This window comes from Maylandia zebra, linkage group LG1 (assembly GCF_041146795.1).
Source record: "Maylandia zebra isolate NMK-2024a linkage group LG1, Mzebra_GT3a, whole genome shotgun sequence".
Classification (NCBI taxonomy): domain Eukaryota; kingdom Metazoa; phylum Chordata; class Actinopteri; order Cichliformes; family Cichlidae; genus Maylandia; species Maylandia zebra.
The window spans coordinates 28,237,762-28,381,940 of NC_135167.1; the positions used below are offsets into that span (position 1 = coordinate 28,237,762).

Below are 144,179 nucleotides of genomic sequence, written 5' to 3' on the forward strand. Positions count from 1 at the left end.
TTTTGCTTTGTGGCCTGTATGCATGAGCTTACGTAAGGGATTGGCAGATCCCTTCATCGCTAGGTTTTGCTCTCAGATTACGTTTCATGGACTGGAAACGAAAAGAAAAAAAAACCAGAAAAATGTTTTTAAAAAATGACATCTGTAAACTCTTGATGTTGCTCTGCATACAAACAGAGTTCAAACAAACAGAGTCAGTTAACACTTTTAAGCTATTTCTGCTTCCACACCTGCTGCACACACTTATTCCACTCCCCTCCACCCCCACTCTACCCCACCCTCCCCACTTCAAAATGTACACAGTAAGGAGGCATCAGTAGGTTAATTAGCAGGAAGAATATGGTTAGGGGTTTGGAGACGATGGAGACAAACAGGAGGCACTCACTCTCCTTGGCCCCTGTCCTCACTGGCAGATGCTGCCACTGCCAATGCCACGACCCCACTCAGCACACTTCTGCAGAGACAGAAAGAAAAAAAAAATTGGAGCAACACAGAGACAGTTGGAAGAAGCAGCTTTGGCCACATAAGAAAAAGGACGGATTTTATCAGCCCCCAACAAGGAATCTGTCTTGCTGTTGTTTATGCATATAAAGCTCCTCAGTGTTGGAGCACTGGTCTACAGAGCCATACCCATATGGCCAATGTGTTCAGTGTAGTAATGCAGAGAGAGGAAAGGAGGCTCCCCAGAGTACCTCTCGTTCCAACCGAGGAATCTCAAGGTCATTTGGTGGAGAACAGTGCAACATGATGGAAGACAACAGAATATTAGCATCACTGTATGGTGACATGTGACGGGTATTTTTTCACAGCGCTAGTTATGAGCTACCATGAGCCATTGTGTAAACAAGCTTAAGCCACAAGATACAGTAAGATCGAATGTCGTCCTTAAGCTGTGCAGTGTAGCTCAACCAGTGCCGCGTCCTATTGTCCTTTTAGGGAAGAAATGAGAGGTGGGCGGCAAACTGGAGGAGGTACAGGTGTTTGATAGAGTGGCTTCATTACCTCGACTGAAGGGCAATCTGCCTCGAGAAGAGAAGAGGAGAGGAGAGGAGAGGAGAGGAGAGGAGAGGAGAGGAGAGGAAAAGAGAGAAGAGGAGAGGAGAGGAGAGAAGAGAAGAGGAGAGAAGAGCTTAATCCACTGTAAAAAAAAAAAAAAGTAAAAGATATAGTGATAATGCAGAATACATAACGGTATACTTTGTTGATGAATGCAAAATTCACAGTGTTCAACTGTTGTTTTTGCACAATAATTACACTAAAATAAAAAAGTAATATAATGTAAACCTGTTGTCAAAATAAATTTTTTTAATAAGCTTGATTACTGTCTCCCATTGAAAAACCAAAGAAGAGCTGAATAATGCAATATATGTTTTTTATTTTTTTTATTTTAAAAGTTCATATTTACATTCAATTACTGGCAGCTGTTGTAGCCAGAATGTCCCCGAAAAAATTAAAGTCAAACAAATGAGGTAATGAAGATAATACAGCTGATTGGCATAAAAATTTACATACGTTTACTTTTTGTTATAATTTGCTAGAAACACGAATAAAATCCAATAGAAACAATGATTAAATTAAACAGTTAATATTAAATAATACAATTAATGACTAAAGGCACTAACATAATTAATATTAAACTTAATAAAACCAAAAACAAGTACATAATAAACAGTCAAATAAAATTTAAAACACTTGATACTTGCAGTGGTTGACAAAGTTTCTTTTTAACCAGACTTGATTGGGCTTTAAACATGGGAAACAGTCTCTGATGGTGTTGGAGGAACTGGAACAGGTTTTGGGTCCAGTGTGTTTGAGGACTTGCATGTTGTTCTTCACACGCTCGGTGCAGATTAGCATTCTTTTCTATTAGCCTGAAAGCAAATACAAAGCACAATAAAGCAAACTGGCCATTTCAAAAACAAATAGATATGTATACATTTGATCAAGCAAATATACCATCTCACATATAAAATGATAAAGGACAAAGGATTCTTAATTTATTCAGAAGAAACTAAATGCAGTCCCAATCAAAAGTTTAAGACCACTTGAAAAATGGCCAAAAAAGCCTATTTTGCAAGGTTTCAAGCAGAGCTTCAACATGTAACAAGAAGAAATGTGAGTGAGACAAAACATTTTTTAAGCATGCAATGTATTGAAAACAACACTTAAACTGAAACAGGCTGTTTTGAAAGACAATGTGCTTTATTACTGTAAATTAATGTGTTTTCAACATATTAACACTGTAAAAAAATAATTTATTTGTCTGTTTACAGTCATTTAACATACATATTACAATCATTTACTCTTTTTGATTTAATAGTCATTTGCCATTGCCATTTCAGATTTATTTACTGTAATTTTTTACATACATTTTTCACAGTGTGGGGAAGGAATGGTCAGCTATTCAATAGAGGGTGCTAGGGCTTCAACCTCTGGCTCTGAGGAAATCTCTGGTTGTCCATTTATAAACATCGATTCTCAAGGTATAAGGCAGAAACTTTGCCGAGTCAGTGCATGTCTGCATATATCTACCACCATAGTGCCCCCAATCAGTTTTAGAAGTCCCATCTTGTTGCAGGAGTTCATCCTTCTAGCAATTACAAAGAATGCACTTCTGCATCTGCAGTGCATGATTCTGTATGCCAGTGGAAGCATTCAGTGCCCAAAATGAACACTGTTCCATAATCTTCCCAGTATGTTACACGTTTTAATTGGTAACCATACTTTTGCACACAAACCCCCCCAAAAAAACAAAACATTCAAAAATATTTTAAATGTAATCCTGGATTTTTGCTGAATCGTTGAACACTAACAATTTCTCCGCGGACAGAGATGGATTAAAAAAGTAGGCGTGCAATTAAAATTACTCTGGCATAACAGATTCAATTTTCATCCTGACATTGAACCGGTCTCATTTTCTTGAGCTTCCATTCCAGCAAACAATAAATGATGTTGTTCCAGACGTTAACCTGTATGACTTCAAACTTTCTGATTACATTATCATGAGCACACACGCCCATACTCACCCACACGCACATGCACGCAAAGTATAAAAAGTAAGGCTATACCACCACAGATAAAGCTTTGTCGATGGAGTAATGGGCTTTCCTGATGGCAAGGGACCATAATATTCTCTAAAGAAGTTAGCGCTGCAGACTGGAAAATGAAGAATATAGCGTGGGGGATGGGAAATTCCAAGACATACTCTGAAACACCCAGAGACTGGATTCAGTTCAGCGTTTATGATAAACTGATCCTTTCCCCCGTCTTGCTTTTAGCCTCCTTTGCTTTTTTCCATCCTCACCTGGAAAAAGATGTCTCCTTCGACTTACCCAGTGCAGAATAATGATTTGCCTATCAGTGCTCAACTCATTAAACTGGGGAAGCAGTAGGCTGTTGGATAAAGGGAGGGAGTCAAGCAGGAAGGGAGAAATCTAATAGGAATAATCAATGCTACTATATATGATGACTTTATCCACTCTGCCTGCGTGCATTGATTTAGCCTAGCTGTGCATAATTCCAGCACTGAATACACTAAATACAACAGTGAATCAATAAGGCTATAAACCATGTGTTGAAGAAAGCGCTATCATCAGTTGAAGTGTGCACTTGAGCAGAGTCCACCTTGAAGGATACAACCACAGGCAGCCAGGAGAAAGCAATATATGAAGGCACTCTCATCTCGGCCGGGTCTCACGCTCTGCTGAACATCATCAGTGTTGAATTACACCTTAAACTCAATAAACACACACACACCACACTCTCCGAGTTCACCTTCCACCTGCCCACTGTCTGCCCACAATATTTGTAATTATCAACCGTATGAAACTCATATATGACTTGCATCATTAAATTAGAAACCCAGCCACCCTCCAAAACAACATATTTGGGCTGGAAATAAAAGAAGTCATAATGCTCCCTTCTTTGCAGCTAATGTCACAACAAATCAAAGCAATATGAGCAGAGAATGAAATCCAAATCTTTTTGGAAGGGCTTTTTTTTCCTGCACACGCTGCATGAGGCAGGATGTCCCTAACAAGGCATGGCATTTAGAAAGACTAATAGTAACCTAGTGTGTTTCCCTCATGAATCTTGGGGCTGATGCAGTACAATTCCATTAGCCACCTTCCTCCAGCTGAGAGCTCTCTGTCTGTCATTCATCACCAGTTGCAGCACAACACAGTAAGAACAGCAATGAAAATTAACTTTCCCCGCCACGCTCCTCCATTTGTCTGTCGCTCTCTCTCTCTTACCCTCCCTCCCCACTCCCAAACTTTCTCCATTATAATTAACCTCTAATTCCTGCAGTTTCTATTCTGTGTGCGAATAACAAATGGGAAATAGGGTGTTCCCATGACATCTGGCCACAAGCTGCTCCCTTTTGATACTACAAATACATCGGGAATGGCTAAATATCAGTACTTGCTGCAAAGACTTCAGGTCAGTCCACCTGAATAGAGGCAAATTTCTTTCAAAAAGAAAGAAAACTTTCATTTCAAATTGATATTTTATGGGAGAGTGACTCATCTTGATTTTTTTGTGATGTGCATATAGCCTATGCGTACCCTGCTTGTTTCTCCATGCCACTGAGTATGCAACGGGGTGGAACAGCAGCTTCTGTAAAACGCAGCAAATAGTCGCTCCACAGGAAGAGTCTTTTGTCTCTTCGAGGACTCAGGTTGTAGCAAGGGAGTGTGAACCTTAAGGTGTGAAACAGCTGTGTACTGCCTTTTGTTCCTGGAGAAGGTATTTAACTGAGAGCCATGTTAGGCTCAGTGAGACTCTGCTGACCATCTTCCCTGCGGTCATATAGGCTCTCCACCAAGCTTGGTTGTCTGTTCTTTGTGTGTTTTGATTAAAGAATGTTAGCTACCGCTCACCGCTCGTCTGCAGGCTTTATTTAAATGGAAAACTTCCACAACACATAAAACATAAGGTATAGCAACAAGAGTTTACATTTAGAATCTGGCTGCAGTTTTAGGCAAAAACTTTGGCTAAGATGTGATTGTCAGCTTATTATTGTAATTCATATTTTGATATAAGAATAATGAAGATCTTTGCAAAATGTCACAAACGTTTCCTCATTATGTTAATAAAATGTAATCAAGTCCCAATTACATTCAACACCTCGCTTTTACTATCTAGTTAGAATTGCTGAAGACATAGCTGCTGTCACTGCTTAAAAATGTGTTTCTTTCTTGTTCTTTATCCTGTTTCCAGGAACCTCTCACCTTTGTTCAGTTATCTCTTTCCTCTTCTTTCCTCTTAACTTTCTCGAGTCTTCATTCGCAGTTTGAGTGACAGATTTAGTTCGCAGTTCAGGCGGTGAGAGGCTGGTTCTATTTCATGGGCTTCAGTCTATTCCAGTTGGGTCATGACTCTGACAGTTGTAGTGTGATCTTAGAGCCTGTTCCATCTCAGAAATATTGTTTTAGACTATCATACAGTAACAGTCCGCTTGGATGCCTAAAACCATATATGCCAGTGTCACTTCAGGCTGAGGAGATGTCACAGCGTTTATATAGTGTACAGTATACAGCACTGTGTGAGAAAAGACAACCATCAAATCCAGTTTGTTTAATTTTTTATACAAAAACAGCACCCATATTTGCACAGAAACAGTCACAGGCATATTTGCATTCACTTATTTAGACAACACAGTAGTGAAATTAGGCTTTTATTATTTTAGGACAGGTTTTATTGCCAGCTTTTTTTTTCATTTTATTATTTCTATCGCATGAAATCACCTGTGTCTCTCAGCGCTCTTGTCAAGTGTGCAAATGGTGTCATGTGTGAGCTTAGCAACGTTAGTGCATATTTTTTATGTGTACACAAATCTCTCACAGACTCCCTTGTAGACTGCTGGATGGCCATAAACACATGGACACATTAATTAACCTTTTGAATGTGTGTGTGTGTTTATGTGTATGTGCGTGTGTGGTTGGGTGGATGATGGCGGTGGGGTAGGGGGTGGGGGGTATCATCCCACGGTGGCCATGCATCCATGTGTGCACGGTAGGGAGGACAGCCACTGTCACTGAAGAGCAAGAGGCAGAGCGGTCCCTGGCAGCTCGAGAGTGGAACTGATCCAAACAGTCCTTTAGCCCATTGTTATGCAGGATAATCCAAAATCTGGCAACCAGCAGCAGCACCAGGTGGTCCTGTCAGCACACAGAAGAAGAAGAAGGACTGGAAACAGGAATGGAGCATGCTGGACCAGCCCCGAAGGACTGAAGATGTCTGAGCGACGCCAGCTGACGCAAGAGGACATAGACTGATGTGTGGTAGTTAACTGTGAAATGAGACAGAACAGTTTTCTTTGTACTCGTGAAAAGCTATTGGCTGTATGTATGTATGAATATGTGCATACAACAAGGTTTTAATGTGAGCATGGACACAAAGAGAAGGGCAGCAGTGGTTGCATCACTTTCTAAACAAAAAAGTTTATGTTTTTAACTTTGTTTTTTGTGATACTCAGCAGAGCGGTACCCCTGTAAATAAAAAATGTTGCGTAAAATTACTCTGACAAGGACTGACTGAATCTGACTCTAAGTGGGTGTGAAGGACGGAGCGATCTCCAGCAAGATCTGAGACTGTACCACATTTCTGCAACCTCAGGGAATGTCCGCTGCTACAGCTAGTAAACACACAAAAAAACCCCAAAAAACAAAACAAGACATGACCTACATGCAGCAATTCTAAATCCAACAATTCAAGCTGCTGATGTGAGCTGACACTGGCTGAATGAGCAGCCAAAAAACAAGAGAACATAAGAAAACTGAGCTTTTTAAGTGCATGAGTTTTCATCCATGTAACGTCACATGTTTCAAGCTCGCTCTCATCAAAAAAGTGAAGCAGGAGAAAAGTTGAGTTTTGCACTTCAGGTAGTCAAAGCTTGTTCTTGCAGTTTAGTTGTCTGTAATCACACTTAGTCCAGCCTTGGAGTGTCTCTGATGGCTTTGAGATACATGTTTGTTCTCTGCAAGGCCCGGTATAAATGATCCAGCCAAGTGGAGCTCTCATCGCTCACAGGGCTGAGCTCATACACCATTACTCAGCCTTGATCAGCTGGATCTCCACCTCCCTCCCTATGAGAGGGGCAGGAGGAGAAATGAGCAGAGATAAACATCCAAACAGCCAAATTCAGAGTGGAGAGGTACTGAAGGAGGCACACAGAAGGGAGGAATGGGGGAGACGGGAGAAAACAGAAAGATAAATATACAAGAAGGATGAGAGAGATGAAAGAGGAGTGAAATGCAAATCACTTACCTGGAGAACAGTGGTGTTTTTCTTCTGTTTGCCTCCTGAGAAAATAACTAATTGATCTGTCCACTGTGCGATTACCTCTCATCACAGGCTGATTGACTGTCTGTCACACACACTCACTCTCTCTGAATGCTCAAATGCACAGGGCATCCATCTCCATCAACCGCACAAGCTGTGCGCGTGTCTACGCGCGTGCGCCCAAATGCACAGGCCATGACAGGGACCTATCACACCTCAGCATCAGCCCCACTCTGCTCCTCCCGCACATGCAGGGAGAAGAGACGGATAGGGGGTGGGGGGGTGGGAGGGGGGGGTTTGACAAATGACGACAGCATTGTTTAGATGGGAGCTGTCGAGATTGTGACCGAGTGAGTCTCAACGGCACGGTGGCACATAGAGCAGGCTGCAGGACGTCATGGATGGGAATGGGGTAGGTGTGGAACCAGAGCTCTGAGCAGCTATATGGCCGGCACGTTTTCCAACAGGATTACCAGTCAAGAAAATACAAAAGTTATAGAGTGAACGGCTGCCATCGAAAGCTTCTTGATTGAAGCTGCCTCGATCTTGTTGAAGGTCTTCTGTTCTGATTTTTATTATCCGACCTTGCAGCGACATGAAGCCGTACAAGTTTTTTCAACTATGAAAGAAACGAATTAAGTGGAATTGTTTTGGTTCATGAGCGCAGCATTAGGCAGGCTGTAACACTCGGGTCGAAAATGGGTTGACCGCAAAGCCATAGTGAGGTGAAGCTCGCTCTTTCAGGGTCAACTGAGCTGTGGCTGTGTGCTGTAATAGTGGTCAGCCTATCCCGAGTGCAGACCCAAACAAAAGAGATGAAGGAGAAAAAAAATAATTCATCCTTTAACAGATGAATGTGACCCACAGGGCAGAGACACAGGCAGCATATTTCATATCCCGGGCTCTCTGTGGACACAGAAATTGAAATCACACATCCTGAAGATTTATTTGTACTTTTCACCAGTACAATTAAAATGTTTATTATCCATCTCTTTCTGTACTCTTATATACATTCATATATAATCAAAGCGCTACAATCTGCTTTATAAAGAAAGTAGTCTGCAACACATTTAAGTCAAATGTACTGACAAGACAATCCTTATATTGCAATTAAATGCTTAGGTCGGTTTTACGCCTGATAACACTGAATCTCAGGATCTTAGCAATGATGCATTACATGCTTTACATTCCAGATTTTGGTAAAGGGCCTGTCAGAGGTTCCTTCTCCAAGATGACCCCAAATGACCTCTGACTGCAGGGTCAGAAGTCATTTTGGGATACGGAGAGCAGAAGGAGAGGAGCTTCAGGCAGCGTTGCCAGACGTTTTGTGCGGGTTTTTGTTTTGTTTGTTTTTGCATTATTCCCCACTGCCTACAAGACTGTTATCGCCCTGCCTTATCCCGAGTGAAGGAGCCACAGTGGACAGAAGGGGATGTAAAACATCCACGCGTGCGTAGATTCAGGCCTACTCCTCTGACGACAAGCAGTAGATATAAATCGAACCCAATCTGAGCAGTCGATTCTCGCTCACCATAATCTTGTTTTTAATCTATAAAGTTCCAGCCTCTGATTTATTGCTTTACTTTTTTTTTGGCAGAATTAAGCAAACCAGTGCTAGAAATCTTTCACTGATGAGTTTGAGTTTAACATGAATAGTTGTATTGAATTAACACTGAACTACATTACTACTCATTTCATGCAGTATTGTCTCATCCAACTACAGTCAAGTTCATTTCGAGTTGATTGCTGTGACCTAATAGAGAGGAACATTTACAAGACTTTACACATCAAAAAAGAATAAAAACCAAACCAGTGAAAAGGGCTTAATTTAAGACCCCCAGCATATGGCGTGCACATCTGGCATCTGCTTCCTTTTACAACTTCGCCAAAAACTTTTCCAAGGATTGCGAGGAGACTGGAACATTCGAGGGATGTGCTCAAGTTCCACCAGTTTCTGTGAAACAGGAAGGAAGGAGAAAACAGATAATGAATGTGAATGTGCAGAAACACAAAGCCCTTCAATGGCAATTACCACGCACTGCCTGGCACAGCTGACAGTTTGAGAGAAGCGCTCTTAACGTGTTTTATTCTTGCAAACAAAAGACAAAGACAGACTAAAGCAGATGCACAAGAGCTGAACTGCCAAAGGAGCCAACAGGCTGTAGCCTATTCAACTTTTGGACCATTTACATCACCCCCGACACCTCCTCGTAACCCTCAGCATTTTCCTGGCCTTGACATCTACCTGAAGGTCAGTTTGTCATTCATGAAACATCTCCCCCTGCCGTTATATTTCCTGCCCTGTGCCATTTCATCCCTCAAATATTTCATCACATCAGCTGACAAACTGTGAAGTGCCTCGCTGCTGTCTTTGTCTGCTATCCAACCTCATAAGCCTCACAACTTCCAGCATTTTTGTCACTGTGGCATGCTGCTTCAGAATCATAGGAAACAATGAGGGAATCAGAGGGGAGCCATGGTGTGGGCTGTCTCTCTGCCGCTACTGCTAATGAGCTGTAATCTGGAGCAGTAGGAGGCAGTGCCTGCTCACAAAAATGGCTGTTTCTTGGTACATTTGTTCACTAACAAAGGAGGAGGCAGAAGATCTTAGGTCCTCATTTCCCAAGAACAAAGGGAGCAGAGGGAGACAGTGTGGGAGCTGACCTTCTGGTGGGTGATGAGCCTCCTGTTTGTATGTAAGACTAGAGTGTGAGCAATCTAGGCAGGCAGGTGGAGAGTTCAAAAGCAGCTGCTCTTTGGCAAATGTGCCAGTCCAGGGTACTAACACTGTGCCTTCTTGCCTTTTCAAATCCCACTCCTGCATCTCCCACCAGCCACCCCACTTCAGTGGATCCATCCTTTCTCATTACGAAGAAAAATCCCTCACCTTTTCTTTCAGACAGCTCGCTAGACCACACAACCCTGCCTCCTCAACGCCGCATTGTGTGTGTCCTTGTGTTTCATCACCCACTAGGTTTGTCTCTGATGTTTGCCATCCAGCTCAGATCTGCTCGCTGTGGGAAACAATAGAAATGGTAAACAAGGCTGATAAGTTAAAAAAAAAAAAACTGCCAACGTGAAATGATCCCTGCTATTCATTTCCAGCCTTGAAAATTCAGCACTTCCTGTGTGTGCAGGGTAGGAAACAGAGGTAATATGTTTCAATGACAGCACTGACTGCTCGGGATAGAAAAGGTTTATGTCCACAGGAGCAGCATAAGCAGAGAGAGAAATTTATTTCAATTCATACTTGCCTTGCAAAAAAAAGGAAGTGTCATTGGGTTACCAGAGAAAAACAAAATGCTTCGAAGGAGAAAGATCAAAGAGGAGAGAGCAGGAAAAAAGAGGAAGGCTGAGCAGTCTTTTCCACCTCAGGGTATCTTGCTAAAAGCTATCTGTTCCCCTGGTGATGGAGTGCAGCGCAAGTTCTGAGGTTTGGAGAACAGAAGCTTGCAAAAACTCACATGCACATATACGTGCACACACACACACAAACACCCTTTGCTTCCATCAGTCCTCTCTCCATCAAATTTGTCCGTCCCCCTTCAATCATGTCTCCTACAGTAGCTTTGCGTGGCCCCTTCACCCAGCCTGTCGACACTTCATTAGCAGGCATCTGTTAGCAAGTAATCTCATCTTTCTACAGTTGAAATATCCAGCAGCTCTCTTAGCATTCTGCAACCCAAAAGCAGGAAACAAGCCAGGCTCCAGCAGCAACCACGGCCAGCCTCAGCCCCAAACAGAATCAGTCCTGCTTTATTACATGTCAGCATCTCTTCTTTTCATTTTTTTCTTTTTTTTGTCTGGGGAAGAGATTATGCCCCAGGCCAACAAGGGATGCAGCAGCAGTGGGATTGGAGGGAGGGCGATGAGGGAGTCTATGGTGAGAGGAAGAAGAGGGAAAGCTCTGAATTTCTCATCACTCAAACCACAGGTGTTTCTTTAATACCTTGCTTTGTTGCAGGTGATGAGGAAATGAGGGGGGAGGGTTGTTCTCCCCCCACTCTTTTCGCTTCTTCTTCCCTCCAGGACTCTCGCACATTTCTCTCCGTTTAAGACAAAGCCAATTTGATCTCCACTTTGGAACATATGGTGCGGCGCCCTCCTTCCAACATGCCTGTCGCCCTGCACACAAAGGCCACTTCCTCAATATATTCTGCTCCAGCTATTACGAGATTCATCAAAAATTAAAGCAGCAGTCGAGAAAGGCTGCAGGGGAACGCAGAACTCCTAAAGCAGGAATCACAATGCAGATACATGACTGAGGTTGAAAATCTGGTCTGTTTTATCATATTCATAGAGAAACACACTTCCACATATGGTGGGAGATAGCTCGGTTGCCCTGTTTGTAGCTGACAGGCTGTTATGTGTGACTCACTATGTTCATATTCAACACACCAGGCTGTTGCCACCCGCCCTCCTTTTCTTTCTCATCTCACTTGGTGATAAATACGAGTAATAAAGGAGATACATTAGCAGAAGATTGTCTTTTTTTTCTTTCATTTTACAGGGAGACAGAGATAGATATTGATCATGTGGTGAGACATTGTCTTGCTAGGCCAATCTGTCTTGCACTGCAACTGGTAACGCATCAGCAATAATGTGCAGTGCTACAGGGCGAGAATCACTCTTCTGTATATGAAGATATTTATTCTTCACATTTACCATAATGTTAGATATTAGACCTTTTCGTGACCCTTTTACGGAAACCAGGCCAAAGCTACTTATATGTTCTAAGCATATCGTTAGATTACTTTTAGTAGTTAAAGATAAAAAAAACAATGCCTTGTAATTTAGATATCTGCATATGAATTTCAAAAACGTACGTATTTTCTCATATAGCGCCAAATAACAACAGTCATCTCAAAGCACTTTATACTGTAAGATAAAGACACTACAATAATAAAGAGCAAACCCCAACAATCAGATGACCTGATCAGGCTCAGGGAGGAGAGGCCAACTGCCGGGACCGGTTTTGGAAGATGGGAAATATAAAAGACAAAAGACACGCTGTGAAAGAGAGCCAGAGATTAATAATAACTAATTATTAAACACAGAGTGGTGTGTTAGCACATAGAGAGTGAAAAAACGTGAGTGAAGAAGAAATGCTCAGTGCATTACGGGAGACTTCAGGGTCACCTGATCCAACCCTAACTATATGCTTTATGGAAAGGAAAGTTTTAAGCCTGATCTCAAAAGTAGAGATGGTGTCTGTCTCCTGAATCCAAACTGGGAGCTGGTTTCACAGAAGAGAGGCTGGAAGCTGAAGGCTCTGCCTCCCATTCTACTTTTAAATATTGTATATTGTAATTTAAATATTATCGTGTTCGATAGGGTGAGAGCAGTGTGCTCGATTAGGGTGATATGGTACTATGATAAGATGGGGCCTTGTATGTCAGCAGAAGAACTATTGAATTCAATTCTGGATTTAACAGGAAGCCAATGAAGAGAAGCCACTATGGGAGAAATATGCTCTCTCTTTCTAGCCCCTGTCAGTACACTCGTTGCACCATTTTGTAAAGTGTGCGTGTTAGTCCCCATAGGGAAATAGTTCCTCTGCATTTAACCCATTCACCCAGTGAAGCAGTGGGCAGCCACCAATGCAGCGCCCGGGGAGCAGTGTGTAGGGACGGTACCTTGCTCAGGGGTACCTCAGAGTAGCCATTCAGTGGAGTTGAACCCCCGACCTTCCGATCATGGGGCCACCACTCTACCTACTGAGCTATCCCTGCCCTTTTGGACTACTACAGGCTTTTCAGGGAGGTTTTAGGACAACCTGAAAATAATGAATTACATTTGTCAAGCCTAGAAGTAATAAATGCATTAACTAGTTTTTCAGCATCACTCTGAGATGTGTTACTAAATTTAGAGATATTGGGCCTGCAAGAAAGCAGTCCAACATTTTTGTTTAATATACTAAACATAATATTTAAGCTCTTGTATTTCTATCGATCACGCAATTGATTCAATCGATTAGATTGTGCATTGATGTAGCTAAAACTCTGCCAGTATGAACACAAACTTGTTTGAATGGTTGGAAAAAGAGAGGGGAGATTTTGAGGGAACATGCAAGGATTTTTACTGCTTTAGCAGCAGGAAGCACCTGCGCCACAACTAACTTACCGGATGTGTCTGTCAAATCTGCTTCCCAGGTGGCAGCCTTGCATGTGTGCGTGAAAGAGCTGTGTTAAAATCTTGTTGACTGTGTCTGCACACCTGTCTGCATTTGCAGGACAGGTAGATTTGTGTGCACTCGTGACTGAACGCATTGTTTGTGTGTTTGTCAAGTGATGTTCATATTTTAAGAGATAGACAGCGCTCATACACAGGTCAAGCCTAAAGGAAACCAGACGGATGTGTGCACTGGGCTGTGACCACTAACAGTTGTGCGAGCCTTTACTGTGTCCATCCCTTCATCTCCCCTCATCTTTCTTTCCTTAGCATCATCCCCTGTTTTCAGAACAAGCGAGGATACAGATTGTCTCACTCGATCAGCCTTGACTGCTCGACAGCATTTTCTTACTGTTGTTGGTTCAACAAGTTTGGCTCAGTGAAATTTAAATCTCAGCAATACAGACGACCAAAATATAGCAACAGTCGCAACCATACCATATGCTAATGGTAAACACTCAAATCAGTAAATGTGTAACATTAAATGTCATGTTCATTTTCCTAATCAGAGCATAGACAGTATTGAAGATGGATGGCGCTAATGTGACGTCACCTGACGCTGGTTTGTAGTCCTGGTTTTAAGTTTTGAGATGAGCAGTTGCCATCACTGTTGCCATCTTTATGATACTGACATGACAATGACAATACAGTTTGTTGCGCTAATTTTACATGGGATTCTGCCATTTTCAAGTGCTTTTAGACATTAAATTAGGAACATTTTAACGTGATCAAACAATGAAATTACCTATAAACAAGGTCAATGAATGTGGCAATATGAATCATAATACATAAATGTACAGAAATATATAGTTAACAGTTGGTTTAAATAATAATGGATTACATGCCCTGGGACAGACTGACAGAGGGGAGGCTGCCATATCGCACCATCAGCCCATCACCAGTAGGTGAAGAGTCTTGACCACGGACACAACGACCAAGAGTGTAAGAGCCGGGGATCGAACCGGCAACCTTCGGATCACAAGGCGAACTGCCAACTCTTGAGCCACGATCGCCCTAAACAGCAACGATAATAATACTTATGTTATGTAACACAAGCTTATAGGGATCATGTTATATACTTTTCCATAGCATTACATTTGAATTCAACAGTTCAATCTTTCAAATAACGGACAGATATTTGTGAGATCATGATACATTTGCGAATGTATTTTAACAATCTAAATATGCATATGTACGGACAGATACATTTAATAATCATGAAAATTATGTTTTATTACATTACAGTGATTTAACGTTAATTTACTTTTGAAATGTGAAATCACAGTCTATTTACATAACTTAAATGATATTCTAGAAGAACAGAACAAAACTGTAACATGCACAGTAAAATACTTTTATATTAGGATTTTTTCCTACAGTACAGCCATACCCGCGACCTTGTGGTTGCTAGTTCACATTCATTGGCCGATGCTTAGCGTCATGTTATTATGTGTCCCAACATCCAATGGCATGTCACATTGTTTTCATGGCCACACCCTCTTCCCAGGTGCAGAGGCCTATTTCTGTTCAGGAATGTTGTGAATACTTTGAGATTTATATTAATTACAATTCTTACCGCCACATTTATTTTTTGAAATATATAATTAGCACGGCGTGGCCGTGCAATGTTTTATATGTTTTTTTTAGTTTTTATTCCTATTAATTATATTTTCACTTGTTACCTCTGAATTATTGAATCAGACCTAGATGACATGAAATTATCAGCAAAATTATAATTCAAATACTCCTTTATGTATTGATTATTCTCATTAATTTTCAATCATTTTATATATTTTTCCATAGTATTACATTTGAATTTAACAGATCATTCACATAACAGACGAATTTTTGCGAAATTATGATACATTTCTGAATGTATTTTTACAATCTAAATATGCATATGTACAAAAAAAAATTTAAAAAACAAGTAAATTGTATTTTACTATATTTACAGTGATGTTATGTTATTTTACCTTTGACATGTAAAATCACAGTCTACTTATGTAAATTTAATGATATTCTTGAAAGACATTACAAAACTGTAAAATATACAGTAAGATACTTTGACATTGCTATTTTTTGGAACAGTACAGAACAGGTGATTGCATTGCCTTAAAAATCTTCTTGCCCCCCTGAGAAATATGATGGATTTCTCTATGTACAAAATATATCAGATTTTTGTCTCTTTAACTGCTGTGCTATCACCCGAAGCACATTGTTTGAACTTTGCAAACTCTTTCTTATTCACTGCTTAGGGAGGTGGAAGGAACCACACTTTTTGGACAGGATCCATTTTGGCTGTCAGGCAAAGGAGGAAATGTTCTCCACTTTAAATCATTTTGAAGAGTGAGACAGGCAGTAGCCATTCTACAATTCAAAACAGTATTTTCTGGCATGAGATTTGGTGTGTTTGCATGCATTGTATTTCATTGCCAAGCATTTTATTTGTATTAAGTTACTGGTATAAAGGGCACTGACAATATCAGTTGCACTGGATTTTTCTCGTTTAAGGCTAATAACAAATTAATACATATTCCACTTTCAGCACATTGTTGGTTCTTCAGTTCAGCTACACCAACATGCTGAACACACAGCCGCCTGGTAAATATTCCCACACAAGTCAGCTTATATTTCTGCGACAAGATCTCTGTCGTCCTGCATATATTAGGAGAAATAAATCCACAAAAACCATTCTGCCTCTGCATGCACATAAGGGGAGCTGATTTAAATGGTTTCTTAAATGATATATAAAGCAGTAAATCTCTATGCATGGAGTGCTGCAGAAGGCACGAGCACTGCCAGGTGAAAAAAGATAATGGTCGAAAAGAGAAAAGGGGTTATTTATGATGACAATGACGCTTTTGTTTTTCTCCCAGTTGCAAAGACTGACGACGTGCTTGAAGTACACGCGGCGGGTAATGAGAAGCTGTCTGGAGAGAAGAGTTTCCATTCGCCAGTTAATTGTGGAACTGTGACGCACATTTGTATGAGATAGCCATACTTTGACCAGCACCACTGGAGGCAGCCCTCTATGTCCAGTTATTATCTGGTTAACAGTAAGTACAAAAAAGAAATATGTGAAAAGCAAACATAAGCTCAAATTAAAGGTATCATAGACATCTGGTTATTTCCACTTAGCATTAAAGCTTTTACTATAAAGACTTCCTGCGCCTTGAATACAGTCGGTCTGTTGCTAACTTGCATTTCTGTGCACAAAAGTTACCTTTAAATAAACACCCGATGCACGCATCTACCGGTACTTCAGTGGCTCTATGTAAAGCAGCTGCAAAGAAAGGCTGATAGGTGGCAGAGATCATATTCATGCTTCACATTGTAGAAGCCATATCAATATTCCATGTCCATCTAAGTGTCGGGCCATGAGAGTTGATTGATGTGTTTTCGCGGCAGTGGTTAGAAAGTGAGCCCGGGAGACACGGGGGCAGCAGTGAGTGAGCGCTCCTGCCTGAAGAACACAAAACTCCATTTTCCCCACAACACAAAGTCAAGACAGATCACTCAGTTGGTTTCAGGATTAACTACTGTTTATGTATATGCGCGTGTCACTGGTAATAAATGTACACAGAACATGCAGACGGGGAATATGCTAACGGTTGAGTGATTCTGCAGACATTTCAGAAGGTGAGTAATTATTCAGCTTTGCTGCAGATACTACTGGTCCCTAACAGCACTTCAGATGAACTGTTAATATTTATTATCCTGAGGAGTGCAGCATACCGGATTAATTATTCACAAAAACTATTACATGCGTGTGATCCATGCTAGGCTTCTATGCAAGGCTCCAGCTTAATAATCACAGGCATTTGTTATTAATGTCTGCAACATGTCAGTGTACAATAATAACACATGGAGGAACAAGTCAGTCATCTCGAGTGTTGAAGGGAGGCAATTTCAAAAGTATACAGTTATTTATGTTTTCCACAATATTAGGGTGGAATGATGGAATGGATTACCCGGGTATCAATCACTGTTTTCATTTTTTTTCTTCCTATGACAGTATCCACATGGGAAGGTTTCAGGCTGATATAAGCTTGTTTTCAGCGTATTTGGATGGATATTTGTCAGGTTGTGCCTGAGGCCATCCTGGCTTGGTTAACTAAAGGAAACATGTCAGATGAAACTGCTTTGATTAAAAAGAAAAGAAAAGAAAGAAAGTTCAGAAGAACCCAAAAGGGACAACAGAACTAATGCAGTAGCTATGTGAGTAAGCAGCTGATCGTACACCACATGGCTAAAATACAGCGGCCTGGGTTTGAGTGTGACCTTTGACCCTTTGCTGTGTGTCTTCCCGTTCTCTCTCTCCCCATTTTCCTGTCTAATACTTAAAATCAAAAGCTAAACCAAGGTAACACATGCCAAAATGGGACCAGGATAGAGAAGCGTAATGAGCAAGAAGTGCAGTAATCATATTTGCATAAGCCAACATTTACTTTAATAACAGCTGGAAAGAGTAAATTTCACTTTGCATACATACATATACCTAATAGATTTAATAGAATTAGTGAAATAACTGCAGATTTAAGCATACCACCATATAAAAGGTATATTTTACTTAGTTCTTTATAATTCTGAAGAGCTCAGCTATATCTGTCTTCATACCACTGAAGTTTGTTGTGTCTGTGTTGGCGCGCAAAGCGGCCACTATCTGTCACTGTCTGAGCCTGGCTCTGTCGTTCTGTCAGAGACTTCCTGTGCCTCATAACCAGTCTATTCTGGCACCTCTGTCTGAGTCTGAGCATGAGCCTCAGTATATATCAGTTTCCGTGATTTAGCCAGCCCCTCTCTCTGAGACTGAGACAGTTTTTGCTTCTAACTTTCTACATCTGAACCTGAGCCTGAGGCCAGTCACTACTTATATCTGTTTCTCAGTCTATTCAAGACCCTGTCCATCAAGCCGTCAGGAGTTCTTGCTTTATCATTTGAGTGCTCTAGGTATAGTGTGTGCGTGTGTGTGTGTGTGTGTGTGCGCGCGTGTGCGTGTGTGTGTGTGTGTGTGTGTGTGTGTGTGTGTGTGTGTGTGTGTGTAACATTTGAATAGAAGGTGGGGGGGACTCCTGTGCTCATGTACCTTAGATGTTGAAATTGGGGATATCTGCTGTTACTTATATAATACTGGGTTGTTTTGGTGATTAAATACCTACAATATGAGTGAAAGTAACAGAAAACAACAGCTGAATAAAAGAGGCACACAGTGATCCCAAAAGAGACTCATGACTGATTTCTTTGCTGTTTAGACCAGCATTCATTCTTCCTTGTTGAATCTTTGCCACTCTTCCAAGCATGAGTGTTTTCCAATAAAACCACACCTGGTGTATCGAGGCACCATTGCCAATGGACACCTCGTGCTTTGTCTATTTTCAGTGTCTTCCATCTTTCTCTTTCTACTTCAAATGTTCATCTTTTGGGATTTTCCAGTGTTGTCTCCTCAGTCCCAGTGAATATATGGCTTTCAGAGTCTTTGCCAGACAGATTATGTTGCCAAGCTGCCACTGCATACGGTCTGTTGCCTGCTACCTGCTTGTATCTGTCTCTTGTCTGATCACCTGTAGCTTCTTTGGATTTGTTAACCCGATTTGACTTCCTAAATATGAGAGCCAACATTTTTTTTTAAATTAGGATAGATTTAATCAGCATGTTAGACCTCTGGAGCTGAAAAATGAAGCCAACACCAAGATGCCAAAAAACTGCCGTTCCCCTCTGGTGGCCACTTGTGGCTGGCTCCAAAAAAGCGAGTCAGTCCAAGCAGATCGAGGTAAATGGAACAAAAAAATATGACGACTGATGAAAAGACAACTTGCGAAGAACTTGAAAGTAAAAGGCAACCTTTGGGCTTCTGCTATTAGATCTAATTGGCAACACTTGTCTCAGCTCTTCTTCTTACTTAGTGTAGATGTCTGGAAAGTCTCTTCATTTAAATTCGAATGTTTACTTTCAAAGGCTAATAGAGTGGCCACTGGATGATTTTTCCACAGAGTTTTCTGTCTTTACTACACTATGCACTAAGTTGCATCAATGTTCACACATTACTGTTAAAATGCAGGCTGTACTGTATGTAAGTAATAATGCATGTGATGAATCTCACCTATTAAAAAAAGTTGCATCAACATAAAAAAAATCAGGCTGTACCGTAGAAAACCTGGGGCCCTAATTGTCAAAAGTGCAAGCAAAAGTGGGGGCAAGTGTACCTGGACCTGGGATATAGAGTATGTTTGGGAAGTGTGAATGTGTGTACAGCGTCTATTTCTGTCTGTCTCCACGTTGGGTGAATTGCTTATGTGTATATGGGGGTGGGAATGCATGTTTGTGTCTGTGTGCACCTGTTCGTCTGTGCCTACATGTCAGGTCGGGTCTCTGGGAACACCTCAGGGTCCCCGAGGTATGGAGGCCTATCTCCCCTCACCACACTCCCTGCCGGTGGCTGATGCCCTCCGATGTTGGTGCGTTGGTGGTTCTTGGTGTCTGGGGCTGGGCGCTCATGTATGTACCAGCTCACTCCTGGTGGCCGCTTGGCGGGGCCTGGCGCCTGTGGCCCGGCTGGGCCCATTCCTCAGGCCTCTGGGCCTGGGGCTCGGTCCTCTTTGGCACAGCTGGCTGCCGGCAGAGCCCGCGAGCACATCACTGCAACCCCCTCTGGCCTCTGCTCCGTGGCTGCTGGGTGACCCCTCGTCTGGGGCTCTCCTCAGCTCGTTCCAGGAGCGTGGCACGGTTGCCCCTTTGGTGGTCCTTCTTGGATCCTCGTACTCTGGGCCCTCTGAATGTCTGGGGCCTGGATCTCCTCCATACCCGCTTCATGCCCTGGGGGACGGGGCCATGGCTCCCCACACTCCCTAGCAGATCGTTACATGGAGAAACCTTTTGAACACAAGCGTGCTGATCCACAAAGGTGTGCACACAGGTGTACACACAGGTGTTCACAGACACAAACTACACCTTTCTTGGCTGCTACCTCAAAGCACATATATTTAGTATTTATTATTGCTGCACAATAACATAAAATATTTTGTAGTACTGTTAGCTAGTTTATTGTGATGGTGTTGTATTTATTATGTTGTTCTTTTTTGTTTGTTTTCTCTTCTGGTTTTTCTTCTTCTTTCGACAGGTGATCCAGGTGTTTTTTTCTTTTTTGTTTGCTTGTTTGTTTGCTTTTCTTTTTTTTCTCTTCTCTCCTTTCTCACTGTCGCTTCTCCCCTCTATTTTGTCTTTCTCTCCCTCTCTTTCTTTCATTCTTTCCTTCTCCCTGTCCTATCCCCCAGTCATATCTGTCCCATCTGCAACAACTGAAAATAAAATAAAATAAATACATAATAATAAAAAAAGATAGCAACTTGTAAAATGCAAAAAAAGAAAGTGCAAGCTCTTACTTGAATTTTTTTGTTTAATAGTCTTTTTTTTCTTTAAATTGTGTAGTTTTACTACAATAAATGTGTACTCTGTACTGAAATATGTGTACACTAAAATACTGAAAAATGTGCAAAGTTCATGGTTGATATTGCTATCTTTGCAGCTATAATAGTTCTTCTACAACTGATATTAATCAAGCTGTTACTCTATTGGGGATTTAGTCTCACCAGCCATGCACTACTAAGAAATCCAGAGTACAGCTTCCTTCAGATCAATTGATCTTGGTAGGTAGAAACTATTTGTGGAAGCACTGCTTCCCATAGACGTTGGTTTTAGCTACAGAATTCTAATTAACATAGCTCAATATTGAGTGTTACCTTAGCCATGATAAATAACACTGGCTTTATCTCACATGCTCCTTTTCCCTTAATTGAATCAACAGAGAAATTGACATTTTTTTTCTTTTTCTTGCTAAACAGGATGTTTGATTTTTGCCTGGCCAGATGGGGAGCAAAGCCTTGGGGACTGGGGCGCTCTGATGACCTTGGGATGTTTTACAATCACATCACGACCTTGCCTCAGAAAACACAGAAGGGCAAACCAAGGAATCATGCCGTTTTAAACGTTTTACAGTGGTTTATAACACATTTACTCAATGACTCCTTAATACTGACTTTAATATGAGAAATGTTTAAATGGTACCCGAATACTTTCATACAAGGTGTGTGTCGGTCCTGCTCACTAATTTCACCCATGTCACCATAACTGATGGGTAGAGGCAAAAAGTCTTGTTTTTTTCTTTCTGGTTAATAACTGTTGAAGCTTAAAAAAAATCCCATTTCAATTTCATTTTTCAGGTTCATATTTTGTGAGAGGAAACATTAAAGTCAGACACTAATTTCTTATCACAGTGCAGGTAAAAGCCCAATGAAAATACCTGACGCCTCTGGTAATTCAAAAATCATTCATCACTCATTTTTGCAATAGTGCTGTGTTTTCTTCATGTCCGGGTGAGACAAGGACAGAGTCAGGGACTAATTTGCAGTGTTTGTTTGGGGGGGAAGGTTTTTATATTAATGCGCTATTTCAGAGTGAAAATAAGTGAACTCTAATGGTCCAAAATGTGATCCAGGAAGTACAACAGGCCTGCAAAAACTGCCAGTATCTCCAAAAAGATAAATAATGGACCTCTGTGCATGGAAGAGATGTGTCAGGGAAATGCTGCAAATGTGGTTCTTAACAAAAATATAAACTGATATGTTATAGCTGTATTTTTGTTTGTATGGTTTGTTTAGTTTTTAACCAGTATTAATTAAAAACCAATCTCAGCACAGCATGGTTGTTGCTTGGTTTTAGAACTTCGCCCACATTGGACTGCAGCACTGAGTTTTTAGCGGCCTGCTGTTGCTGTTGACATGATTGGGTTTCTTCACATCCTTTCTGAAACCACACTGAGGTTCAAATTTGTGCAAAAGACGACCTGTTTGCATACTCCAAAATACAGGAGATTTCAATTCCACATTTCTTTTAGGTCCAACATACAATTAGTGGAGTGTCTGGCGGCGTAAAGACAGAAGACAAGCAACTGTGCAACAACGGACATGAGGATCCATTGATGCTGAAGCACAGAGTACCTCATAAGCAGCTAGTGCTAAAATTACGGCGCTTTATATAAATGTCTCGTGCCATAGCAAACTTATTTTCTCAGACTTGTGCCTTGAGATCCCAAAACTCTATTTCCCACAACTATGTGCAGGAAATGGTTGTTCAAATAAAAAGTGACATGAATGGAGTGAAAGTCTAAAATACTGTGCAGTTACACTTCAACAATAGTGGCTGAAAAAAGATTCAAGTAGGAAATCTAATTAAATAGAGATGCAATCAACTAGCTCTCTATTACTGAGGTGTTAGCAATTATTTTTTTCAATTTTATCCATTTTATTTGTGAGCTTATTTCACACATTATCTGCAGGAAACAATAGGAGGTAGCGGAATAGAAGTGGACCATTCCTCTCTGCAAGGGGAGGTAAATAGACAAAGATTGAAGCCAACACGAAGCAGAAGCACACTTATGCCAGAGAGACATGGAGGACATTCCTTTCTCAAGGAAGGTCATGAAGGGAAAGGATGCAGTCAGTCATATTTTTACAGCTATCAAGTGGCTGTGCTATTGTAATAATAAGTCAATATATGACAATAATAATAAATGTTATTGACAGTCTGCATGTTTGTGTCATGGCTGGGGTTGCAGTCGTGTGGTGTTGTGAGAAAAGGACCCAAAATGCAGGTACTGGCTGGTGTGCGAGTGAGCGTTTATTTACACTGACCGCAAAGTTACAAAAACATGAAATAAGGACTAGGGAGCTACTAAAACCTAGGCTGTGAAAAACTAATAAACAAACCTAAAAACATAAGGACACGGGGATGATACGTGAAGATGACATGAGAATGCAGGGCAGAGCGACGCGGAGTAATACCAAATAACACAGACGGAGAGACAACGAACACAGGCAGGCACACACTATATACACACAAGGTAACGAGGCAATGACACACCAGAGGGGAACACAGCTGAAGCTAATTAGACACGACGAGACACAGACCTTCAAAGTAAAACAGGAAATTCACAAACTGTTCTACAACACAAACTCAGGGACACGAACAGAGCACAGGGGGAAGAACACAGGTAGGAATAATAAAACACTAACCACAAGAACCAAACCCTAAGAACTAATACAAAATCAGAGGAAACTAGAATATAATGGCAATAAACTCGACTGGGTCAGCCATCCAGGACCATGACAGTTTGGGAGCAAGTAGAAGAGAGCCTGGAAAGGTGGAGGTATGCACTAAGAAAAAAAAGAGGGATGAAGGTCAGCAGAAGCAAGACATACGTGTGTGAATAAAAGGAAGACAGGTGGAAATATGAAGATGCAAGGGGCAGAGGTAGTGAAAATGAATACGTTTAAATACCTGAGACAGTCCAAAGAAATGGACAAGAAACAAGAGAGGTAAGGAGGAGAGTGGGTGGAGATGAGTGTCTCGGATGATTTGTGACAGAAGGATAGCAGCAAGACTGAAAGGGAAGGTTTACACGATGGAGACCTGCTATGATGTATGGATTGGAGATGGTGGCTCTGAAAATAAGACAGGAGGCAGAGCTGAACATGATTTTCACTGGGAATGAGCGGGATGGACGGGATTAGAAATAAGTACATCAGAGGGACGGCTCGGTGAGCGGTTTAAAGACAAAGTTGGAGAGGCAAGGGTGAGATGTGCATATATACGTATGCAGAGGTGGGATAGTGGATATATTGGTTGAAGGAGCTGCCAGGCAGCAGGAAAAGAGGATGACCACAGAGATTTATGGATCTAGTGAAGGAGGACATGCAGAGGGTTGATGTGACGAAAAAGGATGTTAGAGATAGAGCAAGTCACTGTGGTGACCCCTAAGTGGTGCAGCCAAAAGAAGAAGAAGACGTTATATTAACTCTGGGATTTAAAAAAATACAATGAAGTCTTTTGAATAATAGGTGTTAATCAGCATATATTTAAAAAATTCAGCCCTAATGAGACAATTTTAACATTGTTCTTCTTTATTTAAATGATGAGGTCTCAAATAGTTTATCTGTGTAAGTACTAAAGTTTAGGACAATTTAAAACATTTAAACAGCCATGCTGAGACACTCTCAATCTAAAAATCGTTAATATTAACACCAAAATGCATTTCAACAGAGTACTGTAAAGTCTGTCTCTCTATGGAAGTGCTCACCATTAAGCCATTTTCAGATATGGGATATTTAACATAGCTTAATTTATCATCAATCATTCTGTCATTCAGACATAATTAATTTTTACATACTGTCCCTAATGGCTTTGAACATGATAGAAAGAGGAGCGGAGTGCACACAATATTTGCCGTATGCATTAGAGCATCCTCACTCTGCCCAGGTTATTCCCTAATTGGTGTTTGGAGATGCTGCTGCGGAGGTGAAAGTGGTGAGAGAAGAGAAAGACATCGGGCTCAGAAATTCTCTAAATAAGTGATTTTGAGTCATCTTGATAGGCTTCCACTCTGCACAGCCTAGTCTTTCCTTTCCTAGTTCCTTGCCTCTCTACAAACTCTGCCCCATTTTGCTCCAGGATATAGGCACCCTATTGTTGAGTTGATTAGCAATTAAACTGTTAATTAGGATAATGTATAGGTTAGAACCAACAATTTATGCCAGAGACTGCCGTTTGTGAGGGGTCTTATTGAGGGTCTGGTAAATCCCCTTCTTTAATTTTATCACCTATGGATGATAAACAGAGGACACGAAGCTGCCATTATAAGCTTATGACAGACGGCCACAGCTTACGAGTCTGAAAAATAAAGCTAACCTGATCTTAATAAGTGTCTTAAAACTGCATCTTTTTAAATGGCCAATAGGGGGTGACTGCCAGTTACACAAAGACTTGAGATCATTTAGAAGTTATGAGAAAAAGGCACAACATTTTTGAAGAGGGACCAAAAAAATCTGTTGAAACTGAGGTTCAAATTCTGCTATTAAGTAACAAATACAGCAGACAGAGGAAAGGTAGTTTCCCTGAAATCCCTTTACCCAGTAATGATACGTGTTCAACTCAGCTCTTATTGATCCTAGTAACCATGTCCTTGAACTGGTAATGGCTTAATGGAATTGCATCTACAATATTGTTAGACTTTCAAAGGGAACACACACATACTGTCCATAACAGACTGGGGCTGTATTGATTCTACTTTATTAGATGACAGGGATTACGATGATTTTAATAATGACTGACATAGTACAAAGTTGAAGGAGCTTAACAACATAACTGAAGAGAAATTATTTTTCTTATTTTGTTCATTTTTTTACCTTTATTTAGGCAGGAAAAAATACGACTCTTGAGGGAAAAAATAAAAAAAATAAGTCTGAAAAAGTGTCACACACACACACACACACACACACACACACACACACACACACACACACACACACACACATCCAAATCTACATACTAGTTGAATATGGGCAATAAATATTAAAATAAAATACAGAAAGAACCAATATTTTTAAACTTCAGTGTCAATAAAGAAGAAATACCTTAATAAAAGTAATTGGCTATAACCAGAATCATCCATAATAGTGTTCAGGCATGAAGTAACTGTATCCAAATCATTTAAAATCACTTGAAGTTAATTCAGTGAGGTTGTCCTTAAGCTTGAGATGATTCTGTAGATGATTGCACAAGAGAGGAGCTGCAAATTTGAATGCTCTTTTTCTAATTTCAGAGCGAACTTTGAAGAGAAAGAATGAATCTCGGGACCACAAAACTCCCAAACTCTTCTGATGAATAAAAATCAGCAAGTGTAGTGGCAGTAAACCAAGAATAGACTTATAAATAAGAATATAGCATATTTCAGCATCTTCTACGGAACCATAGTATGAGACTCCCAGCTGTAAAAACATTAGGAAACTGCCCAAACAAAGCTCACAAATGTCATGAAAAAGCCCATCAACAGTCTATTGTTGTACATTTCAGTCTTCAGCGTCACCACTGACATTCAGACCAGCAGTGCCAGGATAAGGATCTTACTCTACGAGGAGGGTCAACGTGGTTCAATGTGAAAAGCGGCTTCAGGGTTCGCCAACTTGTCGAGCCATAGCAGGTACATTTAATGACAAGTTTGGTTCATATTACGGGCGCCAACATGAACCCAAAAACGACACCCTCACCTGCCATGTGTTGCTAACACTCTCTTCTGCCACGGATAAGTGTTGCAGACTGCAGTGCCAGTCAAAGGTAAACAGATGTAGTTTATAAAACTATGTGATTTGGAAGCAGTCAAAAAAGTGGGAAATACACCATGAAATTGAAACATGTTTTGAAAGTCATTTTCATAACTGCATGTATAACTGTAATCAGCATCTGCGACAACTAAAATGTGAGAGCCTCCTGCAGGTGCACACGTAAAACAGCTAAGAATGGATACGCAGAAATCCAAATATCCAAATTCAAACTCATAATAGAAAAATATCATAAATTGAAAAAGGCAAAACAAAACACTCTTATTTAACTTTGCTCACATAATCTCTCTTGCACCCTCCCTGACACACACAAATGTTGTGCATACGCACACACACACAGATGGCCCTGTGAAAGCCTTTATTGATTGGACTGCAGGACAGAGGGAGGACACAGCAGTGGAAAAATACATGCCAAAATAATTTCCTAGACAGCTGGCCCTAACCAGCCGATCAACTGTCTTAACCTATTAGAATAAGGTGTGGCTGAGAGATACATTTGGCACAGTGATGTTTATTTGATTTTCAGTATGACATTGTTCAAATGTACAAATTCCTGTGATACAATGCAGGGAAACACAGTCCCTCACACGACTGCTGCACTTAGCTCAGGGTAGGTGTTTGGCAGCGTCCAGGCTTGCAGTATGTAATCTATCACAGGCAGACCATCTACATTAGTGCCTGGCAAGAATGAGGGTTAGTGGAGAGGGGTGCAAAAGCGCTGGCACAGAACAAAGATGTGGCCTAGTTTGCCCTTACAGATGTGTGCAGTGGAAAGATCAAAGCTCCGCAGTGCATCGCGTGCTCACAGAATAAAGAATCAAAATTGTTACCTCATGAAGAAGAAGAAAATATATAACGCTGCATTTACCAGAGCAAAAGCACGATGGGGTCTGTGTTTAAAATGAGTTGCCACGCCCATACTGTTTGTTGGTAAATTACTCTTCCCTAATTCCTCTCAAGTGGCACAGCAAGATCTAATAGTCATCCACAATAATAACATCAATAGCCATTAAACAAGACCAGTGATTCAGTCTGGAACCCATTTGGGAAATTTCTAAACGAGTCATCAGACTTTTCTCCATCTCACAGGACAGGCCTGGCTCGGTCGTTCTCCCATCTGTCAACAGATTTCCTCCATGCATATACAAACTGCATAGCAAAGTCATTACACCCCTCAGAAAAGCCAAATGTAAGCGTATGAACGCTAAGGAAAAACCACCCTCCGAATGTTATATTTAGCCTGCATGGTCTGGTAACTTCCTTTATGTTCTCCAGACTCAATCATGAACACTTCAGAGTCCCACAATAGTTGGCAGAATTGAAACGTGACAATTATACTTCGATTTGCTCAAATGGGTGGAAATGACTCAGTAAAGGCCAAAACTTACCAAATGAGTTTTCGAGGTTTCCGTTTACCCTAAAAATAAAAAAAATAAAAATTCAAGGTTAGCGGCAAAAGTTTTGATAATTGTTTGTGGCTCTTAACAGCATTATAACTTTAATTAGGATAGAGAAACAAAAACAAAAAAAACCCACATTAAATTACTTTATTTGCATTATCTTTCACTCTACATGTGTCACCTGCTAAAATAACACTTCTCCATAGACTTTCATTTCTTTACTTATTATTCTGAACCCTCCTCCCTTCTCCTCCTCAACAACGGATGTTCTCTAAAAAAATTTCCACATGCTCTGACGTTCTGACAGCAAGGACGCTTTTTAATTAAGCCAGGCTTCAAACATAATCTAAACAAACAAGGGAAACTACAAACAAACAACAAGTCCAATTACAGCAGTGTTAAAATGCAGGGCAAAGAAGCATTAGACTACCACAAATAGTGGGAGGAAATGGGAGGAGGAGAAGGAGGAGGAGGAGGAGGAGGAGGAGGAGGAGGCGGAAGAAGCTTCTTTGATCCATGCTTGGAGATTCAACTTCAACGCCGCTGCTTAGTTCAACAGGGATTCGTATTAGTGGTCCTGTTGGTAATCAAAAGGCCTCGTTCACTGCTGCAGTCCAAGAAATCCTTTACACATTACAGTAACAAATATCACAGCGGGATTGCATCAGAGCCCCGAGGATGAAACATATTTGAAGGGGGACCAAAAAAATCAATCCAGAAAGAGGTTCAAATTCTGCTATTAAGTGACAAATACAACAGACAGAGGAAAGGTAGTTTCCCTGAATCACCTTCTTTATGGGGTAACGCCATGTGTTCAACTCTTATTGATTCTACGAACCCTGCCCTTGAACCGGTAATGGCTTAATGGAACTACATCTATAATATTGTTTGACCGTGAAAGGGAACACACGCATATTGTCCATAACAGACCTGGGGTGTATTGATTCTACTTATTAGATGACAGGGTTGCGAGCTGTCAGAAGGGATTCCGGTGATTTCTGCTGTTTCCGGTGTGTAACATTTGGGACACGGAACACACACACACACACACACAATCCGAATTAAAGTCTTCCCTAGGAGGGAGCAGATGTGATGTTTTCTTATAAATGAAACAATATCCGTCAGGTTGCTGTACTGTTATTGGATTGTCTTAATGCCAGAGGCCATGTCAAACTGTGCCATTACTCCACGACGGTAAAAATAAGTAACTATGAAAAAGTGCCTCGAGCCATGTCTACCCAACTATTGACCCAAATGAGAATTTCCGGCGTGTCACCGACATTCAGGCTTTAAAGTACTGTGAGTCCATCTGCACTCATCTGTGTGTTTGTGTGCTTTAGCCACGCTAACAGTGAGCTGATTGGTTGGCAAGGTTAATACAGATTCATAATCTAAGCTACACAGCTGCAAACCCCTTACTTATAGGATGGTTTAACGCTGGTATGTATGTGTGTGTCAGTCTGCGTTTAATCTTCATGTGTGCTTATAGACATGATTTTTTTGTGCGGGCTCGTCTCCCACATTTGAGCAGCACTGCATGTTCCCTGTAATCTGGTTTACAGGAAACACACCACAGCCAAACACATGGTCGATTCCCCCTCCCGGTCCTATCATTAGCCTGGGGCCTAATCCTTAGTTATAATTCAGATGATGGGCCCTGTCAGTGGGGGCCCGCTAATAAGTCACATAAATCACAGTGTGAAACTGAGGCTGGGTCGAGGGCCAGCGGAGTCAGCCATTTTCCTCTTCTGCAGGCAGAGAGATCTTCATGTTGCTTGATTACCAATAAGGGCCAATGAAAAGGGCAGTTACACCCTCCCCTCCCTGCACACACATGCAGAAAGAGTGGTAATCTAAAGCTGTTCATGCTTTGAATACTGAGCACGGTGAGATACCAGAAGAGTGCAGCCGAACAGTGGGGGAGATTATTTGTTATCGTGTGTTGAATGCTGCACAGCCGTTTACTTTTCTCATGTCAACATACTAAGGACGAGGAAGAAAAACTATTTGAAAAGGATATAATAATATTTTTTCTTATCATCTGCTTTTATTTTTCAGTGCCTAATTGGTTTAGCCAATCCATTTTGGAATCATGACATTGAATCACCTTGACACATGCTCAGGCCGTTGTATTTGTTTGTCATCATGTAGAAAAGGGCCATGTGTTAGGAAAGCCGTGGTCTGATATGGGATTATCACAGCTCTGTGGCAGGCGAGGAATGCCTGTGGATTAAATCTCACACCAGATTAATCCAGGACAATCTGCTATGACTTGATTTTGTACAACAGGATTATTTTGACATATGCTTTTCCTATTAAAGATCTTAAACTTCATTTTGGAGATTAACACAGCAGATTTGTGACTAACCTATATGAAATCATAGTATAAGCATCGTCTTGTCTATAAAGATCAGGTAATTAAATTACTACAAAGTGTTATACCTCTGTAATAAATAATATATTAAGTTCCTTCATTGTAGATATGGTCTGACCCAAGGGTGTGAGTTAGCCATTGTCACGATGAGGCAGACGGTGTAGAGAGGAGAGGATGTGGACCCAAATGCAGACACAGAGATTTAACAAAAAGTCTTCATTTTGGGCTGCAAAAAACACCAAAAACAAATGGTTACGGGAGACTGCAAAAAAGTAACAAAAACCTAAACTGGGAAACACTGGGAACAAGTATAAAGAGAACAAGAACCTGAGACGAGGGCCTGAACATGAAACTCAGAGATCAGGGCCATGGACTCTGGAACACAGAAAACGCAGAGGATGAAATGCAAATGAACCAGCAACAAACAGAGGAAGCCACAGGGCTTAAATACAGAGAGGCATAATGAGGGAATGAGACAACGGAGGAGAGCACAGCTGGAATTAATCACACATAACCAGACAAAGGGGAAGGGGAAAACTCAATATACTGAACATGGTACAAGGACTATCAAAATAAAAGAGCAAGCATGTCAGTGCAAACAAGACACGCGAGTTTACCACGGAGACTGGAGGAATGAAAACAGAGACAAGACTAGACACTGAGACATGGAGACAAGAGTAACTAAACGTGGAACCACAGAAACCAAGAGACTAGAAATTCTAAATAATAATGACAGCAAAGACTATTAATCAGGGGTGTCCAAGTCCAGTCCTCGAGAGCTATTGTACTGCAACCTTTAGACACATCCTTGTTCCAGCAAACCTGAATCAAATGCCGGCTTGTTATCAGACCTTGCAAAAGTTGATGGCATGCTGAAGAGGTAATCCAACCATTTGATTCAGCTGTGTTGGAGTAAGGATGCATCTAAAAGCTGCAGGACAGTAGCTCTCGAGGACTGGACTTGGACACCCCTGCTATTAATAATACAAAACACTGGGTCACCGATCCAGGACCATGACAGCCATTAAGTTTCTAATACGGTTTAAGTAAGAGTTCAAGGAGGATGGTGAAGAGAAGAAAAACATAGGGAAAACATGTTGGGTTAGCATTTACATGACTTTCAGTGAATCGATCTATGAAAACGTAACACATCCTTTGTAACCCATTGCAAATTTCAGCAATCACTCAAACACGTTTACAAAATTTTTGACAGTTAACAGCAATAATAACCTGAAATCCAGATTCTAGTGGTAAGAGCAATGTACATAGGCAGAAGTGCACCAAACCCAAGGCAAAAAGTTTGTAATGGAGCCTTACATTGGCATACATTGCCAAGTATAAAGTATGCAGAGCCCAAACACATTACTTGAAAAGTTTGTATCAATGTCAGTTTATTGTAAGTGGAGAAATTAGGACAGGCAGGGTGCCTTAGCATCTGCTTTGTATTACCTCTTCTTTCAGCCACTCCTTTTAGGGGTCCCCACAGCGAATCACCTGCCTCCATCTCATCCATTCCCTAGCATCACTGTCTGTTATCAACCCTCTGCATGTGTTTTGTAATACCACTATTTGTTCTTATTTGTTCAATCAAATCCCCTTTACATACAAAAAAGCAAACTTTTATGTTTAAAATGGCTTATTTCAACTTGAATTAATAGTAACATATAGTTGATATTTAGTGATGCTTTTTATAATTTATTAGAAATGTATGAGAAATATTTTAAAATATAACGTATATTTCTCGATACTGCACAAATTATACATGCACTCAAGCTTTTATTGCATACACAAATGTGTGGGAGTTTGTGTGCTTAAAATTTGAGCTTGCACTAATGCACAGCAATGTGGGACTTTATTTTTAAACTCATCTATTGTACAGGACTCTGACCATTAAGCACCTAAGACTCAACTGAACTGTCCTCCCATCATTTGACAAAGGCTTACATAATGCTTCATGCTATAGCAGGCAATAAACATATCCTCTATCTATATCTATAGCCTCCATTGTTATAACTTCCCCACTCATTCATCATCATCTTCCATATAAATATGCCTGAACTGATAGCAAAGAGGTGCTGTACCAAAACCTTCATTGTGATTGCTCTGGTCACTAGCGAAAGATGCAGTATAACTTTTAGTTCGAAAAGTCTCCATTTCCATTTTGCACCATACTGTTTCAAGTTTCAATACAGGTCGGAGAATATGTGACGACTGTTTCTAGACAAGTCAGCATCTTCCATGCAGTTCTGGGAATCTTCCAGCAACCAATCATAAGGAGCGTTTTGGTACAGCGCCCTCTTTAGAACTCTTTAAAACTTTAGAACACCGACTGTTTAAAGAATGAGGTTGCGACTAGTCTCTAAGGCTGTGTGAATGGGGCCTTGTTCATTTGGCAGACAAGTTAAGCCAGATTTTGCATTTGCATTGATCCTGTATTTACTGCTATCTTATGACTGTAGTTGGGTGTTGTCTCTCAAAACTATGGCTTGGCTACCTACCATTGAATCTGCAGTGCCAAGTAGCCAAGCACAGTTTCAGTTAATGATAAACATTTTAATGATCACGTCTTTATACTGTGTATTTTAAACACTTGATATGCAAAGTAATAATTATAATACACCTAACATTTTGTAGGCACAGGAAGCTGAAGTAGAACAAAATTACAAAATGATATGTTTCCATTTGTGTGTTTGCTGTGTTAAAGTTCTAAACTGCCCATTAAGACAGTTTGGTAAGGACAGAGAGAGGTCATCGAGTCTACTTGCCTTTTAAACTGGACAGCAGCAAATACTGGCAATCATCCGTGAAAACAAACAGAAAAATAATTAAAAGTTACAATTAAATGTGAACACACCAAAAAAAAAAAAAAAAAGAATTCAATTCACAGATGAGGCAATTACCCAGAAGAAGACCAAGCTGAATGCAAGACAGTAAATATAAGAACATGCTGGAGAACACTGGACGCTAAGTCACTCTGGGAGTCTGTTAATATGGGGCGATGAGAGAAAGAGCACCCTGTAATGAGTTAGTTATCCAACACCTGCAGCCGGCTCCAGAGATGTCAGTTAGTAATTAGTCCAAGTTTAGGCTTACTTCTCCTGAGTTTCGCTCATGAGTTTGTGGATTAAACCATGCAATAAGAGCTTCATGATGGCAAAGAACTAGATAAGCACCAAATTAGCACAACATTAATGCAGGTCATTATTATAGCTGCTGAAATTTTACAAGTCTGCTCTGCTTAGCTCTCCGCTTCATAAGAAGGTATTTACTGTATAATGCTAACTGACATATAGAGGTCTCCGGAGCAGTAGTTACACAGACAGAGTAGGATTAACTCACTGCCTCAACTCTCTCTCACGCAAGTATCCTCTGCTCTTTCATTAAATGAATAAACCATCCCTTCACTCATTGGCAAGGAGAGAGAAAAAAATGGAAGCTTTTTTTTTTCTTTGGTAGTCTGACATGAAAATAAAGTGGCAGAAACTTGTTACAGGAGCAACATATGAAGCTTCAAACTTTAATTTTCATAACGGTTGGATTACGTTAATCCTAAACACGGAGCAAGGATCTGACAAATGCTTTATGTGACTCAACAGGAATTAGAGTATTAAACATTTTAAATGGTTACCATGGCTCACAGTGAGACATGAGAGATGAAGAAACCTGCACTATTGGGCTAAATGTATGCTCTTCTTTTTTTATTACCATGTTTCACTGCAACGATATATTACATGGAAAACAACACATAACTAAATACCAAACTATATTTTGCTGTTCATAGAACAGATGGAAGAAGCACTTTTACACAATGAATGAATCCCCTCCATTTTCATTTTAGCTGTTACAGCTGGTACTGAATATTCAATTGAATTGTGGTTTGCAGTACTATGTTATCGTTTCTTTGGCTATTGAGCAATGACTACTTCCACTTTATAATTTTTAATACCATCTCTCAGGAGTGTGGTATTATAGAGCAGTATCTCTCACACCTACTGGGGGGACTATACTGCAAAAAATAGTTCATCCTTCTTTGTTTCGCATGTATGTCCACCTTCAGTTAATAACTCATCCACCTCTTTAAATATTTCACTAGGGAAATAATCTCAGACACTGGGAGAAAAGGAATTATCTAATATTATCACAGCTTTGGCAGCACACAATAAGGTGCTAATTAAAACACTACAGCAAGACAAAAGCGTGTGCGCATGAAAATATGGCTAGAAACGTGTACACGGGCCCAAGTGCAACTGCAGATCATTTGCCAGTTGGTCATTAAATACTTTTGCAAAACAAAGGGAAAAAACGAGATTGGTTTGTGAATAAAACTCTGCTGTGATCATTTTATGGTGTAACTCTCATATGCCTTCATGGCTCTACATGAATATTTATTTAGCTATTTTATAGCTTACACTTACAGATTTGCTCTTTTACTTCTTCTCAAAACTTCAAATTTTCAAAATGTTATAAATTGTATATGCATTATCCATATAGAGTAGACTTAATCTGGGAGTTACACTGTAGAGTGTATTTCTTCCCTATAATTCCTATAGTCTCTCTCTTTTACTTTTTAATAGTTTTCGACTAAAGCATGTTGCTTTTGTTTCTTACATTTGCAAAACCTAGACAGCTGCCTACATCACTATATAGGCCCATATAGACATCTGTATTACAGTTTTGATTCACAAGTACAACCAAATGCAGACTCATGGTGGACAGAATAAAACACCCAAGTCCAAAATCAAATCCAAAAGCAACCTCCAAAACAAAGACCCAAGCAGGCAAAACAAGGAGCACATGAGAGGAGATACACAGATGCTAAAACAGAGAGTAAAGGGAGGGATGGGACTATTTATGTACAAAAGGCTAATCAGGGGAGAGGAAAAAGGAGGGGAAAGAGACACAGCTGAACATAATCAGGACAATACCAGGGGGAAGTAGAACTCAAAAAAAGGCACAAGAGACAACTAATTTTCAAAGTAATACAGGAAAACATGACAAAGAGCCCAACTACTGCAGAGATGAGGAAACCCATAATGAACAAAATATAAAGAAACACTAGGGAGGCTAGGGCAATAAGGAAATTAAATCAGGAATTTAAAAATGCAATAAGCACAAATAATCTGAACTTTAATCACAGGAAAAGAAAACCTAAACAGAAATTCAAACCATAAGACAACTAAACCGAAACAAAGATCAAATCCAGGTACACATATAGATATCTTTATTTTGCAGCAACTACATTCTGCAGATTAGGAAGGAATGTTAATGAATGGTCACAGGACTGAATGTTAGATTACACTTTCCTTTGATATGTTAATTGATGGTTAGCCATGCAGCAATCTGTAATTTTAGCCTTGCTTTCAGTTGAGATGTAACATTATCGAGGTTGCCAGAGAGAGAAAAATGTTGATGAGGTGATGTTCATCTACTGGATTTGGAGCTGACAGGCTGTGAGGGGGCTGACTTCTTTCTCTGTGTGAGATGAGCATCTCTGAAATTGAACCTCACCAGCCCACAGTCATGCTAACAATTCATCCTCATTTAGCTAATGAACATCCTCCTACACTTCCCATCTCTTTTGTCTCCCCCCGCCACCCGCCACCCTCTCTCCATCTCTTTTCTTCTCTGCACTCCATCTCCCTTTCTGACAAACTCACTGCCTCCTCTTCCTCGCTGTCTTTGCCTGGTTCTCGACTCTCAGACTTTCTCGCTCGCAACAACTCCCTCCCTTTCACTCAATTTCCAATCCCCTCCTCCACCAGTTCTTCTCGTAATGCTAATTACAGTAACATGAAATCATTAGAATAGCTATCACAATCTCTGCCATGGTAATTCCATAATCATTACCGTCTATGCTTGCAGCCCTTGCAGCTACGCAGGAGTCACTGCAAGAGCTGGACTACCTGACTCCATCTACATTATTACTAAAGTATTATTGCCTAGGATCTATAGCACCAGTAAACAGTGGAACTTCTGTCTCTGTGTATGCCCACATTACCCTTAGGATGGTGTCTCAGCTGCTAGCCATCAGTTTCAGAGCTATTGCTGGAACGTGTTCACATGCACACAACACTGAAAGGTAATCTTTCTTTACACAGGATTTTTTTATTTGTAGAGATGTACCAGTAGAGTAAATAATAAGTAAATAAAACCTGCAGTTGAGATGACGATACCTGTTATCCTTAGGCAAAATTGGAAATCTGATGATTTTAACAATAGCTTCTGCATAAATTATAGAATATTTGAGCAAGATCTTCAGCTGGAAAATTACCTGTGCAGTTTAGATGACCATCACATGTGGGTACTGGGGACTTCCAGGACTTAAGGGCAGATTTCTTGGTGTTGAATATGTGGGTCATTTATCTAAAGATATCACAGTGAAGCCAAATGTGCCATTCATTTCTTTTCTTTGTTTTCTTTCTGTGTGTGTGAATGACCTCCTGTCTTTTTTGTGTATGTCTTCTCTTTTACCGCAGGAGAAGAAAGTGAAGGAAAGCTGATGGTTTTTTCAAATTAAATCCTACAAGACTAACCTTGTGATATCACGGGTCTAATCATTGCAAGCAGCAGACTTAATCAAAGCTGAATATACCAGACTTGAAGACTTAACTTTTCTGAAGGTTTTGGGAGTGTTTTTCCATAAGTACAGTTGTGATTTCATTTCAGGACTAATAGGTATAAAGAATCTATCTCTATAAAGTCCCCCTACTCATTCATTGCCATTGTCACAGCTTCAAAGAGTGTGTGCGCGTGTGCTGATTGGCACAGATTAGTCTTGGCACTCTTGAATGCATTTATTTTTGGCCTCTTGTAGGAGACCCTTTTGCTTACTCACGAGCACAAATAGAGGCAGCAAAAAGATAACACAGGAAATTCAGTCCTGTGCAGTTTTAGTTGGATTTCATGATATGTAATTGGCTAATTAATACATGCAAAGACTTGATTGCTTGATTAGCGGTGACTAGCTGATTGCTCAGATGAGAATCTAGGAACAATGAATGAATACACTTAGCGAATAATATCACTTCTGTCTGACAAAGAACAACTTAATGTGCTTCTGGATATGCTGCGGCAGAGATGACCCCTCTCTCTGCATGTGTCCAGGCTGGCCATGATTCCGCATACATTACCCTTGAATCAAGGCAGCCAGAATGGCAGAATTTAAAAGAGGCTCCCTCTTACTGACATCTACTTGTATTCTCTACCAACTGTGGCTCTATGAAATTTCTTACAATCCAATTTACGTTTCATGAGGTGTCAGAGCCAAACACAGCGCAGGAATAATACTGTCAGCAGGAACACAAAGGTCACCTGTTGTGTGGACATAATGCGCAAATTCTGTCAGCTATGCAAACACACAGGAGCACATGGGAGAGAATGAACACAAACGCGGGAGGATTCTGGCTTCGTGACTGGCAGGTGTCTGTGGCATTGACAGATATGATGGAACTGGCTATTATACAATAAAGCAGCAAGTCTCAGCTAACGCTACCTGACACATTGCTACCTCACCACTATTTTGACCGTATGCTGACCGCTCGTGGCTAAAGTTACTGCAAGCCTTTCACATTATGATTCTGATCCAAGGTCTGACATTGTGCTTCTCCTTCAGCCTCTCAGGTAATAATTGGTCTTGAGCTATAATCTGCGTGTAAACCTAGGCTCAGTCTCTGACAAGGGATTAAGATGACAATGTTGCCAAAAGCCATGAATGCACACTATCTGTCCCGCACTTTTTCCTTCCCAAATCTGACCACGTCAGAGCTCTCCTTTTCAGGTAGAAGAGGATTAAAGGATGAGAGAAAAATAATGAAATGTGTTTTTTGACCTCCACAGGACATAGATAGGCAGCAGCAGACGTCACATACTTGATTCTGATGTGGTTTATATTAAGCTAACTTTTACAAGACACTGATCCCTCTATTATTACCTTGACGCTCTGAGCTTCTATAGGAGCACTGATAGGCTCAAAGGCCATTCTGCTAAGCAGGACATTTCCATTAGCTTGATGAAAGATGACATTTCAGTAATCTGAGTGGAGATTTTTCCAATAACTACAACAAAAAAGGATAGTGTAGAGAAAAAAATATAACAACATTTTTTAAAAACTAAACATTATAGAGCATAAAGAATGAAGACATATTCTCAGTGTCATGCAAAACTGACAATGTAACTTTAAGTGAAATACAAAAATGAATTCATATCTTAAAAATATATGAGTCACAAGTAAGAAGTGAAGTTATTATAGTTCCTTATGTTTTCTCTTAAGTCTGTTATTGGTAATCAGTAATTAAGTTCTTATGCTTCTGTAATGCTTAATCCATCAGTATGCACAAGCGTTTTCACAAAATGATATTTTAAATGGTAAAATATATCGTTGTTAACCCTGAATTTTCTAATTTTGTTGTTGCTGCCTGTGAAGTTGTGTGTCAACTTGAGGAGGTCAAGATAGCCCTGTTGCAAATGAGTATCTCATCCAGCAGTAATTTCTAGTGTTAATTAGTGTTAATTAGTATCTGAGTATTGATCTGAGTACTGATAATATTTTTAGTCTAATAATATTGTTTCCCATTCAGACTCATATAGTTTGGCTACAGTGACAGATCATAGGACGGTCCTTCCATTACGACAGCTTCTCTTTCGTATTGCCACAGCTACAACTTCAGGCATTCACAGGCCTTATAATAAACGGCTCCTCCTCCACACTAAAGTCAGCACCTAGACTGCTGTGGGATGGGTTCCTTGCAATTTGTCAGTCCTTGCCCTCTCACAGCCCCTTGCCCAGCATTTTGTTCAACACATTTTTCTTTCTTTTCTAAAAATATTCAGTGGATTAAGGGTCATTTGTGAAGTTATACTTTAATAAAAATAGCTGCGGTGGCGGTGGGTGAACATCAGCTACGTTGTACTATTTTGAGAGATTTTGGTAGAAATACTGGTACAGGAAGTTTTGAACTTCCAAAGGCTGCTCAGTGGAATTTAGTGGGGAGAGGTTAAAAAAATGTGTCAGTTCACTGCACTAGCAAACCTAAAGAGGATGTCTGCACACCATGACATGACACAGCAGTCAAGGGGGATTGAGAGACAGCGTGGCCGGGATAGCGATAAGAGCAATGAAGAACGGTCCAGGTTTGACCTCTTACTTTGATCTAGCACACTGGATTCTCTGTGTGTGTGGTATGTGTTTAAAAAAAATGGAGACAAAATAAAATAAAACCAAATGCTTCCTTCTCTCCTTAGACCATCAAAAGAACTTGTGTTGAGGTATGCTCTGTCACTGATGCTGTGCCAATGTTTCTCTCAAAGACATACAGCCAAGGGCAGCGTGGAAGAGGGAAGGCAGGCGCAAAGAAACAAGAAGGGAGTGGTTTTAGCACAGGGATCATAATAATAAGGTTTTCAAGTCCTCCCTCAGCATGTGGGAGAAAGATGAAAACAGAGAAGCCCAAAAACCCTTTTCGCCCCGCAAAGAACAAACAAATGTTAAAGGCTGTATACATTTTCTCCTCTGACTTTATATAATGTGAAAAAATACTTTTAACCACCATTTATTTGTATTCAGTTAATTATGAACAGGATTCCCATTTTAACCCTCAGACACACACAGGTATCTATATCAAGACGGAGAGAGCAGCCATTACTGGATGAGAGCACCGAGGGGGGAGCGCTCCTTCCCACCCTCGGCTCTTCTTGCCTGAAATTCCAGAGGGAGGAGAGTCATTGATGCCTACTTGACCTGTCTGGTTTACATATTCATAAGGGGATGGAGAAGATGGATATGGCCCGGTGTCCCATTTGCTCTAACTTAATTCTCCCTCTCTCACTTTCTTCCACTCTCTCCCTCTCCGTCTGTCTCACCCCACCTCCGTCTACTAACCCCCACCCCCAGGGTGCACGCAGAGGCTTACACAGCAGGAGGTGAGGGTGACAGACAGCAGGGCTCGTCGAGTCAGACTGTTGCCAGTCACTGCATGTCAGCACAGTGCACTATCAGGCGCCAACAAAATGAAGGTCACATGAGCAATGATGCCTCTTTGTCACTCAAGTATGGTCATTCGGTTAGACTACGTTATATAGTAACGGCTTTCTGGGAGTTTTCCGTAATATTTTGGGGATTGTCTATCCCTGTGATTGTCTGAAACTGCTAGCGTTTCAGACAATTTTATCTTCCTTCGACATTATAAAGACATTTGTTTCAATTTTAAGATCTACACTTTTGCGGCACAAGACAAAACTTTGGGGATTAATGATGTTCAAAACTGTGTGAGGAACAAAAAAAAAGGAAATTGTAAATTATTTAGTCCCCCCCCTATATATAAGATTTATATATAACCACTTTTTGGCATTGAAACTGGGCTATACATGATTAAACACACTTTTCATTGAGGCCTGGAAGAATGGTTACCCACAGAGATATCAGGTCTTGCTTATTACTTCCAGATCCTCGTAAATCACACGCACCCTTTGCTAAAAAAAATGTAAAAAATGTAAAAAAAATCATAATTTCCATCTCATTACTTTTCTTGTTTTCCTACAAATGGAGAAAGGTTCCAGAAATAAACTTGAGAAACTGAAGGGACGTGAGAGACAGCGAACAAGCGCGCATAAGCCAAGAGGTAGAGCATAAGGAAAGATTGTGTGTCGTGGCTTGGCATTGTAACAGTTGCAGATTGGTGGAGGAGGAGGAGGCCTATAACTCAGCATGATAATAGCCGAGGCCAGAGACCGTGGCTCACCTTGCTGCAGCTCTACCACAGTCCACCTTTGCAGCGTAAACACCTCTCATATGCTCTCTGGACCTCATGTGCTTCTCACACCTATCATCCCAATTATAGTTCTCACTTTCCATCAGTGGGCAGACGAGAGAAAAGATGCCGTTGATGTGCCCTCTCTCTCTGACAAGCTTAATAGAGGTTCGGTCAGTGCCAGCTTCTTCTTGGCAACCACTAAGATTCAACGATATATTTTAAACAGTAGTTGTGGTCACTATATAAAAGGAAAATAAATAAAAAATCTTGGTAAACCTGTAATCGGATGTGATTCTGCAGAACAGTCTTGAGAAACTTTATGTTTTGCTTATACAACAGAAGCATTTTTCAACTAGCTCGTTTATATGACAATTACATCGACTAGTATCTTCTACTACATTGCAGAATAAGGTTTTACATATACAGTACATCTGATCCACAAATAAAATTTTATAGTCTGAGTATTGATTTCAATACATACTGAAGTTGGGCTATGATATTTAGTTCTGCAGACGGAAGAGCTTGCTGTATGGATCACAAAACACAAAACAGCATTACTGCTTTTCATCCCCTAACCTTTACCAAATGCCTGTTGTTGTACCTGTGTTGCTTCAGGTCCGCTTACATGGATGAAATGCCAATTTAAACTATTCCCCCTCCTTAATCTCCTTTTCATTCGCAAACCTAAACAAACTTTAATCATGGCATTTTACCTGGTAAACCTGAGGCACTGAAAAGGTGCAAAATTAAAGCCATTCTGCTGATGCAGATCATGCGGTCAATAAATACTTCTCTCCTTTATGCCAAAAGAGCACAGATATTAAACATATTTTTGCTGTTTCACTTGTAATGCGTGTTATCTATACGAATATATGAGCGGCATATCCCTTTTCATTAAATAAATAAATTTCCTCAGTTGCTTTTTTGGTTTGGTTTTGGGTTTTTTCGTTTCCCCATCATTTGAAAATGCAGAGTTTTTTTTGTTTTTCTTTCTTTTTACATAAGAGACTGAGTGTATGTTCATAATGGCGTATACTGCTATAAAGATATCTTCAGAGAGAGCAACAAATGCGCACAAGCACCCAACCTTCTATAACTGAAATTTTAGCATACCTCAGCTGATAATAATGACCCTCCAGAGAGCTACATTAGACCATTATAGTCCTAATGGGTTTTTGTCACTCAACACTGCCTGGTGATGTGTATGCAAACAGCCCTTGTGTATTTTAGTGAGCCTAAGGTTCCTGTGGGAGCTCCCTGTACGTGCCTTCTCAATGCCATAGTCAGGATGGATGGCAGCTCAATTGAATAAAGAGGCTCACTGCTGCACAATACAGCCAACGTGGTGAATTCACAATGAGGACTGGATTTACACCCTGCGTCTGTGTGTGTCTGAATTAGCATTTCGTACCTCGCCTTTTCTCTGCATGTGCATGTGCATGTGTGTTTATGGTAGGTTTCATCACCAGCTAGGACCTCACCATAAAGCCGCAAGTCTCCCAGTGGAAAAATATTGGTCTTGTTATTGAGCGGTGTCCGTGCTTTAAGTGGACCACAGCCCAAATAAAGATTTTGTGGATGAAAGAAGGGAGAGGAGTCATCAGTGGAGATTTATCTGATTCACCCTGCTTGCTTTGGGTGTGGCAGGGGAAAGCTACCTGTATACAAGAAGTGTGCGACACTGGAAATACAAAACCAAAAAAGGAAAAGGAGTGAAAGTCTGCATTAAGGCACTTCTTTATAGACATTTTAAAAATCAGAAGAGAACATGGGGATTCTGGACACGCAAGGCACGCTAAGCTGGGATCCAGGCAGACTATAAAATTCACCCATGCTTCCTTAACATTCATGATATTGTGCCAGGCGGCAGTCATAGCCGAAGTCTTTGTTTGGAAGTTTTTGTCATTTGGGAGCGAAAATTTGATCCAAGATTGTTATGAAAGCGCTTCCCTAGCAGTGGTGATGGGAAACAACAGGACAGCACTAATTCCACACCTGCCGTCAATACTGCTCCAGATTTACTACAACAATAATCTTGCGAAAGGCTAATTGCATGCTTCAAAAGTGTCCGGTCCTCTGAAGCCTCCTGTCTGTCTCAAAGGGCAGGATGTTCCACAAACCACAGACACAAAAAAATTAGATGCAAAATTATCAATAATGACAGTGTTTGGGTATCTGTGAATGTATCTTCACATACTAAGCTGGCAGCTCTCAGCATTATTCTCACTTACAAACAAGTGACCAAGAGAATGAGGGGATCGATTTGTCTCAGTCTGTTTCTAGTGTGAATGGATCCCAAATTCCTTATCTCGTCAAAACACTGAAACTCCCTGTCTGCTGTGAGCTGAGATGCTTCCATTATTTGCCTATGAATCAGTATTTAGGGAGGGGGAAAAGCCAGCAGAATATGGTATTATCTGAGTAGAAAGACTGAGTGGTATTAACCAGCTGGAAAGACTGTTGTGTTTGTGTTTCTACGCACTCATGTGGGCTCGCACGCATGTGGTGGAAATTGCAGGCTGAATGAACAAAAGGTTTGGGTGCAAGTTGATTAAGTGTATCCAAGAAATCACCAACACACACACACACACACACTTCCACAGTGTACACTACAAAGCTAAGATAGCATTCTGAGTCAAGCCTCCAGTCGTCCTCTTCATCTCCTCTTCTCACCACTCTCCTTCTTCCCCCCCCCACTTTGTCTCTTTCTCTCCATCTGTGTCAGTGGAGGTTGTTACATCTCAATCAGGCTCACAAAGACGCACAGGAGCACCTCCTCTTTGTCTGCCGTCACCCTCATTCAGAAGTAAGTCACTTTTCTCTTTTCCTTTCTTCTTTCTCCCCCTCTCTCCACTGAGTGCGCATTTGCTTGTCCGATAAAACAGAGGAGGTGAGACGGGGATGTCATACAGTTCGTCACTCTCTCTCTCTCTCTCTCTCGCTCTCTGTTCTCTTTACTCCTCACTCCCTGTTTGCTGTCTCTTATGACTAGCTCGTGCTCCGACTGGTGAACAACCCATCTATATTCTATGGAGATTACAGGGGCTTTGTGAAAGTGAAGGCAAGGAGATAGTCATGTGAAATGTAAACAGGGAGACATTGATTTGCTTTCTGAACTCGGTGTGTTTTTTATTTTTTATAATTTGTCTATGTGTCTGTGTTGCTGTGTGCATGTCATGAGTCTATTTGTCTGTCTGCCTGTTGATGACTTGTGATTACTTGCCCTTACTCTCAGAATGTGCTACATTAATTCTGCTCTTTCCTAGGCGCAGTGCATTAAGATGCCCAGCAAGTTACAAATGAGATTTGGTTACATTAAAAATGAATGTCCAGGAAAAAGAAGTAGCATTTACATGCCGGACAAGCGTAGCATCATCTATCAATTCTTTCATACAGTGTTTTGCATGGTTCTTTCCTTTAAAAAAAAAAAAGGCTTTGTCTCAGCGGCTTAGTGTCCTGCTGGCTACAAGGGCGACCTAATCAGGCAGCAATTGGCAATGCCGCAGGAGTACAGTTTCTGCATCTCACTGATTATTTCATTGACTTATGGTTGTGATGGCTGGCAGCCTATCAATGCAAAGTAATTACAATAGGCCACTGTGAAGTTGAATAATTGATGTGCTTTTTTGGAGCTGATGTATGCTGAAAAACCTATCTGCCTCAAGTCCCGTCAGTAGTTTATCATGGGGTGAAAGAGGGGAGAGTGCAGAGGACTGCCAATGCTTAGTGTTGTAATAAGGATGCTGGTCTGGGCCTGTCAGCACCAGGAGCACTGGGAGTTAGCTCCCAAGTTGGTTGCAGCTCAGCTATCAGCTTTAGCCTTGCCCTCGATCAATACCTGGAAGAGGAATAGCTCCGAGCTAAAGACACTCCCAAACTTTCAGACTGTCGATCAGCCTCCTGTTAAGAGTGTCAGCCATGCATGATGGCTCCTCGCCGCTCTCTAGTGATTAGTGACAATGTGAAGAGTACTTTGTGATTGTGTGAGCAAACTGTAACCAACTGAGATAAAGACAGAAAGCCATACAGATCAAAAACAGCACTGTGTTGCAAAAACACATGGTGCCATCAGTGTATGTGTGTTACTTTCGGTACAGGTGAGCGACACGACACAGGCAGCTCAAGTATTAGATTCATGAGTTTTGAAAGCTTTTCAGCTACACTGTACAAGACTGAACAAGTCTTTTTTTTACACTATGAGTCAAGACTTTACAACTCTGGAGAGTTATCAGGGTGTTATTTCTTGTTCTTCTGTCGCAGGTTATGGCAGGATAAATAGAATATATCAAATATGCCTACGTAGCGCATGGCAGCACATTGTGTTGGAGCCTCTGAAGCTGAGCAATATTTAACTTCTTTTGCCAGATGGCCCTGCATTTTCTGTAGGTATTCATATTTCTGACATCACTGTGCCAACGCAGTGCTTTTATTTAATAAATAGGAAGATTCATGCAGTGACAATGTCTGACTTGATATAGCCCAACCTGTAGTTGTCTGATTCCTTTTAGAGGTAGACACCAACACTGACTTTATTTCAGTCCTTTTTGTTTAGTCATAGATTTGTCCTCAGTGACTCCAGTCTATCATTTTCTGTGGTCTTTCAGTACTCACAACAGTAAGTGAAAACATCACCATTTACCTGCCCCTCCCTTCCTTCCCTCCCCATCTCCAGCTGCCTCCCTCTTCCCGCTCCTCCACAACCACCCACACATGCAGGGCCTTGGAGTGGGGGTATGTCACCAGGGTGCAGAGGAGGCTACCCCCCCCCCCCCCCCCTGTCCCCTTCTGGCTGCCTCTGCCTCAATTTTATCCCACAACTTAGACATTCACATTATTCACACTCTCATTACACATACATATAGGATCTTGGGGGTGGGCACAATCACGGAGTCCAAATTACCATCAGGGTGTATACCTCACCCCTGACGTCGTTGCCCACCTCTCAATTTTAAATACACTTAGTCATTGAGGGCTAGCAGGAGGGACTATGCGCTTACCTGCTGCTCCTTGGCAGGTAGCTCCATGCCCTCCTGGGTTTTAATTGCACCTTAGAACACATATGCATCAACACTACAATGAACGGGTGGAGGGAGGTTTGGAGTCTTCTCCCACCCCCATTCTCTGCGGCCTGCTGGAGCGGGAGGGCTAGTAGGAGGAGTTGGCCGTCCGACTGCGGTCTGGGGTGTGGGGCCTCCCTGCTGCTGCGGAGTCGGGGTGGTCTGCCTCTCCCCACCGCAGGGAAAAGGGTAACACCACCTGGGTCTGGGTGCAATTCCCCCCTCCAGGGGCAAGGGTACCTAGACCCGGTTTGTAGAGTACGCTTGGGGAGTGTGATTGTGTGTACAGCGTCTCTTTATGTCTGTCTCCACGTTGGTTGAGTGTGGAGTGAGTGCATATGAGAGCATGAGGGTGGGAATGGATGTTTGTGTCTGTGTGTGCCTGTATTTCTGTGTCTATATGTCAGGTTGGGTATCAGACGCCACCTCTCTGGGGACACCTCAGGCCCTCCAAGGTTTGGAGGCCTATCTCCACCCACCACCACTTCCCCTGCCGGTGGCGGACTCCCTCAGGTGTCGGTGTGTTGGTGGTTCTTTGTGTCTGGGGGTGGGCGTCCGGGTACACACCGGCTCACTCCTTGGCGGCCGCTTGTCGGGGCCTGGGGCCTGGGGCTCGCTCGGGCCCCCTCAGCTGGGGGCCGGCGGAGCTCACGGGCGCGTCACTGCAACTCCCCCTGACTTCTGCTCCACGGCTGCTGGGCGAGCCCTCATCTGGGACTCTCCTCAGCTCTTACTGGAACAGTGGCGCGGCTGCCCCTCTGTTGGTCTTCCATGGTCTCTTGTGTTCTGGGGGCCTCTGGATGTCTGGAGTTTTGATCTCCTCCATACCCGCTTCACACCCTGGAGGACGGGGCTGTGGCCCCCCCACACTCCCTAGCAGATCATTACATGGAGAAACCTTTGGAATGCAAGCATGCTGATCCACACAGGTATGCACACATGGGTATTCACAGACGCGGACTAAAGCTTTCTTGGCTTTAAGACATGCATGCGCTCAAAGCACACTGTGCGCTGTCTATCTTGCGTGCTGCACAATATCGTTTATTATTTAGTAAATATTGATATCTATGACTAGCTAGTTTATTGTGATGGTGCTTTGTTTTCTCTATTATTATGTTGCTCTTTGTTGTTTGCTGTCTCCTCTGTTTGTTTTTTTTGTTTGTTTTTTTTTTTTTCTCCATACAGGTGACCCAGGAGTTCTTTTTTTTTTTTTCTCTCTCTCTTCCCCCCCCTTCTCACCGTCTCTTCTCCCCTTTGGTTTTCTTTCTTTCTCTCCCCCTCTTTCTCTCATTCATTCCCCCTGTCCTATTTATTTAAAAAAAAAAAAAAAAAAAAAAAAAAAATGACAAAGGATGAACTGAAGCTCTGCCATCACGTAATGTCGCATACTGCTGTTTCTGATGTCATTTAATAAGAAAAAAAAAAAAAAAAAAAAAAGAAAACATCACCATTTAGAGTGCCTAGCGTTCTGCTCTGATTCTGACTATTGTCAATTCATTTTCTATGGTTATTTGGACAAACCCAGCCAACACTTGACATAAAATTTGTATCTCAACAGACTTTTATCCATTACCAAGTTCTCAGGTTGTTGTGTTCTGTAGCTTTTGTGGTCTATGAACACGCTGCCAATGACAAACTAATGTACTGTGAATCAAAGCTGCACTAAAAACATGTTCAGTCCCTACTGAGGGAGAATCCATTTCTAGTCACATCAGTATTGTTAGCTCACTTGTCAATAGGTATTTTTTCCAAGTACATCTAAAGTTTTTATTTAGGCTTTTCAGAGTGTTTGCTAGTCAAGTAGCTAAATAGCAGCATAGTCTAGGGGGGATTGATTGGGATCCTGTCATAATAAACCTCTTCCTCTATGTCTGGTTCTAATGATGGCTTTACATAATGTACCTTAGGGCATTCAATAAGAAAACAAGATGAAGATAATATTTATCCTGAAATAGGGCAGTTATAATAAGCATTGATTAGAAAGGCATACTTCTTGTTTTATTCCATTTTTCTATACTATTCGTGGACGTTCATGTTATTTTGTGCCAGACATAGGTCCCTGACAGTGGTTTTGCGACCGTCTACCATGATTTATTTTCTTTTCATGAGGCAAATAATCTCTCTTTTTGCTTAGTTGCCAAGGCTTGGCTCAGACTCTTGGTCAGTCTGCCGCTCTCCATGTCTCTCTTTCCTTCCCATACTCTATCTCGCTGCAGTGCCCACAAGCCCCAGAGCCAAACTCCACCCTGACTCACTCACACAGCATCCATTATGTATGGGCCAGAAATTGAAGAATAACAGGCTTGGGGCAAAGAAGTAAAACATAAATAAAATACAACAAATTTAGGGAGAGAATAAAGGAAATGGCAGTGGTTATATCTATATTTGTGTTTTGAATATGCATACCTTTTCAGCATTAGAAGACTGATATTAGCTAAAATATTGCTAAGATTATTCCACATTTTATGACTGCAAGCAGAATGTAACATGCAGTTAGGTGCATAAATAATTGGACAGACTTTTTTCCAATTTTGGTTCTCTACATTACCACAATAAATTTTAAATGAAACAACTCAGATGCAGCTGAAGTGCCGACTTTCAGGTTTAATTCAGTGGGCTGAACAAAAAGATTGCATTAAAATGTGAGAAACTAAAGCATTTTTAACACATTCCCTTCATTTCACGGGCTCAAAAGTAATTGCACTAATTAAATAACTAAAAATAAAATGTTCATTTCTAATACTTAGTTGAAAACCCTTTCTAACAATGACAGCCTAAAGTCTTGAACTCATGGACATCACTAGATGCTAGATTCCCTCCTTTTTAATGCTCTGCCAGGCCTTTACTGCAGCGGTTTTCAGTTACTGTTTGTTTGTGGGCCTTTCCGTCTGAAGTTTAGTCTTCAACAGGTGAAATGCATGCTCAGTTGGGCCAATATCAGGTGACTGACTTGGCTATTCAAGAATATTCCACTTCTTTGCTTTAATAAACTCCTGGGTTCCTTTGACTGTATGTTTTGGCTCATTATCTATCTGTATTATGAAACTCAGCCCAATAAATTTGACTGCATTTAGCTGGATTTGAGCAGACAGTGTGTCTCTGAACATCTCAGAATTCATTCGGGTGCTTCTGTCCTGTGTCACACCATCAGTAAACACTAGTGTCCCAGTGCCACTAGCAGCCATGCACGCCCAAGCCATCACACTGCCTCCACTATGTTTTACAGACGATGTGGCATGCTTTGGATCGTGAGCTGTTCCACGCCTTCTCCATACTTTCTTTTTACAATCATTCTGGCAAAGTTTAGCAAACTCCAATCTAGTCTTTCTATTCTTGAGGCTTATTAGTAGCTTGCACCTTGCAATGAATCCTCTGTATTTACATTTATGCAGTCTCTTCTTTATGGTAAACTTGTATATGCCTATCTCCTGAAGAGTGTTGTTTACTTGGTTGGCTGTTGTGAAGGGGTTTCTCATCACTCTGGAAATGATTCTGTGATCATCCACCACTGTTGTCTTCCGTGGACGTCCAGGTCTTTTTGCATTGCTGAGTTCACCAGTGCTTTCTTTCTTTCTCAGGATGCACCAAAGTGTAGATTTCTCAGATTTTTTTTTCTGTTTTGACAGCTTAAGGATGACTTGTTTCACATGTACGGAAAGTACTTTTGATCACATGTTGGCAGTTCACAACAAAATCCTCCAAATGCAAGCAAAGAACCAAAACTTGTGTCAGTGTCCAAATATACAGTACATGGACCTAACTGTAGATACAGTGGATTTCAAATATTCAAAATAAAAGATGGCTCACTATCTCTAAGAGGAATAGCTCCAAGCAAAAGACACTCCCAAACTTTTACATTGTTGATCAGCATCCTGTCAGCAGTGTAACCCATGCATGATGGATCCGTGCTGCTTTCTATTATATGATTAGTGACAAGGTTAAGTGTTCTGTTAATAATAACAGGCCTGGAGCAAAGAAGCAAAAACCTAAATAAAATACAACAAATTAAGTTACTGATATATCTGTTATTGTTATAGTTACATTTATCTCTTTGCTATATGGGGTGGATTTGCATTGAGATTGTGCAGACGTGTGGTCACTAACCCCGTAACATCAACTTATCAGTCATTTGAATAGAGCCCAAGTGAATACGGCCCCAATCACACAGGCCTAGAGACCGGTCAGTGACCCCTTGGCAACCAGATGTCACTAGGGAAAAATGTGTATTCCCCAGCTAGTTGGCAAAAACCTGCTTGTGATTGCTTGGCCACTAGCATATTGTTGCACTTGTTTGCATCAGAACAACAAGTAGGAAAAGTGCAACACAAACCGCAAACAGGGACCATTTGCCTTCAAAGTAAAAGCCACCTACAGGAACACTGCCATCTAGACATATTTCCCTAGCATCCACTGACTGAATTACATTCAATATGTCAGCCAAATCCTGAGCATTGTACGCATAATATCACATGACTGTACACACAATACTGGTTAATCTCTTGAGCCAAGTGCAAAAATGATGGCTGCAGTAATAAAATGCTGTAATTAATATAAAATAAAAATTCATAGCAGTTCATATTTACAAGCAAACTTCATCTCCACATCACTGCAACTTTATCTGCTGGTGACATCAAGCACTCAAGGTTGGTGATACTTTTCGTGGAATCCTCACCAAAACCACCACACACCTAATAATACTGCTAATAATAAGGGAAATCAGAAATATGATTAATGCCTAAATAACTGAAAGTAGGAATAGCATTTAGGTTAATATATCACGTATGCTGGGAATTTGTAGCAGCATGTTGTTGTTTGGTCCATATTACTGACTGTAATAATCATTCTTCTTACTGTGAGCACATTATTGAAATGTTTTGAGTTTTTATGTTTTGTTTTGTTTTGTGGTTCATCTTGGCCCTGACCTGCTTTCCTGCTACAAGAATCTCAGCCACGCCACTTCTCATTTGGCTCTCATTTTATGCAGACATCCCACAACCACATGACCCTTTTAACCACAACAAGAGACGAGGCTTAAATTGGCTATAAGACGTGGAATCAAAAGTGTCCTCATTTGGTTGGAAAATGAAAAGGCTGTGCATATTCATGCACATCGTAAATTTGAATTAATTTACAATGCAAATTATAAACAAGCACGACTTTATTTGGACGAATGCTCATTGAATGAGAGAAATCTATAACTATCCTCTATGGCAAGCTGAAATGCTTTTTCTCTAAAACACATTAACTGAGCTCTCTGACTGAAGTAAGGAGTTCTTTGTCAAAAAAAAGAAGAAAAATCCTGTACAAAGAAATGGATTTTGTGTCTCTTCCTCTTCTCATCCCCACAAAGATTAGGTTATAAGGTTTCTTCTCTTCCATCTCCTATCAGACAAAGATACCGACTACAAGGTTTTCTTCTCATCAAGAAAAAAATCCCCAATACATTTGCTTATGTACTCCAGCAATTTAGGCATGTCTTTTTCTGGGAAATAGAAATGCCATTTCCTTTTCGCATGGCAACTGTTGGAAGGCACGCAGGTAGTCAAGCATGTGAGATAATGACTGCAATCGTGCAAAAACACACACACATTTACCTGCTATCGTTTGCCATTATTGGAAAAAAACTGAATGGTATATTAAGTCATTTACCTCTGCTTCATATCAGTAAAAGCATTCAGGTGTGGTTTATGATTCCACCTACGCTATTTGTTCCCTAACAGCACAAACTGACCTTAAAGGACAACAGCTAACCGGTCATGTGTTGGTGTTCTGATGTCTCTTTCACTAAATTTGCAAACTCAGATGTCATGTAGGGCCACTGCTAATCAGTTTGAAAAAAAAAAACAACCAAAAGAAAACAACTCGTAATACATTCTCTTTTGCATGTTGGAGAACAATACAAAAGGATGAACACGTCAAATAAATGAGAAGCAAAAGGATTAAATTACTGCTACTAAATAAGTCACTTAGTGTTTCGCACTACCTGCCTTCCTCTGCTGCCACATGCTCTGTCAGCAGATTAGCCACTTAAAATGCATTGGGCTTTCTTTCCGAAAGACCGACTGTTTGTAACAAATAAACCACATTAGCTATTTATTGCAGGTTCTACAGTATGGATGAGGAAGAGGACAGTTAGATTGTTACACAGCCTTTTTCTCTAAATTTGTTTGTATACGTGAACTCTGAACATTTACTGACAAGAGAGCGTCTGTGTCACTGCCGTCTCACTGCTGGTAATATCCAAGCTCATGCGCTTGCGATCATACATTACACCAATGGCAATGTCAGTTTAATGTATGATCTGACCTGATTTAGATGTTTGTGTTCTCACATGCAGCAAAAGCTGGAGAAGTTAAGAGCTATAGTGAAATGTGTGAAAGTGTCGTCTTAAGAGAGTCTTATTGCATCTTTGTTCCATCTACCGCAGATGAGCACAGTCTGGATGCATTATGAGAATTCATACAAAGATTTTTTTTTAACTAACTTGAATAGAAATTGGCAAAAGAAGGTTAAAAAAATTCAATACTTGAGAGCACTGGGGACTAAGACTTGTATAATTAATGTCCTTGCATATGGTGTCTTGCCAGCAATAGATCTCCTTTAATAGGCACACATTGTGAAATATATAATGGAAGGTGGTTTAGCACAGTCTCCCAGTCTGCCACTCTCACAGTCAAAAGATTGGTAGAATAAAATTACATTAGCATATTTAAACTATCCGTGCTTAGGAAATAAAGGTGTCATAAAACATTTATAACCACACCAAGTATATATATATGTAACACCTTACAATTCTAGAGCAGAGAGGGTTCACTTCCAAAGGGCATTCTGATTACTCTCATCCCTTTTTTAAGACAAACAGCATGCAGGCAAGAGCCAAATAGAAAATGCTTTGTATATACTGTGATATAATGCATAACAGTCTCAATATTCCCTTGTATTATTGTTCTTCAACACTCTTAAATAAAAGGATAAAAAAAATCTACGTTTATGTGTCTCGCTGCTATAAAAAATATTTTAGCATGGATAAAATTATGCAGGTTGCACCATTGCTGAAAGTTTTCAAAACATAAACTTGTCCTCATAAAAAGTAAGTTTATTTCTTTTTTGATCTGGCTAGCAGGGGCTGGCATTTAGAGTAAAACACACAACAAAGCTGGGGTATTTTTTACTGCCTGGATACATTTTGATTGACATATGAGTGTGCAGTCTACATCCCTCCCTGATGATGACTGGTTAAAAAAAAAAAAAAACAAGACAGCTGAAACAGAAGTCCACTGACCAATGGGTGACTATGTTCAGTAGTAATTTTAATCTATCTAGGCGTATCTAGTCTGGGGTAGCTGTGCTGGCTGATAAGCTGACCAACTGGAAACAGGAGGCACCGGAGGCCCTGAGGTAGGTGGAGAAGGTGAAGACAGCATCAGAAAAGTCAAAGTGATGCTGCCAAGGGCTGAGGCCTCAGGAGCAGCACTACATCTTATCTCCTGCTGCCTCTCAGTAGACCTGCAGCCCTGATTCGGATGCAGGTCGTTTAGAGCAAGGAGGGCGGCTCTCAATCAAAGCAACTGGACTCTCTGAATCCTCGGAGATGCTGCTTTATATGAGGAGAAATGTCAGCAATGGTACCATTGCTCAAAAGTTTACAACCTGACAAAATTCTAGTATTTTTTTTACTGTTTCAGAGAGTTTTCTGTATCTGTCTGCCAAGACAAACAGGTAAAATAGGCAAAGTGGGACTAGAGAGACTAATTTATTTGAATTTCACATTCTTTGTGGCACAAATTAGAATTTGTTAGCTCTGTGTGACATGCATGATAAACTTCTTAGACGTACCTGGCTGCTGACACTAAGGGAGACAGATGACATGTAGTTACAATAAGAAACTTTGCTAAAACTTATGTGGTGGAACAACAAAGTGCCGCAGGTTTCCTAAGATTCAAAGACTAAAATAGCAAATAAACCCTGAACAGGTAAACAAATGAACCAAACTAGGGAAGCCGATCACTCGATCATTTTACATTACCGGAGGGAAGACACAGACAAAAGAAACGCGGGAGAATATGGCATAGGTGTGTTCGATCACACAGTTAAAAGAGTGGGCAAAGGAAAAAGAAAGGAAAGAAAAACACAGAAGGAGATGTGGAAACTACAACAGAACAGGAAGTGACTAAAAGTAAGGCAGAAAAACAACAAAGACAGAAAGTGCACAAACAAGAAGACACTCAGAAACACGAGAGGAAACAAAATAAAACTAAGGTGACATTGTGGTGGACTTCCAAACAGCTTCAGCGGCAGTGTGCGTTCTGAAAGGAGTGTGAGCAGTGGAACGACGTGCCCAGCACTATTGTGAAATGGTAGTTGGTAGGTGTTCCTGACTATTGTCTGCATTTTGTTGCTGTGAGCTGAAACCAGGGGGGCAGTGTCTAAACTAAGCGGAACAATCAACAACTGGGCCTATTCTACTTGTGTTTGCGCTGTTGTTGGTTGTCGAGCTTAGCTAGTTGCAACTTTAATATACAAAGAACTTTACAGAAAATTAACCCAAACATTTCTAACTTTAACTTCATTGCAGGTATTGTCTGTGCTTCTCATAGGTACTTTTGATTATCTTTGATGGGTACATTTGCATTGTTTCCTGTCATTTCACACTCCTCTTCCTTTTAAAGCCAAATTTTGAACCAGCAGTCAGATTCAACCCATGCTCTTATTGTCTCTTTGAAAAACTGCAAAGAATGTGTGTCCCTGTAGCCTTTGGGTCACAATCTCCCCGTCCTTGTTGCCCAGTCTCACAGAAACCGCCATCAACACATGACCATAAATCCTTCATTAAAGGAGCTCAGCTTCTTCCCAAAGCACTTTTTTCAGCATCACCCTGGACCCTTACCACCACCGGTGAATGGTATGCTGAGCGTATTCCCCAATCTGCATGTGCACACAAGAAGCTTTAAAACTGTTAAAGACAGTGCATTTGTGCTGCTTATTCGATATTGCTGTGAACACCACTGCTTTAAGCCACCTGGGCAAACAGGTTATTGCCATATCAATCATTTACACCGGCATCCAACAGTCGAGACCACAGACAATATTGACCAACAGACTGACAGAGATTAATGCTGCTGCACATAAACAGACCTATTCACCGCCTCTTCTACCTATCCCCTTCACCAGACACCATCTATTCTCTTCTCTCAGTTATCTGTTTTCTCCTGTACTCTTTAAGTCATCTATTTTCTATTGTGTTATTTGTCATTCTCCACTTTCTGTTCTTTTATTTTGTTATCTTTTTGCTTTGCTTTTCTTTCCTCCAGCAAGAATAAGAACAAATCCCAGTCTGCTAGCTGTGACTTAAGTTTGACTCTTTAAGCTGTAGAAAATTGGATTATATTAGGCATTAACCAATATATGAATAGAAAAAAAAATAATGACTGTAATGTCTAGTAATTTACTTGAAACCAGCTCATTTGGCTGAAAATACCTCCGAATTAAAAAGTGCATAGCTGATTGACATAATAATCCAAAGATATTATGAATACACAGAGGTATACTGTCCATTAGAAACAAATGTACAGAACCAAACATTGAGAGAGAACTGTGCGGTGCTATGGATAAAATAAGTATGAGTGCTGCAACAATTTATGACACTAGCATGATGATTCAGACAAGATAAAGCATAAATCATCTCATGAACAAGTTAGGCCTTTGCAAAAACTTTAATAAATCAGTCATTTACGCGAATGTGTTCCTGTGTGTATGTGCTTTTCAAACTACCTTGTGTTGTCATTGGGGGGGCATGCACAAATCTCTGCATAAACTAGGTCTACATGCAGCCACAAATCCATGATTAATCCCCGATTAATTTCAGCAACAATTTCAGATCATAAATGCACAAAAATGTTGAAACCTTGGTTGTCTTAGAGAATATAAACACATGCTTTAACATCATGTCTTTTATCCTGTCCTCCTTCTTTCACCCCAACCGGTCGCGGCAGACGGCCGCCCCTCTCTGAGCCTGGTTCTGCCGGAGGTTTCTTCCTGTTAAAAGGGAGTTTTTCCTTCCTGCTGTCGCCAAAGTGCTTGCTCATAGGGAATCATGTGATTGTTGGGTTTTTCTCTGTGTATATTATTGTAGGGTCCACCTTACAATATAAAGCTACAATATACTTGAGGCGACTGTTGTTGTGATTTGGCGCTATACAAATAAAATTGAATTGAATTGAATTATTCTAATATGCATAATGATCAGAAATTTTTTGCACAGTTGTCCAAAACAACATTCAAAAATGCTTGAATTCCATCAATTTCTGGCCATTGTCCCACAGATGCTGATTCTTACATCCATAAAGTCTCATCTTGTTCTATACCTGTCTTGTTCAGAACCTTTGTTCCCCAATTTTTTTCATATATACTATGCTGTCAAGTTTTAAATGAGTGTATCTAATATTCTGTATCTATATTATTTCTGTCTATGCCTCGATTCTTTTTTCTTTCTGTCCTTTAACCAAGGAAACACATTTTCATTTCCTGGTTTCCTCTTTGGAAACTATAGTTTTGGTTTTTCCATTTGGAAATTCTCCTCCATTATTGCTTTAGTGCTGTAGTCTCTGCTATACCAGGAGGTTCATATGTTTCCCTGCATAGGGAAATTGGGGCATGTGAACATGTAAACTGCAGATAGGGTCTGTTGATCTCTGTTATACTAATGGACACACTGGACGAACAAAATTTGCCCTGCACACATTTTATGAATCAATATTCTTGGACTTATTTTATATACATGATAAGAAAATGTCTATTAATGTACTCATGTAAGGCTCCGTGAGAGGGTAAGGCACCTATTTCAAATACCGTAGGTTATACTGGACGTGACTGAGAAAGTTAGACATCTCCCCGCAAATGACTGATGAACACATATTCACTTTAGATTTTTTTTAGCCAGAAAACCATGATGCCTGTTTTGCGAGCACATTAACCCCACACAACCTCATGAGACCTTTTTCTGAGTTCAACGTTTACTTTAAAATGCCATCTCCAAAGATGGAAAACAGCTTATCAGCTTGTAAGTCATGTGTGAGGCATTTGAACTATTCTAACCTGCAAGAAAGTTTAGGAAAGAGCAAGTCATGACATCCAAAGCAATTCTGTTTGTGCAGTAATGCGCACAGCTTCCTGGCTCAGTTATATTAGATGTTCCAAAGATGACTTGTAAAGCCTCCCCCACACACACACACACATCCTTATTTGCTTTTTTTTCATATACAAATAAATCCATATAATACATTGTATATCTGCATAGCATCCACATAATTACACTTAATTTGCCTCCACATTTTAAATTTAATTAAAGCTGGCTCCGGTTTTAATTTGTGTAGCTTAGCTGTATTGCACGCCAGGCTAATATATCCTAAGATTTTTGGATGATTCACATGATGAGATGTTTTTCCATCTTTCGCAAACCTGAGGTAGAATCACATGCAGTCATCTAAACAGGATATTTTTGCCGCACGTGAAAATCACAACTTATTTTTATGCTTCAAGTCTATTCTCCTCAGTTTTACACACGTACCTATGCTGACTGTAGATAGGACTCCAAGCATTGTCAAAATGCAGGGGTCATACACTCAGTGCTGCACTTGAAAGCATCTTACGTGCACACAAACTAAAGGTGATTTTATTTTTTCTTCCAGTACAGAGAGAAAGAAGGAGATGTTTTAATGATAACTTCATCCCCCTGTGGCTGAAGAGCCAGATGAGTAAATCAAGTGAAACCAAGTGTTAAATGCATGAGAGTAGAGCTGATATATTATTGATGATCCGTAGCATTGCATGACCAACCACACACACACACACACACACACACACAAACACAGATATGCATGCACATGCACTTACAAACCATAAATGCAAGCTCAAGCACAAATACACAGACACTGCACATATAAAGCATCCATTATTCAGCTTACTGTATATGCATCAGCATGGAAAATTTAAGTTCTGGGCATGAACTGTACACTGGCAACAAAAACAATTTGCACATTTAAGGCACCTTTGAAAATGTCTGAATCCAGTTACAGTACATTTGATAGTAAATGATATTTATCTTAAAGAAAGATCACAAATGTCAAACAAACAAAGATATTTGGAAGTTATGAGTCATCCATTTCATTGACTTCAATAACTGTTATATTGATTTTCCTTAGGTTTACATCTAAGATTGTTCAGTCAATTTTAGAGCCAGTCATTTTAATCCAATCCGACTTTATTTATAGAGGACATAAAAAAACAACATAAAGTGCTTTTCAAAATACAAAAACATACAAAGAAGGAAAAACAAATAACATTTAAAAAAAAATCAATAAACTACTCTACTGTAAGAAAAATTAGGCATACACCAACCAACCTACTCCCATTTCCAACACAATACTGATATCTTGGGTCAGGGTAGCTTTCAATACTATTGTTAAATAAGTAGTCTGCATTTCTTTAAAAAACAAAGGAAAGAAAGAAAGAAGAAAACTGAGCTGTATTTCCCACTTTGAAAAAGTGATGCATCCCTTTATTTGGAATGCAAATGAAATTTAAAAAGTATTGTCACAATTCATCTGATTAATTTGCACTAGTTTAATTTCAGCTCAAAGTGAGAGTCATTACTCATTAGGTTACTTCATACTGCCGTCATTTACAGTTGCTGTCTCTTTCTCCTTTTCCGGCATTTCTTCACACACACAGCTGAAGTAAAACAATTTCAAACGAGCTGATGACAACGCGTGTTAACCTAAGTGTAATAAAAGCTTCCCAACTAGTGGCAACTCAACTCCTCTACAACTTTCAGTTCCCTCAGAGGAGTCTGGTTAGTGTTATCTCCTGGCTGTCTCCACACGAACCATCAGGTCCATGTAGAAAGTCTCATCCAATGCTTTTGTCATTCACGGGGATATGTTCAAACTTCCTTTAGTGACAACCTAATTAATCAAAGTCCACAAACAGAGCTAAGAGGAGTCGTGGTGGCATAAGAAGCTCTACCAGGAGAATATCGTGATTTCCTCTATTTGGAAGCTGCTGGATTTCACTTCCAGCACATCCAGCAAATCGACTTGTTTTAGGGCAATATCGTGGTTTGAATTAAACTACACAATTTTAAGACTGCACAATGATAAATAATACTTGAGAGTACCCACTCCAGCTCAAAGACGACGCTCATGGGAGTAAGGATTACTCTTCCTGAGTAAGAATCCAAATTTGATGATATGAGAGAAAGACAAGGACTGAACAGCATTGTTGAGGAGTACTCTCCTGCTGGTGACCAGGTTAGGAAGCTTTTGGAGAGGCTCAAGAAAAGACAAAGAAAGTGGTGTCAAAGACCCTACAGTAATACAGAGAAAACTCCAACAATCACACAGCCTCTTATGAGCCACCCCATGCGACAATGGGAAAAAGGTACATTTTAAAAGGGGAAAACCTGCGGCAGAACCAGGCTCAGGGAGGAGCAGCAATCTGTCGGAACCAGTGTTAGGCGAGGAGAGAGAGGCATGTTAGCTATTCTGAGTCACCTTCACAATACATGCCTCAAATAGGAGTAGACAGTGATGCTTTCTGTTTTTTCTGTTCCCAAAATGCCATCCTCATCTTCTTCTGAACAGAGGCTGTATAAATAAAATAAAACTGAATTGAATTAAAGTGATTAAATTGCTGCAGAAAGCTCACTCTGCTCTGGATGTAACTGGTTGCATTACATTCTTTAATTTGTCCAGCACAGACAGAAGCCAAAAGGGACGCAAGCAGACGTGCCCACCATCTCCTAAATCACTGCCTGCAGTTTGTCCTAGTGGGCAGTGGTCTATCTGATATAGTTGTGACTTGTACAGGAGATTTCAAGTGAACTGTTTTGTCTCTAAACCTATGAAGCTCTCACACAATCAGTATAAGTCTATCAATAATCTACAGTGGAATATGTGGTGGGTCACAGGATTTCCATGTTTTTGTTTACATTGCAGCAATGGATGACTTTCATTGACTTGAATGCTGATTTTTAGTCAAGATGCCTTTGAATTTTGTGTGATAGCACTGAAAATATCCAGTAATTTCTCATTAAACCTCCTTTCACCTCCACTGAGTGACTTCTTCTTAATTGGAATGTGAAATTAACATATTGTCATGAAATAGCTGAAGGGATTCAAAAAAAAAAGAGAAGAGAAACAGTGATACGAATGACGCATACTGCCATCAATCAATGGGCAGCGTAATGACAGAACAGAAGCATGCTCAGGGATATTTTTAACCTCTATTTATATTGCTTTTAGTGCCTTGTTATTTCAGAGCTAAACTCTGCTACAACCTAGCATCATTACACAGATTCTCAGCTGGGAGCACAACAACAATCTTTGACTCAACATTAATTCACAAGAATTAAAGTTGTGTTTACGTGTCAGACTAAAGGGCAAATTCATCACAATAAAAGGAATGAAAGGCACAGTAGCATTTGCCCTCTCTATACACTTGGGTATCTCTCAGTGCCAACACTCGGTGCTAGCTGGACAACCCTCTCTATAACCAACCCTTTCTCTCATGTTGTGATGTTGTGGTGTAATAAGACAGGACCTGTAACTATTTGGAAGCAACATTATCATTCACCAGCAGCATTTTCCCCTCAGTCATTCAAATGTCGTAAACTAACATACCATTTTTTTGCTTTCTGGACTTGAAGATAATCCTCCTACAGTGTCGTATATCAGATAGCTAATTATGTTAAATTATTTTGAGGTCATATTTTTTATGAAGCTTTGGAAATTTACTTGTATTTTGTTGCTTTTCCTTTTGAATACCACAAAAGAAACCAGGGAAAAAAATGTTGAGAGGTGCATCCGTTGGTATAAATATCTTCAAGGCTGCTAATGTTACCAAAACAGATTCATATTCTTCTACTTGCAATCGTCCCCACTCCCCCATCCCACAATACCCTGTGCTATACACACTCGACACACACTGTCTCTCCTTCAAACACACATACACACACAAACAGGTAGAAAGGTGAGGAAAAAGAAAAAGGAAGCTGCGAAGAAGAAAAGGGTTCAGTGATAACAAATTAGTGGAGTTTGCTCTGTGGCAGAACACTGGTTCCCTCTGATTATCTCTAATTAACCTCTGTGGAATTGAAGCACCAAGCACAGAGGGATTAGCACACAGAGGCACGTATGATCTTTGGGGGGTACTGAATGCATGTGTGTGAACCTAAGCATGGGGAGGAAAAAAAGAGAACGATATACAGAAAGAGGCAGAGAGGGAGAAGGAGAGAAAGACAGACAGAGAGAGTCTGTGGGCTCAGACAAAAGTTACCTTTCTTTAAGTGACACACTCCGAAGTCCAGACTTTACCTGATTCAGGTAAATCTCTGAGATTTCTTCCCTTTCTCACCCACACTGCACACCCACACACATCTGCCCCATCAATGACATGAGTTATGTTTTTCCTGGGAGCCATCGCTCTATACGAGTTCTTCAAAAATATCTGATATAACTGAAATACACTTTTTTGTTTTGTTACTTTGTTAACTTTGTTACTTATTAGTACACTGCATTCAGCACTTTTGTTTATTGCCTTCATATATGATGTGGACATCTGCAAAGGAGGGTTAGTGGATAAACTGGACGACGGATGTAAAAGATGGAGCTGGCAAGGAGCAGGAAAAGAAAAATGGTAAATGGTAAATGGCCTGTATTTATATAGCGCTTTACTAGTCCCTAAGGACCCCAAAGCGCTTTACATATCCAGTCATCCACCCATTCACACACACATTCACACACACACTGAAAAGAAGAAGAACTCAGAGGAGATTTATTGATGTAGTGAAGGAGGACATGAGGAGGGTTGGTGTGACAGAGGAGGGTGCTAGGGATAGGATGACATGAAGGCAAATGATCTGCTGTGGTGACCCCTGGAGAGAGCGGCCGAAAAATGAAAAAAAAAAAAGCTGCATTTCCCGAAGACTGTCCCCAGCCTAGTCATGACTTCAGTCCTAATTCTAACCTCAAGCTTAACCTAAAATGAACACTTAGATGACAGCATGCCTGACACTTGTCCACACTGTGTACCTCAGTTCAACATGTTGTCTCCAATTTGCAAGTGAGAGCCAAAAGTTCACAATGTGTGAACATTCACTTTGTGTCCCAACAATTTCATGTAGACACACTGATGTATATAAACATAACACAAAAAGTGAGGAAATATGTGTTTGGTCAATTATTTCTTGGTGATAATGACGTTATTACCAAGAAATAATCGACCAATGAATCTCATGCCATTGGAAATCCTGTTTAGTTCCCCTTAAATGGTCCACATTTGCTGCTTCAAGAATGGGATGTCATCCCACAGCAGTATCATCCCACAGCATGAGGAGGAGGTGCTAGGTTGTTCTATGGTTCTTCCACGTGCTACTCGGGCCACTGTTTGTTAAATGTATTAAATTACCAATATGTCTTGCTTCTTCAGACTCCAATCATTCAATCCATTAAATGACACCAAGCAACCCACATACTCAACTCTGCTGCTCAACCCACAAATGTGTTTTACTTACAAATGTGGCATAAATGGTGCCACAAACAGGCTTTCCAACGTTTAAGATTTATTGCCAAGAAACAGTATCACAACAAAGAAATAATTAACCAAATACAAAATTCCTTACTTTTTGTGCTAAGTTTATATATGAAGTGTGAAACGGAGCAAGAAAGAGAGGAAGAGAAATAGCCTTTAGCTAAAGAGAAAAGACTTGCCACTTCACTAAAGCATTAACATTCTCATAACTAAAAAATGTCTCTAATTAATAAATGCTTCAGGTGCCAAGGCAATTAGTGCCAAGGCAATTCACATGTAAAATTAAAGCGAGGTTGAGTGAGTCAAAACTAAGTTAATGTCTAAGGGCCACACACATTTAATGCGTTAAATATTATCAGCTTTTCGGTGTGGCATAAATTCTGATTTCCAAGGAAGATTAGAATTTAAATAATGTGTTCAATAGCATGGCATGAAAAAAAGAACGATACTTCATCTCCGGATGGTGCTTTTAGAGCTCTGAATGGCCTGCCCTGATTTCACTCAGGAACAATCTATTATCTCACAAAGATACAGTCCTGGTCTCGCTAATGGTGCCAATTGATGCACAAAACTCTGCTGGGTTCAGTTTTGTGATGTCATGTCAGTGTCACACAGCACAGCGAGCTTAACGTTATTTGACTATGTGACAAATCCATTGAAAGACTGTATTTCAGCATAAAAAGATTTGTACATTTGTACAAGCTAGGTTAGAGGTTTGAGGGTATTTACAGCTACATTTTACAATTATGTTATTTTTTCTCATTTGACCTCACAGATTTTTCTCATAAATTCAACAAAGCAGTAGAATTAACCTGCAAAAGGCTTTAACTCCCCAGAAAACCTCATTTCATTTGTCAAAATTGATATTTAATTCCACTGAATAAGTCAGTGCCACAAAAAATGGCAACTTCTTTTAATTTAAGTAAACCTAGAAAGTGAAAATGTTTCGTTATTGTGTCAGAATAGCAGCGGACTCTTGTCAGTTAGTAAAATTAACAAAATATGGTGTGAATCATGGTGGTGCATCAATTCTTTGAATACATTTTTTATATTATGTTGTCTTTCTCTTGCACACCACACATATTTCTCCTTGGACTGACCGTTTTCTCCATAAAACATTTATCCCAGCAGGTTTTTCCAGGTTCACAAATTGCTGTAACTCTTCCAGTTCTATAAATATGTTGCATTACTCATACTTATGACTTACACCGGTGGGCTCAGCAGATTTCGACAAGTAGAAAATCTATTATGTAAGTGATGACTTACACAATGAAATGGTGCTAAGATGTTTTGGAAGTTACAGATAAACTGATATAACCTATTCTAACCACAAAAGAAAAATAACAAATGTATTTTATTAGAGGTTGACAATTATGCTGCTATTTACCCAAAAGTCCTAAAACATTTAAAATGCTCCCAAAGAAAGTAACAATGCACATGTTGTGAACTGGTGTGCACAAGTCAGAAACACTTTTGAAGTAAGGACAAATTATGAAAACCTGTGTGTCTGTGATGTCACGATCAGGCACGTTTTCTTCGGTCCTTCACTGTATTTCAGAAACAGAACATTTAGTCTGCTTGGAATATTTTTTGATTCTCTTTGTTGACTTGTTGTCTGACTTCCTGTTCTATTCATGTGGTCCTTGCAGCATGATGTGAAAAAAAATACTCGTCACAGTTTTTACTGCCGTGGATGCGAGAGATGCTTTGGTACCCACTATGACGTGTCTGCTGCTGTCTGCAGTGTAAACAACTCTAGCGGTGTGATGCAGTAGCAATTGTTGTATTAACGTTTGACAATTTAGCCCAAGTAACTTACAGATGCATTGTTTATCATCTTCTTCTGACTGTTTCAGCTGCAATCCTATCTCTTTAAGAACATTTATATATGGCTAATGTGTTGTCTCAATTATTGTATGGCATTTTAATATTATCAGGAAGCAGCACAAAAAATGTTGGCCTTTGCCAGTGAAATACAGGTTAGCAACATGAGAGGGATCAAAGCTAAGGCAACAAAAGCACTTTGATTAGTGGTTTTTGGTCACTGTCACAGTTAAGAATCAAGTTGGGTCTCATGCTTTGACTAGGGATGGGAATTCCAGTAGTTCAGTTCCTTGGAATTGTTAGTCTGCTTGCCCGACGATTCCACTCATCAGTTCCACTGATGTCAGGACACACTTGCATGTCCTGGTCTATATTTTGGTTCAGAACATATCCAACATGGTGTAGAGGCAGAAGTTCTCTAAAACATGGTTGTATTTCACAAGAAAAGATGAAGCACATGCAGAGCTTTCATCTTAACAAGGGGGGGAAATAAGCCGATCGATAAGAGAATCAATAAGGAATCAAATGATATTGATACAGATAAATTATAGTGATACTGGAATTGGAATCGCAATCCCTAAATTCTTGTATATTCCCATCTCAAGCTTTGACTTCTTGAAAAATCATGACTTTTTCCTCACGTTGACCATGGGCCGTTGCTCCCTAAACAAGCAAGCACAAACTACATATATACAGACCATCTTTAGTAACCAAACCTACTCATTTACAGAAAAGTCAAAACAAAAGCTTTTATGACAAAACTGCAGAAGAGAAAGATGTGCCTCCCCTACTGCTCAGTTAAAGTTCAAAACAGGTGCTTAGGTGTATGACAGACTGGTGCTGCAAAACTAGCTCACCAACTGATCACTGTGTCGCACTATTACGATGCATGCATCCTCACATGTGTAGTAATTGGCAGTCAACATGATAAGTAGGGTGGAACAAAAAAAATGGACCGAAAAAAAGATGATCATGGTGAGCTGTGCAATTAGAAAAAAAAGATCAGATTGGTAAATACAGTTGAGGCATAGAAGGGGGCTTTTAATTGGCTATTATAGCAATGATGCAGTGGGAGGTAGTTAGTCCAAATGAGCGTTTTCTTTTTCTTGTCAGTAACCCAAGAGTGTTTTCAAACATCAGCTCATGAAATCCTAAAGTAGGTGTTTTATGACAACTTTCTGTAATTGTACCATATCTAAGACTCTAAGATATAAAAGTATTCGGAAGAGTTATTGATTATTTGAAGTCACACATTTATACACTTCATTATCAGATGAAATGAGTGAACTGCAATTACAAGACAGGTTGGTGTGAGAGAAGGAGGTCCGGGCTGCAAAAAATTGAGCAAGACAGACATTCTACTTCTATCCCCTCGACAACACTAATTATACTGACCCCCAGCATGCACTCGCACACACACACACACACACACACACACACACACACACACACACACATACACACACATAAATACAAGTCTGTGTTTGCCAGATTCCCAGTGCAGAGCATGGTGTGTTTGAACAAGGCAGCCTGTTAAAGTGTCTGATTAGACCCCTGTTTGAACAGAAAAAGACAACGACCTATCAGCACACAGCAGGGACCAGCCAATCATTGCAGTGGCTCATCTGCTGTGGGCCACTGCATCTACCTGGCTCGCACAAAGACGAACAGAAAGAGACTCTGGCTGACACAATGAGAAAGACATCTAGACAGACACACCCACATACCCAGCAGGATGCTGAACGTAATACATTTAGTTGTTCTCACATGGGTACACAAAGAAGCCCCTAAATTACACTGATTCGATTGACAATGACCTTCTCTCTATGTAGCAGGTGCGGGTCATGATAGCAAACAGCCGGCAGGCAAGAAAGTCTCACAATCTTATTCTTTGATAGGAATAAGATACTCCTGTTCATCCCTGATGAATTGTTTTCTTTTTTTCCCTAATCCCACTGAAACAATATAGGGTAGAAAATCAAACTTGTAAAATAAACCAGAATTTGCTTTCAGTATTTGTCCTTACAGAGCTAAAATAATCATTATCATTTAAAACGGTTGTCAAAAAACTAAGAGCTTGGCCTCTGTCCCAGACCCATATGTTTGTCATCGTGGAGGTAGCAGCAAGAACAGATGAGGCAGTGGCTGTGCCAGTAAAGATGTGACTTACAAATTAATCAACATTCAACTTATATTGAGGACACTGACACAGTTTCTCATTGTCAGGTTGTCTATTTCTACCTACACTAGATCTGGATTACATAAGTACTCAAAATAAGACAATGACATTCATCCGTGTTTGACTATGCCCACTTTCCCCCCTCTGTTTGTCTAAAAATCCATAAAAAGACCGTAAAGAGACAAATCCTGCTTTAGCTGCAGTGACAGCATGAAGAACGCTGTTGTTCTTTTCCTCAGGTTGATTTCTGAACAAGCAATTGTGGCATTATGTTTCCTAAAAAAGAAAAAATGCTCATACACATTTGGTAGTTTTTCAGAGATTGATCTTAGGGGACAGGGTTGGACATGCAGTGACATGATGCATTGCAAAAGACTTGTTTCCTGAGGCTGCTTGATGTATACGGTTTCTAAATAGTTCCCTGTTGTATGCATAAGCACTTGCAGTAAGAGCCTAGATGTGGGGGTTGGAAAGAGTTCTCCCTGTCTGCCTCTGCTATCTCCGACTGTCGCCTAAACCAGCAGCAAAGTCTCTGAGGCTACTTAAACTCTCAGACAGTCTGTCTGTGTCAGCAGGCACTGCTCCCCGCTCAGCAATGACCCTTCACATTAAGTCTTTCCTAGAACGACCCTTTCTTAACCTCTCACCATGCACTCATACCTTCGTTTCCCCCTCAAAATTGCACAAATCCATGCTCAAGTCACCGGCCTGTCCTCACTGCTCTTTCTCTATCCGTCACAAAGTCGCCCCACCTTTCTCCGTCCTCCCCAACCCCATTGTAACAACCTTCACTGTTCACATAATTGGGTGTCATTTGGCTACGATGTATTCCTTTCTTAGACCCTTTTTCTGTCTATAAAAAAACCTCACTCAGTTATTCAGTTTGTATAACTGTGAGTATAATTGTGTCACCATTTAAATGATAAGGTCAGAGCACACCCAATTTTTTTCTCAGTCATTTTTCTTTGTCTTTAAGGTAGGCAAAAGATCATCATTAGCTCTTTGGGGTTGCAGGGGTGGATGACTGAGCTAAGGACTGACTGATCTCTTTGTTTTGCCCATCTAACAAACCGGCTTTGGATGCAGGAGGAGGGATGATGTGTTGAGGACAAGTGCTGCCTAATAACAGAATGATTGACTATCATGGGAAAAATAATAACCACGCTTTATCCCAGTCCCACATTTACAGGTCGTTTCAAACTTTATCTTATGGGACTAATAGACAACGGGCAATGGAGGGGTACTAATTTGATTGAATAATGAGCATAATTATGTTTTAATAAGGAAACTGCGCACGTACAGTTGGTGAATGATTGCAGTGCCTTCTCTTTGGTTATGCACATATATTAGCCATTGCCTTTAGAACCAGACATTTTGACAAGCACCTCTTGAAGAATTTGTCCTAACAAAAGCCCACTTATCATGAGTGCATGCCTAAGTTTGACCTCGAGTGGAGCAGAGTGCTGCTGGGAGAGCGAGACATACAAAGTAACAAGCAAGAATTCTCTTCACAAGACTTTGAGGTGGACTGCATTTTCACTGTTTCTCACACACAAAACTTTCTTAAATGTTCGTCTTCTAAGCGCAGCTACTTCCTCTGAGTGCTGTTCCCCTAAATAACAGAACATATATCTATGCTTTGGTGGTATTTACCATGGCCTCTCACCCACTGACAGCTGGGATAGGCTCCAGCCCTCCCATGACCCTGAAATGGTGTCTAAGAAAATTGATGGATGGATAGCTGATTTTTCTAGCCCTAGCATTGTCACTTCAGTGAGGTTTTTGATTTATATGTGGAAATTTTCATCAAGAAGAAGCTACAAAACTGCTTCCAGGCAATGATATCTCTGCCAAAGAAAAGACATCAGCTGACAGTATGTTAAGCTGGATAAGCTGTGTGACTGGGCTGTTCTTGGTTTTGTAATCAAAGATCAGACCTTTAAGATGACCATCTGCCGCTACAACCTACACCAACAAACCACCAATAGGAATCCAGCAAGAAATATTGGATAAATCAAGATGACAGGAACAAACTCACTTAAAAACCAAAATGTTTGCGGGTCCAACAAAGATGAAAATCTAATTTAGTTGTGGCAGCAGAAGCTTTGTTTTAGTGGGTTCCCGCGACAGTAATGTCGGCTGTGTGACTCATCACGTCTATTTCAGATATTAACAATCTCCCGTTGACTAACCTGTGCACTGAAAAATGAAGCAAAAAGTGAACCTAGTGCATTGCCATGTGTTGCTTACAGACCCAGAGAGTCAGCATGTGACAACTTGAGAGTGAGATTGAAAATCTCACATACTGTGGGTTTGTTTAAGAAATAACACTTGGTAATCTGAAAGGCTTAACCTGTCTTAATATACTTAGTAAGAAGTATATATTTCATCCATTTAGTTGTGGTTTCACCTTACAATTACGTGAGTGCATGACACAGCTCTGCAGAAAATACCTACTCCTTGTACTGATGACCTAGAGAGGCTGCGATCATTTGGGATTGCTTGGTTTGTAAACTTTGAGCATCAGACCTCAGAGTTTTGCCACTTTGGGGTAGCTGGTAACCTCTGTCGCCTTTGAATGAACGCAGAAAAATGAACGGACAGATTCTTTTATTACCTCTTTGTATACGGTCTGTATATAACCTGCTGCAGTGTCTTGATCATGATGTGGCCTTCCTCTCTCTTCCTCTCATATCCTCTCTCTGTCATCCGCCGCAAAAATACCTGGTAAATGTCGGCATTTTTATGAGTTTTTCCATTTGGCTTTATATGACTTTGTGGATCCATATTTCAGTGAAAATGTGGTCTTCTCATCTCTCCAATTGCTACCACAGCTCATTTTTCTTTTTTCCAGACTAACAATCTGGACTACCTTATAAAGTATTACATTTTTCTATCATGTACGTATATATACACGCTGGTAGATGCTCATATTAACAATGACCAGCGTTTCAAATAATGAGGTCAGCATAGGTACAGGGTGATCCCTAACAGAAGTTCATGCTTCAGGCTGCTCTAAAGGCTCAGTTTTCCATGTTTTTGTCCAGCCTTAATAATGTCATAGAGATGGGATATCCCTAATATAGTCATCTCAGGTGCACAGCTCTGTAGCAGCGCTACACACCTGCTGTTCAGATCTTTTGTTTCCCAGCTGCAAGCAAGAAGGAGGGAAAAGAAAAAGGGAGATAAAATGACCAAGACCCAGTATAAAATAAGTGAGGATTATTTTAAAATGTGAAGCATGCAAAATGAGCACAATATGTCTCCTATCATGTAAATGGTCTGTAAATGTGAATCATCCAAAAATGTTTTAATACTAGAAATAAACCATGTTTTAGTTTTAGTTTGATCTCATTTAAGAACAACACTTTTTGACAGACAAAGACTAACTTCTAAAGTCTGGATTGCACTCTGGAAGGTTTTATACCTGTAATTTTGGTTCAGTTTAGATCCAAATACTTGTTTCCCTTACAGACAGAGCTTTCGGTATCTGTGTAGGCAAAAGAAAACTTTGCATACGACCAAAATTCCTCCAGAAAAACTGTAATTTGACACATTAGACAAATCGTACTGTTGATTTGGGTCATATATGAATAGTGTCACTGGGATTACAATACAACAAACAATGAAAGGCTGCTCATCCATCTGAACTCATGAAGAAAACAAAGGGATATGTGCACTGTGAGTGTGATCTTTATGCTTGCCCCTCAATCACCACCAGCCACAAGCGAACAGAGGATGATATTGTGTGCAAGCCGCAGCTGCACCAAGGAAGGCTGCTTGCATTCTGTATTTCTCCTTCATCAGTAAGAACCAGAAGTCGATACTATTTCCCACAGACACTGAACGCACTCCGCTTTCTCTGAATCTCTTTTACCCACAGCACATACCCCACCCATGCTTCTCCCTACACTAAATCTCCTATATTCTCGTCCTCCATCCTCCCGTCTTCCAATACCCTGCACATGCCCTTTTTCTTTCCCTCCCTGTGGTCATCTAAAATGCCTATGCTGAGCATTTGGAAGCATCTCTATATTTACTCCATCTCCACCCTGCTTCCACCCCGGCAGTCAGTGCTATGCGTCTTTCATCCTAGGGGCTGAATGACCTATATTCTCAGTCTGGCCCCGTGCAGCCATAGTTCACCACCGCTCTACTCTGTCCTGCTGATCTCGCATTGGCCCCGAGCAGCAGCTGTGGGTGTGGCAGCCAGGCTCAATTGGAATGGGTTTTGCAAGCACAGACTCCCATTCAGAGCAATCTATCTTGGCTGTCTTGGACACACTGAATTTCAAAAGTAAAATGACAAAACTAAATCACACTGCACTGAGAACAAGACAGAGATGGAGGAACAGGCCCATACCAGTGGCATAATAAGCATTTCAACATACAAGTGTTTGGGAAGAGTTGCTCTATTAAACACAGCTGAATATAGGTCAAAGCACACTCTTATAGCGCATAACCCAGTTTACTAGTTTTTTTCCACAGCACCATTATTGCATGCTCAAATGTGAGTCAACTAATTATCACTTGTTATAAAATTTCCATTGATTATTAATACACATGCAAACTAGATCAAACATAAGCACAAAGATGCTTCTGTAATGAAGTTAATTTGCTCGTAAAGAATGCATTCATCACTTGCTGCTTATTGTCCTTGACATATGAATGTTTTTTGTTTTATTTCTTTTTTTTAAAGCAGTGAATATACAATCATATTCACACTTATCCAGGTCAGTATATAGTGGGATGAATATTCATAACTGCTGCCTTCAAAAGACCTAATCGCTGTTATAGCACTATTAAAATCACTGTGATAACTATTTCTTTTGAAAAGCACCTGAAAACTTAAAAATATAACACAAAACAAAATGGTACCCACACCCACATCTCTCACAAAGGAAGTTGTATAAAGCTAGTGACTTTAGGACAAGTACAACAAACGTAATATTTGTGTTACTAAATCAAACTCTGCTTGTTTTTTTAATGACAAGACCAAAGCCTTGCAATAGACTCTGCCAAATGTGGTTGAAAGTACTGATGCACACACAAGCACACACACACACTGTTTATCCATATGCTAACCGTGTTTAACCATTTGCTGTTGATCCACAAAAGCTGATTAGAAGGTTTCTCTTTCTAACAGATGTCACCACACTGGTTGGCTTAAATTCATGTCACCAGTGAGTCACTGCTCATGTCCATCCATCCATCCAGCTTTTCAATGAAGTTCTTTTGGAAAGTGGGCACTGAATAGCACACCAACTGCAGTCTCCATTTGTTGAGAGTATGAAAAGCTATTGATCTTCTCAAGTTGGAAAGAAAAATATATTTTGTTAAGAATCAATGCCCACACTCACTTCCCCATACAAAGTACAGTAAGTGCCAATGAGGAAAAAAAATCATCAGATGATCCTTTCCCCTGGGTATGATTTGTGTTGCTAATATAGCTGCCCTCTGCAGCAGAGCTGCTGAGTCACAGTTGTTCCCATACCCTGGGAAAGTGACCTCTCTTTGGGCCGGAGACAGGTGCCTGCCCTTTCCCCTAATGTCAAGACCCCCAACCTGAATGTCAAATACTCACAAGACATACACACACATGAATATAAACACACAAGTCAGCTTCCGGGTTATTAGGTCACTCTGAAATGCACAGGCCAAGCTGTCATATCAGCCATTATTAACAGCCCAGGCGTCTGGGAGATTTATTTAGCGTGGTGTGGGCGAGGTAAGTCTCTACTGCAAGCTGGTAGACTTGGGTAATATGGGGTCTAATAATATGCCTCTGACTACAGCAGGGCTCTGCTCAGTTTAGGCTGAGAGCTAACAATGAGATACTAGTCAAACTTTCCCAATCAGGATGTCACATTTCATTAATGGCCAGACAGGGTTAGCATGCCAAGTTCATGCACAAGACAGCGGAAAGGTATTAGCCTAGGTGGCTTAAGTTTTCTGCATGGACAGATGCTTCTAAGTAGGGAGAAACCAGCCAAGAATAGATGGGAAAATGATCTAATTCACATGAATATTTTCCAGTTTGGTTTTTCACTCATCTAGACATTTTGCTCCTCCTCCTGTAGGTTGGAAGCAAGGTTGCTTTTGCACTTCATAATGACACGTGGCATTCTAAATATTGACAGTTAACCTTATAAAAAGAAAAGTTTCAATTCTCCAAAACCAAAGATCAGTTTATGGCTCAGTTTAGTTCTTTAGAGGAGATGAGTGACGAAAACCAGCAAAATGTTATTTTTAGCGATATGCCTTATCAAATAATTATGACTGGTGCATGAACTTGAACAATCTTTAAACATTATAGCTTTCACCATACAGGAAGACAAAAGAAGAGCCATTTTAAGCCATTCCCATATATCCACTGCAGCCCTGAAATTTTATGAGAGCAGAAATGTCCAGAAAATAAAGGACTACTACAGGGAGTGCAGAATTATTAGGCAAGTTGTATTTTTGAGGAATAATGTTATTATTGAACAACAACCATGTTCTCAATGAACCCAAAAAACTCGTTAAAATCAAAGCTGAATGTTTTTGGAAGTAGTTTTTAATTTGTTTTTAGTTTTAGCTATTTTAGGGGGATATCTGTGTGTGCAGGTAACTATTACTGTGCATAATTATTAGGCAACTTAACAAAAAACAAATAGATACCCATTTCAATTATTTATTTTTAGCAGTGAAAGCAATATAACATCTCCACATTCACAAATATACATTTCTGACATTCAAAAACAAAACAAAAACAAATCAGCGACCAATATAGCCACCTTTCTTTGCAAGGACACTCAAAAGCCTGCCATCCATGGATTCTGTCAGTGTTTTGATCTGTTCACCATCAACATTGCGTGCAGCAGCAACCACAGCCTTCCAGACACTGTTCAGAGAGGTGTACTGTTTTCCCTCCTTGTATATCTCACATTTGATGATGGACCACAGGTTCTCAATGGGGTTCAGATCAGGTGAACAAGGTGGCCATGTCATTAGTTTTTCTTCTTTTATACCCTTTCTTGCCAGCCACGCTGTGGAGTACTTGGACGCGTGTGATGGAGCATTGTCCTGCATGAAAATCATGTTTTTCTTGAAGGATGCAGACTTCTTCCTGTACCACTGCTTGAAGAAGGTGTCTTCCAGAAACTGGCAGTAGGACTGGGAGTTGAGCTTGACTCCATCCTCAACCCGAAAAGGCCCCACAAGCTCATCTTTAATGATACTAGCCCAAACCAGTACTCCACCTCCACCTTGCTGGCGTCTGAGTTGGACTGGAGCTCTCTGGCCTTTACCAATCCAGCCACGGGCCCATCCATCTGGCCCATCAAGACTCACTCTCATTTCATCAGTCCATAAAACCTTAGAAAAATCAGTCTTGAGATATTTCTTGGCCCAGTCTTGACGTTTCAGCTTGTGTGTCTTGTTCAGTGGTGGTCGTCTTTCAGCCTTTCTTACCTTGGCCATGTCTCTGAGTATTGCACACCTTGTGCTTTTGGGCACTCCAGTGATGTTGCAGCTCTGAAATATGGCCAAACTGGTTGCAAGTGGCATCTTGGCAGCTGCACGCTTGACTTTTCTCAGTTCATGGGCAGTTATTTTGCGCCTTGGTTTTTCCACACGCTTCTTGCGACCCTGTTGACTATTTTGAATGAAACGCTTGATTGTTCGATGATCACGCTTCAGAAGCTTTGCAATTTTGAGACTGCTGCATCCCTCTGCAAGATATCTCACTATTTTTGACTTTTCTGAGCCTGTCAAGTCCTTCTTTTGACCCATTTTGCCAAAGGAAAGGAAGTTGCCTAATAATTATGCACACCTGATATAGGGTGTTGATGTCATTAGACCACACCCCTTCTCATTACAGAGTTGCACATCACCTAATATGCTTAATTGGTAGTAGGCTTTCGAGCCTATACAGCTTGGAGTAAGACAACATGCATGAAGAGGATGATGTGGACAAAATACTCATTTGCCTAATAATTCTGCACTCCCTGTAGAGTCTGTGTATTTTCTGATTGCACCACTTTGCACGGATTTTATAAAAGCACGTACAGTGAATTCAGAGCTAGAGAAAGGCTGTTCTGTGTCTTGATCCCTGCTCTCTTTACTCAGGCACTACCCTCGCCCAAGCCAAAGGGAATATTTCCAGCAGCAAAACTGACACGGATACTTTACTACTGTCTTTAAATGTGACAGAGGACAAGTTTGGAACAGAGTCCAGTTCCTTAAAATCAAAAAATTATTTTATTTTAATTCCCTGTAAGTGACACTGAGACAGTGTCAGCAACCTTTGATCACTCCAGTACTAATTCTGATCTTATCCTTCAGTTTCTTCTTTACCTCATTAAACATCATTTGGCTTCACTTCAGAGCAGTTTTGCTATAACTAAAGCTATTCTGCTACCAGCACTGAAATCATATTGTACAAGTGAATGTGTTATTGCAGGTGATGTGTCTGAGTGTATAATGAGTGACTCACCAGGGACAACTTTGTCTTTGATGTAGCTGCCAGCCAGCTAGTTGGATGACTGATCAGCTGTTTCTGAATTGGGAACAAGAGGCTATCAGAGATTTTAGCTCCACGGCTACAGGCAGATGGTGTTGTGTATGCGCACACAGAGTGAAATACACACAGGATGTACAGTTCAAGAGACTGTAAAGCACATGCACAAGCATTCACACAAGCAAACACAACGAGACACACCGCTATCTCATCCCACACTTAAAAAGATCCAGGAACACAACATCTCTCTCAAGAGGCAGCAGCTCCAACATGACTAATTAAACACACACACAAAGACAGAGCCCTCTTGGACATTGTAAATTGCCGTGGCAATAATTGCATTAGTGCAGTAAGTAAATTAAATGGCTGTATGCTTGCAGGCTCTGCAGCAGGATGGAGCGGTGGCCTCTGCTCTGCTGTTGGCACCCTTTATGGACCCTGTTGCACTGTCAGCTGTTCCATGTCATACACCATTACCTGCAACCACCCACCATTTCACACACATGCACTTGCATGCGCACAAAGACCTTCATGGTTTCTTTCTAGTTAGCTGTAAATTTTCTAAACTGTGTCAAGATGTAGTTCAATAGCACATGCATTATTTACAGCTCTTTGCCAGCTCGCCCTTGTTATTTCTTCTGTAGCTACATGCAGCATAAAAGACAACACCTGAGAATACTAAGTGGGCAGCGATGCATACACAGTACAGATGGATAACAAACTTGCCTTCTTGTCATCATATGCATAAACACGCACATTCAGACATGCCCTGCAGTGTAGGTAGTACTGGGGATTTATGCTTGCGCAGAAAATCTACACCACAGCTACGTCGTAACTGTAAACCCCTCTGAAACCCTACCCTGTAACCTACAGAATAACCTGACATGTACCTCCAGAGAAATGTAACCACACATCTGGTCAACACAGCCTTCAACTATTGTGACTGGCCTGATCAGTACTGTTCATTCTTCCTGTGCATTTCCAGCTAATCTTTCTCTTCATTTTTGGAAATGATCAATGAGAGATAAACAATCATTATCTCAGTATAAGGAATAATAATCACGGCAACAAGGTAATTAACGCATAATGGTGTTGAGCACCCATGTAGGTTACGCATAGGCTCTGGAAGACTCCCTGTAGAAGTCTAAATTAGTCCTCTGTTGTAAGTGCTCTGAGTTTTATCTATGTCAGTATCAGGAGTCACATCACGTCAGGGGTGCTTGTGGTCACAAGCTAAGGGGCTTAACTAGCTTGCTGCCTGACCTGTTAAACAGCTGATAAGCCCTCTCAGCACATCACCTGGTGAGCTTTGAGGATGTTACAGGCAAGATTAATAAGTAAGAAAACTTTCTGTTATGGAAAACCTTTCAGAAGCCTTAAAAAGAAAACGCAGTATCATGACTTCCTACAGTTGTTCTATAAAGTCTTAAATAATGAATTAACATTAAGTTGGCGACTCTGGTGCTCATATTACATCAACAGCAGAGTTCAAATTAAGTGTGCTGTCTAATTTTGTTGTTTCTAATCAGGGGTGAATGTTATGTTAGTTAATGAATAATAAGGTCTGTTAAAAAGGTTAATAATATTACTACTGAACGGCAAAGGGGCACTTGCACAGTATTAAGAAAATAATGACATCCCATGGCCTACTGCAATGTAAACACATCAGTTTGTTCATGGTCTAGATGTAAAGTTGTGGTTGCAGTAGTTTATCTAGCTAGCTACAGAAAATGAGCGAGCTTTTATGGAAAAATAGTTTTTTGTTTTGTTTATCTGCTGAGAAACTTCAAATTCAACTTTGCAAACAGCTCAACAGATATCACCAAGCACACAATGGTTTCCACACAGTTTGTCAAAAATGTGTCTGTGAGCTAAATGTACAGTTGTGTTTTTTCCCAGGAAAAGAAAAAAAACACAGAGATGGTGAAAGATGTAAGATTAGTTTCAAAGGTGACGACAGCTCACCTTAAATTATATACATGTCATGCATGTCATATCCCTATTCATTTTAAACTGTTTAACAAAAATGTAACAGCATAACAGTCCAGTAATTGGTTCCATATATGGCAACTTCCTCCTTGACTTTGCACGTGAAATTGCAAACCTGTGTGCAAAAGCATTCTAGTTTTACAGCAAAATCAGTGATTTTAACTAAGAAAGTAATTCTGGATCAAGTGTGTATATTGATGAGTACTTTAAATGATGTAACTTGTTTTGTTTAACTTTTTTTAAAGTTGTCTGTAAAACCAAACCCTATCAGAACTGGGACATGGACTTAAGCAAAGACATGAAAATGTTTCTAATTTAGAAGATTTTTGAAAATGTCATGTTAGATGTTAGAAAACAGCAGTCAGACCCAGGTAAATGTATCAGTCTGTAAATAGATGATGACGGTTGGAACTAATCAAACAGAATGGGAGCATTCACAGTGTTCGGTGAGTGGGGGGTTAGCTCAGTATCTCAGTATCACACAATGAGAGCCAACTTTTGTATATTCAAAGAAAAATCCATATATTAAATAAACTAATGGGAACACACTAATGCTAACACTAATACCATTATACTCAGTTGAACAGAGGTCATGGCACCAGAGCTGTCATATCCCATTTTGACTCAGGGATCGAGGCTAGAGCCACTGTCGATGCATATGAGCTGGAATGAGATCAAGGCAAGGAAACAGCCACAATTACCGCCACACAGCCTGAGCTGGCCTCCCTCCGAATCATTACAGTACCATCTGATGCAGCTTGAGTACAAACGGTGGATTTTTGTTTGTCAGGATTGCAGTGGTGCAAAGTCAGAAATGACTGATTATATGAGGTTGTCTTTTGAGGTGAAGCAACTTCATTTTTAGTGTGTTGTTTTTTTTCTTCTTTGTATTATTATTATTATTATTATTCTTTTTAGAAATACTCTATGTCTTCTTTTAAAAATAAGTCGCAAAGTAGCAAGATCAAAGAAAAAGGGCTTCCTCAAGAAGCAGCCACAGTTCAGGAGATAATATTTAGAGGAAGTCATTGCAACATTTTTACTGAAAACTGCATTCTCTCGATGGAATCGGATTTACATCTTTATTCGGGATTGTCTCCTATGGGAAGGTGGTGTAATTTATGCCTTTTGTTACTGGGCTGTCTGCTGCAATTTTGAAGTGAATGCTATTGTGGTGTGACTTTTTCCTGACTGCTGTGCATGAGTCTCTGTGTGTGTGCGTGCATGTGTGCTTGAAGCATCTGAAGGTGTCTTAATGCCTGCGGCAAACTGGCACACTCAGCAGATGGGACAGAGACTGATCCCCTGTTTGTTGACAGTGCACTCAAATGTGGATGTTTGTGTATGTGTGCACATGTGTGAAACCTCACATCATAAACCATCTCCGGTAGTGTAGTAAATAAATCATAAACAATTCAGTCAATCCAAAGCAAAGCCCAGTCAGATCTGCGCTCTTCTTTATTTGTGCCTGGGTGTGTGTAAGACAGTAAGAGAAGGGGAATACGCATATATATATATTCCCCTTCTCTTACTGTCTTACACACACCCAGGCACAAATAAAGAAGAGCGCATTCTCCACTACCCTTGGGGGGCATCTCCCATTTTGACCTCGGGACTTCCAGGTTATACTCGGCACAGATGTTCCTGTACACTATGCCGGCCACTTGGTTATGGCGTTCCATGTATGCCTTGCCTGCTAGCATCTAGCATATATACATATATATATATATATATATATATATATATATATATATACACTCAACAAAAATATAAACGCAACACCTTTGTTACTGCTCCCATTCCCCATGGGATGGACGTAGAGACCTAAAATTCATTCCAGATACACAATATAACCATCCCTCCCAAACAGTGGTCACAAATCAGTCCAAATGTGTGGTAGTGGGCACATCTGCTATATTGAGATAATCCATCCCACCTCACAGGTGTGCCACATCAGGATGCTGATCTGACATCATGAGTAGTGCACAGGTGTACCTCAGACTGCCCACAACAAAAGGCCACCCTCGAATGTGCAGTTTTTTGCGCTATTGGGGGTCTGGGGACCCAGAACCGGTCAGTATCTGGTGTGACCACCATTTGCCTCATGCAGTGCAACACATCGTCGCATGGAGTCTATCAGATTGTCAATTGTGGCCTGTGGAATGTTGGTCCACTCCACTTCAATGGCTGTGCGAGGTTGTTGGATATTCGTGGGAACTGGTACACGCTGTCGTATACGCCGGTCAAGCACATCCCGAACATGCTCAATGGGTGACATGTCCGGTGAGTATGCTGGCCATGCAAGAACTGGGACATTCTCAGCTGCCATCTGCCCTGAACAATGTGAACCATGATTCATCCGTGAAGCGCACACCTCTCCAACGTGCCAGACGCCATCGGATGTGAGCATTTGCCCACACAAGTCTGTTACGGCGACGAGCTGGAGTCAGGTCAAGACCCCGATGAGGACGACGGGCATGCAGTTGAGCGTCCCTGAGACGGTTTCTGACAGTTTGTGCAGAAATTGTTTGGTTGTGCAAACCAATTGTTCCAGCAGCTGTCTGGGTGGCTGGTCTCAGACGATCTTGGAGGTGAACCTGCTGGATGTGGAGGTCCTGGGCTGGTGTGGTTACACGAGGTCTGCGGTTGTGAGGCCGGTTGGATGTGCTGCCATATTCTCTGAAATGCCTGTGGAGACGGCTTATGGTTGAGAAATGAACATTCAATGCACGGGCGACAGATCTGGTTGACATTCCTGCTGTCAGCATGCCAATTGCACGCTCCCTCATTACTTGTGGCATCTGTGGCATTTTGCTGTGAGACAAAACTGCACATTCCAGGGTGGCCTTTTGTTGTGGGCAGTCTGAGGTACACCTGTGCACTACTCATGATGTCAGATCAGCATCCTGATGTGGCACACCTGTGAGGTGGGATGGATTATCTCAATATAGCAGATGTGCCCACTACCACACATTTGGACTGATTTGTGACCACTGTTTGGGAGGGATGGTTATATTGTGTATCTGAAATGAATTTTAGGTCTCTACGTCCATCCCATGGGGAATGGGAGCAGTAACAAAGGTGTTGCGTTTATATTTTTGTTGAGTGTATATATATATATATATATATATATATATATATATATATATATATATATATATATATATATTAGGGGTGCAACGATATTCGTATCGATATTGAACCGTTCGATACAGTGCTTTCGGTTCGGTACGCATATGTATCGAACAATACAACATTTGTAATTTATTTTATCAACTTTCCTTCTGACGATGCTGTCTGTGTTGAGCGCTCAGTGAATCTGCGTTCGACTACTCCGCCTAGGCTGCACTGTCGAGCGCAGATCCACTGAGCACTCAGCACAGACAGCATAGTCAGAAGGAAGAGCGCAGGGCAAGCTAGCAAGACAGAAGTTAAGCTCCCCTTGCAAGATGGACCTCCCCCACTCTCATTCAGATCTGGCGTTTGGAATTATTTTGGTTTTCATGTGACGTATGACCCTGAAGGTAAGCGAGTCATGGACTAAAGTAAAACAGTATGTTGGATGTGCCACGCAATGCTTAATTACATGGGTGGGAACTAGTGTGTTAGCGCAGTTAGCTCGTTAACGTGTTGGCCGTCTAGCCCCATGCACGGGGCGATCGGCGGTAGCTCGTTAACGGAGATTTGCCGTGTTGTGGCGTTAAGGTCATTTCAACGAGATTAACCTGAAAGCACTAGTGGGAACACAACGAATATGACTGCACATTTACGCCGACATCATCCTAGTGCAAAGACCAAAACAACAAGCATGCTACTAACTTTAGCCGAGTCATTTAGACAGCTGTTAGCACATGATTCTCCTTATGCTGCTGAGAATATAGCCCAGAAGAAGCGGATAGTATAGCTTTTATTTTGGAAAGAGACATTTCTCTGTAATAAACTCTCTTTTCCAAAGATGAGTGATTCCTCAATCAGATACAGGGCTCACAAAATCGCTAGCCCGACGTCCTGGGGCTAGCGATTTTTTTCAGACGGGCTACCCTGCCCGTCGAGCTATTGTAGGAAGGAAAAATATATGTCAATGCTTTTGCATTCTTTCAGAAATGTAGCTGTGTAATTATGTCATTGGCATCGGTGAGCCACTGTCAATATGTGACATATTGAAATCGCGTTTGAATTTGCGCTTGTTTTTTTGCTTTCACTTTGCAATCGTGCGAACTGTGTATAGAGAGCGACAGCACTGATCTGTGAGTGATGATAATTTGTGCACCAATTCCTCTGACATCGTCTTATTAATCGTTAGCTTACTATGCAAACATGACAAGTGAAATCTCCCGCAGCAAGCTTAAACATGTGAGAGGTTGATCGCGCAGAGAATCGCTGAGCTTATGTGAGTCCGTGTGTAAAAGCAGCAGTATATATATTTTAGTTCTGCTGAGCCAAATAAGACAGGTCGGGGTGAAGAAGTGACAGCCAAAGAAAAGCTTACCACAAAACGGAGAAGTTATGACAAATGAGACTATAAGGCAAAAAGAAAGTGCAGCTTTATGGTTTCATGGACAAAAGAATTTCTGTGGCTGTGATATGACGAGCTAAATAACCAGGGCTGCACATAAGTGGTCCGCAGGTGCGCATTCGCTGTCAAAATAAAAAACACGCACAAGGGTTAGGGTTAAATTTAAAAACTGTACTTTTGAGTTAAAATATATATTTATAATTTTAATAAATGACAAATTAAAAAGGCATGAACATTTTTTTTGTATCGAAAAAATATCGAACCGTGACACCAAAGTATCGAACCGAACCGAACCGTGAATTTTGTGTATCGTTGCACCCCTAACATATATATATATATATATATATATATATATACCCAGCACGCCCCTGCGGGCGGTTTATCCTTCAAGCTCGGGTCCTCTACCAGAGGCCTGGGAGCTTGAGGGTCCTGCGCAGTATCTTAGCTGTTCCCAAGACTGCGCTCTTCTGGACAGAGATCTCCGATGTTATTCCCGGGATCTGCTGGAGCCACTCGCCTAGCTTGGGAGTCACCGCACCTAGTGCTCCGATTACCACGGGGACCACCGTTACCTTCACCCTCCACATCCTCTCGAGCTCTTCTCTGAGCCCTTGGTATTTCTCCAGCTTCTCGTGTTCCTTCTTCCTGATATTGCTGTCATTCGGAACCGCTACATCGATCACTACGGCCGTCTTCTTCTGTTTGTCTACCACCACTATGTCCGGTTGGTTAGCCACCACCATTTTGTCCGTCTGTATCTGGAAGTCCCACAGGATCTTAGCTCGGTCATTCTCCACCACCCTTGGGGGCATCTCCCATTTTGACCTCGGGACTTCCAGGTTATACTCGGCACAGATGTTCCTGTACACTATGCTGGCCACTTGGTTATGGCGTTCCATGTATGCCTTGCCTGCTAGCATCTTGCACCCTGCTGTTATGTGCTGGATTGTCTCTGGGGCATCTTTACACAGCCTGCACCTGGGGTCTTGCCTGGTGTGATAGACCCCAGCCTCTATGGATCTTGTACTCAGAGCTTGTTCTTGTGCTGCCATGATTAGTGCCTCTGTGCTGTCTTTCAGTCCAGCTTTGTCCAGCCACTGGTAGGATTTCTGGATATCAGCCACCTCCTCTATCTGCCGGTGGTACATACCGTGCAGGGGCCTGTCCTTCCATGATGGTTCCTCGTCTCCCTCCTCTTTCTTGGGTTTCTGCTGCCTGAGGTATTCACTGAGCACTCGGTCAGTTGGGGCCATCTTCCCAATGTATTCTTGGATGTTCGTTGTCTCATCCTGGACTGTGGTGCTGACACTCACCAGTCCCCGGCCCCCTTCCTTCCGCTTAGCGTACAGCCTCAGGGTGCTGGACTTGGGGTGAAACCCTCCATGCATGGTAAGGAGCTTTCTTGTCTTTATGTCAGTGGCTTCTATCTCCTCCTTTGGCCAGCCTATTACCCCAGCAGGGTACCTGATCACGGGCAGGGCGTACGTGTTGATGGCCCGGATCTTGTTCTTACCATTCAGCTGACTCCTCAGGACTTGCCTGACCCTCTGCAGGTACTTGGTGGTTGCAGCCTTTCTAGCGGCCTCTTCATGGTTCCCATTTGCCTGCGGGATCCCCAGGTACTTGTAACTGTCCTCTATGTCTGCAATGTTGCCTTCTGGTAGTTCAATCCCCTCAGTTCTGACTACCTTCCCTCTCTTTGTTACCATCCTACTACACTTCTCCAGTCCGAACGACATTCCAATGTCATTGCTGTAGTAGTGTGGATCAGTGAATCGATGTCTCGTTCACTCTTGGCATACAGCTTGATGTCATCCATGTACAGGAGGTGGCTGACAACTGCTCCGTTCCGTAGTCGGTATCCGTAGCCAGTCTTGTTAATGATCTCACTGAGGGGGTTCAGGCCTATGCAGAACAGCAGTGGGGACAGAGCATCTCCTTGGTAGATCCCGCACTTGATGGTGACTTGTGCTATGGGCTTGGAGTTGGCCTCTAGTGTTGTACGCCACATCCCCATTGAGTTCCTGATGAAGGCTCTTAGGGTCCCATTGATCTTGTACAATTCTAGGCATTCCAGTATCCAGCTGTGGGGCATTGAGTCATAGGCCTTCTTGTAATCAATCCAGGCAGTGCACAGGTTGGTCAGTCTGGTCTTGCAGTCTCGGCTGACTGTTCTGTCTACCAGTAGCTGGTGTTTTGCGCCTCTGGTATTCTTGCCAATTCCTTTCTGTGTCCCACTCATGTATTGACCCATGTGCCTGTTCATCTTAGCCGATATGATGCCTGACAGGAGCTTCCATGTAGTACTGAGGCAGGTTATTGGTCGGTAGTTGGAGGGGACCGGTCCCATCTTGGGGTCCTTGGGGATCAGGACCGTCCGACCTTCGGTTAGCCATTCCGGGTGTCTCTCGTTAACTAGCAGCTGGTTCATTTGTGCTGCCAGACGCTCGTGGAGTGCAGTCAGCTTCTTTAGCCAGTAGGCGTGAACCATGTCGGGCCCTGGTGCTGTCCAACTCTTCATACTGGAGACCCTTTCTTGGATATCTGCCACTGTGATGGTTACTGGACCCTGTTCAGGGAGGTCGCTGTGGTCTGCCCTCAGATCCACTAGCCACTGAGCATTGCCGTTATGGGTTGCGTCCTTCTCCCATATGCTCTTCCAGTATTGCTCCGTCTCCAGCCTTGGTGGTGCTGTTCTCTTATTATTGTTCCCTTGCCACTGAGAGTACACCTTTGCTGGTTCTGTGGAGAACAGCTGGTTTATTCTCCTGCCTTCTATCTCTCTGGTGTACCTCCTCAAGCGGCTGGCCAAGGCTGTGAGTCTTTGCTTGGCAGTTTCCAAGGCCTCAGGTATGGACAGCTTGCTGTATTTCTTATGCGCCTTCTTTGTCGCACCTTTCTGCAACTCCGTTAGTTGGCTAAACTCCCTCCGTGCTACTTTGATCTTGCCCTCTAGCCTCCTTCTCCATGGAGGGTACTGCCCCTTGTGGCTGTTCAACTTGTAGCCAAGCATCTCACTGATCACTGCTGCCGTATTGTAGATCAGCTTGTTAGTGTCGGTAATCGTGGTTGTAGGTATTGTCCGTAGTGCTGCATTAACATCATCTAGCAGACCTTCTGAGGGTACTTCACGTAATCTTGGTAACCGGCTACGGGGTATCCAGGTTTCAAGCTTGGCCATTATCCTATTTTTCAGGTCAGTTCCTCTCGCACTCAACGATCCTTCTCCTATCGCACTTGGGGCTATGTACCCAATCTCGGGTGGGGGTGATGATATCTCCCCCCTGACCTGGCGTCCTGACTCCTCCTTGCCGTAGCATTTGTGTTGTACCTCGTCAATCTCTAGCTGTGAGAGCAGTCCCTTCTTTCGAATGTTGGAACACTGAGCTACTAGTTGTTTCGCCGTCATTGTGGATGTTGGGTATCGAAGAATCCATAGGTCCGTCATCCTATTCATATATATATATATATATATATATATATATATATATATATATATATATATATATATATATATATATATATATATATATATATATATATATGCCACCAAGGGTGGTGGAGAATGACCGAGCTAAGATCCTGTGGGACTTCCAGATACAGACGGAAAAAATGGTGGTGGCTAACCAACCGGACATAGTGGTGGTAGATAAACAGAAGAAGACGCCCGTAGTGATCGATGTAGCGCTTCCGAATGACAGCAATATCAGGAAGAAGGAACACGAGAAGCTGGAAAAATACTAAGGGCTCAGAGAAGAGCTCGAGAGGATGTGGAGGGTGAAGGTAACGGTGGTCCCCGTGGTAATCGGAGCACTAGGTGCGGTGACTCCCAAGCTAGGCGAGTGGCTCCAGCAGATCCCGGGAATAACATCGGAGATCTCTGTCCAGAAGAGCGCAGTCCTGGGAACAGCTAAGATACTGCGCAGGACCCTCAAGCTCCCAGGCCTCTGGTAGAGGACCCGAGCTGGGTGTTTTTTTTTTATATATATACATACATATATATATATATATATATATACATATATATATATATATATATATATATATATATATATATACACAACACCCAGCACGCCCCTGCGGGCGGTTTATCCTTCAAGCTCGGGTCCTCTACCAGAGGCCTGGGAGCTTGAGGGTCCTGCGCAGTATCTTAGCTGTTCCCAGGACTGCGCTCTTCTGGACAGAGATCTCCGATGTTGTTCCCGGAATCTGCTGGAGCCACTCGCCTATCTTGGGAGTCACCGCACCTAGTGCTCCGATTACCACAGGGACCACCGTTACCTTCACCCTCCACATCCTCTCGAGCTCTTCTCTGAGCCCTTGGTATTTCTCCAGCTTCTCGTGTTCCTTCTTCCTGATATTGCTGTCATTCGGAACCGCTACATCGATCACTACGGCCGTCTTCTTCTGTTTGTCTACCACCACTATGTCCGGTTGGTTAGCCACCACCATTTTGTCCGTCTGTATCTGGAAGTCCCACAGGATCTTAGCTCGGTCATTCTCCACCACCCTTGGGGGCATCTCCCAGTTTGACCTCGGGACTTCCAGGTTATACTCCGCACAGATGTTCCTGTACACTATGCCGGCCACTTGGTTATGGCGTTCCATGTATGCCTTGCCTGCTAGCATCTTGCACCCTGCTGTTATGTGCTGGATTGTCTCTGGGGCATCTTTACACAGCCTGCACCTGGGGTCTTGCCTGGTGTGATAGACCCCAGCCTCTATGGATCTTGTGCTCAGAGCTTGTTCTTGTGCTGCCATGATTAGTGCCTCTGTGCTGTCTTTCAGTCCAGCTTTGTCCAGCCACTGGTAGGATTTCTGGATATCAGCCACCTCCTCTATCTGCCGGTGGTACATACCGTGCAGGGGCCTGTCCTTCCATGATGGTTCCTCGTCTCCCTCCTCTTTCTTGGGTTTCTGCTGCCTGAGGTATTCACTGAGCACTCGGTCAGTTGGGGCCATCTTCCCAATGTATTCTTGGATGTTCGTTGTCTCATCCTGGACTGTGGTGCTGACACTCACCAGTCCCCGGCCCCCTTCCTTCCGCTTAGCGTACAGCCTCAGGGTGCTGGACTTGGGGTGAAACCCTCCATGCATGGTAAGGAGCTTTCTTGTCTTTATGTCAGTGGCTTCTATCTCCTCCTTTGGCCAGCCTATTACCCCAGCAGGGTACCTGATCACGGGCAGGGCGTACGTGTTGATGGCCCGGATCTTGTTCTTACCATTCAGCTGACTCCTCAGGACTTGCCTGACCCTCTGCAGGTACTTGGTGGTTGCAGCCTTTCTAGCGGCCTCTTCATGGTTCCCATTTGCCTGCGGGATCCCCAGGTACTTGTAACTGTCCTCTATGTCTGCAATGTTGCCTTCTGGTAGTTCAATCCCCTCAGTTCTGACTACCTTCCCTCTCTTTGTTACCATCCTACTACACTTCTCCAGTCCGAACGACATTCCAATGTCATTGCTGTAGTAGTGTGGATCAGTGAATCGATGTCTCGTTCACTCTTGGCATACAGCTTGATGTCATCCATGTACAGGAGGTGGCTGACAACTGCTCCGTTCCGTAGTCGGTATCCGTAGCCAGTCTTGTTAATGATCTCACTGAGGGGGTTCAGGCCTATGCAGAACAGCAGTGGGGACAGAGCATCTCCTTGGTAGATCCCGCACTTGATGGTGACTTGTGCTATGGGCTTGGAGTTGGCCTCTAGTGTTGTACGCCACATCCCCATTGAGTTCCTGATGAAGGCTCTTAGGGTCCCATTGATCTTGTACAATTCTAGGCATTCCAGTATCCAGCTATGGGGCATTGAGTCATAGGCCTTCTTGTAATCAATCCAGGCAGTGCACAGGTTGGTCAGTCTGGTCTTGCAGTCTCGGCTGATTGTTCTGTCTACCAGTAGCTGGTGTTTTGCGCCTCTGGTATTCTTGCCAATTCCTTTCTGTGTCCCGCTCATGTATTGACCCATGTGCCTGTTCATCTTAGCCGATATGATGCCTGACAGGAGCTTCCATGTAGTACTGAGGCAGGTTATTGGTCGGTAGTTGGAGGGGACCGGTCCCTTCTTGGGGTCCTTGGGGATCAGGACCGTCCGGCCTTCAGTTAGCCATTCCGGGTGTCTCTCGTTAACTAGCAGCTGGTTCATTTGTGCTGCCAGACGCTCGTGGAGTGCAGTTAGCTTCTTCAGCCAGTAGGCGTGAACCATGTCGGGCCCTGGTGCTGTCCAACTCTTCATACTGGAGACCCTTTCTTGGATATCTGCCACTGTGATGGTTACTGGACCCTGTTCAGGGAGGTCGCTGTGGTCTGCCCTCAGATCCTCTAGCCACTGAGCATTGCCGTTATGGGTTGCATCCTTCTCCCATATGCTCTTCCAGTATTGCTCCGTCTCCAGCCTTGGTGGTGCTGTTCTCTTATTGTTCCCTTGCCACTGAGAGTACACCTTTGCTGGTTCTGTGGAGAACAGCTGGTTTATTCTCCTGCCTTCTATCTCTCTGGTGTACCTCCTCAAGCGGCTGGCCAAGGCTGTGAGTCTTTGCTTGGCAGTTTCCAAGGCCTCAGGTATGGACAGCTTGCTGTATTTCTTAGGCACCTTATTCGTCGCACCTTTCTGCAATATATATATATACATACATATATATATATATATATATATATGTGTGTGTGTGTGTGTGTGTGTGCAGGCTTTGCACTTCATAACTTGTGAGGTTAATGCATGGATGAATTATTAATTTTCATTGGCCATATTCTATCTCTGGAAGTCAGTAAGAAAAGGAAATCTGATTGACTCCTAAGGAATAAAAATCCAAAGATACACACAGGTAAGTAAATTTAGAAATTCATGCTACCATCTGATAGGCAGACTCAGCGAGTCTAGCAAATAAAGGGATGGAAACAATGATAGAGAAATAGAAAGAAATGATGTCGATCATGAATGTTTCATAAAGCTCTCAGAACTGTGAAGGATTCATCAAATCCAGGGGGAGGTCTCTGGCCTTCGTACGACTCCTTCCTCTTGAGTTCCTGGCATCTATTTTCTTCCTCTCTCACTCAGTGTCTCCTTTGCACACACACACATACATAAAGGAGGGTTACATACGAGCGCAGATAGAATCAGCTGCAGAGCTATCATCATCTGGCTTTTCATTTACCAGCCCTATTAGCCCCATTACCCTCTCAGCCAGACCCTCTGCTTGGCCTTCTGCTCCCCTTTCACAGAAAAACAATGATTATCTTTCCGAAATCCCTCCCTTCCAAATGTATTCAGCTGCTTCCGGAACTCAAATACTTAGCTGGATGTATTCTAAGCTGGCTGACATGCTTGTTTGCGCGGTAGCTAGCTGGCTGGCTGACTATCTAGCTTTCTGGTGGCTACCTGGCCTGTTCGGTCATCTAAGGTGCCATAAATGATGAATTCCACAGTGGGTGAGGAGCAGGCAGATGGCTTGGCCTCCAAACACCCCTCCATGTGAATGTGAGGAGAGGAGGGGGGCAAGGGATGCGAGCTGACAGAGTGCCTCTGTCTCACCAGAGCTCAGATCCGCATGTAGCAGATCATGGTCCAACTCAGAGACACATAACATACCCATGCACACAAAACAGAGATTATGAATAGTTATGTTCAGAGATCTTTCATGTATCAAAGCAAGCCGGCACCAATTTGGCCAGATTCATTAGGAGCTATGTTTAATGCATGTCAGATATTCTGAAACAGTGTGGTATGTTAATGAAGTGCTGCATGTTTGGACTACTGAGAGGAATACGCCTAATTAAAATTCTAACATGTGAAAATGTGTGTGATTATGTTTGTCCGAAGATATACAGTGTAATGAAGTGATTCTAATGGGGTTCCTTTCATATTAATCACATGTAATGCTGTCTAGTGTCTCTAGAAAGATCTTTAAATGATCCACAGTGGACGTCTCCACAAGACCGATGTCTGTTAACTGTCCATCCCTCTGTGGAATCTGTAGAGCCTGGTGACGCAGGTTTATGAAGCATGTAATGGCCAAACGATAAACATATGAAGCACAATATATTATAGAGTGTATTTATAGCGTATCTAAAGCGAATCTAACCTACATATAGTCATTTTCCCTTTAATCATTATTTTATTTTAGACCAGTATACTCAATACTATGTTCATATTCGTAATATTCCCGTGAATATATGCATCCAGTGTGTAAAGGCCTCACGAGTTGTTGTTGCCATACCATATCTGACCCACAGATATTAAAAACATTCTATATTACAAACCATGAACTCTGTCGGCCATGGTTTCAAAGAGTCAGAATTGTTCATTTGAATTCAATTTTATTCATATAGTGTTAAATAAGAGCAGCAGTCACCTCAAGATGCTTTACATTGTAAGGTAAAGACCCTACAATAATACAGAGTAAACCCCCAACAATCAAATGACCCCTTTGAGCAAGCACTTGGTGACAGTGGGAAGGAAAACCTCCTTTTAACAGGAAGAAACCTCCAGCAGAACAAGGCTCAGGTCACTTCACAATTTTCAGGGGAGGCTCATTCATGCCTCTCATCCTTTGTAAGTGTTTTTGGCATGTAGAAATGCTTTCATTTTCATATTAGAAGGCAAAAATGCCCCTTTCAGCCAGGAGACTGCACATTTTTACATTTGGTTTTCACCCTGCGTTTAGTTTAGTCTTTATTTACTGTTCGGTTAAGTTAAGCCACCAAAATTAGTCGGTTATTGTTAGGAAAAGGGTTGAGTAAATTACACCCTTTAACAACTTCAAACACGTTTTAGAAAGCTTTCAAGGTTACTAGGTTAGAGACTACTGCCACATTTAATAAGACACAGTCACACATTTTCCATGTATTTCTTTACATAGCCGCAAGAGTTCGGTTAATATTAAAACATAACCATAAGTCTTTGTAACAGCTGGAACTATGAGGTTGTTTTGTGGGGGAGGATACACATGGTATAAAATTTGTTGTTTGTGCGCCGTGGCCTGAGGCACACTGAGTAGCAGTCTCTAAGGCATGGCAAGGAAAGCTGGAGCAAATACAGGCAGCAAAAAGCAGCAAGTTGTGTTATGCAGCACATGTACAGAAAACGAAGGCTGTGATTTCAAAATGAAGATGACCCTAAGCATTTTTTTTTTCATTGTACATGAGATGTCTTCAACATCTGCTTCACCTGCTCTGGTTCTGGTGCTCTTAATCAGCTCCGGGGAAGGCAACATATCAAGGTAGACAGCTCATCAACATGACTGACAAGTATTAGTAAAAGGAACTGCCCATCTGAAGGAAGAGGTCAGACCTTAATATACACAAACACAGCCTTCAGGCATAATGTTGTGTATTGCACCTTTATGCTTTCACATTTTCACTGGAGCTCCTGAAGATTTCTGGTTTCCCTGGTTGACAGGTAGTGGAGAATCGACACTCAGGGCAGGAAATACATGACCTCTGTGGCCTGTTCACAATAGTGCGTTGTGTGAGGAAATAGGATTGTGTATTATAAAAGAAATCTCTAGTCAACAATCAGAATGACTTTTCCGTTATTTGTCTCTATATTCATAAGATGTCAGTTCTTTGACTGGAAATTTATCCAACAAAAAATACATTAAGTTTAATGTCTTATATGTCACACGGGATGTTTTGAAGGACAGTCATAGCTTCCTTAATGTACAAACGGACCAGTCTAATCGAACCTGAAGATCAATAATAAATTAAATACTGCTCCAGACACTTCACGCTAAAATGGCTCCCTAGAGGTGATGCCAACAAAGTCTCTTTGTCTCTCCTAAGAAGCTGCCCTTATTGCAAAGAAAGATAAAAGGATAAGCTCTATAATCCTGTTTCCAAAAGCCTTTTTTTTGGTCAAATACAGTTTTGAATCACTTCCATAGGAATTTCTTATGTAAATAATACAAAAGCTGTCTCATTTACCTATAATTCACTAAAGAATTTGTGATTGCACATTACACAGAATCCAGCACTTTCCAATAGGCAAATGTTTGATGACGTTTATACAAAATCCTGTCTGGCGCACTCTTATTCCTTCACTGTGCTGGCGTTCCAAGGTAAATCCGTGATGCTTCTGGAGTTATTAAACATAATGCAATTCTTTTTTTTTTCTTTATCTCCCCAAAACCAGGAAACATCACCTATTCAAAGGCGGCTCCCCTGAGAAAGACACACAGCTCTGAAAAGTGGTAGACGGTGTTCCATAACAGACAATGAGCGCAAAAGTGTTTTACCATCTCAAGGGAGCGAGTGAGCATGTGCAGTACAGCGAGTACAGATTTCCCCTAAAAGAGAGCAATCAAAAACAATATTGTCATGACATGACATGTAGTTAACTCTTTCATGGGACGAATTCAAATGGAAAAAAACATTCCTTTTGAAATGGAACCATTTATTCAGCACAGGATGCTTCAGTGAGGCATTTTTTATTTTTATTTTTTTGCCATAATTGTGCTCTTCTTCAGATTTCTAGTGGAATTTAATTATCCATGTGAACTCAGCTGGTTCGTGACACTTAACACACACTTAACAAACACACATTTAACTGAAAAGCAGATAATTTTTATTTTTTATTCCCCCTTTGTTTTAGCTGAACAGAAGCTGCATTTGCACTGAGTGCACTAGGTTGCGTGATTGAAGGATAAAACTGAATGCAAATAGTAGTTCAGTGTTTACATCTTCAGTCACTCAAAATAAATCCCTGACTCACTCTTGTTTGTGCCGACTTTCTCTTCTGACCCTTTTGTGTGTGTGTTTCTGTCTCTTCCCCCCCTTTTTCTGCAGTGCCAGACTGCGTCTTTATTTTGCAGCCTTGTTTTGTGTAACTCGCTGTGACCGTTGGCCTTCTCTTGGGTCATGTCACTTGCTAAAGATGACAGCAGGCATGCTGGGTTAGGTGGACGTAGCACGGTGTCGGGATTGGCATCTGTGAGCGTGGCTGACACAGAGGGCACGGTACACTATTTGCAAAATTTATCGCTGTGTTGTTCTGCTTGTGGTCATGCCAGCAGCTTATTGTTCACGTCGGTCAAGCGGGCCATCTAAGCCCAGTCGAGTGTTTGCCAGTAAAAAAGGATGCCACATCTACATGTGGCTAGAGATAAGACAAATGACAGGGGAGGTCATTAAAACAGGAACAACATCAACTCTCTCACTCGGACTGAATATAAATCATGCAGCCAACTTGGATATGTGAATGTGCAGACACATATGAATCTCCTGAGAGGAAGCCTCTGCCTGTTGCTTGACGCTTTGGCTCTTCATTTTCTGGCAGGAACCATTGAAATGCGGGCCGAGCGGTATGGATAATGGACTGTCCCACAGTGGCACAGTGCTCTGCAGACTCTCTGCCGTTCCCTCAGACAGACGCTCCAGCAGTAGTCTGCACTACACATCCCTTCTTTTCAGCCCCAGGGAGGTGCTGGCAAGTGGCCAACCATCACTGAGCGTGCGAGTGACTGGCTATGTGCTTGTGTGTTTGTGCGTGTGAATTTTGTGTGGGAGTGTAGGAAGCACTTGCTCGCCGAGAGCTATGCTTATTAATGCCCTACAGACTAAGTGCTCTCTTTTGCGCTCTCCTCCACTCCTCCCCTCCTCTGCCAATCTCTCTTGCCCTCTCAGTGGCCATTGCTGAGAGAGATGGAGATGGGGGAGGTGGTGCTGCGGGACAGGGCGGGGTGCTGGAGGGAAGTGCACGAACAAAGCGGAATATAAGAGGAAGTACACTAGTGGGCTTCGACAACGCCGAGCCCTCCTGCCGTCTCCCAGCTGCCTTCTCTGTTTGATGCTAGGAACGATCGATATACCCAACTCAAAGCTGCGCCTCAAATTGTCTCATTCTAACCACATACATAACTCCCCAACTTTCACCATATTCGGCAATGAAAGCACACGACGCCACTGACAAGCACACCTGATTACTCGTATTCAGATGCTCATTTCACATGCATGGAAACATGAACGACTCATAAACCTTCACACACTCTCCAAGTGCTTTCTTTTTTTTGCATCGGCGGGACTTACATGAAGATCCCTGCAGCTTTCACCCTCAGCTGAAACCCTGCTGCATGCACTCTCGCACACTTAAGTGCCTCCATAACCTTGTAACAAATACAGAGAGCCACAGAATTTCTGTGGCTGCCTTTGTGCTTGGGCCCTAATGTTATTCTAATAGTTCAGCTTACACCAGCAAGATGGTCATAACTCTATACGAGTCTGTTCTTCGGGTGTGTGTTAAGGTGGCTGTGTGATGAGACACCTGGGACGAGGCATAAAGAGGCCCATAGCTCCTGTCTGAGTGAGGCAGAGCAAAGAGACCAGAGCTAGTTTACGCATATTTAAGGGGACCATAAAGCCAGCCGGGCCTCCTCCTCCATCTACTTGAAATATGATCTATGCTGAGTATTGTTGCTGTTGTTTTTCCCAACTAGACTTCCATCCTCTCGTGACTCTTCCCTTCCACCACATCCATTCGCAACTATCTCTCCTTTTCACCAGCTTCCTGTCTCTCTGTAAGCACTTCTTCCCTTCCATTGGGTATGGATGGCGGCATGCCACTCTGCCCTTTGAGCAACCTTGTCTGATTAAGGAAAAGAGGTTTTTGTGGCCATGGCATCTGGCAGGGTCAGTCCAAATATGAGAAACAATGCCGTATACATTCTCCAGAACAGAGCAAACAGAGAGAGACGCTCCTAGTGGACCTTACTGAAAGAAGCACATGAATGCAAACAGACCCCGGCACTGCAGAGTGGACCCCCTGAATGAGGGGTCCTGTTTGATTTAATCCCAGCACTGCGCTCTGAACCTCACGCACACACAGATTTCACAGGCGTTACTCAGGGCCGCTATTTGCACTGAGGCTATAGCGCAACGCAGAGAGGTAACCCACTGAGGATGCCAAAGGTTTGGATTTTCCCATGATAGCAACCACTCTCACTGGATAGAGGGTGAGTAACCAGGAAGGAATCTGTCCCTTTTCAATGGCCACTGAAAGGGGAGCTGTGAAATTGTCCGAAATTTCTCTGTGTGTAAACAGAGGACCGAGGGAGGGGGAACCCAGGGACCCCGCCTGGGCCAGACCGCTTGTTTCTCTACCTCTCTCTCTCTCTCTCTGTATGTCTTTGCCCCTCCTTCCTTTTTTTCCACTGCACGCCCCTGTCTCAAATTAATTTTCAGTCTCTCGGTCCCCCATCCCCACTGTGAACAAGCCTCAAACTGTGAGGACATGGGAGCATTTCTGCACGCTGTTCTCACATGGTAATAATTAGTTTTGAGCATTTCTCATTGACAGACAGATGCCAAATACTAAAATAACAAGCAGACTGCAGGCACTGGTTGTCTCCTAAATAAGACTACTGCCCTACGATCGGTGAACAGAAGTGTAAATGTATTACATCCATTCTTGGATCAAACCTTACCTAGCGCGAGGGTACAGACGCATGAATCATCCTCTGTTTTGACTGAATATGACCACACACAGGAATTTGCGTGAACTTTTTTTTTTTTTGGCTGGTTGCTAGGTGATGGCTTCAGCTCTTGTGAGAACGCTGTGTGAATGAGGCGGGGGTAACTAATGTCCTCACCCAATGACCACACTCTCAACAGACTGCTCTTGTCCAGTTAAAAAAAACATTATGCTACTTCCTCAATGTAATCAAACACACCGCAATAGGCAGGCTGAAAAGCTCTAATACTCAGCATGTGTCTGATGTTTTCCAATGTGAAAAAAAAAACTAACAATGCAATGGCCCTCAGGGAAAATCACACTAACGTCAGTAAATATTGTTTTGATTTAATTCATTTCATTTAGGATGTTTTTTTAGTTGATTTATTTTTTAAAAATTAAGGAAAATTGCTAACGGTGGCGTGGTGCCGTGGTGCCGTGCAATCCAGCGAAGTTTGGTATTGATCGGACACCAAGTAAATATGGAGCCAGTGTTGCTGATACCAATGCCGATACTTTTGACTTCAATGGGAAGCTTTGTGTGTCGTGATTTATGAGACGAAGTTGACAGCTAGATGAATTCTGACAGAATTTAATGATCACTAAATCACTGTGATTTTTACTTTCTACAATAACTAGTTAACACTACATATCACACTTTTCAGTATTTCATGCATTTTGAAACTGTTTTTGTTTTTTGGAGACCTGAAATGTAAACGTGCCCGTGTCTAAAGCACTTTGGATCAACTTATATTTTTTAAATGTGCTACAGGCTATAAATAATATACACCTGACATTCAGCGCAACAAGTTCAGGCATTTTTCACAGTCCATGTTTAAGGTATATTTTTTTCTTAAAAATAAAATTAACACTATATACTGAACTTAGGGGCTACAAACAAAGTATTTGTCCTATCGTGCTAGTATAGATCCAATACCAATAGCAGCATTAGCATCGATGCCCCCACTTTTAGTGCAGGGACCATCACAGACATTTTTAAGTGAACTAATGTTCATTTATGAATTTATTAATCCAGCACATACGCAGGCAGAAAAACAGACCAACGCACACTTTCCTGAGTACTCACGAGTCTATATATGCTACACTGGTGATCTTCTGCCTGTGTGATCTCTACTGGGGTTATATTATTTGTCATTGTGTATATAAGGCTGCACCTGGTTCACCACAGGTGCCAGTGTAGTGCAGTTTGGCAGAAGGTGCTTATAGGGGCACAGGTGTAGCACAGCGTCTAATCATTCTTTGGTTGACGGGGACGATCACACGGTTTTTAGTGCTCACTCGGGACGCCTGCATGCTGGCACGCTCACAGCTTCAGGACAGCCACACCAGTCATCATGTCATTGCGCAGGTTTTATTTCCAAGCCCCTCCCCCCCAAAAAGCCTGTTTGCTGTATCCATTAATTGCTGGTTTGTGGGAACATCAACCAACAGTGATGACACTGATTCACTGAAGCGCATCAAAAACGTTTCCCGCACACCCAGCTGAGTGACTAACTCTGGGTTTGTCGCTACATGATCAGATCCATTAATAATATGGTTTCACTAGAAAACAGTGCCTTTCTTTTTACACGGCTGGTCCTACACCGCTCAAAATTGTGCAAAGCTTCCTGGATTTTGTTGTTTTTTTGGTTTGTGTTTGTCTGTTTCTGGTCACTTTTTACGCTTTTTAATGCGCCGTTAATGCTGCATTTCCGGGAAACAGATAAATCCTAAACTGATAGTGAGTGTATTTCACATTTGGGAAAATAAGCTGAATCATTTTAAGTGGAAAATGAGATTTTACGAGATGCTCACATTTTCAAGACAGCCAACCAAAGAAAGAAGCAGAGAAACAGTGATGAGCATTAATATTCTTTTTTTTTGGACAGAATGTCGCCTGCTGACCGAGTTTCGCATATTTGACATAGTATTGTGCTGCCAAAATTTCTTTCCTTAGTGACAAGGTCTGGTTGCTCATGCACACAAACCCACACATAACATGCAAAGAAGTAAGAACAACCCCTGTAAGAGGGATAAAAATACTTCCCATGATTGTGGTATATATCTGCTCCAGACCAACACTGTGACAGCTTCCTCATCTATATTCCTCACAGACTTTATGTTTCACTCATTTGCATTAAAACATACATTTGTGTCAGATGAATAACACTACAATCAATCTCTCTGCCAATGACACACACATCCATTGCTTCTTTAAACTCAGCTATTTACTATCAGACAAAGGGCTTGCTAAATAACCACTAAGCCTCATAATTTGGAGAATAGCACAGCACCTCTTTGCTCTTTTTACTCTCTTTAAATGCATTTAATTCCTTTTAACAGAATAAATATGACAGGGAATAGTAGAAATAACTCAAGAATTAGAGCTGTGCTCCAAAGCTAAATCATATTTTAGTGCACTTACAATTCCTCTAAAAGCTTGGGCGATATGGCCGCACAGCAAGAGTGATGGCTTGTGGGACTTTGGGGTAGAAAGAACAGCTTGAGACTGCTTGTTGCAAACCTTTAAACCAACCTGAAACGCCAGATGCTCACACTAAAATGCTTCTTTAAGGTGCCTCCTCCATCTCTTTTTTTTTTCCTTGCTCAGAAGGCTGAGAAATCCATATTATTGTGTTAAATGTAGCTTCAAAAAGCGAAGGCAACACATTCATTTTAGATTCTGGACACTGAAAGGACCACATTTCCAAGTGAATTCAAAGTCTGCTCATTTATCTGTTTCGGGACAAAAAAAGACTGAAACCATTTGTAAAATTCCTATTTCACTTTGTCTGCGATCCAGTCCATTTGTTTGTTTTGTCAGCGACAAATTGTCTGGGCTTTGTGCCAGTAATCTTTAATTCTAATGGCTTAACTTGGCTGAAAGTGCAGTATGCAAATTAAAAGATATGCTTCAATCTGTTAAATTCTCAAATTTTGAAGACAGCAGCTGAGATGGTATAACAATTCAGCTTACAGACAAAAAAAACTAGATTGGGTAATGGTCTCTTGGATGAAGCCAACTGCATAACCTTATTCAGTATTTTGGTTGTCTGATTAATATCAATCATATTGTGTGATTTCACCTTTTTCCTTTTAAAGCACAGCCAAAACATCTAAAAACCAGTGAGATCCACATTCCTACAGGAGTGCCATGGAGCTCATTTATACATGTTTGCCATTTGTCACTCCATTTGAAAAGAAAAATGAAATGAAAGAGGAGGTCCTTTAAATATTGAACATTTCATGCATATTAATACCAGAATTGTGTTTGTCCTTCGTATTATAAGGATACAGCATTTGGAATGACGTCAACCCGAGGCACCTGTTTATTTTCTTAACTGGGTTAAGTGTCATTTTTTTTAAAATATTAACAGGGTTTGTCGGCATCATTTAAACGCCTGACTCGGTTATTTAATGCTCTGATCATTATACATTTCTTCACTGAGACTGAGGACTAGTGTGGTGGCCACATCACTTTGACTTTAATCCAGACTCCTCCTCTAACTTCCGATATGCTTATTTTCCGTGCTCTTATCTGAAGACTTGTTCTCTATAACAACATTTTTTAAAAGGCAGGCATTAAGAGGCTTAGCAGTGGATGTGCTTTAGCAGCCAAAAGGTCACTTTTGCAAATTGGGTTCATTAATCTTCCAGTGTATGGCAGCTCCATTGGGACACTCTTCATACACAGACACAGATTAAAATGGGGAAAGCATTCGTAGATTAGCCCAGAAAAAAAAGAAACTCTTGGAATGATAAAGACTCTTGTGACGAAGTTGAGCCTTGGCTCTGTAAAGTCAGATTGCCAGTTTCGCTCAGATCAGAGTGAGAGAGAGAGCCGATGGGAGGGATATATGGAGTCTGGAGTAGAGTTTGACTGAGCTGTGATTATACCATCACAGATGATTATAGTTAGGCATTCCACTGACCCAGTGCATGACAGAATCTCTCACTTTTCTCTCACTCTCAGTCTCTCTTTCTCGTTTTCTCTCCGGGTCTCTGGGTGGGTGCCAGCTCTCCTACAGATGTAAAACACCTGCACAAGCAAAACGAGCCCCGAACACTGTAAGGTATCCAGTGTTCTGCAGAGACCCATTGATTTGGCTGAAATACGAAACAAAAGAATCACTACAACAGCAACAACAAAAACGATAATAGTGGACGGCAGTGTTTCCCAACCTCACCTCATTCAGATAAACCGAACTTTGCCTTCATTGTACAGGATACAGGAAGCCTATTTTTTTACACACACATAAAAACACACGTATCTATATCCACATACAAACTCCGGCCAAAAAAACCACCAAAGAAAACTTAAGCATGCATCAAAAAGAACCAAAAACCTGTATGTGTCCCTTAATCAGCATTTCTAAGAAGTCATAACCATTTTCTGGTTAAAGAACTATGGTCTTCAATGGATCTAGGATGTGACACAGACACACTGTTTTCACCCACACTGACGTGCAAATGATGTTCATCGCACCAGTCCACAAACCTGCTTACTTCAGCTGAATAGTTGCTAATGCTGCAGTTGCTTGTGAGTAAAGTGAGAATAAGTGCTATCGGAGCATTTCACTACTGATTAGTTTGAGAGTCGGTACGATCATTTCTACACAAACCAACAGCGAGCAACAGGATCCCTTTAGAAACCAAATCTGACTAATGCACTTTTTTGCTAATTGTGTCTCACTTTTAATGTCACTACAGCTTTAAGGTGTTGCAATTAAAATGATGAGAGGTGTGCTCTACTCAGTTAACATGGTACTAGAAAACACAGGCTCATATTTATAAGAGCAATAAAAAAGTAGGCTTAGAGTAATTCTACTAATACTATTTTAGACTATGGACTAAGTCAGTGGCCAGCATTGTTATTGCACCAAAGAAGAAGATGGTGCTCACTGATCTCGTAAGCCTCACCCAGCTCCATTAAATCTTTACTATATAATAAAAGTGAAGCATATTATCATAATATTGTAATGATCATACTTTTAACATAGTAGCTCAGAGTCTTTGGTTCTTCTGGCATGCTAATTGCTGTCTTGAATCCAACGCTGTCTAGGAAAAGGCAACAAATGACTTTGTAAATGAGATCTAGATCTACTAATAAACTTAATCAAAATTTCATTTATCCATTTAGTTTTGACAAACCATCCTCATAGTCCAGATGGCATTGTGTGTTTTCAGTCTCTGTTCTGCCATCATGATGCTTATTAATAATTCATGTCTCATAAATGACTTATCAGCTCCTTCTCCATCTCTCGGTTGCTTTTCTCTATGTTATGGCTCCATGCACGCTATGGATGTTCTGCACTTCATGAAGCCAATGAAAATGCGCAACCTGTTCCACAGCTATTCCAACTTGCTAATGAATGGTTTGTTTTGATGCTCGTGGTAGTGCTTGTGTTGGAGTGGCTGTGTGTCACGACACCTGGATTTTATGCAAAACCACATTTAAGAAGGTAGCCAAATGCGTTTTCTCTGCAAATAATAAAATGTGGGATTCTGGCATGATAAACTAGTCATCACTCACATAATGAAAATCATTCCCACCTAAACATTGTCATTAAGGAGAACTTTAAAGGGTCTAATGAAACTAAACTCATAAAGACTTCCTGTAATGATCAGAGAGTGCAGATGGGATTGGATGCTGCTCACACCACTGCCGCATACACACAAACACAGATGCGCACACTCGCGTTCAGAATTCGTATATTATATTCAATCCACTGGGTGTGTAATGATGGCCGTTATTAAAGCGGGTAATTGTCTTACAGCGGTGCCGTGTTATTGGATCCGGGGGCCGTTCTGCAGACACAGTCGGAGGCAACTGGATGTAAAGTCGCTGAGCAGTGAAATAGGGAGCAGGGCTGAGCAGACACACAGAAGATGGTATCAGCATCAAAGGGAGATGCTAGCATTGTGCTGTCTGACCCTTCTGAATGGCACTCAGCCCACCTGTTATCCTATCCCCCCTGGGACTCTCACTAACTCTGTCCCCTTCCCTCCTGGAACTAGACACTCAGTTTACTAGGAAATCTCATGAAAACCCAGCAGAGTGAGATTCAACCATCAAAGATATCAGGCACAGATCCATTGTACCATGGAAAAAATTGGGCCATGTGATTGCAGGCTTATTCCATGCAGAGGTTTGTAACAGATCATACCCACATAAGGGCAAAAATAATAATAAAATATTTAAAAAAAAGTAATTTTTTCCTTGTTATTAAAAAGCAAAGGTTATTATTCACAGTGGAATAAAAATGTTGAGGATATCTCAAGAATAAATCTCAGTGCTTTAATCACTGTTTTTAACTCCTGTCCATTGAAACATTAGGTTGATGCCATTATTTGTAATCCACTCTGTAATAGTTACCCCTGTTTTTCATGCCTGCCTTTACAGTTTTTTTCTGCTATTTTCACACTCTATAACAAAAATTACTCTGAACATTCATTTATTCAAAACAATACCATGTCAGCAAAAAAGAAAAAAAGTGTCATTTCATTCATGAAAGAAAAATACACTGTCATTACAAAAGAACTCGAATAATAATATGTTCATGGGGTGTCCTTAAATGCAGTACGACATTCTCCAAGGGCTCTGTGAAAAATGATTGAATACAATCATTCTGAAACAGCGCAAAAAGGAAGGAGAAGACAAATGAAACCAAAAGCAACATAATAAATAAAACTATTATATTAAATACACTGCAGCAATTTATAAGCAGGGTTTGAAAAAAACATGACATTTAATGTAGCCTAAAAGTTTATATTCTATTAAAAATTCTATATTAAATTCTGTTGCAGTGATTTATCAAAACACGCAAAAATATACATGGAAATGTAATATAGGAGGCAGACCACCTTTATTCTTCAGCGCAGTCTGAACTCTCTTAGTAGTTTTCTAGTAATTTCTTTAAGTAGTCTTTAGGAATTTCTTGAAGGACATTCAAAGCGTTTTTCTATGAAGGTATTTTGTTTTACTGCATTTGCGGTGTGTTTGTGATCACTGTCATGCTGAAAAATAAAACTGCTGTCAACCAGATGCTTTCCAGATTATATTGCACGGTCAATAAAAATCTGACAGTACTCATAATGTTCAGAATTCCAACAACTTTGACAGAATTCTCAACACCAGAGCCTCCAATGTGTGGTGCAGATGGCTGTAGACACTGTTGCATCATATATTGATGACAATTTGGATTTATAACTCTACATAAAGAGAGTAAAGACCTGTTGCCACGGATTTTCAGTCCAGTTCCTGAATACTTTGCTGGAACAACTGAGGGGCTCAATCCATCTCTCAGCTCCCGTGTCAGCTCTGTGTTGGAGCTTTTCTTATTTATTACTTTCAGAAGCTGTTCATCTGCTGTAGATAGTTTTTGACCTAATAACTTTTTACAAATCATTGTGTTGGAACAAAGATACTATTTTATGACTGTCAAACTATGTTAGCTTTGCTATTTTTCATTGATTTAACTAATGAAATTGGAACAAATGATGTTTTTGCGATGGGCTGCGAGTAACAAAGTGCCTACAGAGACAAACAGATTCTTTGCTAATGTGTGTGTCATGTTAGACACAACGCTAGTTATTTCCTTAGGTTAGGGGCCCGTTTATGCTTAAATGAAATGCTTCTCCTAGTAAACAAACAAGGTGTGGATTTATGAGCACACTGATATCTGAGATGTACTGAAGCCATGTTTAATGCAAGATTGCTTATTTCATTGAGTTCATGTTATGGGTCAGTGTAAAAGTAAACTTGGTTAGAAATATGTTCAAGTTTAGCTGTTATTCATGTGATTAACAGTAGAGTCAGCCAGTTCTCACATTAGATTGTTTATATAATGTTACACTGCACCATGAGTGTATTTGAGACGTAATTCTAGGGCTGTACCATATGACCAAAATATAAGACGTTTCTCGTCCTGATAACGATATATACTACAAAATAGTGCTTTTTCTGTGAATCTCGGATAACTAGACTTGTGTGAAGTCTTTTCAGCTGGTGTACCTGAGTCGAGTGTTTTGACCAATGCATGAAACGATATATTTTTAGATGTAAGTTGTAACAGCCGCCATCTTCTTTGCGAGTATTTATTACATGGCGTACTTCGGGGAAATTTTTACTAGTCCTTCTGTTCGGAGTTACCTGGTTCTGCCTCATTTTCACCGTCTATGCTGGAATTCTCTGTGCCCCGATGAAAAAATATTGCCATAAACGGTGTATTTTGCGACACCACGAAACAAATGATAGCGTATTATTTGAAACGATAGATGTTTTCATTTCATCATATCGCACAGCTCTATGTAATTCTATTATATAAAAATATTGTTGTTGTAGCTCCACAGCGCATTTGTTTAAGGGCACTGCTGTGATGACAAAGATTATGAATTGTAACGTGTTGCTGAGATGTCAGTGGTTGTTTGGAGTTAAAAGAAACAAAACAAAAGGAAATGATTTTGGGGAGGGGGTAGTTCTAATTTAACCATCAAGGACCTTGACACAAATCGGCAGTAACATTTAGAAGCGGCCTTTTATTACCTCTTTGGTTCAACAACAACAAACCCATCCTCCTTCACAGCGCCGCTGAACTCTCATTTAACGCTGGCCCCACAAACAACATTAATCCAGTTCCTGCCCAGCTGTGCACAGTGTGAGGTGAAGCTGGCAAGAGAAGAAGGAGGTGGACCGTCCCAATACCCTGTGGTCTGTACTTTAGCCAGCCAGCTGGTGTCATTGGATCCTTCCTGACTTGGACTGCAGAGGTGATTTCTCAGTAGAGGCCATGGAATTAGCATCTTAAACACAGTTTACTGGAGTCATTTTATCAGCAAGGCACTTTCACATGCAGTCTACGGGTAATTTGTTCTGGGAACTGTTCTCCAAAATCACAAACCAATACATTTGCACAAGGAAATCCTACCTGTAGCTATATCTAACTGCTCTAATCAGGTGCATCATTCAACTTCTAAAGGTAAGAGATAACAAGACATCGGTACAAAGTCTGACCAAGTCACATTTTAACTTTGGGGCAGTAAGCTATTATGGTTGTCTCTGCATGTCCGGTAGACACTTTTGTTGAACCACCGCTTTTCCTGATGTGAAAGCTTCTACATTAAATTAAGTCAATACGAGAAACAACAATGAACAACATTGAAATTTTAGAATCTGTATCCAGCAAAAAGGGTGAGTGCAAAAGAAACACTGTGTGGGTCAGCTGTGTGAGCTCGTGAAGTTAAGTATGAACTGTAAAAACTGCATGCTGTTTTTTTGTTAAAGCACAGTGGCACACTCCTTCTAGTGCTTACATAGCTATTGGAAAAGCCGAGCTATTTCCTCCCTTGCAAGACCAAAGGCAGCCAGGACAGAATAAACAGGCCTTTCAGCCCATCCTGTGGGGAATGTATTCCTTTTACCAACTACCACATGGATTTTAACATAAGAAGGTCAAAGCTGGGATTTTCTTTTGCACAAATAAACAAGAGAAGGTGGTTTATTTATTTATCGCTGTCTTAATATATGCAAAGTCATAATTAAGACAGAGAAGGGAGGGAAAGAAACAGAGGATGAGGGAGGGTGTTAGTGTTAAGGATAGCTATCTGGAGTCAGTAAGGAGGTGGTGTGCATATCTCTATTTAAGGGATATTCGATATTCAATTAAAAAAATAGAGTACGCGCTGTCGGAGTTAATTCGGATTCACATGAATTATCCCCAGTCTACATGCACTGATGGAGCCTATGTGCGCACTATTGAGTTTTCAGGGATCTGTGTGATTTGTCTGCAAAGTGTCTTCCCATCTATTCCATTCACCTCAGTCACATCCTTCACATCAACCCCTCGTCTCTTGTCTCATGAAAGGCAGTCCATTACTGAATATTAGCAGTGGAGTGAGGCAGCGAGATAAGGGAGGCTGCTGATCAAACACACAGACAAATCGCCAGTGACAGAAACACACATTTGTTGCTCAGCGTTTAGCTTTGATCTCTGACTCTGCCAAAAGCCAAAAAGAAGCAAATCTCAGCCTTTGAACTAAGGCTGTTCAGATGAGGTATCTCTCTCTCTCCCTCTTATGGAGATCGGTACACTCCACACATCATTTGCAATCATGCTGCACAACTGATACTGCCTACATATTCAGCAGACCATTGAAGAGATGGTACAGGGAGGAGCAGGATATCCACATCACTGACATAGAACATGACACTGGAGATGTTGATGCTTATTATTTGGGACTTTGGGCCTCTGGTGGGCTGACTGAGGCCCATTACAGTGAAACGATTGTTCAAGGTTTAACAGCAGCATCCTTATAAAACCTTCATACGCCTCTAAATCACTGTCAAGTCGGCAGGAGTATCAACAAGTAGTGACTGGAGCACTGACTTGCGATTATGTTTCAATTTTGTGCACACGGGCAGAGCGCAGACCCACACGTAAAGCTCCGATTAGCCTCGACTGCGAATCTTCCGATCTCTGATCTGCTCTGATATCGCATTTTATTTTGTTTGTATCCTTGCGATCATCAGCAAACACGTGCGCAAACATATTCACACACAGGGGAGAGTGAGATTGTTTTTGCAGCATAGAAATAACAGATAAGTGGCTGCTGTGTGTCTAAGCTGTCAGCCATGGATCATCTCATTTCCTGACCGGGCCGGCCCAGGCCCCCTGTGTGTTATTACAAACAGCCCAGATCATGTGACAGGGGAGGAAGATTACTGGAGAAACTAATTGAGGCTGTTCTGTGTGTTCTCTGATGGAGAACAGTGGGGTAACTGTTTGCCCAGGCGGCCTGATACTCGACCCTCCTACGTCCCCTGCAACCACAAAATGGCTATTACAAACAAAGACCCTGTCAAAGCCAACAGACCTGGCCAGCCTGTAGTGAACAAGATCGCTCCTTTGAAGCTTGGGGATTCCCCTTATCATGAAGAAAATGTATGGGCATGGGACCAGTTGTGCATCCACACACCTGGCTCAGCACACTGTTTTACTAAACAGGTAGCATGCTCCTCATTAACCCCATAGAATTACCAGGAAGGACCTTGCTATATGTGTTTTATATGATATACACTGGAGGGTGAAGTCAGCCTTGAATACTCCACTCTTAGCTTCATCCTCTCCCCGATACCTTGGCCCACCTGCATTATTTATGGCACATCTTGCACTGGCCGTTGTGTACAAGACCTGGCCGGGTTGTATCATCGGCCTTGGCACAGTACTCAGTGGTATTGGTACCTACAGTACAACAGAGCTAGAAGAAAAAAAAGAGGCCACTGGCAGCAACCAGCGCCCACTACTTCACACGCAAGAAAAACTGTCAGTTAGCATTTGCTTTGAGCAGACCAGTATGGCTGTCAGGCAGAGCTATTATTGTGATACAGCCCTGGGTCAGGCTGGAGCTCCAGGGTGAAACAAAGTCATCTTGTGTCATCACTTTCAGCTCTGCTTTTCCATAGATCAGCATGCTGTGAGGCTTTAACAAAGATAGAGTCACACATACAGCTATATCTCTTTTGACAGGTGATAGACATGGCAGATGCATTACAAGGAAGGCAATCAAATGATCTTATACGACGGGCGTGCTTAAACTGAATAATGGTGAAAGTGTTATATTATCTAAAAAAAAAATTAAACTGTCAAAGCGGTGAAAACATCAATCAGCGCCAGATACAAAACAGACATTTGTGATTCTGGCCTTTAGCCTTGAGTTGAAGTGACAGGCAACCATATGCGCAATCTGTTGATCACAATCTGTGATTCAGATCAGATCATTGGCCAGATTGCTCGCCCCTAAATGCATACATACAAGAAAACTGTTCCATAATTACTAAGAAGCATGAAAGGAATGCAAGAACAAGTCTCACACAGAAACCCCTGAAACCAATTGCATAAACAGTCACACGCATACCAACACCTATACCTACGCTTTCACTAGAGAAGTTCCAGGCACTGGCTGGTAAAAGAGAAAGTGGAGGGGGAGGGGTTGCAGTATTGTATTTCCACTAAGTATATATTGCCTGCGTTTTATGTGCAGTCGGCCCCAGGCATGCCCCAGTTCTAGCCTAGTGCCAGTGCCAAGGAGAGCCCAGGCGCCAACGATGGCTGTACAGGGCTGATAGCACTTTTACAAGTGGGAATCTGAGAGCCACTGTGCTTTTAAAGCTTGGCTACTTGTGCTGCATCTCAAATGACATCCTCTTGCCACAAATAAAGCAATAATCTTGACCACTTTTGTGTCATGTGTAATGCACTATGTGAAAGTAGAAGTAGAAGTAGAAGTAGAAGAGTAGAAATAATAAACGATGCCCAGGTCAGGAGTGGCATTATTTTCTGGGCAGCTGACCGGTGAATGTTGGCCTCATAGGCAGAGAAAAACACAGTCAAGATGTCAGGTTGCATGGGAATCCTAGCTTTAACTTAATAGCTTGCAATCAGTGGCTGCTTGAATTAAGTGCTTCAGGATGCACTTAGGCTCAAATTGTACTGATAAAAGTTGAACCAAAGTGAAAAGTGAACTGAACTGCAAGTTGTGCAGAGTTTTCTTAACTCTATAACCCACAATAGTAGCATTTTTTTGTGAACGCAGTTTTCTCCTGTGAACCAGAGTTTTTGCATAACTTGGTCTGAAGTTGAAATACCTGCAAGTTTATTCATCTGGTGATTTCTTGGACTATTTAAAAATCATTTGAAAAATTATCCTTGCAACATATGGAAATTATCTAATGACAAATTATCTACTAAGTTGGATCCTGCCTCTACCATGCTGGTATGCCCTGGATCATTTGTCATCCCATCATGCTAGTGCAAGTTAATCATGGTTTTATTTGTCTAAATAAGTATTTTTTCAAAACTCTGCAGACAGATGTTTTTCAGCAAAGTCTAATCTGGCCTCCCTGTTCTTGTCATAAACCTTCTGTATGTATATTCACAAAGTAGTCTCTTGATTGTAGACTTTGACAACCGTCAAGAGTCTTAACCAAAAAAAGGTTTGCAGTTATTGTACTTATTTGTTATTGAACGTTTTATATACTGGCCTCGCTCTATGGCTTTTCGGGCCTTTTTGAGCGTGCCGGTGCATTCCTTCTTTTTAAGAATATGCCAGATAATTTGATTTAGTTTGGTTTGTAAGTCTAATGATGTTCTTCTTCAATAGCATCAGAATCTCTTTGGCGCTGACAAAGTTGACAGTGCCAAAATACAGGTTCAACACTTGTATTCTACTTCAGATATTTTAAGTTCTTTTTTTTTCCAGGCAAAATGAAGCAGCGGGCCTCACCTCACTTGTCAGTCAAGTCTGATTACAAATGAGCTTCTGAAAATACTTATAAAAATGGCTGTAATTCCCAAATATTGAATTCAGGACTCTTGTTAAACTCCTTCAATCACGTAAAGTGGTTGCCTCTGTAGGGTTGCACAGAGGCAAAATTACAATAAAAAAGTGTCATTTTCTAGGCTAAAAAAGGATCAGCACTGGTTGTCTAGCTCAAACCACAGTTGTTTTAATATTTTTTCAACAGATAGAATTTTATTAAAAACTTGAAAGCAGAAGCAATTAGGTAATGTAAGAAGACAAAATTGTACTCATGATGCAAACCCTGAACCTAACCTATAAAGGGTTGAATGAGATGTGATTAAGAATCCTTACCTTAAATTTGGCAATTTCTCGTTTGAGATTATGTTGTCAGTCAGCTCCAGACAACGTCCAACATCGAACGTTCAGCAGAAATCAGAGGCTTTGTTTGTTCACATTCAAACTTTTTGCAAAACACGGAGAACTCGGCAGATTCTCCAACTTGCAACTGCACACACTTCCTGAAAAAAACACAGTGAACAATGCTATTTTGACACACAGCACGTTGAAAAAGATCTTCTCCTGAGGGATCAACAAACAGGAACAGTGACAATGGTCCTGAAGTGCATAAGAATATGACCTCAAATGTGTTGCTGAACAACTATAAAGGAGTAATGAGATTTTACAGTTAAATCAGTTATATTTATAATTAAGAAACTGTTCTAAAATCATCAGTGTCTGCCTATGCCTATATATTCAGGACTCTCTCTGGTTAATTATAGCCTAATTAAAGATCAGTCCATTTACCATGCCATACTATTAATGCACTGTAGACCTCTGGATATTTATACCTGGGTGGGGTTTTTTTGGTATATACAATAAAACAGGTATAAATATACAGCAGATGTTCGGGTTAAACAAACAAGCCAGCCTTAAGCGTTGATAATTTTAGTATGATAATAACTTGCGTACACATATTACATTTGGTTTTGTGTGATACACACCTGCTTCAGCTAAAAGTCCATATTTAGTCAGAGATATTTAGAATTACATCAGAGCTACGACTTAGCTGTGACACTGAAATGAGATCTAGTGCTCAGTGAGCAGCTAATATTCTTTGCTCACGTTGACTCTCCAGCACCCAGAGCTGATGATGATTATCCAAGTTGAAAGATCCAGATTCAGTGAACCGAGTAACTGTATCTGAAACATAAAGCCATGCCCATAACCGATGACTAATAAACCACAGTTTGTCTACAACACTAAAACAAATTATAATGGCTGAACTCTCCTACATTCGCACACTACAATACTTCTTCACACACAGAAGTTACTTGCAGACACTTATTACCATTTCAACTTAACATTCAGTTGTTGCACTTGATGACATCAAGTCATAGAGGCCACTGTCATACCTAAACTTTAGGATTTGCTGCTGTATTTTTGTAGAGTTGTTCTTTCTTACCATGTTGCATGCAGCAGGAATAAAATTGGATTCAAACATTTTTGCACTACTGGAAACACTCCAGTGTGTTTTGAGGGAGAGAGATACCTGGATCCCGAGGCAGGACAAATGATGCCCACTTCCTGGTGGTGAATGCAGTATTACCCGTGCTATTTTCAAATTGGCACAAACCAATATTGCACAGATGTTGCAGGAGCTGGCCTGTTAAAGACCAGCTACTGTCCCACGCAACAGCATCAGACATTTGCAAATTCACTATTGCCAGGTAATGTCTAAAACATTTCAGGGCTCCAGTGCATTTCTGAAAATGCCTCGAGTAATAGTCCTCCCTTCTCAACCTAAGTCTCCCAACCTTAATACAAATCTTAAATATCCTGACTATGAGTCACTAGCTCAAAAAGTACTGTAAGGACATCTTTTATGTGCTTAATAAGAACAGAAATGTTAAGATCATGTGCCTAGTTTGCTGCAAAGACTTAGTCTTGGTCTATAATGTGGGGAGAATAATGGGCAATTTGGTGCTTAAGGGCAATTATCTGTTTGGTGTAACTTTTTACAAGAAACATACAAACACCAAGCCTTTGTGTCACCCACTATTAAAGCAGGCCTGGATCTTGCCTGCCATGCTACATATTTCCATTTGTTTGTGTGATACATACCACCTGATAGCCTATTAGTAGCAAATGATAGTTTAGAGGTGCTAGCTAGTAAGTGGCAGGTATCTCTGAGATTATCTTTTAAACAATCCCTGACATAATCACACCTTATAAACAACTTTGCTATGTGGAAACTTAAAACCCTTATTTGTTGCAGCCCATATGGACCAGCTATAAGATTTCTACATGCTGAAGAAGAGCGGTAACAGCAGGAGTCAACATCTGCACGTTTACTCTCTTGAAGAGCAGCACAGCCAGCACACACACAGAGACTGACTCCAAAAAATGCTGGGCCTCTAAAAACACTGATTACAAGTAATGTTATATTTAATGCTAATAAATAAAAGCAAGACTAAAATATTCAATTAGTAAAGTTCATTTTCACTAACACACATTGTAACATCTTCACAAAACGCCTCACCGTCTAAGTCTAGACCAGGGGTCAGCAACCTTTAAGACCCAAAGAGCCATTTGGACCCGGTTTCCATGCAAAAGAAAACACTGGGAGCCGCAAATACTTTTTGACATCCAAAATGAAGATAACACTGTACACAGCATTGTTTTTTACCTTTTTTTTTTACCTTTGTGTGAACAACTAAGGTGTGTTGCTTATGAAATCCATGAAGTGCTATAGAGAATCATATTTTATTTATGCAATTAACACATTTTGAACTCTTAAAGAAATATAGAGGCGGACGCACCTGAGCAGCACCCGCAATCGCGCCTCGCCGCCTTAACGTCTGTGCTATCTGTGCTGTTGTGTTGGTGTGTGTCTGAGCTGAAAAGTTACAGCCAGCTGTATGCGTACAGCAACCGTGTGTGAAAAGTGGTCAATAAAGAGATGCGTGTTCATGGAAACATCGTCGGGTCTGCCGTGATATGTTTACAATGGGACTTCTGCTCCTGAACCTCTCCGCACAGCGTCTGCAAATCGGGGCTGTACAAAGTCACTTTCATCTTTACGCAGGACTGTAAGCTGTCATCTGTGAGGCGTGAGCGGTGTTTGTTTTTAACATAGTTCACGGTTGAGAATAGCTGCTGACATAATGTGGATCCGAAGATCCATAATTGGCCTACCTGGGGTTGAAAGTCTCGATAAATGCACAGGGTTAGGGTTAGAACTAACATAAATAAAATACACTTCAGCTAAATGCTTCTAATTTATTTTCCCAAACCACATGGAGCCGCAGGTTGCCGACCCCTGGTCTAGTCATTAAATAAAGAGTTTATTTTCATGTTGTTAATCTGCTCATACAGCACAGTTATACCACAAGAGTACACAAGAACATGCAAATATCATAACGCATCTCTAACTGAAAATTTAATACACAAACTCACTGGCAGGCTTTGTCTCAGTGCCCTGCAGCGAGTCAGAAAATATGCAAATGAGGGAAAATCTCCAATGGATTAAACAGACGCAGCAACCACTTTTACCAACCAAAACACTCAGTAATTTATTTACTTATGGCTTTGCTCTGAGTTGAATAGTCGAACACCTTTGCACTCTCTGAGAGACACAGCAGTCTGTTGCTTCTGACCTCTGTGTTTTGAGTAGTGGGTCGCCCACCTAATCACATATGAAAAACAAATTGTTTTTCTTGTTCTTTACATGTTATTCACACTATGCTTTTATGCTGAAATAGAGTAAACTCCAGGAATAACCAAACATGACACCCAAAGTTTCTCTTACACACAGAGATTTATATAGAAAGTAAAAATAGAGTACTTGAAATAAATGCTTTCGTATGCGATCTCCCCTACATGTTTATCACCATGTGCTGAAGGGTTGTCTCTCAGCAGCGTCAGATGGTTTTAGCACCACTTAAGTCATCGATCCATTAGCCCCTCCATTTAAACCTTCACACCTAATTGGTGAATCAAATAATACGATTTAAGAGGCTCAAAAGACACACGCACCTGCATCAGGGGTAGTGTTACTCTCTTATTGCGACGTTAATGCACCGCTCCTGGTTTAACCCCTAACTATTATTCCCTGAAGCACTTTCATTATCCTATTGATGTTATATGAACTCAGTTGCTTGTTTTCTTTTTTTTACACATATTGGACATATTAAAGTCAACATGTTCACAGGTTTGCTAAATGAGTGAAAGAAGCATTTAGAGCAAATTCGCAGGTACACTTCTGACTCATTACGCAATTAATGTTGTCATTGGCCATTCAGCGCTGCCGTAAATAATAATCACACCTCATTATGAACAATATTATGTTAAAGCTACTTAGCATGCTGTGGTGTACTGAAGTGAATTTGTTTATTTACAGCTGGCTGGCTTTTGATTACTCAACATTTGACAAGAACAAATTTACAGTCATGCCAATTTTCTTTGAAACCATCCGGCGTGCTAAAGACAACAGGGCTTTGATGGATTCTCTCAGGGGACTGATCATGTCAGCCAGATAACAGAACACTAGTTAAAAGACACATACCACTTCTTTTGAACACATTTGATTAGGTTCGTAAATTACTTGCATTCCTGGTGGAGTTGCCTTCAGGATATGGAACAACTTGACATGCAAATATGTCAGAATCAGAATCAGAATCAGAATACTTTATTGATCCCTGGGGGAAATTATTTTGTGATTAAATTGTGATTCTATCTTTGTGTGCGCTAACAGTGACGTGTGCATCCCCCTTGCAGTTTACTTTTAGAAGGTCTGGCATCACTTCCAAATACATAAGTGTCCTATAATGCTGACAAATAATCTGCAGTGAAGTGAAGGCAAAGCTTGCTGCTGTAATGGAAGAATCATACAGCCTTGATGTATTATAACCAAATAGCATATGAATCAGGCAGGGAAATAGAGAGCGAATTAGCATCGGGACAGGTCTCCTCCCCCAGCCTTCCGCTAGCCTCCCATCATTCATTATGATGATCAATGGCTGCTCTTTATGCCCTGACTTGATATTTCAGACTCATGTGAGGTGTGGATCATTAGGGAAAGCTTTTACCATTAATAAACAGACGTTGTTTACATGACTAATACTCCACGAGGCAATGAGGTTGAAGCATTTAGAGCAGGACATTCATCTTCCCCACACCAGTAAATATCACCCAGATGCTATTGATATTTACTGTGTTATAGAGAAAATGGCTGAAGTGGACAAGCTTCATCATGTAAGGAGGGAAAAACAGAAGGAAAAAATGGAAGAAAAGTTTTCAACTTTAACAGCAGAATAACAAAATGGATAAAAAGGCCATATGTGCAGGTTCTTTAGTTGGAATCAAACTGAAATATGGCACAAAAGCAAAACCTCAGACAATACGAGACAATAGAGTATCGGAGTATGTTTGAAAAAAAAAGGGGTGATTTGGGTTGGTCTGTTTTCTCAGGGAGTTATTCTTTGCTGTTCTTATCAGACCAACTAATATCCAACCAGTGGTAAACATGCTGTAGCACTGTCAGGTGTACCAGGTGATAAGGCAAACTCTCGAGTCGAGTCATGAGCGGCCACTCACGTAAACACAATCACGCTCGGATAAGCATGTATGCTCACCATAACATTATCCATTGTCACTCCTAAAATTTGATCAACAAGTGGTAGATATCATTTTCCAAAAGTGGTTACGATAATGGATGGAAACAGATTCAGTTCCAGATCTCAACCAACTTAAAGACCTTGGAAGATCAAACGCAGCTGTGTTCATTGTCTTTCACTATTACAGTCATATCGCCAACACCATCATCACAACACAAACAATGAGTCATTGCTCCAGCTGATTTGCAAACACTAGTAAAAGGATTCGGGTAAGACTGCCGATGTTGATGACGTCGCCCCTTCGATTCTCTACGTGCTCATCGACATGTCCACATTCACACAAACTACACCATATGCTAAGTGACACTGATACTAATTAGAAGCTCTTGGTGAAAGGTTAGTTTAAGCAGAAGCATCTGTTGACCTTTTTCAAACATCATAGCATACCAACAAATGCTGAGTGTCAGTAAACAATATTAACATGTCATGGTGGCAACATGGTGTCCTCCTAATGACAGGCCAACACAGCAGGCAGAAAAAGGAAGCACCACATATAATGTGTTACATGTACGACAAGCAAAGCATGTTCATACTCTATTGTGGTAGTCCAGTCATACACACATCAGCCATGTCAGCTATGTTGTTCCTGTCAGGGGAAGAGACCTCGGAGAGTCCCACGGTACCACAAGACATATATATCTCTTCTGTGCTTGTAACCGTGTTATATTGCAATTATGTCCTTGTTCATGCTGCAATAGATCAGGATACAGGGGAGTGTGTGGGATAGTCACTAAGGTGAAGGGAGGTGTGTTGGGTCACAGTGTGAAGTTCCCTGTAAGGACAGGTATATTTCCTTGTATTCCTGCTGGCAGAACACAGACACAGTTATTTTCCACCAACGCATTGAAATCGGTGATGACTGATGGCAGAAGACAGAGTTCTTCAACCCAATGGATTATCGAGATTAGCTTTTAGGTCCGCCTCCACGCGTTAGACCTAACCAGAAAAAGAGAGTGGCTTAACTTGTCATCCCTTTAGAGAACGATGTAATTAATGGGCTCTGATGAGCAGCTCAATCTCCACAGACAGGAAGAGATTGCCCTGGCTTTTGAGGCGAGGTGCAGTGTGTGTGTGTGTGTGTGTGTGTGTGTGTGTGTGTGTGTGTGTGTGTGTGTGTGTGTGTGTGTGTGTGTCTGTGTGTCTGTGGGACAGATGAGAAGAAGTAGAAAGAAAAAGAGAGAAACAGGCGTACCTGGCAAATATGTACGCCATCCCTCCTGCTCACTCGTCCTTGAAAACAACCTTCTTGGCTTTCCTCTCATTTCTTGGAATTCTTATCAGCTTTGGTTGTTATTTTATTAACGTAAACTGCAAAACTGTAGTTGAAACTGAATTGGAAAAATCCACAACCTTACAAGTACCATTAAAAATCATTTTCACATATATTTGCCAAATCTGTTGATTTGTTAGAGTGATACAGTGGAATGGAGCAGAGCTCATGTTAGGACTCCAGCGGTGCCGGTGAACGGTGCAGCACTTCTTCCTGTCTCCCCTGAGGATAACTATTTGAATCAGATTATGTGCGTTATTTCTGTCTCTAGTGACGTGAGCTCTCGGCATCACAGGAAAAGCTTTCGCACACGCGAACAGCTTTTTCTCCTGAGTGGTATATTTTGAAACAGCAGTAGTGATGGGGCGCTAAAAGAATTCATAATGCATGGTTGCACAATACATACATAATATTCTACGTCACCATCGCAATATGCATACGCTGAAGAACTATTTTTTGACCTGGGAAAATTGCAGGCTGCATGCCTGCTTTCGGGAATGACTAAGACAGTTAATGAGGAACTAAAACTACTACATGAAACCTTTTATTATTGTTGTTGTTGTACACCCTGTTTAAGCAGTGATAAATAAATGATACATAAAAAAGATGAGCTGATTCTTGTGTAAACCCTAGACAAAGTGTTAAACTGTAATGTAAAGCAGCAAGTATTATTTCTACTGCAAAAAGCTTTTTAAAAAATTGGTATAATAAAACAAAAATAAGTTTAGGATATTTAGTATGCTCCCACAAATGATGAAATAATGAAAACTGCTGAAAGCGTGTTCCCTGGATTATCTAGAAATAATTGTGCCACTGTTTCTGGAAAGAGATGTTGAATTTTTAAATACTACACTAAGTGCTGTGAGCAATTAAAAAGAAATGTAATTCACCTCCTTTTCACCTACTGCATGCTATAATTAGAGGCATCTCAGCATGACCCCAAAAAGAGAAATCAGTAGTTATGGGAAATAAGTGGATGGATAATATGTAGGTTTTATTAATAACATTATTTCAACTAAATAATATGTGTTTATATCGTCTGTTTTCCATAGCAATCCTAATTTTTGCCATTTTCTATTTGTCCTCTGCGATTTCACGCAGAAAATGTTGCAGAGTCCGTCTGGCTATCCAGAATCCAATCTCCTGATGACATCATTAACCCAACCTCATTTGAAATTTAAAGAGGCTGGGTGGACCATTCCCCCTAGTAATCAGTCAATACTGAGACTGTGGGAGCACTTAGTGGGAGACACAGATGGAAAAGCACAATAAAAAAAAAGCATGCTTGCAGGACCTGACTTAAAGTCAGATCAAGCAAACAAGCCAATGCTTCCAGTTAGAGGGAGGGTTTAGACTAACCTATGTCACGTCTGATCACAAACTCAAAGCTTTTATGCATTTCTTAAATAGAACGTCTTTGGTTCTGCTCGGGTACGTTCCACAAAGCACAAACAAACCCTTATATCCTGTGACAGTAACACAGATTCTGAAGCGTGTTAACAAAGTAGCAAAAAGGCCACTGTCACGTCACACTGAATCTGGGACAGACATCCAAATAGGTAACAGACCATGAAAGAGTTGCTGGAATGAACTAATCTACACTAAACTGTGTAAACACCTCATATTTACTGAGGTGTCTAGCTAAAGCGTGTACACTTGCATTTCATATTTATATCTATCTGAAGGAAATTCAAGCGGGAAGCTGGTGGACAGATCATCAGCAAACTGAGACATGGACATGGGAGGAATATTGGCTCAGTTTGAGCTTAGTGCTGTCCCTTTTTGAGTGCATTCACAAAATGCATCTGCCACTCCGACTGCATAAAACAAAGGTGGCATAGTTGGCGTTTCACTGTGTAGCGGGGGTTATTTTTTATATTTATGGTTTTGTTTTTCTAAGTGGATGGAGCACATTAACCAGTAGAAAGGTCAGACCTGTGTAATAACTCACACTAAAAGCAGACAGACAGGAGCACACTTCACTGCTGAGCCCTGTGTTTTTAATTCATTAACAGAAATTTTAAAAGGGACAAGCTCATGACCTTGGTTTAGAACATTTAAATGATACTGAACTATATGATTCAGTTTGCAACTTTAGCGTCGCTTTTTCCTATTTTAGTTTATTTAAGAATTCAAACAGATATGGACCTTCCCAATGCTGACATTAGGCTCATATACTTTTAAATTCCAAATATTTTCAGTAATTACCACTATGGTATTGCTGCATTGACACTATCATATTGCAGTTAAGGCATCTAAATGTATATAAAGCAGTAAATATTAAATTCCCAGCCTCTCACTGGCTCCCTCACTCTCTTCAGATTTCTTCTCTTTTACCATCAGAAGATGCATTCTAGTGCCTGCTGTCTGCTCACTAACATCCAGCTGCACACAGAGCTGCCAACAAAATTGGAAATTAAGTGAAAAAAGGACAGAGTGTAAAGAGTGGCTCAGTGAGAGGAGCTGAGCAGCACGTGCACCTTCAAAGCCAGAAGACCACAAAATACAACTTGTGAAATCAAAGGTCCACGCGACAGTACCGAGCACTAGTGATGAAAGAACATTTTACATTCGTTTCAAGATCTGCCGACTGAACAAATGCCCCGGCTGATATAGTTTCTGCATCTCTGATTAGTGTCCTAGTTCTACTACTTGTTAAAATACACGAGCACCTTTATAATGGTTCGGCGGCTTGCAGATCACTCTGGGGCATTTCGTTTCTTTTTCACCTTAGTCGTCGCCGTTTTACTGAATTTCTGACATTGCTATTTCTGTTTTTCCCGGCTTGCAGTTACCTTCTAATCGTTGCTCACCCCGAGTACACCCTCGCTCCAGTTTGAATTTGTAAAACAATATGAAGCAACAACAGGTGTACATAGATACTTTGTATGAGATGCTGATTTTGGCTCGGTTTATGGGCTTTACTTCTGTGAAAGTACAACTTTTTATTAGTTGAGCACCGTCTTTGGGATCGTCTCTTTCATCCTCTCTGAGAGTTAATATTAGAAACCGAGATATGGGGAGATATGGGGGGACGCTCCCTATAAGAACAACAGGAACTATATATGCACTTAATATTCTCTTTCTGACGAACTCGCCATATTAAGTTAGAAATATAAACATACAATCGATTGCAGGTTATCTGCTGTTGAATATAAAAGGCAAAAAAGCAGGGCATTACAGCCATCTTAACCATCCTCAAGTATGACATCATCCCGTCTGGGAGTGAGGGACGTAATGGACCTTCAGATGTCTTTAAACACTAAGAAAATACAGTAGCTGCGAATAATCAGTCCCTCTATCCTGCAATGCAGTCTTCACCTTGTTACAAGCACACACACTTTTACGGGTGAGTGACTGTGTTTTGTTTGCGTTTCTAACCGTGTGAATTTTAGGCCACAAAAATATGTATTTTTGATGTAAACAAAAAGTGATTGTTCAATCAACAGATGATGCTGTGCGCTAAAATTAATTATGAGCGCTTTCAGAAGAAGCTTCACTAAAGCTGTTAGGATGCAGCACGCTGAAGTCCTTCAGTTACCCTTCATTCACATGCATACCACACTCAAACTATGAATTTCACTTTGCTAGGATTTTTGGATCGTTACCAAATGTGCCTTGTGATATTGTTTATGACACACAAACGCACATACACACACACACACAGACTGTAATCATTAGTCATTCTGTCATAAAAGCAATGTCAGCATGAACAATAAACATGGCTCATCCAAAACAAGGCTTTTGTCTATCTAAAAGAAATTGTGTTGGCAGGCAGAGCCTCTAACGAGGCAATAACCAAATAGGCCACACACACATACACTATACTATATGTAATATGGCAGAACACGACTTCTTTACGCCTGTCTGATTATGGTAAGCAAGAAAGTTGCGAGAAATTAGCCTACGCACCAGACCCTCTGAAGCTAAAATGAAATAAGGAGTTGTAGGACACGGGCAAAGGGGGATGGGTAGATGAAGCACAATGGATCCCAGTTAAAGATAGAGATGTGGCTGGATTATGAGGGGAAGGTGATAAGGAGCACAAACAATGTGCTAGTCAATATCAGTGTTGGCTGACTCTTCCATACAGGGATGACAAGGTGTAGTGCTACAGAAAAAAAATGTTATGGTCAGGTGGTCCAAATTGCTCAACCATAAAATCCTAACTTGGGGAAATATGGACATTTCACACACCTATGAACAGTACTGAAGTATCCCCTGCCCTGATGTTCACACACAAAAATACAGAGACAGCTCAGCCGGAGACCAGATGGTTCAAAATTCTCTCACACACATACAAACACATGCTGGTGCGCATACACATGCCCAGTGACTGGTAAGCTTGGGATGCTGGGTTTTACAAGTCTAGACGCCATGCAAGCGGCAGGCTGGTTCCAACAGCAGACGAGCATCCCGATGCATAATTAACAGGCTGGTTTGGCACCTGACAGTCTCAGAGGTCACAGTGTCCTCTCCATTAGCCAGGCGCCAATCAGCCTTTCACCTGAGCACGTCCTTGTCCCAACAGCAGATTGCCCAGAGGACATCAGTCACATTATACAGCCCAATCAGAGGCTCAGACTCACACAAAGGCCAGAACAGAGACAGCTAGAGATAGAGTACAAGGTGATGTCTCCCAAATGAAGCCGAGCTGCCACTCAGGGTAGGCGGTGTACAAGACGAAACACACCCCGCACAAGGATACGACCTTCCACACGTTGAAGGTTTTCTACGATGGCAACAGAACAAAAACAAGGGCCGACTGATGGACGCAAGCTGATTCAACCGTACTTATGGTCCCTGTGGCAATCAAATTGTTTTTCCTCAATGCTTGATACATTTGTATGTCTATTAAACTGGATTTGCTGCAGTAATCCCGCTGATGGGTGGAAATGTGTTTCTTTTAAATGCCAGTCCCTTGCAGGTCAGAATAATTGTGTTTCTGAAAATGCCACAGCAGGTGTCACCGGCTTTAATTTATCTCGGACATTCTGTGGCATTTTGTGGAGACGTGTTGAATAAGTTTTGCTATATCAATAAAAAAATAAAAGATTAAGTGAACTTTTGTTTGAGGACCGACCCACCAACCTCTGCCTGCAACCAAGCGATAAGATTTAAAGCACAAACCAACAGCTCTGTCATCACAGTCATATTAGCTCTGCTGCAGTAATACTAAATACTTAAGTCAGCAATACCTTTGGTCTGATGGAAGTTCTAAAGCTACTTCAGACCGCTCACCAAACAAACCATTTATTCCCCACTCAGATGATGGCAACTCTAAATCTCTGGGCTCCCATTGACCTGGAACTGGGCCTCAACACAATACTGAAAGACTCCTTTGAGAGGGCCAGTACGGCAAGCAGGAGTAGGAGGGGTCTGAGGGCAAGGAAGCCAGGCTGGGGCATTACAAGTTGAGGGTCCCTTAGCTCCTGTTTCCCAGCTTAGAGTGATAGGCACAGGGAGATGAAAGACCCTCAAGCTCTGTGAATTGAGCTCTAGACAGGTCTCACAAAACTAGATGTGCTAACAGAGGGCCTCCTTCAAAACTTCAGAATGCCTCCTTTCAATTGGCAGGCCTATTGTCTTTCTTTAGAAAGGCAGTGTTTGACTTCTGGAGGACAATGCGGTGGATACATGGATTTGCTGTGGCTCAGTTGAAGGCTTTATCTGGGAGGGTTGAAGCTATAATGAGATTACAAATTCAACTTTGTCCTCTTCATGCAGTAGCTTTGGCTTAGAGTTTAAGTGATGTAACCACAGAAGAAACAAACAAGATGTCAATATTCGGTTAACGGCTCAGCTTTTAATACCGAGGTGCTTTTTTTTTTTTAATCAAGAAGACAAATTGGTAAAGGTGCTGCTTGTTGAAGTTGCTTCTGCACTCCAAGTTAATATGGCTATATATTGATGTTAAAAATGTATCTGTTGACTTAGGCAGGATTAGGAACATGTTCAAATCAAATGCTGGATTTCCAGTGGCATTGGAAACCATCTTTCCAGACACTTATAAACAAGGTAGGAAGTCACTGTGTTGACGGTTTACTTTAACATTCATTGTTAAACCGTGAATGGTATGTAACAAGAAGCATGATTACTATGTTGTGCAGAGGTTAAAGTCTTTCTAACATCTTTTTTTATTTGTTAGTTTGTTATTTTTTGCGATGCTGTTATGTGCACTGCTTAATGCAACCCTATCGATCCTTTTCTGATCACACCTTTAACTGAAATTTTCATGGTCAGGTTATGGTTGAAGGAAAACTAGTTTTGTGTAGTAGTAAAGGTTGGTAAAATGAGTTTTCTACTGTGGTAAACTGCAGCTGCTTAAGTTTGCTGAAAAAATGCTGTGCTAAGCAGTCTTAATGTAGAAACATGTCATGTTTCGCTGCTTAGTTGCCATTTATATTTACACCCACCAAACCAACATTTTCACACACAAAAATGACAGAAATGGAGTTGAAAACAATCTGAAGCATATGTGTTAAATTTCACAATAAATGTGCAAAACAGACACGAAACACTGATTATTGCGTGCTTAAGCACAGGCGCACAAGTGCAAAGCTTGTTGCCACCTTCTTATCTTTCTGTGACTACTTATTGATCAATGCAGCTGTCAGTATTACATTTTTTCAAACCTACATACACGCCAAGAAAAGACCAAAACATACAAACCGTTAATGGAAAGCAGGAGTCAGCGGACTAAAGTTTTAAAGCTCAGCAGAATCAGTTGTGTCCCATTCTATACTGGGTGATGACTCTGATGCACAAGTTTGTCGTTTGCCACTCAACAGGAGAGATTTAACTGCTTCACTGTTTTTATTTTGGCTTTGCTGGAAAGAAAAATCAAAATCTTTATGTTGTCTGATTTCTACACCTTCCTGTGAATGTAGACACGATCAATTTGCCTTTGAAGGCTTGTGTAATCCAGAGCTCGTCTTTCAGTGAGAACAGCTAAATCGCTAAGAGCACAATGTGGCATTATGTATCCACACTTTTGCGGTAGCTGACAAATCCATTCTAGACCTGTCAGTAGCCACATAAGCAAAATCATCTCTCTGCGTAACAAAGGAGAGTGGACATACACAGCCCCTCTGGCCTCTCTTGCCTAGTTTCCCTTTTGGTTTCCCAGCCGAGAGGACAGAGAGCTCAGCCCACACTTCCACCCTACTTGTCTGCCTATGTGGAGGTTTTGTGTTTAGTTTGAAAGTGACTTTAATCCTCTAACAAGTCTGAAAGCAGTTGGCCGGTCAGTCTTGGTCATGTGTCTACTTCTTTGATGATGCAGATGTGGATTTAGGCTAAGAGCCCCATTAAGTGGGTAGGAGTTAAGACATTTTTTCACATGCACGCCACCCGTGCAGACCTTACATGGTAGAGCTATGAATTTAAGAACCCATTGGAAGTGTGTCTAATATCTGATTAAGCTTGATTTACACCAAACCTGCATTCTGATTCTTGCACACTCTACTGAGGTTGGACCAAACAGAGCATTTTAAGTACTGAAAACATGAGACAGCAACTGTCTCCTGTGTTGGCAGCTTCAGATAATGTCCTGACCTAATTCTTCTGACATGTCCGGAGTTTGGATTGCAAAAATGGCTAACAAGGGATTGTTTAGGGGCAAGGACAGGCTCTGCTATAAAACAATTATTATGCCGTCAGCAAGTTAAAATGCTATTCTGATCTTTTGATGGAGTGCTGGATGTCAGGCAGACATGCTCAGTGTCTATAACGCGTGGAGATTTTTCTCTTACAGTTCAGGAGCTCATTTAAGTTGAATGAACCAAATCTTCACTTATTCATATATTCTATTAGTTGCAGTGGACTGTGTAATTAATCTTGAAGGGAATAATGAAGGGATCTGTCACTGGGTAACAACCAGAGATCTACTGGAAGAGAAACCATGCCGACAAAACCATTACACATCCACAAGTTATCCAAACTATACATTTCAAAACACTTTCTCATCTGTGCAACGTTGTGATGGGGAAAAATATTCTTTTGGGGACATTATTCATGTTAATCGATTCATCTAAAATATTACCTACTACCTAAAACAATGTCTCAGCTTAATACATCATTGAGTGTAGCCACCCAGTCTGGCTTACAGCAAGCACTCACTGGATTTCGTTGACCAGTCAACAAGAGAAGCAAGTTTCAAGTCACATATCTGACAGGACAAGTGAGAGAACAGCAAAATCTAGACCAGACAGGGAAGTTCATTTAAAGTGCATACTTCCTGTGAGGGATGTGTCAATAGGCAAAACCTTAGCTAATACCCCCTAGTGCTGTGAAAGTCCAAGTGCCTGAGACACAACTTTAAAGTTAACTGTACAGATTAAACAAATCTAATCTGTACAAATCCTATGCTAAATGATAAATAATATGCTATTTATGCTGATAAAACCTCTGAAGAAAAAGAGATATTTCACACCAGTGGTGAAACACATTATGAATGAAAGCCAAATGGATTGTTAACATGACCTTACTCTACATCCTTACAATGTTTTATCAGAACCTTTTGCGCTATCATGTTATAGACACACACACACGCATGTAAATGGCACTAAAAACATGACTGCCTTGGCGGAAGGTAATTAAAGTCAAACCAAGAGGCTTAAAGACCATTATTTTAAAAGCTCTTAGAACTGTGTAATATTTTGTGTAATGTTGTTTTTCTAAGCTCCTACCAACTAAACTTTTAATCTGTCTTCAATACATGTTCGAATTATTTGTCATTATTTTTAGACAGTAGCCTCATGTGAAAAGTCATCCAGGGTCCGTGTAACATTTGATATGAATGTTATTGAATTTTAAATTCAATAACAATACACAGGAAAATACTGAATATAATTTTAAATACCATTTGAAAAACAAATACAAAAGAAGAGGCTTAGAACAATGCTGATTCATGCAAGTGTATTCAGCTACAGGCCCTGATTATTTTCTGTGGACTGGCTCCACAATTCATTGCTGATTAACTAAGTCACCACTATTTCTCTTTAATTGTTGGTAAACGTCTGTCAGCTTCAATCTGGGACTTTACAAGAACACTTTTTAGAGAGAAATAATTGTTTTCCTGGTAAATTAACACTTAATGTTGCAGATATGCAGGAAGGCTTGCTGCCTAGTTCCAACACAAACATTACCATTATACTGGATTTTTATAAATTTCATGATAATTTAACAGACAGCGCCTGCATAAGGTGGTTGTGGCAGTAATGATGAAGCCGACCACATATTTCACTCTTTCAAACACTTTTCTTTATTCAACACACCTCGGCTGTAGCCTTTCAGATGCCAGCCACACATACACAATAACAAAAACTCCTCAGGTCCCAGCACGTTTAATAGAGGAGGCGTGATGAGCTGGTCGAGCTCAGGTGTGTCTGCCACCCCCGCAGCTGCGCCACGAACCACGCCCTGTCAGAGTCAAATCCAATCTAATCCCACTTTATGTATAAAGCACTTTAAAAACAACATGGTTGACCAAAGTACTTTCCAAAGACAGTGACAGTGGTTAAATCGGGTAATAGCTGTGGTTAACATTGGCATGTGCATTTCCCCAGGTAACATTTATAACTATTTAAATACTTAAATGTTGTTGAAATGGGAGCTTTAGTAATCTCACAAAAATCCATCATCAAGACCAGCATGTCAGTCTTTAAGATGCTCTGAGAAGTTTGCTATGCTACTGCTCATTTGTTCAGCTGCTAGTGAGGGGAGGGGCTGTGTTCCTACCAGTCTCTATGCACTGCTGTTAACTTTTGTCTCTCCTGGAGGGCAGTGTTGATAGCAGTACTGTGACAAATGAGTGTCTAATCCAGGCAACGTTATTTATCATACTAAAAAAGTGCTGATTCTTGTCTCATCCCAAGTAGACACTGTGAAGCATCAGCTACACAATAAACTGTTTGCATCCCACAAATTATTGTAATAAAAACTGCACATGTGTATTTAAATCGTATCGCTCATGCGCTAACAGCAACAAATATGTTTAAATTCAAAAACAAAATCTGAAAAAATATTTGCTTACACCACATTGGTGAGTTACTTACTGACCTGAGTCTTGTTTATCAGTAACCATACTCAAGCGAGCGCCTATTCTGGCCTAAAAAAAGAGTGCCCATTGCTAAAAAGCGGTCTCTGTTGGCCGTGTTTTCTTACAAACTAGCACCAGCGCCTGCATCTCACCAGCTAACAGCTACATTTTGGCTCTGTGTCACGACTGTGGAGCTCCTCATTTTTTCCTTTGTGCATCGGTGTGTGGCTGTATGTGTGGCTCTACTGAAAATATGTTGTGTCACAGGATCGCCTCCTGGGCCAGGGCTTTATTTACTGACCGGGTTTGGTGTGTAGTGGGAACACAGCCGCCACAGATCACTACACGACCTTAATTATGTTATCAGTCAACTCCGGGTGTAAATATCCTAGAGAACATATTGGGCCCAGTGGAAAATGTGCACGCATCACAAACACACATCCAGACACAGCAACTCACAAACTCTGTCAAACGCATCCACTGCTCTAGTTGCCATTAATTGCAATCTTTTTCTGGCTTCTGACTGATGTGTGAGATCAATATGCCCAAGGAGTTAGAGTGCGGTTCTTATTTACAATCTGAGCACCATACCAGGTTTCAAGCAAAGGAGAGGGGAGGGCAACAAAAGAAATTCAGAAGTAAGACAGACACTGGGTGAAGATGAGGGGAAGATAGAAAAAAAACTGGGAGTTCAATCATTGAACAAAGTAGCAGCTTCTCGAGGACTGCTCTAGGCAGAGCTGTTCTGTCACAGATTTATCATACACATACAGTAGATGCACGCTCTCGCACACACGCACAGAAACATCTTGACATACTTGGGTATGAGTAGGACCATCAGAGTCAGTGTTGTTTATCCATAGTGAATGTATGAAATATGGAGCGTGGCTGTGTCAGGCCCTCCCTGGAGCAATAGAGCCTGTGTCTGCGGGATAAATAAATGTCCTGTGCCAGAGAGAGTTCAGGTTTGTTTTCAAAGGACGTTCCACCCGGCACTGTTGTTTTGGCTCTGAGGACCTGCCTGGACCCGTGCTGCAATAATAACTCACTCTTGAGTTAACTTTCAATATTTTCACCTCCGCCGTCGAATAGCAAACGAACGAGAGGGCCAAGTATAAGGTATCGTGGGGTGGGAGACGCGTCGCTGCTTTGGAAGTCGAGAATTCAGACCCCATTTTAATTAAATACAAGTCATTCAGAGTTTATTTCCGAAGCCGATCAGCAAATTGTACTCCGTAGCTTAATGAGAAAAATGCGCCCATTTCATATGCTGCACGTTACAAAACGCATCATTGACTGCTGGTACCCGACACACACTCGCACGCCCTCTCAGTGAAGCTGTATCTGGAAACAGCGTGCTTTGTTTTCATCTTAATGACGCATATATTTGTCTCAGTAGTGTGTCGCTATGAGCTGTAGCCAGTATTTTAGTGTCACTGGCCTCACTGCAGTGACTAAGTAATTACTATGTGTATGACCCTCTCCCATCCTGTGCTGTCCTGCCTAATTGTGGTTGTCACCACGACTTCCATTTAGCTCCAGATAAGAAACTGTTGGATGCCGGTACATGCAGACTTAAGACCCTTTTCAGAGAGGGCACATCAGGAAGATAAATGTGTTTACTAATACCTCTTTCACAGCCTCCATTCAGGCTGTTCAGTGCCCGCTGGCTGGTGACTCATTCTCATCAGCATAGAAGAGGCAGAGGTGTGATATTCCAGTGGTGTGTATAGCTTGTATTAAAAGGCAAGAGACATGTTTAAGGAACACAATTTTGCATAAATTTACGAAGCTATAAAAAAGATTGTGCTCATCGTGCCATTCGACCACTGATCTGACAATATAAACAGCAGTGACAAAAAATGATAGGCAGTGAGCCCTCTATCTCTTCATCATGAGGAAGGTCTAACAGCAAAATGTACCATTAAACCTTGTGGTTATATAAAGAGCCTTACATAAAGAGCCTGGAGCTAGCTAAAAATACAGAATTCAGTGGTTTTAACCCTATATATGGATTGCCAGTGAATTATTCAATACAAGTGAAGTCTGACGAGAAAAAAAAACATACACAAATTTACGCAACAACTCAACTCAAGTGCCTCGCCTGCCTGCCTGCTGAGATTTGAGGTCACTACTGTAAAGTGGTTTGAGCAAAGTTTGCAGCTGTAGTTTTTAGGAGGCAGTAAAAGGCGGGGAGAGGTGAAACAGACTGGAGATAAGCAGAAAGTCTGGCTGTAAAAAAGAGATAAAAGACAGATTCATGTGTTGCTTTCATTTTTCTGTTTGCTTCACTTTGCTCTCGGTAAATTTTAGCATTGGTGGCTGTCTGTGATTCTGCTGATATGATGACCCCGTTCAACCCACCGAAAGTCATGATTTATACTTTTGTGTTAAACCTGTGTCGTATGCCATAACCACACACCCTCCTGAAAGTTTATGCCATAACCTGCTGTGCACCTCCCTCCAAACGCAACTGCATGACGCCTCTGATGCAGCCGCTCAGGTACAAAGGCTGGCAGTGGCTGCTTGCTGAAGCTACGTGATAGGCTGTACATAGGTTCAGTACAGAGGTATAAAATAAGCTTTATAACCCTGCTGTTGTGTGGAACAGTGATGTATAGCCTACATGTTCAACTTTAAACTTTCGCTCTGGTCTTCCGATGGGGATTTATCAGTGTATATGCAGCTTTAGACTGCCCGTCTACCTGCAGAGAGTGTCTGTTTGCAGATGGGGGAAGTGTCAAAAATGGGTGGTTCAAGTGGTCTCTAAGCTGGTCTTGTTTGTGAAGTTGTAGCATATGAATCAAGTGATTAAAACAATGTAAAGTGTTGACTGCAACCACTCTCTGTGCTGTCCTTACAATGTTATTTAATCTTTAAGGGGGGGGGGGGGGGGGGGGGGGGGGGGTTAGGTTTGGGTTGGGGGTTTTTGGCACTTCTCCCATTCCTGGTAAACGCAGCAGTTCCTTTCCCTTAGCGGTCTATTTGTCAACCAATCAGCATTCAACTGACCCACAGCATCATTCACACCGAGCACCAAGCAGTTAAGCGTTTGAAAGACTGCAGGGGAGCACGTAGCATAAATGAAGCATAAAACAGAAGAGGATAGTTCTACGTGTGACTGTTCACACCTGACATTAGAATGCAATTCGGCCTTTGTCTTGAGTAGATTTTGTGATTCCGCCTTTCTCTATATGCAAAAAACAAAAGATTGGCAAAGATAAAGGACAATGTATCTGTCTTCCATTTTAATTGATGTGAAAGCATTTTTGGGGGGTACTCCATGTGTTGCTTGTTTTCACACTTTGATATGATAATATTGCCAGATGAATGGGGCTTAAGCGGATGTCATTTGAGTAGGCGGTGCTTCAGTGTGACCACGGATTATAAAATGTTTCAAGGGGCATGTTTAAATGAACAGACTGTTTAAATAAAAAGACAGACAGTAGGCCCAAAGAATGTCGATCAAGACTTGTGATCAACCTTCTTGGGTGGTTGAAGTTGTGAATAGGCAGAATTTTATTTTAATTTGAAGAATTCTTATTTTAGCCACCCACCTGTATTTATGGGGGGACTTGCCAACACACTCTTGCATAACTGGTTTAAATTACTGCGATTCCGTTTAGTAAGAAATTCTAGTTAACTTTTCCAAAAGAGAATATTACAGGTATCGTAGGAGGCAGGGCACATCCTGCACAGACTGCCAGTCTATCACAGGGCTAACTACTAACAGTCTTCTTCTTTTTGCTGCTCCTCCTAGGGGTCATCACTTTCATCTTTGTTTTAACCTTTATGCTTTTAACCCATTTATGCAGCATTCCAGATACCATGGAACTTGGATGTCAGTTCCAGCAGTGTATTCCAGAAAGAACAAGGAAAAACAGGATTTGTTTCGGTTCTTAGCATGGTTTAGCCATTTATGTATCATTAGCAATACAGAATAATACTTCTTTTTTGTGCTTTTTTTTTTTTTTTTTGATCAGCCATAAACAGAAAATACATAACAGTGGCAGCACAGATTAAAAGTGAACAGATTTACTACTGTTTACATTCAGTGCTGCCACCTTGGACTGCTGACTTCAGGTATGTTGTTCTGTTCTAATTTTCCAAGTGGGAAATCCGAATTGAGGGGGTGATCCACAAAAGAGATTTTGACTGGGAATTCAGAATTTCCCACTTGCAACTTATTCAGGAACGCACCATCCAAGTCCCTATTCTCCTCCAAATTACTGCCTTTCCTCCTCTCTTGCTGCCTTCTAACACGCCTTCCTCTTTCATTGTCTTCGGCCAGCAGCACAGATTCCCACCAGTAACCACTAGGCCGATCCAGTGTGGAAATCTAATTCTTTATGATCCCTGTGTTTCATTTGGCCAAGACTTTATTCCAGATGCCCATCCTGAAGCATTCCTCTCTACTTACCAGCACCAAGCGTACACACTTGATTGCAAACCTGGAGCATAAATAAGTGTCTGTATCGTCCATCCATTCTTTTTTGCTTATTCCAATTCAGGGTTTGAGGCATCATATTTTATTTATTTAATTATTACAGGAGAAAACAATCTAGCCATATGTCACAAACACAATTTCCAAATGTGGCGTGAGCAGTCACACCTGTACTTTGAGTTTGATCAGATCACCCAGGACGCATGTTAATGCCAGGTGTGAACACTGCTGAAGTAACTGCTTGACCTTGCTGCACTGGGAAAGAATTCATGAGCTGTAGGTGTTTTCTCAGCAGGAGCTTTCTTTTATGCAAACATGAAGCTCTGCTCAGAGGTCACAATGCCACACAATAATAGTGGCTCATAAATATATACAGATTCAGTACCAGCGCACGTTGCATATTTATCTGAATGTGTGAAGACTTACAAAAGGCACACAAAGGTTTATTTCCCACAGTTTCGCAAATTTAAGCATAATGTACAATATTAACCACAGAAACAAAGCATCAAAACACAGCTGAGGAACCCTGATTGAAAATTTTCTTAGACTCAGACATACAGAACATCATATAATCGAAATAAAATAGAATTATGTTGTTGATATTTATATTTTACAAAGTCCAAACCTGACCATTTGGCAATGTAAATGATTAATATACTAACACAAATATATATGTAGCAATTTTCTCTTCCTGTCTTTCAACTTTTCTGACTCATACAGACACACAGTATTATCTCTGGGCAACCCTCCCCACGCCTGGTTCTTGTTTCTCAAGCATAAAGAGTACTACCCTTGTTATTCTTCCTGAGCTGGTGTCACTGAGTACAGCCAAAAACACCAAATCCCAACCAGAAAGTCCAAACACAAAACAGAAAACAAATCTATCACCACACAGTTTGGATAACATCTCGGACTATTGTTGTGTATGGCTTTGAGTTTTTGTGAATACTAGCTGACCCTGGATCTGTGTCCCATACCCAGAGGGGGGCTGATGGATGGGATGAGCGGTAGACCACTTGGCCAAACTTGAAAGCCTTCTTGCTTGGTCCCTGGTGGGTCTGTTTGTCACCACTCAAAACACTCTTTTTGACTCTGTTTGGATGTACAGTACGATTGTGTGTGTGTGTGTGTGTGTGTGTGTGTGTGTGTGTGTGTGTGTGTGTGTGTGTGTGTGTGTGTGTGTGTGTGTATGAGTGAGTGCACGCTAAGCTCCTGGCATGAGTTCCTTAGAACCAAAGACTGTGGATATAGAGAGATCCTTTTGATCTGGTTTGTGGTGATGCAAATGAAACATCCGAGGGAGAGTCTGGAAAAAAACAGAAATGGTTCCTTGTCTTGATGTGAGTGGATTCAGGTAATGTTTGGATGATCTTTATAACAAGAAATAACCTTTTGATCTAGTACATGTCACTGCTGGCTTTAGTAGCGCGTGTTCATGAAGTGCACGAACGAGCTGAAAACCGCCCGTTGCAGCATAAAACTATCTTAAGGCACAAGATACTTCTGGAGAAAGAAGAAAAATATTTTGGGAACATTTTAGGAACTATAATGGTTAGCAGAGCGGGCAATCCACTGAAAATTTCCATCTGGATCTCATCACAGGGAGGCAAGAGAGTGCCTTGCTCTTGCTGCGGTGACTAACTCACCACACATGCACTCACACACGTGCACACGCGATGACTCATCTAAGGAGGGAAAAGGAAGTGGTACACATATATGTAAAACTAACCTAAAATTAATTTTTGCATGCTAAAACCATACTTAAAAGTCAATATAGCCATAGATGTTACTCTGAGGGGCATGGTGCCTCTCATATAGTGTGTGGCTGTTGATCTAGAGCATGTAAGGGGCTCACAGGTGCTTCATTCATGCTTTCATTATACAAAATTAGGGTTTAGGTCTTTGCTATCCGTTTTATTTTAATATTTTCTCTAGTTGTCATTGTTATTAAATTTACTAAAACAAAGGAGCTTAAGGCTGAATGAAGATGCTTTTATTCCTTCTCTTTATCTCCTTAGCATATTTATTCCTAACTTTATCGTCATTAAAGATTTTTGGAATATGTTCGTTTTGGCAAAGATTTACAACACCAATTTCAAAAAAGTATGGGATGCTGAGTAAAATGTAGATAAAGACAAAATGCAATGTTTTGTAAATCTTATTAAGCCATAATTTATTCACAACAGAACATAGAAACCATATCAAGTGATTAAACTGAGAAAATACAATATTTTTAAAAAAGAAATGGGGTCATTTTGAGGAGCAACATATCTCAAAAAGTGGTACGGCCATGTTGTGTAGGAACTCCTCTTCTTTTAACAACAGTAAACATCTGGAAACTGAGGAAACCAGTTCCTGGAGTTTTGGGAGAGGAATGTTGTCCCAGTCTTGTCTGATATAGGATTCTAGCTGCTCAGCAGTCCTGGGTCTTATTTGTTGTATCTTTTGTTCCATGATGCCCACATTTTTTTAGTTGGTGAAAGCTCTGGACTGCACAGAGGCTAGTTCAACACTCAGACCCTTGCACTATTAAACCATGCTGTTGTTAGTTGTTAGATGTGGTATAGAGTTTAGCATTGTTTTGCTGAAGTCTGCAAAGCCTTTCCCTGAAAAAGATGTCTGAACAGGAGCATATGTTGCTTTAAACCAGGGGTGGGGGAACTCCAGGCCTCAAGGGCCGGTGTCCTGCAGGCTTTAGATGTGTCGTTGAGCCAACACAGCTAATTTATATGGCTAAATTACCTCCTCAACATGTCATGAAGTTCTCCAGAGGCTGGGTAATGAACTAATCGTTCGATTCAGGTGTGTTGACCCAGGGTGAGATCTGAAACCTGCAGGACAGGCCCTTGAGGCCTGGAGTTCCCCTGCTTTTAAACCCTGCATATACCTTTGGTGCCTTCCCAGATGTGCAAGCTTCTAGCTCCATAGACAATAATGGACCCCAACTATTTCTGGATCTAGTTTACATATGCCTTCTTCTTTGCATGGTGGACCTTTTAACTGCATTTGTGGATGGCATGGTGAACCATGTTCACGGGCAATGATTTTTAGGAGCATTCCTGAGCCTTTGCAGTCATGTCCATGGGGTTGCAGCCACCCACGTGAATAGAAAATGAGGAAGTGCAGAGAAAGAGACATGAATTGATGTATAAGACCAAAAAAGGACAGATAAGCATGTTAAAGGAAGGAGGAGATGTTTTGATCAAAACTGTGTATGAAGGGTACAGAAACACAGAGAACTAAATAACAGGGAAAGTAGGTGCTAAATGAGGACCTCTGAAAAAGTATTAATGTAACAGATCGAGGGACTCCCCTTCGAATCTGCAGGAGGCTTTTGCGCTGTGATGTTCCCCCTTGTACATGGGATAATAAAGAAGCTGTTGAAATGAAGAAGTCTGTCTCGAGTCGTGTGTTTTCACCAGGTCAGAATCAAAGGATCGGGAGCGGCAGCTGGCCAACGACAAGACACCACGCAGTTGTGACTGTTACAGCGTACAGAGATTTCTTCAGATTTTCTTCAGAATCTTTTCATGATGTTATGTGCTACAAATGAGATATTCAATGTCTTCTCAATTCTCAAAGCTTCAACATTGTTCCACAATTTGTAAATATACTTTTTGCTGATTAGTGAACCTCTAATCTTACTTCTGAGAAACTCTGCCTCTCCAAGATGGTCTTTTTACACCCAATCCTGTCACACTCAATTTGTACTTACTAGACATACATTTGTCCAACAAAAATCACAAGAAGTTTTGTTTCTTTAGGTTTACCATAACGCAGCTTTTAAATGAAACATAGACACAATTGCATATTCATTTGTGCTCATTTACAGCATGCAGAATACACAGAGAAAGTGACTAAATATAGATTCCACTGTACAATCCTCTGTGATCTCTAAAAGAAATACTCCTGCCTACTCAGAAGGTGGAGGCTGCAGCAGAGAGGGGTACTTGGTATAAGTTAACATTTATCAGGAAGAAATTAAAGAACAGAGAACAAGACAGGTGGAAAACATCGACTGTGTTTGCTCTTTACCAAAGCCACTTGACTTCAAACAGCGCACTCTTCTCTCCTTTTTTTATAGAAAGCCCTTAGAGGAAAATAAGAAGGGAGATAGCGGGGAAACATTGAAGTGAACTCGCAAAGAAGACAGAGTTCTTGTAATATGTAAGAGGCTGTGAGGTAGGCTTGAGAAGGAGTTGTGGGCTGTCTGATCAGCACTGTACTTTCCTTACAACATTATAATCACATATATCATGAAAGGACTTTTCCCCACTCATTTCCTGCCTAGCTATAATTAGAACTGCACTCTCTCTCTAGCAGCTACCACCAACTTTGGAAACCCTCTGCCTTGAGCTGACACAGACACTTTTCTGGGTTCAGATTTAGAACTTCCTCTTTATGGAGCCACCCAGTTGAGGCGATTCTGGTGAACTTCACATCATCCCTGTTTTCAACTCTCATTATGAGAGTAAGAGAAACACTCAGCTAACAACCACATGGTTACAGTCACACAGACCTGATCCAGCAGCCCTTCTCGATCGCTCATAATCACACACACACACACACACACACACACACACACACACACACACGCACACACACGCACACACACATGCTGCTCGGGACAGCTCACCAGTTGAAAAATCAACTGTATGCACTTCATTAGAGCAAATTCCCATAGTATGACTCTACATGTGTGTATATGCATGTGCGTGGAAACATTAAGCAAAGTGTGTGTGTGTGTGTGTGTGTGTGCGTGAGCGAGAGAGAGAGAGAGAGAGAGAGAGGGGGGTGGAGTTGAGGCTTTTCTATAGAGCAAAAGCAAACAGTCCATAAAGAGGCCCTGCCACTCTCCCATTTCAATGTAAATGAGTCTGACTCTGTTAGGGGGTTAAAGAACTCTCTAGGGACCTGGCGACTACCACCGCTGGGGTCACACATGCACATCTATGCACACACACACAGGCAGGGAAAAACACACAGTACACAATTTACAAACACGCACTAAGACACACAAATTGTGAGGCGAGAGGCCCAGATAAAGAGCTCAGAGAGCCTGTCAGAGTGTCAGCTCCCATTAGGCCAAAGGCTGTTGTGTGTGTGTGCAGGCAGGCGTACTGCTTTTTACATTTCGCTCAGCGCGCACACACTCTTTTTCTCACACACACATCCTCTCAGAGCCGCCCCGCCTGGCTGACATGCTGTTTCAGACAAGACACACAAAAGGCAACGGAACCCGCCTGAAAAGACAAACATCTCCTACATTTCCTACATCACACACAGCGTGGGGGGAAAAGAGAGGAAACAAAACAAGCTTTAAACGTTTTTAGATGAGCAGAAGTGGTGCTGAGGAAAAAAATGTGGAAGCTTTCAAGGATTCCCTACATAATTAACCTCTAGCGTGCAAGAAAGGAAGACACACGGTGTAAGTTTCCAGTTTCGAGGCATCACGGAGCAGGATGTAAACTGTAAACTGTGAAGTCATGCATTATTGTACAGTAACTGAGTAGGGGGTGGGAGGGAGGGGGTGGGTGAACACATCAAAGAAAGAGCTGAATGACTTTAAAACTTCGGTGACCTGCACACTCTCTTTAACTGCCTGCTCGTCGCAGGCAGTTAAAGAGAGCGTGCAGGTCATCCTGCCCTGCTAGTGTGCAGGGCAGGATGGGACTGTTAGGACAAAAACAGAGAGGACAGGAGGGCTGATTGCCTCCTACAGAGCCTCAAGAAACACATTGCAGCCTGAGGAGGAGGAGGAGGAAACAATCTAGAGGAAAAAACTATCTGGAGAAAGAGAAAGATAAAGAAAGGGCATGCGACCAAAGAGCAGAAAAAACTTTTGATCCCACGTTCAGTCTTCCCATGAATAAAGATATACGCACCCACATGCTCTTGTCACACATGCCCTGACTCAGCTGACTCAGGCAGGTGTGTCAGCGTGCTACCGCCTAAAGCTTTGGCATGCTGAGGCAGCAATGTCGTCTCAACCCACATAATCAAAAGTGTCAATCCTAAACAGAATAGCTGGAATTACTTGAAGTCTCCCTAGTCTTTAGATCTTGTCCTTCTTGCCTTCCATCTTTGACTTTTATGTCCTGAGCAGAGGCTGACAGCTGTTGCTAAAAACAGTCATCTGAAAACAGCATATGCTTGATCTAGGGGAACTCCAGCCACCACACAGAGTTCATTCATCCTATACTCACACACGGTATGTCATGCAACTGACGCACAGCTCAGTCTGACTCGCTTGTCTAATCACTCCTTCTTTTTAGGAGCCTAAAAACCACAGACCAGACCCCCTTGGGCAAGAGACCGGTTTGCGAGCAAAGAGTCAGAATCTTTCTCACACACATGCTCAGAGTGCTTATTACTGAATTCACTTTTCACCTACATTTATCCTCCCAGAGTCTAGGGATTGGCAGCGCAACAGTCACGGCCCTACATGCACACACAGGCTCAGACAGACAAGCAGAGAAATAAACACCAAAACAGAAATACGTTACAAAATTACTCCTGACGACGAGTTCAACTGGGCCGAGCAGCACGGGGGCACGCCCAAAAGGTTAGGAGAATGTCTAAGAGGCCCAGTTTGGCCCTGCTGCCTCACACTCACACTCAAGTAAAATAGATATTTGAAAGTGCTTCAGAAGGCTGGCACCGACGCCAAACAGCCTTCGGTAATAACGCTGGCTAAAGCCCACATAAAGTCTTTAAATATAGCTTTTCAAATTTGGAATTACAGCAAACACTGCCAGTTTACAAGCTGTATCATAAAGTGCTCTTGAACCTATCTAACACGAATAGAAATAGGAGTTTTGTACAAATAAAGTGACAAATATAGTGATCATACTTCCGGATGCTTCCTTAAACAGATGGCAGGGTGACACTCAGCAAAACAAACTGAAAGCTAATTCTCCTAAAACTCTGGACTGTCGCACAATACCTATTCTTTCTGCTGTTTGGCTCCAAACACAAGGACAGACTAAAAAAAAAAAGTCTGTAGCTCAGCTCTGCTCATAACATGGCAACATCTAGTGTTGGGGCAATGCAGCAAGTCAGCAGCTTTTGCCTCTTAGTGAAATGAGAAAGCTCAGGGCACTGGGCAGTGGCCCAGCACCATCCCTGTCTATGAAGTATAGATAATTGTTTTGAGATCTCCTGTTGAGAGGTGCTGTCTCATTTCCATATTCCCATGGCAGTGGGTATGATATAGGAGAACTGATGCCATGATGCACTGAAGATGGCAGACGGTATAACAACCCACTGACAGCTACATGCTGGTTAGTGCTTCTCTATCAGGCAAAAAGATTTGAGACTTAGCAGGAGATGAAAAAAGAGTGAAATAAAGTAAAAATACAGACAGACAAAAGAAAAAAAGACAGCAGAGAAAGCGAGAGAAACAATGAAACGGAGGGAAGCCCTGAATATAAAGCACGATTGCCTCGGATAAGGTTCATTGCTATGACTTATCATCTGCTGGTATCCATGACTGCAGCTGTAACCTTTGGTAAATGGCTCTACTTAGTCCACGACCCAGCCACTACCCCGATGGGAGATAAAATTAACATCCCACAGCAACAGTGCACTGACACACACACACACAATTTTAGCATAGACTCACACACATTACGTGCAGTATGAAGAGACAACATTCATCAGTCATCATCAGAGCAATATTTACTGCCCCAGTTCTATCGCCTTACTCCGCAAACTGGGAGAATGTGCGATGTAGAACACTGGGATATTATAATTCAAGAAATGGTCCCATTAACAATGCTTGGATGAGAACGAGGGAGGAGGCAGAGATGTGAAGAGCAAGGAGAGACTTGATTTAACTTGAGTTATGGGGACCATAGAGAGGGATTTCATAAGATGGAAAGACTTTATTTAGCATGCAGGATAGCACTTGTGTGTAGCTCCAGGTAGGGCAGAAACACAGAGCTAAGCTACTTCAGTACTCCATCCACCAGGAAAACTGCAGAGGAAGGGTTTTCCCTCTAATGGAAGCCATTAATTATCATATAGCCTTATGCTTTCCAGTCATCACTATCTTAAGTTAAATCCTTTAGGAGCGAGGAATTGTCAAAGATATGGTTTTCTTTCTAAAGACTCTGTCTGTCTGTCTGTCTGTGGTGCACTTAAGGGTCTGCACACACTCTGGAGCTGTCGTACAGAACTGACTGATGTTATCAACAGATGAATGGCCATACAGGCCAGAGGTCAAGTCCAGCTCTGTTGTTTTGACTCTGAAACCCTGTGTGCTCACGCTGCTTCCTCTCCTCTAATCCCCACCAGCTGCATGTATATGTGCATACATGCACTTCTATGTGTGAGACTAATAGAGGGGGGAAATAAGTGTGGACTGTGTGAATGCGCAGTGAGCAGTAAGGCTGCTCAAGCCAGATGACTTAGAAAATGAGTGAGGCTTACTTCATTTAAATTAAATCTACCTGTGGGATGTTATTTTTATTCAATGGCAGTTGGCATCTAGCAGGAGCAGAGAAATCTATCGAAATATTCATTTGGCGCAACAGGGAGGAGAAATCAATCCCATAAAAACAGAGCACTTAATAGAGTTCCATTAAACTGACTCTTAGAGCTTTACAGAAATGGCCACTTCACTGCAGGGAGGGCACTGAGAGGCCACGCTGTTTTCACCAGGCTACAATTTAGACTGAATAAAGTCATGCTCCATTTTCAGCCAGCCCTGACAACTGCTTTTTTTAAATGATACCTGATACCATCACGCCCCCAGTGCCCCCTTACCATCATTCAGCCAGAGACACACTTGAAGAGGGGGTGTGCATGGGAGGAGGAGGAATTGTTGAGGACTGCTGCAGATGAGGGGTCAGACGCCGAGGCTGCAACACCCCTGTCGCGCGCACACCCACAACTGTCTCCAAGTGTTTGTGGAAGTGTGTGTTACATGCCACCTGGCTTGTGACACTCGGAGGGAAAGTCTCAGACTGGCTGTTTTGGTAGTTAGAGCCAAGTGGTGCATCCAGAGCGCCATTGATAGGGTTTGTTTTTTTTAATGGATGTAGTATATTATGCACAGGTTTATGTATTCTCTTTTTCAAGCCTGAAATGCCATCTTACCTTTCTGGAGGTAAAAAGTGACCATATTTGGATGAGCATGCAAAGCGCTACGCAGCCAGCTAATGCTCATCTTTCACTCTCTTCTTGGATGGGCTATTAGCGCAATTAAGCGCACAGCAATCCATGTAATTTGTCAGATAATTGTATTAAAATCCTCCAAAAGGCACCAACACTAGAAACACAGTGAAGAGGTGCATTTTAGTGACTCCAATTAGCTGAGGTGACACCTATCAGACAGCTAGCGGCCTAAATGCACCCACCTGTCACATATCCTGCATAACTTTAAGCCTTAACATAATTTAATTAGATTATTTTAAATTCCCTATGTCCAGTTGTTACAAAAGGAGAGATTAGTCATAAAGTTTGGTTTATAATGGAGCACTGTAACAAAAAATAATTTCCCCCAGGGATCAATAAAGTATTCTGATTCTGATTCTGAAAGACTAGAGTTATTTTTTGCAAAATGCTGTCCAAACGTCTTTGCTGTAAAGTTGGACCTTTTATATGACAGTCTACGGGGATTGGTTATCCCCAATCCCAAGAGGTCTTTCATGATACTGAAGTTTTTGAGGCTTTTACATTAGCTTCCTTTTATCTCATTATTTTAGGTTTTAGTTTTGTTCCACAAATTCCACAAACACAGTAAATGTGTATTTACGAGTTATGTCCCCGAGACGAAAAACCACAACAACAATATTCTTGTTCTCATGGCCAGTTTTGTTTTGAGACCTTAACCTTTTTATTTTATCTGTAATATCAGAAATTTTCCTTGGACAACAGTTCTAGTTCCTACAGTCCAATCTGGTTGCACCCCACATTGCCAGTTGAAATGAAATCCATCACTACTTGTGTGCCAGTATCAGCTTTTTCTTTGCTGCAAATACACATATTTACCTGGTGCCAGTGGCATACTGTAATCTTGCTATGCAATCTTTCACTCTAGCTCCAACCTCTAAGTGCTCTAATTAACCCACAGACTAATCAATTTTCATTGACACCCCATTGTAGAAATAGTATTCCACATTTTGTAAATTTATTAAAATGACTGTTTAGCCCATTTGGCAGACTTTGCAAGAACTCAGTTTGGCATTTGCAAAACATGAAATGGCATAAAATGCTCACTTATTGAGGAGATTTTACAAAAACAAAAGTCTTATATGGTTTACCGTGCAATCTAATTCCATCTACTAATCTGTCTCTTGATTCCCAGAAGAGATGTAATATAGAGTGAAGAAGTAGGAGCCAAAGCATGTTGGAGCCGGTCAAACTCCCGAGTGTGGAGGCTGGAAAGTGTTAACCCTGAAGTGTCTGGTTGGAGAAGTGTATGTGTGTGTGTGCGTGTGTCTGCTATTCTATGGGTTTGAGAGGGAAAGATTTCCCTCTTGGTGTGTGTTAATTAGGCTAGAGTTAGTGGGGCCTGCTAAAGCTTGTCTGATAGTTGACCTGGAGAGACAGGATTACCTTCTCCAGCTGCTGTCCTCCCTGCTGCCTCTCCTAATGCCACCTTTTTTAAAGGGACAGGTAACGCTCACTCGATCTCCCACTCGTCACAGTTGAGCTACCTGGAAGAGTCAGCATTTATACCCAACATTCGTGCGCACACTGGATATGTGAAGGAGCCACGGTAGCAATGATAAAACAGTAAATGGCACTTATACAGTGGCCAGAGTCCATTGCAAGTGACTGTGTAGCTGCCAAGAGAGAACATGTGGGTGTGAGCATAAACATTTGTTCAGCAATCGCTGAAAGCATCTGCATTCATATAAACAGCTGATGTAAATGTGATAAGAGCTGAAGACGGTCCAGTGAATACTAGCATACTGGTCCTTCTTGTGTTACCCTCCATTTGCTATTGTGATCCAGGCAAGCCATTCTTGTCATTTCCTCACTAATACATTCTACACTCACACACACACACACAAACACACACACAATGGGTATAAGCGCACTGCCCCCCATAGCCAGGGACACCTGGTCTGGATCTAGACAGTAATGGCATTCCTGTGAGCTGGTAGCTTAATTCCCCAGATTAGCATATACAATCCACCTAAGGGTTAATCAGCATCTAGCATCAAATCCCTCAAGAGCAACCTTTATGTACACCCACACAAGTAGAAATGCATGCATATGAAAAAGGGTTCATAAACATGCATTTTTTAAAAATCTAATGTGTAAATTAGATGTGTAAATTAACCATAAGCACCGCAGGCCCACTAATGGCTTAAATTGCACTAGCAAACGACACCGTGTGTTTGCGCTCCCGGAAAAGTTTTGTTTGCTACCTCTGAGAAGCCGAAAAGATGATACTTGGAGCATTTATGGTGTTTTGCTGACATGAGACATGTGCTCACCCCAGCCTCCAGAGAAAGTCCAGGATAAAAGGCTTTTCCCTTAAATCCCAGATAGCCTTCGAGCTCCAAGAAGGACTTAGCTGGCGACTGACAGCCAGGATGGGAGGAGGGACGGGGTTTTGATGCTTGGGCTTATGGCCTGTGCTCAGGTCGGGTAAGGGGCAGTTAAATATTTATGCCAGCATCTGTAGGTATAAAGCTTGTCTTTGGCTAGCTGGTTAGAGTACAGGTATATGCCCGCAGGACGTTCGCTGTATTATTTTTTTTTCTATTCTGGGATGTACAGCAGAGAAAGAGTTACCTCAATGTTAGCTTAAAGAGACAATATCACTCTGTGTGTGTGTGTGTGTGTGTGTGTGTGTGTGTGTGTGTGTGTGTGTGTGTGTGTGTGTGTGTGTGTGTGTGTGGTGGGAGGGCTAAAATGGCACCTCGCAGCTGGCCTCTGTCTGCACATGTGAGCGTCAAATGCTGCATCCGGCAGTAGTCGGAGAATGCGACAGCCATCTCCCAGCCTGCCCAGGATCTCCTACACACAGCTGTTCACCGCACAGTCACTACCCCACACAGCACCTGTCTGCATATGTGCCTGCACACACATGTGTGTGTATGTAAGCATCCCAGTCAGATTAAACACGTGATCAAGACCTGTTGGAGCGTGTGAATGGAGCAACCTCCTTGGTTTCTTTTTTTCCGTTCACGCTTCATCTCAACCGACTAAATCCCACTTCTATCCTCTTCCACCTCAAATAAAGTCATACCCTTCCTTCCTGCTGAAAATGTTAACTTCTCCAATACCTCATTAACTTCATTACAGAGAACGTGAGAAGGCCTTGGAACATCGGCATGGTTCACTGCTATGTTTGGAGCATTCATTAACAGAGCTCCAGTGATGGATTTTAACAGAGATGTTAGGGGATCAATGTTGTAATGAAGGGCACAGTGTGTGGGAGGAAGCATTTATTATCATTATCAGAGGTAATAAAACGTTTGCCCCTTAACAATGGGCTTCCACCCACACCGGATGGATGTGAGTGTTAGGCTCGGGCTACCTTAATTGGTGAAAACATTGTCCTAATGGTGTCAAGGTGGCACTGCATTATAAGCACATCATCATTCATTTCAGACACAAGACAGAAGGAAACTGTGTCATCATCAGCACAAATCTGGGAGCGTTTCATACAGCCCCTATGTGAGTGCTTCAGTAGCCAAGCAAATTAACCATTTAGATGGGAAATGAAATGGGATCAATAAATAATGAGTCAAAAATGTCACGTGTGTCACTCAATCATCTGCTTTTCACACCGATATAGCAGCTTATCAGAAGCTGCAAATTACCCACAGCACCGGCTATGAATATGATTAGCATTCTCATTTTCCCCAAGAAAATTCTAATAAATACAGTTGTATTATATCAGCACTTATTTCACAGCATTTCCCTGTGCAAATGTAGCAATCATCTGGACCGCATCAAAGCCAACCACATATCGTAATTTCCTTAAATTTAAAGCAGAAAACACATTGTGACAAAACAGATCTGCTCCAGTACGATCTCGTGAAGTAGCTGAAGTAGCAATATGTGCAAACAGAGCACAGGTCATTTCACTGCAAATTACTAATATATGTTTCAATCCTATTCTCTGCCGGTGCATTAAACTGTTAGCAATAAAACGTGCCGCCTTCCTTTGACCTTTGATGAACAGGTGAACATTCTATAAAAGCAGCCGACGAGGTAAATTTTATGGCATTATCATGAATTTGACAGTCCGTGACACACAGCTCATCTGAAGAGCGGTACTTATATGAGTTGGACTCTGCTGGTTACAAAGCAGTCATGGACTATATGTCAGAGTTGCCTGCGTACTTCAATTTCTGCTCGCTCTTTATTCATTAAATTGCAAAAGAAAATTTGGTGATTTAGAGCTACCCCAAAAAAACCCCAAAAAAACTCACAGATATTTATGATTTCTCCATCTAACACGTTTGATTTCTTGCATGAACTCACTGGACTTTGTCAAATATCACCTCTCTGTCGTGATGTTAGCATCATAAGTGATAATACAGCTTAAGCCACCACTGAGGTGTTTTATTATTATTCTTTTCAGCAAGAAATGTTTTAAAAATGTTTATTTATGTTCAGTGTAGCTGGTAATGAGACAGCAGCATTTCTATAACACAAACTTTCGCTTGCTAGAAAGTCCAACAAGGATGTGAAGGCAGTGTTGTAGACACACCTTGAACCCACAACCTAACATCCCCTGGTCAACTTTCATTTTTGAACTCGTTTTCAACCATGACTAGACATCGAGAAAAGACCGTCAACTCTGAATTCAGGAATTTTAATCAAATAAACATCAGCACAACAGCATCAGAAAACTCCTGTTTGCTTGTTTCCCTGAATGAGTCATGTTCACTTTCCATAGTCGCTCAAAATTTAAAACTGGCCGCTCACACCCGACCTGCCACGCCCTGCAATTTGAGAACCAGGGCTCTAACAGCTCCTGCACACTTGGCACAGTTTTTTCACCCTCTCTTTACAGTACGCGATACATTCTCCCTCATTTGTGCTGCCATTTGGGGATGGTAAATGATGCATGTCTCTAAAACAGATCACAACAAGAAGTCACGTTACCTCACCATCGCATATGCTGACCTTAAATTTAAATCAGAAATAGTAAACTAAAAAAAATGTAACTTTAAAAAATTGATTTTCAAAATTCTGTCACTTGAAGCAAATACAGAAGAGAGAATCTTTCATGTGCATTTTT

The 144,179-nt window shown here is 41.4% G+C and overlaps 1 long non-coding RNA gene across 1 annotated transcript; it reads right to left on the reverse strand.

Annotated features, from left to right (window-relative positions):
• Nucleotides 1-5,567: 5,567 nt before the first annotated feature.
• Nucleotides 5,568-115,595, reverse strand: LOC143418674 (uncharacterized). The gene is made up of 4 exons (XR_013098709.1): nt 115,398-115,595; nt 108,882-109,048; nt 10,172-10,298; nt 5,568-9,238 (listed from the first exon to the last, which is right to left on the reverse strand). It is a non-coding gene; the product is annotated as an uncharacterized LOC143418674 (long non-coding RNA).
• Between the last annotated feature and the right edge of the window lie 28,584 nt (nt 115,596-144,179).